General features: G+C 39.9%; 1 protein-coding gene across 2 annotated transcripts; it reads right to left on the bottom strand.

Moving 5' to 3' along the window:
• Positions 1 to 9,233: 9,233 nt before the first annotated feature.
• On the bottom strand, positions 9,234 to 75,212 carry nck2a (NCK adaptor protein 2a). 2 transcript variants are annotated; one of them, XM_056251780.1, is made up of 4 exons: positions 75,039 to 75,212; positions 23,791 to 24,032; positions 12,047 to 12,837; positions 9,234 to 10,835 (listed from the first exon to the last, which is right to left on the bottom strand). In XM_056251780.1, the coding sequence occupies exons 2-4, from the start codon at positions 24,014 to 24,016 to the stop codon at positions 10,641 to 10,643; spliced, it is 1,212 nt and encodes a 403-aa protein (XP_056107755.1). In that variant the 5' UTR covers positions 24,017 to 24,032; positions 75,039 to 75,212; the 3' UTR covers positions 9,234 to 10,640. The 2 variants fall into 2 exon arrangements, with proteins under 2 accessions (XP_056107755.1, XP_056107756.1); XM_056251781.1 differs by lacking the exon at positions 75,039 to 75,212 and adding an exon at positions 47,208 to 47,302.
• Between the last annotated feature and the right edge of the window lie 53,126 nt (positions 75,213 to 128,338).

Raw genomic sequence — 128,338 nt, 5'->3', positions numbered from 1 at the left:
GCGCCTGCAGGTGTGGGAGGGCACACAGTTGTGCAAATAAATACGATGTCAGTTTAATTTTATACAGCTGTATCTGTGTGTGTGTGTGTGTGTGTGTGTGTTTTATCTAATTTTAATTAACCAAAGGTGGTTCAAGCAATAGTTTTTTTTTTCAGCAATGCCAAAAAAAAAAAAAAAAACATTACTGTGTGTTTCCAAAAATATAGACTCACATCCACTCTTTACAATTCACATTATACACATTGTCATAACCTATACATAAAAGTACCAAAAAGTACCATAGTGTTTTGCACACGACTTCCATGATCATGCTATAGCTATAGTTTTACCATCTGATACCATCACTGTACTATGGTACTCAATCTCTGGTTACTGTAGCTTATATTTATATTAGTATTTGTGCATTTATGTGATCTACAGTGATTCCTCAAGAGCAGCGGTTCTAGAGACAATATATATTGGAGACACTAGCTATTCGAAATCCCTCCTATATCTGAACTAATTTAACTGGAATGGAGTTAAGAGAAACTCAGAGCTCAAGAGCGAATTCCGCTTTATAATATGTGAGAGAGTTGGGTCCGAGTCCACCTTTGTCGAGTCCGAGTTGAGTCCAAGTCCTTAACAATCGAGTCCAAGTCCGAGTCCAAAGAGGGCCGAGTCGGACTTGAGTTCGAGTCCTTAACGCCTGAGTCGAGTCCGGCCGAGTCCACAAAGATTTAAATGATTTGAAATTGACCTTTCACAAAGACCCACCCCTCTTAGTTACTGTTGCTACGTTCGACAAGCCATTCCGCTCTCACTCCACATGTTCTCACACAGTGAAAAATATATTGCGGAGCAAAGAGGACACTGACAGTGTGCCAACATACAAGACAGAGCAGCCTACTTTTGGTATGAAATAGTCTCATCTTTCAAATTTTATAATTATTATGAAATTCAAGCAATAACTACTGTTTTGTGGTGCTTAAATGTGTAGGCCTCAGTTCAAGCAGCACATGAACTGATATAATCTCTTCTAGTTATAGCATACCTGTCAACACTCCCGTTTTTCCCGGGTTTCTCCCGTTTTTTAGCCCTATCTCCCGGACCCCTCCCGGTTTGTTATTTCTCCCGGGAAACTCCCGTAATTTGCATGGCCCAAACTCCTTTATGAATAATCGGACCAATATGTTTGTCTAATGTTGACCAGTTGCCAGATCTTGTATTAAAGCTAGGGTATACGATTTCAAAGATTGTTCATTATTAATATCCTCGTTTAGATGCTGGTTATGGTTATATAGTACAATCCTAACAATAGGAATAGAAAAAAGAATGAAAAAATCCATTCACTCTATTGGCTGTACAGCCGCAGAGAAGTTGACCAATGTAAGCTGTCCGGCCGGACAGCTTACATTGGTCAACTGCTCTCATCCAATCACCAGTTCCACTTGAAACTCCGCCTGGCGCTCGCGTCTCCACCGCCCCCGCCCCCCTCCTGCGTCATGAAATTGCGCGCGTAAGCAGTTGACAGTCTATGGTAGCTAGCAAAGTAGCATATCAGCAATGGATAAAAAAAAAAAAGACAGCATCAAGCGTCCCCTGCTTGTCCCTACAGTAAAGTTAGGACGAAAGAGAAAGTCATTAGAGGAACGAGCAGAGATAAAAAAAAAAATGTGAAGAAGGCCGAACTTTGAGTAGGATAAATATATGGACCCTCCACCATTGACCGTTGGAGGAAGCTTCAGGAAGATCTGGGACTGAAGACCGACGCTGACACGGCTGACTTTTTGTTGAGCAGGTAAACATTTATTTATACTTTTATGGTGTGACGTGTTACATAAATAGCTTTTTATCAGTTTGACAACTTGCTCATGCTGTCGGTCGGCATTGGAATGTTAGCCGTTTAGCATCGCCTATCACGGGTCAAAGTAATTATATTTCTTGAAGTCCTTGAATATATTTCAGTAGGCCTAGCGGGTTTCTGTTCGAGCCGATCGAAATTTGAACAAGATGCGCTGTGTGCTGCAATAACAATTACTGAAAACCTTAGCAATACTAGTAGGATTATTCTAATGGTGGTGGGGAGTTTAGAACATTTCATGTGTTGCTAATCTTGCGTTGACGTGAACTCAAACGTGACATTGAATTGTTGATGAAGCAACTACGTTCAAGTGTCTAAAGGCAATTTTACATATGATGTGTCATTATAGCGAGGTCATTAGATTGAACATTACATGAACTGACATTACATCTCAGTTCCGATGTTTACTACCGGTGATCACAGCTTGACTGAGTGACGTAGTTCAGTTCGTTTTCCGGTGGGAGGGTTCAGGTAGCACAGAGGGGAGGGGTGTGTGTGTGGAGGGGCGGGATGCGTTTTTTTTAAAATTCAGGCTTTCTCGACCGATTTTCAAAATCGTACACCATAGCTTTAAATGCATTATATTCACACAATTAGGGGTGTAACGGTACATGTAATCGTATTGAACCGTTTCGGTACGAGGCTTCCGGTTCGGTACGCATACAAACCGAACGATTCCTTGGTACATTTTTCCTGCCGACAAAATTCGCGCTAGCGCGATCACCACAATGTTGCGCAACATCAAATGGCAAACGTAATGAAAGTGGAACGAAACTGCGCTACTCATTATGTTGTGCTTCACGGACCGTTGTTCGGACCAGCAACATCTGTGCAGCGCGAGCCGATCTCGATAAGCGACACTGTTACTACACAGCGCTAAGAGATCCAGTAAAGAAAACATTTGAATTCGCCACTGAAGTAATAACATCGCGGCGAGATCTAGTGAGAAGCATTCAAATTTCTCCATTATTAAAGGTGCTATATGGAACTTTTCTTCTAAAATGAATCCTTTTTTTATTGCCTGTGTGTGAAGGGGTTGTAATCACACATTACAATAATCCACTTGTCGGGTTTTGCTATTACCTCTGAAGGCCAGTATTCCTATTTCTATGTGAAGTCTCCGGGTCGGATTTACCGCGAAATCCAACGGATGTGACGTGCATGCGCGCTCCCGAGCCTCTCTCCTTATATACAGTCTATTGTAGACGGTCAGGGAGTTACGTCCGGTTAAAGGCGCACGTTTTTCGGCTTATATCTCAGTCAATCTTTGATCAATATTCCCAAGACTCGAATCGTTCGTAGTGCTGGAAGGGGCCTTTCGAACGAGCCCACCCCCGAGGTCCAACTCGCCCGGCTCCCCGAGTTATAGCCGTTCGAAATCGGGGGTCCCAGCGAACGGCGATCCGGTAGGGGGCATCCCCGAGGCCCGCCACTCTAGCGTTCGGGCAAGGGTTCCCCTGGGACCTCCTCCCCCGAATTTGAGCTCTCTGGGTCTTTGCGTTCCAGAGATACGAGCGATTTTCTTCTGAGATCGTGAAAACAGCACCAAAAACTATGGAACTTATATGGTTCTTTTCAGCTCGACTAGATGGCCCCAACGAGCTCGGTGCTCGCCGAATCCGTCTAGTATTCGCCGAGATATTTGCGTAATAGACGGTATTGTCTATGAGTTTGAGCACGAGCGCTCTTGTAAAATTTGGTTGCAATCTGAAACATCACCACTAGAGGCCGCTAAAAGTTACGTAGAGCACCTTTAACCGTAGATCTCTATTAGATCAAACAGCGCTGACGTGGAAACCAGGAGAAACATTGTGCGTGAATGATCTAGTTATAGGCTTTAAAGGGGTCATGAACTGGCTTTTAAAATTGTTTTATATTGTTGTCTGAGGTCAACTTATGACGTTCGCTTGGTTTTTACATTCAAAAACATCAAAATGAATAAGTAATAGGCTATTTTCTACCCTAGTTTTGAGCCTAGCTCAAAAACGCTCGGTTTTTATGGGCGTCTCGCATTGAATACTTGGAAGTAAACGCCAACTGCTGTGAGTGGATAACAGTTTTGCATATTATAATGAGTTTCGTCTAATGCGCGAATCGGTGGGCGGGGCTAAACCGTCCGTGTTGAAGTAGGCGTTGATCTTCTCTTGCGGGGGTGGTGTTTTATCCTCTTTGTCGTCATAGTTCCCCACTTTGAAAAACGAGTCGTTTGCTGAGCCTGGTGTCAATAAAAGCTTTTATTGGACTAACAAGGACGTTTTCAGTTCTGAAACTTACAGGATATTCTTATAATTTGATGACCTCTTAGATGTCAAAAGCTCAAGTAAAATTTGATTTCTCAGTTCATCACCCCTTTAAGTCCACAGACCAGCAACATTCACCATGGATTTAATATAACACTAACTGCCATGGAAGTTTGGCTGGAATAGTGAAATGCTTTCAAGTACTTCACACATCTTTTCCCAGCACTTCAAAACTCAAATATTATCTAAATATGATATAGGCTATATAAATATAGGCCTATATTTAAATGTTATTTTTAATGTGATGACCAAAACATTATTTGTTCATCCTTCAAAGATTACCCCCATTTATAAACCTGAACGTTTCAAGATGTAGGAAAACTCAAACTTATTTAAAAATATTTTTTTCTTTTAATAAATAGGAAATTTCTCTGGCATTTCTTTCTTTTTGCTGTATCGAAAATGTACTGAACAGTTACACCCCTACACACAATCCATCCACACATCATATACAATTTCAACCCGTTTGTCATCTCAACCTGGCAACCTATACCCCAGTTGCCCAGTTGCGCAGTCGTAACCCCCCCTAACCCCCCCCCCCCCCCCCAATCTCCCGGATTTTGAAAACCAAATGTTGACAGCTATAAGTTATAGCACAAATTAAACATGAATGAAAATCAGAACTGCAAAAAAGAAATCAATACACAGTACACACCATTTTTCAAGTTCAAGTCTACTGACTTAAATCTACTAACTGATTTGGATTGGTTGTCGGACAAAAATGATGGGTGCCTGCATTATGATTGGTCAGATCGCCTGTCAATCAAATTCCGGCGAAGGGTCTCAACACTGAGCTATTAAATTAATATTTTAAACCTTACAAAATGATTGCAATGTATAGTCACAGTCATACGTTTACCTATTGTACATCTTTCAGAATCTGCAAGGTAATGCTCAAGAATGACACACGATGCATTAAGAGCCAGGGGTACACTTTTGAGCAAGATGATGGTGATGTTTACATTTTTCTTATTTTGTTTTGCATGCTAATATCTTACCCTCTGAAGGGCAGGACTAAATTAATTAATGAATTTTTAAACAAAATAAGAACAATTTACACCAATCCAGTTCCATCCTTAACGGATGCTTCCTTCTTGAACATCAGGGTTTGTAATAATTGTGTATGAGTCCCTCACTTGTCACCAGTCCGAAAAGATGGATCTCACAATCATAGTCACTGCTAGTAAGGAGTCAAATATGCAGAAGATGCTGGAAAAGCAAAGAATGTGCAGGAGCTGGAGGATTTTTCCTCATGAACAACCATTAAAAAAAAAAAAAAAAAACAGTTGTGGATCATTCAGGTAATGACACACAATATTAAAATCAAGTAATTTGTCTTGTATTTTGTGTTTGTATTTTGTCTTGTGGACTAGGCTATTAAACATATGGGTAACACTTTAGAATACTGTATCTTACTCACTGCATAACTAATAAGGAATTATTGAAGAACTAGTAGGTAATTCTTCATTAACTACTTCTTCACTGCTGTTAACTACTAAGGAAGATGTGTTAACTAATTAGTATGTAATAGAATTTTATGATTGTTTTAAGTTACAGTTAGTTAATCAATAACTAATGAATTCTGTCATACCTCCTGAAGAACTACCATTAATTATCTATTAATTAAGGTTCAAGAAAAATAACTATGAAGTAACTAGTAATGAACAGTCATACACAGTAGTCACTACAATAATCCAGTTTTTTCTAGCATTGTAGTGGTGGAAGTACACAAATCAAGTACTTGAGTAAAAGTAAAGATAGCCCAATAAAATATTACTCCAGTACAATTATAATTAGGCCATTTTCAAAATTACCTTAGTAAAAGTACAAAGGTAATTAATTTTTAAAGTACTTAAAAAGTAAAAAGCATATTATTATACTTAGTTCTTATACATTTTAAACTTATTTTGCACCATTGAAGTTCCGGCAATATCACGGTAGCCTACATTTTACAGTGATTTGGTGATGCAAGAGCGCGGGCATTTGCATCCTCTTCTGGAGAGTTCTCAGCGCCGCCGATTTGGTGCATTTCTTCTGCGAAATACAGGTTTGTGTACGTTTTATTTAATCTATAAAATCATTACTGTGCTGTAAATCATTTTTATTTTATGCAAGGCAACATACAAGGACGCGATGTCAGTTAGCTTACCTAGCTGAGTCTGTCTTTTTTGCGTGATGGAAACGCCTGATCCCTTGCATTAAACAAATTATTTTATTCATAAATATAGTAAATCTATTTACATCAGATGTTAAATATGTTCTTAGAGCTGTGCACTGTTTGTTTATGGGCAGTGAAACGCAGGGCGGCGGTCTGAAGTTAAGCAGTTTCCCCGCCGAACACGAGCCCAGCTCCCGCAAGAGATCCAGCAACACTACCGTGGAGACGCGAGAACAGTTGATTACTTGAATTACTTTTAAAGGTTTAACTTTTGATTATAAATGTTTGTTAAACAAGTTTAAATGTAGGCAGTATACATGTTAAAACAAAATATCATCTGAAATAAAGGAAAATATCATGTAGCTTAAACGAGTCATTGTCGTGTATTTTACAAAGGTGAGTAAGTTTTATTTGAGTCAGAAGTATGTGGTAATTCTTTATTAATTACTAATGGGTTCCCTATATTTTCACTTTAGAATACTGTTTCAGGTTATAAGTCATTCCTGAAGAATTATCTAATAACTCTTTATTAATTACTAATAAATTCCCTATATTTTCACTTTTGAACACTGTTTCAGGTTATAAGTAGCCTAATTCCTGGATAGTTATTTGGTAATTCTTTATTAATTACTAATGGGTTCCCTGTATTTTCACTTTAGAATACTGTTCCAGATTATAAATAATTCCTGGAGAATTATCTAATAATTATTTATTAATTACTAATAAGTTCCCTATATTTTCAGTTCCCCTCAGTTATTGCCTAAAATACATGAATTTACTCAATGGCATTCTATGCTGAGGAAAACAGACACACACAGTACTGTATATAAAATATAAAAACTAATCTGAGGTTAGTTTTGTATGACTGTTCATTAGTTACTACTTAGTTATTTTTCTTGAACCTTAATTAGTAGATAATTAATGGTAGTTCTTCAGGAGGTATGCCAGAATTTATTAGTTATTGATTAACTAACTGTAACTTAACACAATCATAAAATTCTATTACATACTGATTAGTTAACACATCTTCCTTAGTAGTTTACAGCAGTGAAGAAGTAGTTAATGAAGAATTACCTACTAGTTCTTCAATAATTCCTTATTAGTTATGCAGTAAGTAAGATACAGTATTCTAAAGTGTTACCAACATATGTTATGTGAAAAAGCTTTTTCAGTGCAGTACTGAATAGAAACAATGTTTTTATGATCTTTCTTATTAATACATTTAAAAAAAATACATTTTGGAGATTCTGAAAGGTGTATGTAAACTTATGACTAAAGTGTAAATGTAACAAAAAATCATACAATTATTAGACGCCAAAATGTTGCTATGTTTATCACGTTCTCATGTTGCTATGGTTACTATCAATCATCGCAATTTCATGACTCACAGGACTAAAATTTAAGTTTAGTCCTGTGCGCTATTGACTATCTAAATAATATTTGTTCGTGCTTCTAAAGCACCAGTGGTTACATTCACACTGTAATTTTTTTTAATTACCGTGTGTTTCCAAAAATATAGACACACCTGCACTCAAATGTACACTTCACATTATACACGTTGTCATAAACATAAAAGTACCACAATGTACCATGGTATCATTACCATGGGGATTTGAACATGAATCAGAGTACCATGTATGGTACATGAATTCCACGATCAGGCTAGATATTACCATCTGATCATCACTGTACTAATGGTTCTCAATCTCCACTATACTAATATTTCTTTGTTTTGTGCATTCATGTGATGCCAGAGATTTGCAAAGAGACTATATAGGCTATCAGAGATTGGATAGCCTATAGGCTACATAATAACATGTAGGCTAGGCCTAATATAAATGGTTTAGTTTTGCTTTTATAAATTGAGCATTCATGATATTACTACAGATAAATACATTTTCTGTTGATTTGTGTTAGGTCCATCTGAAAGATTATGCAGTAGATTTTGTTTTTGTTATCAATTTGAATTGTTATATCGCATGTAGAGTTTACAGATGCAGAAAAGTACCTAGATATTAAAAGTGTGTGATGTCATCACTGCTCATTATCCCAATAGGCCTACAAGATTACTTGTCAAAAAAAACAAATGAAATATTTTAGTTCACTGTAGAGATTTCAGAAAAATAGGATAAAGGGATACCCAATTAATGTCATCATTTACTCACCCTCATGTTGTTCCAAAACCTGTGAGTTTCTTTCTTCTGTTGAGCATAAGATATTTTGAAGATTGTTGGTAACCAAACCATTTCGGTGCCCATTGACATCGATGAAAAAAAAACAAAAAACGAATGAGACCGTTCTCAAAATATCTTCTTTTGCTTAATAGAAGTCATGTTTTGAATAACATGAGTGTAAATGTCAATGATGAAAGTATTTTCCTTTTTAGGTGAACTATGCATGCCCCCTAAAAGCACAAGTGGCCCCTGTCACATATCATCAAAGTTTAATGTACTACAAACGTCAGTTACAACAAACGTCACAGGACCTGCAGTACGTCAGTAGATACCATAAGCTACAATCATTCTGATAATAATTTCTCTCAAAATTTCTGACACAAAAATGAATAAATATTCCATAAGGTGTATTTGTTTATCACAGTTAGGTAATATACTATGCTTAGAAATGAAGGGCTAAACATTATTGTCAAAGATAGAGGAAATGGGTCTAAAAGGATACAAACGGGCATGCGGTCTGAAAAGACTGGGAAGGTACATTGTTTGTTTTATTTTTCTGCTTTACTCTAGAGCTGTCTAATAGTGACATCTACTGGTGAACTGCACACATGCAGATTTTTAAACTATGTGATGTATATATTTTTTAAATGTCTATCAGCAGGTGTTGTGCATGTGATGCACTGATACATTTATTCTCTGCACCACAGAAATCAGTATTGCTGGAAAAATGAGGAAAGAAAGCACAGGCAACATCGCAGAAGTCCTTTTACGTTATTCTGCAAAACTTTTATTGAACAAAAGTATTTTAATTCTCACCACACTGTCCTCAATACAGTACCATAATGCTGGATCTAAACGATTCATATATGCACCATATCTTTTTTTTTAATATATATATGTACATACAGTGGAAAGAGGAATTAAATAACATTGCTCAATAACATTCAGACAAATAGATTTTTTAAAAAAAATCTGAAAACCCCTTGACCAACACGCTTATTGGTAAACAGAGTAATTGACAAAAGTACAGAAATAAAACCATATTTTTTGTTTTATTACTCTTGAATTAGTGTTCACAATCAACTATGTGTTACTGAGAGCAGAGAAGACGTGTTGGTGAGGTGCGATAAGACATCAACAGTATAGCAGAACTGGAAGTGGGTGGCACATTTGGTTGAAAGGACACACATTCAAAAACTCTCAGACTAACTCTCTCTTAGAAGCTACAATCCCGTTTCATTCCAGTCTCTTTTACCGCATGTCGTAACTGCGGCATTTATCTCCCTTTATGAAGTACCCTGATTCTGAAGAAACCCTGAAGTGACTCGGACCCAAGAGAAATACCTGGAAAGCTGTGTGTGTTCGCATTGTAAGAGCAGAGAAGTCCAAACACTGCCTTCATGAATGCTGGACGGACTGTAGATGCAAAAACAGTGTCTGTAAAGGCTCAGAGGATGGGACAGCACCGCTTTATTTCAGGGCGAAATCGGACTGTCATTCCAACAATTGGATCGGATTTGGATTCAACCAGTGTGAACGCACGGAAATGTTGCGTGGTCTTTGTATGAGCTCTATGAATGGAGACAAATCTTCAGTTATGAACCAAATCGCACTCCTCATTCTTCACATGGCCATCTGCTCTGAGGAATCAAGGTTAAGACATGCACATGAATCTATTCTCCTCTGATAATTCAGTACAAGAGCTACAATTGTACGTACTGTAATGCTCTTTCAGGCAGAGAAATGTAAACCAATATAATGTGGGTTGAGGTTGTGGATTCTACCAGCAACAAGGAAGAGCAAAAGAACAGCTGTCCAAAGAGAGTTCTACAGATGTTGCTTAGTGAGGATGGCATTTTGTCTGTCTTTACTAAAATCTCCAAGGTGGCTGTAAATCACTTTAAAAAAAAACTAAACAGGACGCATGTATCAAGGATGGACATCTCTTTTTAAAAGAAGGATAAAGTTGCTACTGCTCCCTACTAGCGTGGAGGCGATGTAGAGTTAGAAGTCCTTGAAGTTGGTTGGGAAAGGAGCATATCTTCATCCCCTCAGTCAAGGGTTCAGTAAAGTCAGAGGAGTGTGCAGGAAGAGAAAAGAAAAGATAGAGAAGAAGGAAACAGAGGTGCACGGGGGAAGAGGTAACGTCCGTTAAAACAGTGCCAGATTCAGGCAAGGGGCTTGACAAGGTAGAGTTTGTCTCCTTGCTCACTGGTGAAGATGGGCGCTTTCTTGTAGTGCTCTACAAGCTCTTCCATACTGCTAAAACGCCGCTGGCCGATGCAGTACACTCCATCCTGAAGCTGCACCTTGAAGTGCTTGTTCTTCCCCACAGCCTTCAGAGAAATGGAGAAATCACTGGGCTGGAAAACAACAGGCAGAGATACGGAGAGAGAAATTAATGGGACGTTGTTGCTGCTGCTTCTCCATGCCTAACACCAGATGGCAGCATTGATTTAAATAAGGCCACATAACAGCCAGAACTATTATATAATAACAGAATTTGTTCCAGGATTTCTTTAATGAAATAATCAATAATAATAAAAACATCTTTAATTATTCTTTGTGATTTCTAAGTTCTTTCATTCCTAAATCACTGATCACTGAAAAGCTGATGGCTTTTTTATGTGAAATGCAATTTTTTATCTTTCTTTTTAATAACTGTTCCAAATGACAAATTACATGCACAATAATAATTTATGAACAATTTTTTAAGAGCATAAAGCAACCAAACGGAGATTTTGCTATACTGTATATCATGGCATGATTTTAAAACTGTCACATGCAGAAAATTATGGCATATATTAAAAATCTGTCTCAGTAAAGGACCGGTCAGACAGCTTTGTTAATTATAACTGTTTTTTTTTTTTTTTTTTTTTGTTGCTACAATCCACTCACATCTGGTGTAGACTTATGGTTGCCAAGATTCGCAACTTGGTGCATTACTATAGAATTCAAATGACATGTGGCCACAGGTGTGTACAGTATACTTTTTGTATTATGACATGACAGAAGGCCAAGTATGGTAATCCAATCTCGGAATTTGTCCTCTGCATTTAACCAATCCAAGTTAGTGCACACATTAGGAGCGTTGAGTAGTGAACACACACACACACACACACACACACACACACACACAGTCCTGGACACACACCTGGAGCAGTTGGCAGCCAATTACTGTGGCGCCCGCCCGGGGAGCGATTGGAGGTTAGGTGTAAGATTTTGGTCATACTGTCCACCCCTACACAATTTGACTATGGGAAGTCAAAGTCTCAAAGGAATTCAAATAAGTTGTGCAAGTTTCATGGTTTATTCAGCACTGTCCAAATAGATATGTCGTCACACAGAACAGTCAGTGGGTTGTGCAAGTAAACAGATCCACTATCCTGGGGGTCGCACAAATAATTGGTTAACACTGTGTGGTTCACTTGGCTAGTGACGTTTTTTTTCCCCCATTTTGGCTTCCCATAAATTACATACCTAAATAAGACTGCATTCCTACATGAAAGGTTGTTTGCAACAGGTAGTTTGGCATATAGATATAAGCGAACTGTTTAAAATCAGTTTAACTTACCGATGACTCACTGTCCCGTATCAGAAAGTCCCCTTCCCCTCCTCTCTCATTAAGCGCACACTCTGCTTGATGCCGTGTCACGTTACCATAATACCAATCCTTTCCAGCAAATTTGCCTGTGCGTGAGGGCACCGTGTGACTGATGTGAGGCGAGCCGTGATTTGACCCTAAGCCCTTCGTTACTGGCCCATCATTGAGCACTACCACATAGTTCTTGGGCACAAGGCCGACAACGCCGCGGCTGTTTTTACACCTCCACCACTCTGGGTCATTCTCTGGCTTTTCCATAACCTCCATAGTCTCGCCCTTTTCAAAGTTCAGTTCCTCCTCCGTAACGGAGCTGAAGGGGTACAGAGTTTGGACCACATGCAGAACAGAGCTCCCGGAGCCTCCTGGCCGGCCGTTGGCCATCGCCGCACCTTGCCCAACCTTCAAAGACCGGAAGCCCCCCAAAGTGTCCCCAAAGACCCCATCATTGTCTGCGTATCCCACCTCCTCTTGGACATAGTTGGATGGAAACCAACCAACACGGCCGGCATAGCTACCCCTCCACCAGCCGTCACTGCACTTCTCCATGACCACCACCCTATCCCCTTTAACAAGGTTGAGTTCATCTTCACGCTCAGCTGCGTAAGAGAACTTCACCAGTGCGGGAATGTTCAGGTCATAGATCCGCTCGGCCCCGCCCCCTCCACCCCCTCCTGTGCTGCCATTGGATGGGTATTCTGCCTCTGTGCTGGGTGTGGGAGATGGATCACGAGCACTGGTCTTCCTTTTCGTTTTTCCCAGTCCTGAGAGGAATAGAAAGAGGCAAAAAAGTAAGGAAGTGAGAATCTGAAAAAAAAACTATTGATTCATTTGAGTCTATACAGATCATTGATTTGACGATAAACAGAGGACATGCCTTTTTATTGCAATGTACTTGGATTCCGTGAGCAGAAAGACACATTTTGAATGGTTCTTTCGAATGAATCGGTCACAAAGACAGAAAATGTATTGCTTTAAAGGTACAGTATGTGATTTTTCAAAATCGTTGTTGAACACTGTTGATATTTTAAATCATTGCCTGATCATATCCCCTCCTTTTTACAGTGATATTCCTCTGAGCTTTTCTCTTTTGTAATGTCTCTCTCTCAGCCATCTCTCTTTTCTTCAAATCTCCCTCTTGCTCAGCTCACTCTCCTTCCCCATCCTGAGTGGACACGCCCCCTTCTGCTGATTGGCTCACTCTCTCTACTCTCCCATCATGAGTGGACATGCCCCCTTCTGCTTATTGGCTACAAGCTTGTTGTGGTGCTTGGTACGATCCACATTCAACAGCATTATTCAAAAATCACTTACCGCACCTTTAAAAGCCAAATGGGACAAAAATGATTTGCCAAACTGTTGGTGACACGACTAGTGCAGAAATCACAGACTTCTCCTTTAAATTCCCATTCCTACTCTCTAACCACAGACTGCCAAGTACCCTGAAATTCCCTGATGTCTTGATGTCTTGATGTCTCTCTCTACTATAAAAAATTGCCACCACTTCTGAGCAAATAGAAGCTGATCTACTCAAGACTAGTGATCTGACAGAGCAGGCTGTGTTAAAGGCCAAGGAGGAAAGTAAACACTTGAGTCCTGGGGGTGCATTGGGAACCATGGAAGAAAAGAGAGATTAAGGATTGAAGACATTCAAATTCAGCTTTAAAGAGAAATGGGATTACTATGATCTGATTATCTAACAAAGGAACAAGTAACCTAAAACAGACAATGGTTTGAGCACAGATCCTAAAACCATACACGTTCATCACTCTCACAAAAAAAAAGAGAAAAAATCTTGTACAGATAAGGCTTAATAACTAGAGATGAAATGGTATGAAAATTTCAATTCACAATTATAGTGACCAAAATTATCACGGTTATCAATATTATCATGGTATTGTTAAAATGTGCTGGAAATATACAAAAAGTATTGATACACACACTGGCACACATTCAAATATAATTAAAATATAAAAACTGTCATGCTAAATGTCGGGAATTTTATCGTTGTTTAGAGTCAAACCAGTGACTCGTTCCTATTAATAACCCGGTGATGTGTAAGGTTAAAATCTAGTGTTCTTTTATATGATACAGGTCAAAAACCAGATCAGCTCACACAGGTCTTTGCCCATTTTCCAATTTTGCTCTGCATATACCGGTAAACACTTTTTCCAGCGTTTACCATTCAATGTCTTGTGCATGTGTTGGTGACCAAACGAGAAAAAGCCTTATGATTTAAAAATGTTGTTGTTTGGTTTTTATAATGAGCATTTCGTACATGTCAAATACATTCATTCTCTAAATGCCAGTGAAATAGACAGGGACCCTGCCGTATCCTAAGAAGGACCCCGGTTTGCATCCCAGTGTCTTGACAGGCAGCCAAAAATAAGCCCTCTCACTTGTTCCCAGGTAGCAGAGGAGATCTGCCACTGCCTCCTCTACTGTTCCCATGTAGACATGTACGACACATAATCAAAAGTGTCATGTGTGTGCATGTGCACGTTCAGTGTGCTGTCACTGCAGGCAGAGTACATTTCCAAATTTTACATTTACAGAATTTCCAACTTCGATACGATACCTTGAAAAAAATATCGATATTTGATACCATTTTCGATACCACTGGGGAAACTGCCATATATAGCGCCATACAGATTATTTGTTATCATCTCATATTTTTTTTGATAACTGTGGAAATTTTAGTAATTCATGTAAAATAACAGTGGATAGTCTTCATTGTAAAAATGTAATACAGATTAATGGTTAACTTCAAATTCAAGGACCTTTCAAGGACTTTCCAGGTCCAATACCATCAAATTGGACCCGTGGGGACACATTTCAAGTGAGAGCAAGGTTACATTGTAAGATACATTATTACAGTTTTTATGTGTCAAACAACTATGCAAAAGAGCTTTTTCTTTTGCATTTATTTTTGGCCATATGACAGAGATCTGATATTCTATTTGTTTATTTGTCCTTTGTCGTATTTCTGCTTTGCATAAAACTGAAGAATATTTGGTACATCCTATACTGTATTCTAAAATTAAAATGTAAAACTTTATAAAGTAAGATAAATAAGCTTCCGGCCAAACGAACATAAGGGTTCGACTTAAGTCTTAAGCGCAACTTCTTTGAGTAATGCGACGCACTGCTGATATTTACGCCACGCCATGACACACTACGCTACTTCGACGTCACAAGTTGCGTTAGTTGCGCTTTAGGCGTAAGAAGACTATGTTCGCTTGGCCGGAAGCTAGAATTGTACATTGTAGCGTGTTAAATATGAATATTTATCTAACACAAACTCATCACTTTGCTTCAGAAGGTCTTTATTAACCCCCCGGAGCTGTGTGGAGCACTTTTATGATGGATAGATACACTTTTTTGAGCTTCAATCTGATGTTTGCAATGGTTGCAATTCACTGCCATTATAAAGCTTGAAAGAGCCAGGACATTTTTTAATATAACTCCGATTGTGTTCGTCTGAAAGAAGAATGTCATATACACCTAGGATGGCTTGAGGGCGAGTAAATCATGGGCTAATTTTCATTTTAAAGGGAACTACTCCTTTAACGTAACGCGTGAATGCGCATAACTAACGTAAATCAAGCAAGCTAGCATGCATAGGCCATGAAGTGTTGGCGAAATAACACATTATCGGACCGGAGGGAATAATATGGAATTTTTTCCAGAAAACTTCTTTCACAAAATAAATTCAAGCACTTTCAAGAACTTGTATCTATTATGTTTATTTTCAAAAACTTTCCAGGGCCTTGACAAGGTTTTTTTCAGATTCCCAAACTTTCAAGGATTTAAAGGACCCGTGGGAACCCAGTTACAATTATAGTTACAAAAATTATTCAGTCAAGATCAGCAAATTATTTTCTCTTTGTCTTTTGTTCTTTGATTAATTAACAGACACCACCAGGTTTATTTGGCTGCTGTCACTTTAAGAGCGTACGAACGGATCCAATATACTGTTACTCCACATGTGTTTTCTCTCAACTATTTACGTTCCAAAACTGACTATATTTACTGGAATACTCTGCAAGACAGACATTTTGACAATTTTGTATACCATTTAAATGCAACAAGTAAATTTGGTACTCGCAAGCTGTTTGAGAGGCGGCTTTATGTGAGCGCCACTTGCATAGATTAGTGGTGTGCGTGCTTTTGGTGTGAGCTTGGCACCTGCAGGAATGAGTAAAATTATGCACAATACCCACAACCCGATGCTGAAATTCAGGCCAACACCAACACTATTCAACCGGAGCAAATGAGACAGATGAATAAGAGGAGACGGGTGTGTGTCGCTGTCGGAGAGAAGAGAGAGCGAGAACTCATAGCTGGTATCGGTGTATCGATACTGCAGAAAAGGAGTATTGGAACAGTTTAAGATAGTTCAGTATCGATACATATCAAAGTATGAATATTTTTGACAACACTAGTACATAGTGTACTGAGGTGTGGAAATGAGCTGAGGCCTGCTAACTCCTTGCACACTCCAAACCCCAGCTGTCTGTGAGCAACTAAAGCGCAATGGGCCTCCCAGGCGACAGGGGCAGTATGCTGGAGCTGCTTCATACTGATAAGACTGGGAAAGTTCAAGGGAAGGATGAGAAAAATCTCTAAAGAAACTCATCCTGACGTGAGTTGACAGGAGAAAGAGAAGTCAGTTTGGCAAGTAATGATGCACAGAATAACAGATAACATTTGATGTCTGTCACAATTCTCTAGGAGCCTATCAAATGAACTGCAAAGCTTTCTCAAATGCATTCATGCGTGCCTGCACATACACATATACACAAACATCATTTTGCACGCGAGTCGCATGCCTAGGCACTAACAGATATGTGTGAAGACAAAAAAAGAAGCCCCATTTTCCATTAGTCCTCAACTCCTGGGTCCTTGACCACTGAAGTACACTTAACAGGTAATTCCCCTAGGAATGTCAGACTCACACCACACTGCACATTAACCTGGAAATACCTCTGCCAATTCTGAGGTAAGAACTAATAGGACTTTAAAGTAAGATATATCAACCCTTTGCCCTTTGCAGTCTAGAAGGTAGGGATGGGCTTGAGTACCTACTACAATGATCAATCATGATACAAAGTTATTAACGTGAATTAAAATTTAAGCAAATATATTTGTTCTTACTGAGGCTCATGCTATACATGTTTATTTCATAATTAGGCTTACACAGAACTCAGTTCCTTGTGTAAGTTTTATACATGCCCCGGCAATGACAATATTTGTAGATCATTTCAGGAAAAGTCTGTTTAAGCTTTAAACTATCCGAACGTGCAGATCCTTAGATCTTTAGCAAAAGCTTGTCTGATAATATAATGGATAGGAATAGTTGCTAAGATACGATTGGTCAGTAACATTTTTAACGTGGGGCCTAGCAAAGTGTCAGTTAGCATCAGTGCTCTAAACAGAGACTTGCAGTCTGGAGCAGTAACAGAATTCAAATCTCTACGATGGGGGAGTGACCTGGACTGCAAACAAGAACAGTTAAAAGTCAATCTTCCAGTTCAAAGGGAGCAGAAACTTCCCCCTATGCTGGAACTCTGAGACTGTGTTAGCGGATAGTGCTGTGTGCTTCTGAGGCTCGGGCTGACAGGGAATGAACACTGCAACAAACAGAACAGAGACCTTTTGGGAAATCTAGAAATAGAAGCACGTCCCACCACCAGTGACAAATACGTGATAGGAACGCCTAAGAAGGCTTAAAAAAGGAGGAGAATGAAGACAGAAAAAATATATGAAAACTGAGTGCAAGCAGTCTTTGAGGTGAAGCAATGTGAAACCTCTTTTCAAAAGTCCCAAAGAAGATGAAGCTGTTGATTTGAGTAGAGATTTAAAGAGCTGATTTGGTCCATCTCAAGTGACAAAAACATGGCACACCATACTACTGCAAGTAATACAATAACAAAAACTCCCTCATGGCCGTCACAACACGTTCATTTTAACACAGCCAGACAGTGTTCTTACACTATTCCACAAAGGCACTCACACAACTGTACACCCACAAAGCCCTAATTTCTGCTATTACAAGTTGGCAAAATAACCGTCCATCAACTCACATTTCCGGAAAGCAATCACCACTTTCTCCTTAACCTTTACACCTTCGGTTTATGCTCTGTCTTCTGTCCAATATAAAAATGACTTCTTAAGAGGCAAAATCATCCAACCATCAAAGCTTCAATAATGGTACTCCCCCTTCCATTATGCTCCATACCACAATATTACCCAAATATCTCTTCATTCAATTAACTCCCCATCTATGTAATTAGCTTGGAACTTACCCCACAGTAAACCTGCAGGCTCCATTTGCCATTCATTGAGTCCTGCCTCTATTAAGGAAATACAATGTTGCACATTAAGAATGTTTTAGACAGGGAGACTGTTCCTATCGTAGCACCACATCCACATAATGCAGTGTTGATATTTTAGAAGGTGATAGAACCGCTGATCTATATACATGACTGGATTGCTCATGCATTCTAAACTGCTAGCAGGCGGTGAAGCCACCGGAAGAGTGCGATCGGCTAAGAGTGCTATCTTACTATTCCCTACCAACAGAGGGCATCATTGACTTATAGCCAAAACATTGACCCAAAATAACCCCATGGATCAGTCACACATGAATAGTTTTTAAGATATGTATGGACAATCACATTAATTGATACTTCGAACATTATCTGTAATGTTTATGGTCTTCTGCACACTGCTGACACAGGTAACTGAAATAGATTTCTTTATGAACGTAATTATGCTGGAAATATTAAGCACGAACAAATCTGGGATTTTTAACAGAAATTGATTGAATAAATATTCAAAATATTTAATACAATTCCCTATTACTATATTGCACTGAATTGTATTCAAATCTAAGGTTTACCATGCATCATCTTGCTCGAAACGAATGTTGGGAAATGTCCTTAAATACAAACACCATTGAATCATTTACAGTTACTGTACGAATACAATCAAATTATATAACATATTTAAATAACCACAGTGAATAGAATCACAGAATCATTTCGCCCTTTGTAATACAAATGTTGAGGTGTCCTGTCCATCAGCTGATCTGATATTCACTACTGTATAATGAAGATGAATGTAACTTTTAATAATCAGGGGAAATTCACGACTTTAAACGTTCAACACGTTTGCCTATTAAACGTTTATTCACGTTTGTAGAATGTATAGCCTTCCTTCAGATATAAAAACGCTGACTCGTTAAGTAATGCTGTCTTATTAAAATCAGATGATTTCCTATTAATTCAATAGAATGTGAGCCAATACTAGGGAATACCAATATGGTGGCGCAGTTGCTTCACTTTTTATGACGTCATGAGCAATACAGTTCTCTATATAGATCAGTGGTTAGAACCCCCAAAAGGATTAGACAAAATAATTAGCTGTAGTAAATAAAGGAAAATAAAAACGGCAAGACTTGTGTCAAAAGCCCTAGTACTTTAGTAACAAGTCAATAATAAAGTTGGGAAAAATGTGCATGCATGCTCTGTGAAGAGTGTCCATGCTGTGCAATAATGTGCTTGTGAACGACAATGCATTTCTAGGTCAAAATGTCTTAATGTGGTTTTAATGTAAACACAGTTGGTTGTTCAAATGCTGAACTTTACTCTTTGAAGTCCATGAGACCCTAGGGTGTCCCATTTGTCATTTTATGATTCATAAAGCTTCTCATGAACCTATTTGAGGTCACTATGCACCCTTGATGCACCCTTTTGTGGAATCCACAGGAGACAAAGCAAAAGTCAATAACGGAAGACACTAACCAACTAAAGTTATGTTTAACTTTAATATCTGCCACTGGTTAGACAAACAGATGGAGAATCCAAGGGATCAAGGTTTGATGCTGTAACTGCACCAATATGGGCACATCTTTCAAAGCATCTTTCTCCATTGACTATGCACCAGCCAATCAACTTCTATTAAAAGGATAGGCCTTTTCAGTCAAGCTAATGTTGCTGCATTGGGCTGGTTTGGGATACCCAAAAGCAAATAGAGCTATTAGAACCACAGAGCTACATTCTTTGCACTTTTTTGTTCTCTTGTCTTGATGAAATGGTTTATTAGGAAATGCCAATTCAAAGCACAACTCTTGTGAGATGCAAGTGGAATGATGGTAGGTGCGGGTTCTGGAACTCAGAGGTGCCAAGAGGAAGTGTGTGTGAGGGTACGCTGACAGTTCTTTAGCGAGATCCTCTGATCTTCAAAGTGTGACAGGTTTTGAGCTCAACAAGATGGAGGGAGGGTTTGAGTGCAGGTATCCGTGACAACCACCAATCAGAGGTCCCCTGTGGCCTTTCAGTGGGAATTAATTCCCAATGCAGAATTAACTTAGAAGGTCACTGCCGCATATTCATGACCTTCCTCTTGGTATACAAGTAACGGGTCCCCTGTAATCTTTCTTTCACAGATTATGGAGGAATACTAATGTAATCATAACTCCAAATCATTTCACAAATTAAGAACAAGTCACTCCCACTACGCTGATCCATCTCTACTGTTCATTATCCCAAGCTTAAAGGGTCACTCCACCCATTTCAACATTAATCTTTATTGAAAGTGGGTTATATATGTAGTCGAAATGTAAAAGAAATTTTGAATTTGGTGCCCTCTTGACCGAGAAAAGACAGAAAATAACTTTGGGGCGCATTTGTATGTAAGACAACAACTCCCACAATGCAGCTCCGCAAGCCACAGCTCCGCAAGCCACTCCCACTAATCCAGAACAGCGCAAACATCAGAGAAATTCCGTCTACAAGAAGGCTAGCTGCCAAATGAGTTTGAAATTCATTTCACAAAAAATGTCTAGTTAGTTGGCTGTGGCGAGCAGGACGAGGGCGAGGGACGTGAGAGGACGACGCGAGTGATAATGAATGACACCTGTGCAGCGGTCTCATATCTCTCACGGAGGAGCGGAAGCACAAAAGGAACAGGCCTGATTTTATGTTTTGTTTCAGTTGTGTGTGGCCAGCTGGCTTATACTTTTGTTTTGTATTTGTTTATTTTACTATTAAAACGTTTAAATGTTCGCCGGTTCCAGCCTCCTTCTTCCCACAACAGCGAACCCCGTTACATTGGCAAACTCATTAGTGAATTACTCGTTTGTATTTCTTTCTATATGGTGAATTATTGCATGATACCTGCATGTTCAGTCAGGCGAAACTAGGATGGTTCACATCACAACACAAACGTCCGTGTGGTCGTCTGATTCAGAGATTTCGTCCAGGAGAAATTGCGATCGTTGAAATTCTCTGCAGCAGACGGACTCTATCTGTGTCCGTAGCGCACAGCGAGAGCACACGCACCAGCAGCCCGCCTCAGCTCGACCCAGTCCGGGCTCCTCGTCCGCGACAGGCAGCCGCCTCCTGGTCCTCCATCAGCCTCAGCTGCTCTTCACTATATTGCGGCTCGTAAAGATAGCCACGAAGAGCGGATTCGAGCAGCAGAATTTCAAAATCCTCTACTTCCATATCATGTTTAGTTTCTTCCGTCATTGTCGTAACTTCCTATCTCCACAGCGCTTGTTAGCTTAGCTTATAAACAAGATGGCTGATATTGCTTTCAGTATCTACAAGTGAAGTCCCACCCACTGATCTGTGATAGCTCTGTTAGCGCATTAGGCACAACCCCCTATGGGCGGGTTTGAAAGGGTGGGAATTTGTGCTTGTAGTCTATACAGAAATCCCCCCTTTTTACACTTCCTCCTACAATGACGTCAAATGACGATTTTTGCGTCATTGTAGGAGGAAGTGAAAAAGGTAAATAGTAGATTTCTCTCGTCTCAGGGGAAAATGAAAGAATGTTGCACGACCATTCAATAGTATGACTGGTTGTCTAACAATGGACCTCTTAATGCAAATGGGTGGAGTGACCCTTTAACATTTTGCTGTGGATGAACAGATTAAATCTGAATGAGGAGTCTCATTTCAACACTTGCCTAACCTGCTTTAACAGTTCTCCACTGAACCTGCCTGGAATTCACATGCATTCACTCACACACAATGGAAAGGAAGCAGGTAAAATGTAACACTGTTTTCATGAAAGCTGAATGGTAGCCTACTCCAATTTCATTGGCTGTCACAGGGAAAATGCATTGCGTTTAACAACTTCAGTAGCTATTAAACCTCTCTGCGTCTCTACCCCCCGCAGCAAAGGAGGCATTATCGATTCCCTGCTTCCCGTTGTTCAGAGCTCATTAACAAAATAACAAAATGTTATTCAGAACTCATTAAATCTTGGTAATCACATATGGGATAAACAAAAGCATAGACGGGGATAAGCATGCTCTAATGTTTTGCATGGTCAGTGCAGTGTGGATGGATTTCAAAATTCTCTTTCCAAACTTTCCAGGTTACATTCTCAACCAGAACCCATGAATTCTTTTCTCCATCTGCAGCACATGAAAATGGAAACGCTAGGTTCAATTTCTAGGCTCTGGCCTAGAAATTGGGATGCACTGGAGCTAGAAATCCATTAATCCTCCACACCTGTAGTGTCTTACCAAAATCTAGGTCCTGAGACAGCCCATGGGAGAACTGATGGATAACTTGCACTTGTGAAAAAAATATTGGGCAGTTATGGAAAATATGATTCTACACATAACAGATCTAAAAAAAAAAAAAAAAAAAAAAAAAACAAGAGAACACAAAATATAAAAAGCATTTCTGAATATTTCCAAATATAAAGTACAATACATTAATGTTTACTTTGAGGTCTAAACTGTATAGTGTATTGAGGATTTTGGTAATGGACAGCAGGGGGGCTCCTGACTTCCAGTGTCAGCCCCAAGGGCCACGCTGACTTGAACATGAGATACATTTTTAAACAGTGACAATTTTCAATTATTTGCATGGATCCTATCTTAACAAACCATAACAAATCATCAAAAATTTAAGGCAAGTGATTGTTAGATGCTTCACTTACTCTCGGTGTTGTGATACATATGATATCAGGCCGGCCCCGCACATTGATTTTAGATCAAAGTACCTCAACAATAAATTAAATCATTTTTATAAAGCATAGCACACGCAATCAAAGGCACTCCACTGGTTCAGTTGCTTCCTAAATCCCAGTGTTTGTTTTGTGTTGTTGGCTTGTGCACAACTCGCTGCAAAAAAACGACAGTCCCAAGAGTCTTCCTTAGTGCCTTGAGATAAGAGATTGAGCGTTAAAGGCATGAAGCTCCAGGGGCGTATGGGGGAAGTAGGGCATGGCAACTGTGAGGGTGTTTCATACACGTCATCTCCTACTGAAGGAATACAAGCTCTAGACCTGCACAAGCTCTTCAGAATGACATTTAGATCCAAACAACACCACTGGCTAATGAGCAGAGCCTTAAATCTGACTGGTCTCCTTTGCTACTAACTAAGGAGATTTAGTCATGAAAATGCCTGTTGTCAAATTCAACACTGAACCAAAACAAGGGAAAGCAAGCCTTTCAATTCTTGACAGATTTCGCTGATTTGGCATGTGCTATGGACATGTAAACTTGGGTTCAGGAGATTTCTGTTTTCTCACTACTTGAGTAGATATTCTACTTGCCTAAATAAAAAATAGCTTCCTGAGGGTGTTGCCAAGATGGCTGCAGAATGAACCAACTTGCCCTAAAGGGACTTTACTAGTTCGGCAGGACTGTGAACTGGTGAAATGCTTCACTGAACTGTGAGACGTCTTACCAAGAGTATCCTTCAGGTTCTTCACGAGTGAGGTTTTCTTCAGACTGTTCTTTCGCTCCACGTAATTAGAGGGGACGTAGCCGGTGCGGTTGGATGCGTTGCGGACTCTCCACCAGGTCTTGGAATCATCCAGCAACCACAGGCGCTCGTTCTTCCGGATGTCTAGTTCCTGGTCTTGCTGAGCCGTGTAGTCCCACTTGGCTATAACAATCACCTCCTCTGTCATCTTTCATCGAGTCCCACTACCAAAAGAGAGAAAGAGAAAGAAATCAATTATTATAGAAGAGCTAACTCCATTACCTGACCAATTATTACAATCATTAAATGCCAAGGAAAATGTACAGATAAGATTGGAAACCCTTACAAAGGTCTGGACAATATCTTTGCCGTAAGACAGTAAGTCAAGCCCTCTATGACAAATGCATGACTCAGACAAGAGACAGACATGATTACATATGCTCTATTTAACACATCTGAATCGGCAGGTGAGCTCACACTCCCTCCACCCAACCAATATACCAGAGCGAGGGAGAGAAGACATGACAAACCGGAGGAGTCAAGAAACAAAAGGGAGTTTCTAGGATACAGTAACACTTTAGTTTAACAGGTTAAAGATGACACAAATAGTAAGTCATTTACACTTTCATTTCTCTGAAAAGTGTAAACACTGGCTCTGTGGTGCTATCAAAACATTTCTCTGTTCATTTGATAATCCCAGCCAGAGTTTCCCATACAATGATGTAACTCACTGTCAACCATAGTATAATTAATTGTTGGATAAATTAACTAGCTAGTCACTACTGTTTCTTGAAATTGTAGTAACTTCGAACCATCTGTTCAAACCATGTTTACTTCTTTCATTATCTTGACAAACTAATTCACGTAAAATGAAATGTATATTGTCCCTATATTTTTATTCTGTAAATGACCTTGTTTATATTCTATTATCTTTAACTCTGGGTTTTACATGTGATTATTAGTACATTCAATACAAATATCTATAAGGCTAATCTTTGTCTCACTATGTCCTGTCCGAAAGGCTAAAAAAAAAAAAAAAAGATAGATTGTCCCAAATTATACACTATGCAATATGCGACAGTGCATTTGAAGTACACTTTTTCTTTTTGGAATTTTTTAGGGTAAACGCACTTCTCGCACTATTCATAATAATACAAAATGGCATAGAATAGTGGACAAGTACATGAATTGGGACACATAGATTGTACTAAATATTTGTCCACATGTCATCCTAACAAGAAACTACTTCTAACTACAGGTCAAGAACTGCAGTTCCAACCACCCAACATTGCGATGCTGTTTGCAAATATCAGTTGTAACTATGACTTAAAAAAAACCCCACAGAATTGTTGAACTATGATGCTAATGACATAACTTGCGACCATAGTTGGCTAACAATGCTTTTGACAGCTCGATACACCAATAGAAGCTAGCAAAAAGGGTAAACTTGTTTGAAAACATTATTTTTGTAATTCCATTTGTTGACACAAGTCAGTGGCAAAAAAATTATACACGTCACATCATGTTTAGATGCAAATTGTTGATAAATCTTGAAAGACTGATTGACAATATTAGGATCAGCAAATTATAACCATGCATGCTTGGATATTTGCCTCCCTTAGACTAACAAAGCACAATTTCTTCTTTGGTAATTTTTTTGTGTATATAATTATTCATTTGATTCCAACACTAACACACATATGCATTATATCACATTATGGCATTATATCGGACAGCCTGTTCTGTTCTGTCTTGACCATTAAAAACCTATATTGGTTCACCGCTAAAAATTATATTCATCCTTGTTACATTAAACAGTGAGACCGGATATATATATATATATATATATATAAATATAGCTGACAACAGCACAAGCCTAAAAAAACAAAGCAAACAATGAATCTTAAGACTTATAAAGAGAGTGTGAGTAATAAAATGCAAGTGATAAAGGGAAAGCGATATAGGCAGAAAAGTGTTTTCGCTCAGGTTCGCAAAGTCGCGAAGGTTAAGCCACTTAATCCATGCCATTGGTCTCATTAAATAAAGAGCTAAACCTTCAAACAGAAAAGCCATTAAAAATGACTGAGACTGTCAAAGGCTGAGCAGAAGTTTTCAAAATACATGGAGTGTTCTTGTTCCTCTGAGCAAAATGACAGAAATGATAGTAGGCAATTGCTAAACCCATAAATGAATAAGTAGGCGGGTTTATTGGCATGGCCAATTTTAAACGGATTGCCTGAGACGTGAGAGAGGGTTGCCGAAGGATTAAATATGCACTGAATAGTAATGGACTGATTAAGTATTGATGGTGTTTCAGGCAAGCGCACTTAAAGCTCTGTGCTCCTGCTGAGAGAGGCTTCAGGCACGGGTACTAAGTCAGATGCACAGCCATTAGAAGGAAAGGGCAGACCTAGTGAGCCTGAGAGTGTATGCGCATGTGGGTGTGTATGTGTGAGCAACAGCTTTCATTTCACGCTTTGCCTACAACGCTCAAGTGATGCAGATCCCATATGCAAAGCTTTCAGGTTTCTGAATGCTGTTGTGAGTCTATTTCTATAGTCTAGCAACGTTTTTCTCCCGGTATATACAGGGTCTTCATGATAGCAATAAGACCCTAGGCTATAGAATAAACAGACCTTCCCTTAAAATAAATATTGGCTGTAGTGTGTGTCAGCACAGGACTTCAGGTCCTGCATGATCTCCATGCAACTGTCCTCGGAAGGTCGCTACAGTATTTAATTCGCTTTGACAAAGTGAAGTTGTAGCTCAGCCTCAGGCAGCACACCAGCTGAACGCCCACAGAACGTCCACTGACCGCCTGATGCATATTGCACATAAAACTGGCAAATACTGCACAATTGTTCAAACTGCAAGTAAAAACAAGACAAACTGTGGTTCAGATGGTCTCTTCTGATCTAAACGGGAGGTTATTGGCCAGAACAAGCTGCAATGTGGGCCAGACCTTATGCTCAAGTCTGGCTACACAAGACTAATTTGACCCATGAATTATGGGCTTAAAACTAAAATGCAAATACACACACCACAGTTTTGAGAGTTACTTCACAAGCATTTCACCTTTTCATTTGATACAAACTATCGTCATATACATACAGAAACTCAAAGGTCTTCACTACAACTCGTCAAAATAAAAATGTAGGTTTGACTTGAAGAAATTGTGACAGAAATACTATTGTATAGTAGAATGCACTTGTCAAAGTAATAATAATAATCAAATTATTAAATTGTTAATGTTTTATGCCTTCATTTGATTACCACCGTTTTTGATGATAATCTGTATCAAATCATAAATCCAGAAGAAAAACAACAACAAAATTCGGAAAAAATAAAAAATTTCATAGGGTTATTGTAAAAATAAAAAATAAAAAAATTCATACATTCTTAAATTGTTAATGTTTTGTGATTACAATTAATTGGACATGTTTTTAATTACTACCATTTATTTTAAACATTAACACGGATTCCAGAAAAATTTTAATTGAGAAAAAAAAAACCTGATTTAGTTTATAAAAATTAGGCCCTATTTTACCTTTGTTTTATTTCTTTAATGAGGCGGCAATTCTAATATTAACACCCATCGCACCGCAGCATATAACTCAAGAGATGCCTGCCGCACACAATTACACCACATAAAGGATTTCATTACCTCTGGTGAGAAGAGTATCTATCCACGCTAGGCTATATTTCATAAATGCAAATATGGCAGCTCAAAGGCAGAGCTCGTTTTCTCTAAAAGTGGTCGTTAAATGACAGTTCAATTAGGAAAGAGGCTGGCCAAGACAGCGCAGCAGCTGGATAGAAATGTCCCCATGCTTTAAATCAGCCATTCCACTCTGCTGGCTGCAAGCTTCAGGTTCAGAAGGTTACCAGAAGTGTGTGACCTCACTCGCCACAGGGAACAAGGAGCTGCTAAACGGGACTCTCTATCCGGCATACAGAGGGGAGGACTGGAGATAAAGGCGGGAAGAGCAGGCCAAAGCTTGTCACGAACACTGTCAAAGAATGCAGACAGGTAAAAGAGGGAAAGATGGAATTGACATGGCAATAGGGATGGATCAATACAAAAATTAGTATCTATTTTACAAAAATAACTGGAAATAAAAAAAAATTATTAGTACAGTTAAAAAAAAGTATTCTGATACAAAATATGTAAAAAAAGCATTTAAAATTAGATATTAACTTCTTAATTCTGCAATCGTATTATAGCATTTTCAAAAATAAAGACATTTTGGAAAATATAAATACATGAAAATAAAAAGATGAGTAAAAAGGAAGTAATTACTGTAACCACCAGTGTCAACCAACCACTCATTCTAGTAAATCTGTGCAGAGGGAATCATATTCAGCCATATTCAAATAAAGACGCTGATGATGATCATTTAAAAAATGGCAATACATCGGCAAAGGCAATATATTGGTTGACCACTAATCATAATTTTAAATGCATAATGCATTCAGTAACTCTTTAGGGAGAAAAAAATATACAAAATTATATGTAAGGGATGGGCCAGAATGGTAACCTAATCAGCTAGTAATTGACTTAGTAAGTCAATTACTACAATTTTTGGTGGTGGTGCAATGTAAATTTGAGGTTCTCTCATCAGGGGGCCTCAGCAAACGATGACTTAAAATTATATTTAAAAAAGTAATAATTAAAATGTATTTAAAATGCTAAACACACACACACGCATAAATAAAAGGCAAATTTATTAATGAATGCATCAACATTTTCATTCGGTGCTGTCATAATTACAATAGACATCTTTGAATATTATGTTGGCCTTCAAGTTAAAAGGCTGAGAACCTCTGATTTAATGCGAGACACTTATAAAAAATGATTAAGATATGTAACTTCTCATAGAGTGTGCAGCTATTGTACAGTCTTCTTAAATAATCTCAACTAAAGCACTGCTGCTACAGACATATACAGTACAAATTCATCTGAAATCTCAAATCCGTAAGAAACACTTCTGATCAGAGTCATGTGGACAGACTCATTATTATAATTATTATACAGGGCTGACTGATTTTGTTAAACATCTCATCTGAATTTGACAGAGACACAGATTAAGTTATTCATGTGTTAAAAAAAAATATTTAAGGGTTCACAAAACCCTTTTTACAACTTTATGCGTAAAATGCCAGCTATGCCGAACAGTACCACATTATCATCCATGTCAGATACCAGCATTTGCAATAGTTTTATCACCAACATGACAAAACAATACTAAAAATGCGCAAGAATAAATGGCATTGCATGCAGAATATTCTGGTGCGGTGAGAACAGATATCAGAAAAAAACTTTCACATTTCCACATGTTTTGTCAACCATCTGCTGAGATAAAATCAACAACAACATTTGAAAAAAAGTTTGTTTGTAGAAAAAGAAATGTGTGACAGATTTATGGATACCAGCTTCTGATATAATCGCACATCTACTAAACACTGCATTTCTATCATCACTTGTTGTTTCTACGAATCAGGACAGAATCATGGTCGTTGTGTCGGAGGACGCTGTTAAAGGTTGCCCGTCCATCTCTTTCCCCTCTGTCCTCTTCGGTCTCTGTCCCGGCAGCGAGGTGATAGATGACACTCATTTGGCTAATCGGAGCCCCGCCCCCTGTAATATCCACACAGCTTAGCCCACCTCCTTCATAATCAAGGCTGTTAAGAAGAGCGATGGCTCTGCCGCGGGAAAGCAGATCAATTCTCAAGGCTTGGCGTTCACTCAGATGCCGGAAAGCTGCTTGGTAATGATCAATCTTTCCCGACTCAATGTCAGCTTACGCTCACTTACACATACGCATGGGAGAAGCCTTTTAACCAAAAAGAGCCAATTAGCCGGGTTATAAACATTTCTCACCACAAGGAGAAAATCACTCATACTCAACTTCAGATCTTACGTCCGGCAGCCATGATGTCTTAGTGTACAATGTTTGTGAAGACGAGAAGAGAAGGAAGCCACTCTCTGACCTTGAATTGATCTATACTCAGCCAAGATGAGTTCCCATAGTCCAGAAGCACTTAGCCCTCTGAGCCCTGCTCTCGAGGGAGAAAAAGCATTTAATACGACTAATACATCCTCTAGGCAAACGTCCAGCTAACATTCGCTTAACCCAATTAAACATCTCTCACACGCAAAGCAGATGTCAAATATCTGGCTAAAATATATTCACTGCTTTTTTTTATTTTTATAAAGCTTCCTTAAAGGTGTTTTTGCAGCAATGCCATTGAAGGACCATTTTGGGTTCCGAAAAGAACCTTTTTAGATATTGGGATGAAGCTCTAAATGTGCTGTTCTTCTTAGTTGGTAATACATATGTGTTGAAACAGCCAATAATAAAGTGTGACATTCTGTACTTTTGCCTCATATTCATTTGTTAATAATATTTACAGATTTCTTGACACCACAGCAAACAGATCAATTTTGTATTTAATATCCCAATACTTATGGAGGGCACTCTGTCTGTGTGTGTGTGTTCGATTAGTCACCAGAGAAGCTGCAATAATCTCTATGTACAATCACAATGCATAATTTGTAGGGTTTTATTGTGCTGAAATCATGCTTTTTGTATTCTATACAAATAAATGAAAGTCAAAGTCAAGTCATTCTCTCCAATGTCTCAATTGTTTGTACTAGAAAGCGATAAGATGACAAAAAATGGTGAACAAATGGAAAACGTTGCTTCAGTATCCTGGGGAGAAAAGAAATAAATAAATAAAGAATAAGATCAAGGAGAAAGAGAGCACAAGAGAAATCAAGAAAGAGGACGTTACAGATGTACCCTTACTTTCCCAAAATCCAGCTGGCCTGGCTTTCCCCCTCAAGTGGGAATTTTGAGTGGGATTTAAAGAAAGGGTTCTGTCCGGCTGAATCAGCACTCTATAGAGACTCTCTCGAGCTTTATACACAGCACAAAAACACTGGCAAAAGGGGAAAAGAGGGAGCACTCTCAAAGAGAGAGATGACAAAAAGAAGGCCCATAAGATTCTTCAGTGCAGAGGTTAAGAATGAATCTACCAATCATCTATTTTATGCTTTCCTGGCCTCTTTTGGATTCCTGTCATGTCTGTAGCAACTGCCACATTCGTCTCCCTCCAGCAAACATCTCTAGCACCAACACAGACACATTCAGAACCATCCAAACAGGCTCAAGAATAAGCTAATGTTGTGGAGTGTGCAGAAGGGGACCGAGTAAATTTGTCCCGGTATGAAAGCGGTAGAGAAATCAGGTCAGGACCTTTAAAAGGCAGATACATGGGTTTTCCCATTGCTGGTGTTAATGATTAGTCTGAACCAGCAGTAAACTCAACACACCTCTACCAGGGAATGAACTTTCACACACACCTACCGACCGGGTGATCTCAAAAACACAAGACATTACATCATACAACAGTGAGAAATGGACGAGCAGCTTAAAATAGAAAGTGGTAAGACGGAATCAAGTTTGACAGCGACATGGCGAGACCAGTTTAAACCAGTTATTTGTGAAAATGAGAGACTAGGAAGATGATGAAACGGCAGTAGACTGTCAACAGCAGTTAGGATGACTAAACTTGTGATATTTTACATTATGGACAAAGCAACTACTTAAATCTGTATTCAAAATAAAGGTGAACATGTCTAATATTTGTGATATTTACAGTAAAAAGCATTTTTTTTAAAGCATTACAGTAAAAAGCATATTTTTAAAACAGTTAGTTATAATCATGGATGCTCATTGATTGATGCAGTGTTCCAATCCTGCTAAGATACACATTTAAAATTGACCAGATTTACAGTGTATGTCCCTAAACACCATCTACAATAATGCATTTCTATATCTTTTAGCAGAAGTTAATACATTTGCATAATAAAACGCCAATTTGTACTCTTCATGTCGCTCATCAAAACTAGTTTGGGACAAAGCACATATGTACATCACAACACCAGTAATAACAGTTTTTTAAGCAGATCCTACAAAAACATACAAATTCATTGGAATGTGCCATGAGATTATGTATTATCATCAGCAAATTAAAGTTAAAATCCAATTTATTGCTATTGATCTAAAATTTTAATTGGAGTACCACTAATAACAGACTCACCAGTTCTGTTATGTTAAATATGTCACATTCATTGTTTCGGCTAATATCCAAAGCAAATAAAAAGCAACCTAAAGTCCAAACTCCATTACAGTGGGCTGTGCTTGCGGTGACGCACGCTGTAATGTCTCTGATGGGGTTAGCGGTTACTCTTCTTCAGTAAGCAATAAAAAGAAAATTAATGACTGTTTGACTGCTTGGTGACATCATAAAAGCTTTCACGCAAAAGCATATGGCTAATGGTGAACAGATTTCCACTGAGGTCCCACTCTCCTTACAAACATTTGATCACAAGAGAAAAAATATATATTTCAGTGACTTATTAAACCACATTACTACGCAAAACCTTAGAAAAAAATACAGCACATGACTTTCAGCATGTCCCAAGGTGATGTGATTGTATGCTACACTTCATGTATAGCTTACACTATAGCAACGTTGTTTGTCTCACAACCGAATCGGGAAGGTTTCTGTCATCGCTTTGGATAATGAGGAGGATCTGAATTAAGACTGAGTGCAGTGAAAAAGCATTGTTTGTCTTTGATGTCATTCCTCTACTTTGTTTTCCACAAATGAATTCGGCATTGTTCAGCAAACAATCTTTCCATTGTTTAACATGCATCTCAGACCTCAGAGTAATAATCTAAAGAACCCGCTGATCCTGAAACGACCCCTGAACCCTGACCCTATAGCCTAAAGAAAAAACCCACACAAATATTCACCAGTCATAAGAAAATCTTGACTTTCATTTGAATACTTTTGAAGTTCTAAAAACCATCAAAGATCATCTAATATATTCAAAATCTATGAATAAATATTCTGCATTCTAGGGATGTGCAAAATGACATATTTTTAATATCAACAAGCTGGTGGGTTGTCTGAATGATTACTCGACTACTAGGACATGAAGTGGTGGTTCTTCTTAACTGGTTTGGCAGTGGGACCCACATTTTCCGTGGTCATTAATACACAACCCACATTTTTAGGAATCTAAAATCAATCAAATTGATTGAGACACACACAAATACCATCCCACTTCAGTTAACATTCACATAAATTGTAAGAATATCACTAACACTGATGAATAAACAGTAATATACGGTTAGCAAGTTGGTATGAGTCACCACAGTCATCAAAAATATTACAAACAACACAAAGTGAAAAATGTTAAGGGATTAAGGTTATGGAAACTAGTTACCGTGGTAAATAAAACACAGAATGCACCAAATAATGACACGACAACATCTCGTCTGACCACAGATAGTGAATTAGGCAACAAGGTTTTCTCAGGCACTTTACTTTAAGTACGTCTGACAGAAGAGTCAACTGCTTTCACGCATGTCTTTCAAAATAAAAGTCTCGCATCAGAAAAACATTTAAAAAAAGGAAGGAACAGGATGTCTCGACACACGTTTTTTTAAACGTCAAACTAGAGCCGTACGATTAATCTTTAAAAGATCGCGATCTCGATTCAAACACCCACATGATCTCATTCCTAAATGACAACGATTCAGCCATGTCTATTAAACCTTTGACAAAATCACATTCACAGGTTACAAATATTCAAATGATCACAGAAGTACTGGGATAAAAGTTTATACTTTGGATAGAAAGTGATATCTATGGAAGGAAGCGATTGTATTGATTACATTATTATGCCACCAGTGACTGTTAAAAATGTATTTGTCATTGAATCATGCATTCAAGAGAATCGTTCAGAAAGCTGATTCATCCAGTAATGAAACAAGCAGTATTTATGAGTGAGTCATAGAATCACTCATTCAACCCGATTTTTATTTATTTTTTGGTCAGAACCCCTAGTAAATTACATGTTATTTTGTTGTTTGATCAGAATCGTGATCTCTATTTGAAACAAAAAAAAAACAATTGTGATTCTCAGTTTAACCAAAATCGTGCAGCTCTACGTCAAACAATTTATAACTTGCCAAGGCATTTAAAATATGCAAGATATGTCAAAAAAACAAAAAACAATGCTAATTAAGCCCACATCTCTAGAAAAATCTAAAACTAATCAACCTCACAAATCGACTAGTCAATTTTTGGATCACATGTTGACCATCTTGATAATAAAACATATAAAGGCTCCACATCTCACAGAGAAGCCACTTTCAAACCAAGCAGTTTTTGGTTGGTCAACACGGCAAATTAGCGTGACAATCTTGAGGTGAACCCATAGCAAAATCTGTTTGGGAAAATCTTTCGCCCTCACGTGAGATTCCAGATCGCGTTAATTCATTGAAATGGCTGGATTTTGTCAGTACAAATTCACCGAAAAACGGTAAATGTGACCACAGATTAAGATCACAATTAAACATCAGACACTTGTTTCCTGGAATACACAACACTACCATTCCTTACGCCACACAGGAATGTGGGTAACCTCCATGTATGTCATAGGTCTGACAGCTCTCACGCTCATCTCAGGACAGATTACCGTGCAACACAGATCTCCTTTCCCGTGCTAAGCATTCTCACTCAGCCTTTTCCTTTCTTTCTCCTCTCCTTCGTAAGAGTATGGGCCATTGTTTGCAGGTTTCTATGGTTGCAGTGGCCAAACCCTCTCTGTAGCGAGGGACAGACAGGCGGACGGGTGTCTGGAGCTGAACAGAGAGAGGGGACTGAAGCCCAGACAAACTGAAACAAAAGGGTTTGCCATGCCCAGCACACAGAGATGCACTGAACAGGTGGTCCTGAATGGCAAATCGCATCGTTTGGATTCCTTTTCCAAAATCCTTGCTCGCTCTCTAAAAATCAGGAAAACTGTTAATCATTTATTTTCTTATCAGTGCTTTTAGGGGCTGGGCGCTATAAGTATATATAATGGTATGAGTATTTTAAAATGACAGTTATGGCAGGATATATCACAGTATAGTTCATTTTGCTGGACATTCAATGGAAAACATATACTACCATTCAAAACTAGTTTGTTATCATCAGTAAGATTATTTGAATGTTTATGCTCACCAGGGCTGCATTTATTTGACCAAGAGTACATTAAAACAGCAATATTGTGAAATATTATTACAATTTAAAATAACACTTTCCGGTTTTATTTTTAAAATGTAATTCTTTTACAGTAATTGCACAGCTTATTTTTCACTATCATTATTCCAGTCTTCAGTGTCACATGATCCCTCCAGAAATCCTATGATCTAATATGCTGATTTTGTACATTTCTTACCATTTATATCAATGGTGATGCTTAATATTTTTGTGGAAACCGTGACCCTTTTTTCCAAGTTTTTTCAATAAATAGAAAGTTCAAAAGAACAGCATTTATTTGAAATACAAATCTTTTGTAACATTTTAAAATGTCCATTAGAGCCCGACCGATATGGATTTTTGGGGGCCGATGCCGATACCGATAAAAAAAAGCCAGATACCGATATTATTTATGTGTATATTATAATACAGTAGCAATATTATGTATGTGTATTATAGTACAGTACCAGTCAAAAGTTTGGACACACTTTCCTATTGGTGTGTACAAACTTTTGATGGGTACTGTATATAGAATACACAGTATAAACAGAATAAATATATAAACGTTTTGCAATGATCACTCAAATGTGGTGATCAAACACTTGTGTGACAAAGATATGTAATAGAGACAGGGTGAATGATAGAATGATTTTTAGCTGTAACCAAACTAGTTTGCATTGCATGTTATATTATATTATAAATACTGTTGCAAGTCTTCACTAACGACTTTGTCTTTTGATTTAGTCACGTTATATAAAACATAACTTGTATCAATAAATATATCAAAAGTGTCACTGACAAAACCTTATTAAAACGTTTTTAATTACATAGGCCTATGTACAGTACTTTTATACTATTTTTAAATAAGTAGTAAGCAAAATGTACTAAACGTGAAACATAGTGTTATAATTATATAAATTATTGCTTGTGTACCGTAGCGTTATAGGCAGAATGAGCTTCAACACTGTCTACACCGGACGCGGCCGTTATTGCTCGCGTCGCAACAGCTGTTTACTCTAGACGCGAAAAAACGCCCGTTACAAAGCAGAATGGGGCATCAGTTTACTGTCGGAGATATGACGCTCGCGCAACGCATTTTAATCAATGTTTCATCAACCAATTGCCTGGATTTAATAAATAAGAAGTAAATATAGCAGACAATAGATAATCTCGACACGGAGGCGCCGGCGCGTGAACTGCAACTCGTCTCATAAATGAACCGAAACTCAGCATATAGACCTGAGAAATATATCTATATTGAAATGTCTAGTTTTAAACAGAACAATTCAAAAAGAAAGACAGACTGCTCTCTGCTTATGTAATCCGTATGAAATGTGCATTTCTCTCTGGCGTGTTCACTGAAGATCGCGAGTCAGCGTCGTCAACTTTGCAGCGACACTGACTGAAAACACTTGTTTATTAATAAACAATTAAAATGTCTCCTTGCTATATTTGATGTATTCACAATCATTACTTTTGCCAGTTCTTTGTGACAGCTTTTATGTGCTTTATTGGCATCGCCACCCTTACATGAATCACCGCACCCGCATTTTAAAAAAAATATTCATTTATCGGCCATTATAAATGCCGATACTGATAGTTAGGAAAATGCCTAATATCGGCCGATAATATCGGCCCGCCGATATATCGGTCGGGCTCTAATGTCCATATTAAATGTCCATTATAAAATGTCCATACTTTTGAACTATAGTGTATAGGATATCATATACCATGCTTTAAAACAAGATAACAAGATGACACTCACTTTCCCTTATTCAACTTCTTTTGTCTCTTGGTTTTGCTCTTCTGAGATTCCTACACTTTCTTCAAAACAACTCATAATTCCCTCTCATGCTGCTTGTTTGCTCCTCAGAATGAGGTTATTTATTTTATTTTATTTTCCTGTTTGTGAGCTCAACAATATTCCCACTGCATGCACTAACATACCGGAAAGAAGAGATACACAGAGAACAAAAGCTTTGAAGTGTTACCCACTTATGATGTCTGTCTTCTCCCTATAGAAACGATGTTGTATGGTTTATTCACAGAAAATTTCACAGAGAGGTCAAAGCCCACATTTGTGGGAACACTTGCTCTATGGCATGTTATCTCTTTCAGCTCTATTGGGGTCACATATCACACACAACAGGCAGGATATTGTCTAGGGTCGACAAGCCCATCCTGTTCAACAACCCAGCGCTGACATGCATTGCAAGTGATTCCTTATCCGTTACAATTAAACACTGCATAGTTCAGAAAACAGTCCACAAATGCAACTGCGACTTCAACCGATCTAGAAAACCAACTGCGCTCAAGCTACATTAAACATGCTTTCAGTAGAGCATTTGACATGTATTGCAAAATCAGCTCAGAGATTCTTCCCTCCCGGTGGTGTTTATTTCCTCAGTAGTTTAAAGTCGCTAATCAAATCATCCCGATGCATCGCCCTAGGGTGTTTTCCATGTGTGTCTGAATGGAATCCATCAGTCTGAGTACAACTGTTGCCTTAGACAAAGACGAGGTTGAACGCAGACATTCCTTAAGGTTTAAGAAACAACGTGCTGCCATTTAAAAAAAAAATACATACAAAGCTAAGGGCGCCTACACACTAGTTCACACTTCATCAAAGAATGCTGAGAATCCATTGATTTCAAAGGGGATGGTGTTAAAATGACAATGAGAAAGAACAAAAGTTTGCGCCCAAACGCCGAGGAAATTTTTGGGGTCATGACATCGAATTTGCCGTGATCTTTTGACATATAAGAGGTATTTGTACATCTTGCAAGTTTCATATCTTTAAAACGTCACCCTCATTATAAACAAAACATTTATTTAATCCAGATCCAAAAAATGGCTCATTTTGATATTGCGGAATCTGTGATGTCACACACACAGGCAAATACATTTGCATATGACTGCCTCCAGTGCAAGACTTCAACAAATTGATATACATCATCGCACAATAGGCCCCGCCCACTGTCATTCAGTCGTTTAACGGCTGACATTGGCCTACACTGGATGTGAGCGTCGCTTAGCGGCGAAAGCAAAATAGAGCTCATTAAAATATCTGACGCTGTCTACACCGGATACATTATACAGGTGCACGTTCATTTTCTGACGTACTCCACGCACTTGAGTCTGTCCACAACAGGACAAATGGAAGGTACTCTTTGTATTTATGTTGGTTTTACATTAAATTAAAGGCACACTGTGGAACTTTTCAACCTTTATAATATATTACCAAAACCCATTGAGATGGTACATCGACTTACAATAGGTGGAATGACACGTCTGCCGTAGCCTGAAGGTGTCTGTATCGCTTTTCCTAGCACTATGTAACTTCGGGTTTCGGGTAGGAACCCGAGCACAAAAAGAACTACAAAATGCAACCGCTTTACGGCATACGTCACTTCCCCCACCACCCACAACTTCCTCAGATTCTGACGTGACTGAGTGCTCAACTCCCGTTTGATTGCCGTCTGTATGTTTTCGTCATGGCCGAACCAACAGCTACAAGGAAGAAGGCAAAGGTTTTGTCAGAGGACACTAAAAAAAGAAAAAGGCATAGTGACAAATGAAAAGCCAGGATGAGGATCACCATTGGTCCAGCGTTCGCTCGCTGGCGTGAGCTACAGGAGGAGGAGGGGTGCCCGACCGATGCTGACGCTTGCCTGCACACAAATGCCGTTTCCAAGGTGACCCAGATAAATCATATAAGTAGTGTAGTATTTTCTGGTATTCCGGCCACAGCCGATGGTGTTATGAGTGTAATAAAATGCCCACAGCCCATTGTTCATTTCTACACACAAACACAGCCCGCCACAGTGCAGGGCTCGCACAAATAAAGTCGACTCATGTCAAAAGTACATTAAATGTAGTGAACGTGCCCACGACTCAGTGCCCACAAACACTACACACAACATGTCCCACGGTTTCTGTAAAACGAAACCAACACACATAAGTTACAGTCAGCTCAGGCCGACGGTGTTTTTAGTGCAGTAAATGTGCCCGCCGTCCCGCGCCCACATTCACTCACAGACATGTTAGCACTAAGCCCCACGGGGCTCGCGACGCTCGCTCTCTCTCAGCAGACTGCTATAAGGGAATCGAGCGCGGCAAGGCTGCCCGCCTCAAACACTGCAAGCACACACAATCTAAAGACACGGGAGGCTGTCCGATTGACTGTTTGTTGACTTTTGCGACAGTGCTGCGGAGCTTGTGGCCTCTAGGGACGCTAGACGTGAAAGTTACAGGTCGAGCGCCACTAGTGGCCAAAAGTTCCGCGGTGTGCCTTTAAAAAATGTGGTGAAACCAAGGAAAAAATTAAAAAACGTACACCATAATCATTGTTTTCAAAAATGTATTTAAATATATCCAATGTATTTTTTATTTTATTTTTTTTACAAATATTACAAACTATTAATTCATAAATACTAGGCTATACCAAACGTTTCTGAGAGGTCACACCACATGACATTTTACTATTTAAATTAACCTAGCCTTTTCAAATTATCTGGTATTTTAAGGGGGACCTTGACACAGTTAAGAGGGTCTGCAGAAGTCTTCTCAGTTACAATTTTTACTTTTTATTCTACATATTGGTCCCTACATAAATATCAAAATAAATTGTAATTCAAAAATGTAAAACAGTCGACAGACAAAATCAAAAGTGCATTATAGGTGTTGAAGTTGTTAGCATAAGAGAACGCCACATCCCTTTTCTCTCTTTTCTCCAACCACGTAGCACCAATTTAAACATTTTTTTACAGCGTTTCTACTGCATAGACAACCAAGTTTTATTAAAAAAAATGAGTAATGAGTAGCCTTTAAGCATAAATTGATGAATTGGATATAGGTCACTTGTGCTTTAAAAAAATCCAGTTTGCCGTTTTCCCGCCCTTCCACATCAAAACAAATCAAATCTTATACATCCTTTATCAGTAAAATACTCCATATGAGTTTTTTCTAATGTGTAACAATAACATGCAAGACTTGGGTTGATGGATTAATTCAGAGAATAAACACATCCTTCAGCAGTTACAGTCAGGGAGGTCTTCCGTTCACCGTAGGCCTGCAGTAAATCAGATCATACCAAACTGAAGTGCTGCAAATCTTCATGATACAATCTCCAAGTATTCCTGCTGTGATCAAAAGAATATACGGGGAACCAAGCACGCCAGCAATGCCCTGCAGCAACGCATACATAATAAACAGACAGGTTGAACAGCACACGTTAAAAACCTACATTAACTCACCCACAGTGTCATCATAAAACAGGTACGGACAAAAATACAAAAGCCCCTTCAGCAAAGAGAGTCATTTGCAGAAAGGGTAGGATGTCACAGGTTGCTGGTGTCTCATTACCTGCTCATCTCCCTTGTGCGAGGGTTTGACCTTGCCTCTGCTACAGGGCAAACCTCTGACAAGCGCTCTTCGTGACTTCCACAGCGCCAGAGGCAATCCGAGGCTAACCAGCGTTCGCTAACCCGCGTGGCTCTCAGCTACAGTTACACTGAGCACAAATGCAGTGCTACAGAAGGGCTTCAGCACCTGTCAAAACAAACATGCCCGGCACACATGTCCGCTGAGTCAAACCAGAAGAGATCTCAGTCAAGCCGCACAATGAATTCTTTTACGAGACATCCAAGCCTGCCCACAAAATTAGCCCACTTTACCCCTCACAGACGCTCGGCTTGGCTCTACCTGTTCATGGTGTTTTGCGTACAAGCAATTATGATAAGGTACTGTATATTGTAAGATCTGAATTGGAGCGGAATTGATTCACAGATTAATTGTTGGGCTTTTTCAAATGATTCTGCAATCGATTCAACAACTTTACATTAAATGAAAGTCAATGGGTGCTGTCAAGCACCATTAAAGTATCATAAAAGTGGTTCTTATGAGTTATGACATTTTAGTTTGGAACAACAAGAACCGGAAAAAATCATGACAGAATTTCAATTTCTGGATGAACTATTAATTTAAACTTAAAAAAACATATATGTCACACTAAAGCACATTTTTTACACACAAAAAAGACTATTATAAATCATTGAGAATTATTCTGAAAATATGGCTACTGGTTGATCTTACTACATTTAGCCATTTTGAGATTATCAGTATTGGCCAATAACTACAAAAGAAGCCATTTGTGTTATTTTAGTGCTTTAATTTTAATTTTAGTTAACATTTTAAACATTTTGTTGAGAGAGAGAGAGAGAGAGAGAGAGAGAGAGAGAGAGAGAGAGAGAGAGAGAGAGAGAGAGAGAGAGAGAGAGAGAGAACATTGTGAGTAAATGATATGTATCATATTCATTATGAGTGAATTATATATCAGCATTAAATCAGTTACCATGTTATCTACACATCAATATAAGTGTCGGCCATTAGAAATCCTATAATGGTCGGCCATTAATCAATTTCATGAAACAAACTCAAATCAAATCATGAGGTGCCTGAAATTCCTACCCCTAATATGTGATGTAATAAGCACCAGAAATGGGCTGTCATTTGTGCTCATTGGAGTGTTTTTCTCTGAAGGTTTAGAAATCACCAATCCCAGATTTCCCTCACAACGAAACCACCAATCCCAGATTTCCCTCACAACCTTTAGCCCTAGGCTGCAATAATCTCGGGATTACAGGTACAAGTTCCAAAATAAGACATCTAAAGACACAAATGAGATGCTAATGAATCCAACCACATGGCAGCCCTAACTAGACTGGCCTGAAAATATACTTCAGGCTCTCCGTGAGTGTGTGTGTGTGTCATCCAGCTGCTTCCACTGGGACAACTAGTGACTCACTCTGTGCCCCAGCGGCGATGTATCCACTGCATACTTACATACAGCTCTCACGGATGTTCCCACACACACACGCTAAAACAAACATGTATCTCTACAGCTCTAAATCAGAACAGACACGCATCTTCCCACACACACACACACACACACAGTAAAAAGCCAGTGGTCTATTATACGTAAATGAGTACATAAAATAGGATACCTGCAGTCCAAAGCCGAAGCATGAACAAACATCCGAAGCGGCACATGCCTACAGATCCCGTCTGGTTTCTCTGTGTGTGTATGATACGAGCGGGGAGATGGCAACTAAACAGACAGCCGTGATCAAACATGGGACTTCAAATCGAACACAAGATTACGAGCACACGCTCTGGGGGTGGAGAGGAATGAGAGCCCGCAGCTGTGAGAGCCGGAGAAGAATTCATTCACGAAGATTGAAGGCATATCTCTCTCCGACTGAGGTAATGAAAAAGGGCTTGTGAACATGAGTCTTCTGGCTGGGAGAAAGGGGCTTGTCAGGAATGAGAGAGGAGAGGATGTTTTCCGGAGCCTGGCGTGATCATGGCGGTGCTGTAATAGGCCTACAGCCATAAATCTCAATCTATATCTAACAGCAGCGCTACACACTCACACACACACACACAGCTACATCTATATTACATTGTGACTCTTGGGGAAGCAGCAAGACATGGGCAAATCGAATCCCTGCAATCCACTGATTAGAGACATTTTAAAAAGAAGGAAATGGACCACTTGTTTTAAAATGATAGAGAGAAATCACAACACTTGATTAAAAATGACTGTAAAGTCCACTGGTGGAATGTTACAAAAGATAATAAAACTTTCTTTTGAAAAACGATAATGGTTTCCACAAAAATATTAAGCAGCACAACCGTTTTCAACATATATACAATAATAATAAATGTTTCTTGAGCACCAAAATCAGAATATTAGGGCTGTGACACACCGGCGATGTGACGATCGGCTGCCGAATCTGTGTCAGGGCCGTCGGTTAGAGAGATCACTCTGGGGTGTGTTTCCCGCACAACGACGTAACTCACTGCTTGCATCGATGCATCGTTGAAGAAATTAAGTAGTCACGACTGTTTTCCCGAAACCATAGTCGCAAATCGTTCAACCACGTTGGTTAATGATGCCACGCAGGTGGTGGAGTAATAACTCCTTCAAATGAATCTGTTTGAGATCGAATTAATGCTAGATGTTTTGCTATAAAATACGGATATGGCATCTGAGGACTATTTCTCATTTTTCACAGTTATTTTGCTTTATTTCCAGATCAATCATAGGCTCGTTCTTAGTAGAGCACGTTCGCACATGCGCACTCTTTAAAAACTACGCTTTAAATCTCTTGACAAACTTAACGACTTAAATAACATTTGTATGTGTTCTAAATATAAGATATAGATTGTAATGAATGTCAGCTTGCTTATTTGGCTCAAGATAAGGATTAATTGAGTCCACATGCCATGCAAACAAGAAACTATTCTTCTAACCGCAGGTCGAGATCTGTCGTTCCAACCACTCAACTTTGCGATGCTGTTTGCGAATGTTCGTTAGAACTATGTTTTCGGGAAACACAGACTCGTTGAACTGCTGATAACGACGGAACTTGCGACCATAGTTGGCTAACGATGCTTTTGGGAAACGCACCCCTGATTGGCTGTTCAGTTTAGCAAATGAGTAAGGTGAACGGGAATAAAAGTGAAAGTGATGAAAGTGAGCAAAGATGTCATCTTCTTACCTGTGCATTCCACTGTGTGAATATTTTCACGACATGAACCGTCTGGATTCCGGAATGAAGAAAGTGATCAACTTGATTGGTACTGAAAATGGAAAGCAAATACGGCTTTGTATATCTGCAGTCCTAGTTTCGGTTGACCTTTTTGAATGACGAATTAAAACCTGCTAATAAACGCAGTTACTACCGCCCACCCTTCTGAAAACCTATTAAGCTCAAGAGTAAATAAAGCTTAACTAGAATACTAGAGGCGCTGAGAAAGCCCATTCATATCGCCAACTTCCACGATAAAGCAGTGAGGCGTGAGCTTTCCAATGACTCACATGTGGTGTACCGCAGCTGCTCTGTTTGGCCTCTGCCCAATTAAACCCCTGTGTGATATGATCAGTGGTACCATAAACCCCCTTGAACTGGTGCGTTTGGCTCTCTCTTCATCTTCGCTCCATATGCAGGTCTCTCAAGGCACGGTACTGACAGCAGTACATATCTGCTCACTTCATTCCATCACAGTCCCTCTGAGACGTCCATATGGAGGGTCTCTCGCAGTCTTCCTCTCTTCCTCATTACTCCATGTACAGCACACCCCGGTTGGAGCGTGTCGGGCATAATCCCTGGATCAGACACGTGGGTATTTTCTTTAATAGGGTAGCCTAGGTTCAACATCTCCCTCTCTCTCATCGGGTAATCCAGAGAGAGCTTCGACAATAACCCTCAAATATCATCAGTATGCATATTAGAGACTGAAGCAGAGGACGATAGAATATTCATGTTTCCCTAATAACCGGATGGGAAGAATTAATCAAATCACTCTATAATTTATTAATGCGATCACTTTAAGGCGGGTTATTGGCTAGAAAAAATGCATGCAATGTAAATGTATGCGATGTATGTTCAACCCCAGGGGGTTTCGGGACTCTCTGGTGTCTATCTTGCTCATAAAATTATATTTTCTGCTCATTAAACTGGCTCTTTGGTCGATACTTAAAATATATATCTATGTATCATGATACTGGAGAAAGACTAGTAGACTAGTCATCTGCTTCTTTACATAAGACATGTCCTTGTGTTTACTTGTATTTTATATTGTTAAATACACACTATTGGTTCAAAAATTCTATTATTCAATAAATGTTTTTGAAAGAAGTATCTTATGTTCAACAAGGCTGCAATTATTTGATGAAATTCAATTCAGTAAATATTATTATGGTTTAAAATAACTGTTATATATATATATATATATATTTTTTTTTTTAAATGTAATTTATTACTGTAATGGAAATAGAAACGTCAAAAGAACAGCATTTATTTGAAATAGAAATCTTTTGTAACATTATAAATGTTTTTACTGTCACTTTTGATTAATGCTGAAAATTATTCATTTCTTAAAATAAAATAAAAAATATCCAAACTTTTGAATGGTGGTGTAGATGCACTAACAAGTAACTCCTTTCTAACACTGTTTCACTTGATGAACAAAGTAAAGAAGGTTGATTGGTATGCTGAAAAAAAAAAACTTCACAGATGGAAGATGTCAACATCTCAAAAAGAGAAACCGTAACCACAGGACTGTTCTTGTAGATACAGTAGACTGTCAATAGTGTAAGGCTCTTTTATGCAAACACAGCTCTCTACAGATGTGCATATGGAGCAGACATTAATGAGCTGTCCGATGAGAACTGCTGTTTACTCACACTGAGTGTGTCCTTCACCTTCCCTTTGTACTATAGAGTTCCCTCTCTGTTCACTGCTGAATTATTCCCTTTGATGCACCTAAACACACACACGCATACACATACGTAGAGTGTGCATGCCTGCCACGGGCCCTTCTTCCCTTTTCACAGTCAGACCCCAGGGTCTGCATCTTTGAATCATGTGTTCACATCAGTGCATGATTACTTGACCGTGAATAATGTTTATCAAGCCTTCAAGTGCATTTTCAATGTGTTTTTTTTTTTTGTTATTCATCTCCTGTGCGCTTTCTAAAAATCACAATAGATTAGCAAATAGCTTTAAAGAACAACATGAGGGTGTATAAATGCGGACAAAACTTGGTTGAACCTGTCCCTTTATAAAACTTTCCCCCAGTTTTATGTGCAGAGTCAATCAAACCTCTATGGGACTAATTATAAAATCACAGCTAGAAAATAAGAATAAATGACTATATTTTACATATATTTAAGACTAAAATCATTTTCCAAAATTAGTTTTCTACATCTGACCTTTGACGCCATTTAAAACTGATTTTGTCCTAATAGGGTAAATTATTTTTGGCAAATTGTCTGAAACTTGGCAAATTCAGAAGCAATTTCACTGACTGAAAAGTAGTGAAGCCACATCTAAGGGTTTCAAACAATATTAAAACAATCTTTAACATTGTTTCTTTCTTGGAATTCCAAATCAATGATTGTAGCACAAGTGAAAATCAAGAAGGCTCTTCTTGTTAAGTGTAGCCAACACTTTCCACATGTAACTTGATTTTAAAGTTCCCCTGTGGTGAAATTCAAGCTTTTAATGTAGTTTATGTCTATGGTGTTTTTAATGCGCTTTAAGACAAACCATGTACACATTCATAAGTCAGCACCATTGCTGAGTATTTGCTCTTTAAAACTGCAGTGAACCAAAGACAGTCTCAAAAAACGCGGTTTGAAATCGCTGGTGTTTCTGGCATCATAAACTGCCTTGAACTCACAATGGAGCCTTGACAGCATGTGACCTAACATGATGTGCTAATGTCTCTTTCACTTCCTTGTTGCCAAAAATGTCAAGCATATGGCACATAGATTTTAATTTTATTGGCTTAAGGGGATCTCATATGGAAATACTCAAATTAAAAATTTTTTGGTTGAATATTATTATTGTATTTTAAATGCAAATTTATTTGCATCGTTTATAAATGACGATGTCGAGGGTTAAAGTAAGCCATTCATGGGTTAATTTCCTCAAAGTGTAAACACTTCTGTTTGTTCGAGTATCCAAATCAGTCATTAACCAATAGCATGAGTGGTTCTGTTAAGTTCATTTTCTGAAAAATTGAAGTCGTCAATAACCTAGCCTCATTTTTCAAACGTGTAGGACTTTCTTTCTTTTGTGTAATAAGGGTTTAAACTGACAGCCTTAGTGACCTTCAGTTTCATTGCATCTTTTATCAGTAAAATGAAAGGGAACGGTGACTAAGGCTGTCATTCTTCTAAACATCTCCTTTTGTGTTCCAAGAAAGTCATGGGTTTAGATAACATTAGGGTGAGTAAGATGACAGAATTTTAGTTTTTGACTGAACTATACCGTCAAGTCTATACCATCATGCAAATAGTCATGCAAATGTTATCATGATGGAAGGGTAATTATTTCATGACACACTTTAGACGTTGTGCTGAAATGATAGTACTAATAATAACCATATAATATAAAAAAAATATAAAAAGCTAAAATTGCTCATTGCTCAACTGTCATTGGAATTAGCTGAACATTTACACAAATGATGTGAAAGAGTAGTGTCCTCAAAAAGCCTAGATTCATCACAGAAATCCAGGCATATATAGTCCTCCATTTACACATCAGCTACATGACAGCTCCAATTTGAACGGAATAGAGTTTTTCCCCTTCATTTTTCCTTGATTGATCAAATCACAGGGGAAGTAGGCAGAGACTGAAAACTCACTCACCCTGCGAAACTGCAACTCGTGAGCAAATGACTGGCATCCACAACCCTCTTAAAAGCGAACCCCTTCTCACCTGCTCGACGTGTCTCTTCTCAGCCACCTCCACTACAATACGACCCTCATCCAAAAATAGAACACTAGTACAAGAACTAGGATGACAGCACGCTGCAACGGGAACAAGGCAATTAGATTTAAAACAAGAGAAGGTGCGCTTAAAGACATGTTTAAAGACTGAACCAAACTAAAGAACGCAGTGGTATATTTAGAAACCAAAGTACTGTGAAGTTATCACAGAGATAAACAGTCTCAAATAAAACCGGTTCCTATAAGCTCCGCTGTGACAATGAAGATAGGACTTCAAAAAGCGCAGCTGAGATATGTGCACTTGTCAGAGAAGAGATGCCGTTAAGAGAATATTACGCACTTACCCTGTAGCTATCAGTGAGAAGCATTCATGGAGACAGATGCAGCGCGTGTCTGTCCAAGTATATATAGACATCACTTGGTTGAGAGCCAAAGTTCAGATGATAAAATGTAACTACATACAACTACGGCTGAAACTAACCAGTGCTATTCTGATAAGAATCTCATCTAATGAGTATTAGGACAATTCATCAGGTAATGCAAGGAATAATCAACAGCACTTTTAGCCCTTAAACGCACACCTCGGGTCTTTCATTACCTTTAAAGTTAGACATCAACCTTCTTAGTATTCCTCAATCAATTCATTATAAACCATATAACAAGAAAAAAATAATACAATTATAAAAGAATGCCTGTTTTCTCATTCATTTTTTGTAAAAATTGTATAGGGTCGCTTCAGTATATTTTTTCTGCACAACAATAATTGAGTCTTTGATGACTGAATAAGTGCAATTCACATTTATTCCACAAGGTGGCAATGTCTAATACACAATGATGAAGTGATGTTTCACTCATAGTTACAGCAGGCAGAAAAGAAAAGAATAGGAAGTATCATCAGCAAAACTTGAAATGGTTCAGTGATATACTGCAGAGCAAATACTGAACGCAAGCAAAGAACGTGAATATGAGCCAGATGCTGAAAGTACTGGGAAATGAGCTCTGATGAGGACAGTGATGATGATGATATAAAACTTCTGCTCAAACTGAACCCTTCCAAACTCTAAAAGGGAACAAAATATGCTTTATTTTATTCTTCTGTAATAGTTACTGTAATATCAGGAGAGTTTTATAATATCGCGACAGGTAGAGATTCATTCATCCGTGTTAGATATAGATTCGGGTCGCTAAAGACCCAAATATATAATATTGATTGGCGAAACATTCAAGCATTTAAGGGTTAAGGCCCCAATATTCTTCAAGTGAAATCAAAGAACTAACTGGTGTGACATTATTTTGAACAAAATAGAAACAAAATTGAAACAAAATTGCGTTTAGAGTTCATTTTGGAAGTTTGAAACGGCTTGCCAAAACAAACTTTCCAGAAAAGTTCACCCTGGCTGGTAAACACCTTCAAAACTACCAATGGTCCATAGCGATTGCATAATTGGTGGGTGTGGCTCTGAGGCTCCGCCTTCTTTGATGTGATTAGCTTCTCCGGTTAATTTCTTCTGTTCAGTCCGTCGAGGTCAGATGTCACGTGAGTAAAAACATGAAAACACTGCTTTATAGTAGAAAATTAAGTTGTAATTCTAATGGAAAGACACTGACATTGTTCAATACTGTAAAGCTGCTTGCTTTAAAGCAATAGATTCTATATATAAACGTGACATGAATTGAGTGTGCATTGCAGAGCTGGTGCAAACAGATCAACGTCGATCAGATGCTTTCTTATCTGCTGTTTTCTCAGTGCTGTCATTTTTGTTGTGCGTATATTTTGTTGTTTGAATGTTTGCTAACTGTATCCTGGTAATGTATTTCAAACTTCTTTTTTGCGGGGCCTTAAAACGTCTCTCTCATCTAACTCACTATCACACACACTCTCAGCAGAACACTGAGGAACCATCTCACCCAGCACATAACTGGTTTCAGCTGCTCTCCTCAGGCAGACACCTGAGATCGCTAACATCTAAAACCTCCTGATTAAAGAACATTTTCTTTCCAACAGCTGTCAGGCTTCTCAATAAACATCTGTAGAGTAACCATATTACACCTCAGGGGCACTTTAAGGCCCATGTTTACATGCACATCAGTATAATCAGTCTATTTTCAATATTTTAACTAGTGCACAGATTTCTCCTGTTTTGCAGATTGTATAATGTTGTATATTAATATTGCATTATTTACTGTATATTGTGTTCTCCATTGTACACAGTAATTTATACTTGCACATTTGTTTTGTTTGCAACCTTTTTTGCACACATTTTCTTATTTGTAATTTTTGTATTGTATTTTATATCCAACTATTCAGCTTTTGCCTTGAGCTCAAGGTTTTATTAGGCATGTGCTATATATATATATATATAAATCTAAATGGCATATACTGTAAATGACAAAATGAAAGCATCTTGAAAATACCTTTTAATAGCAATTACAATTACAAGCAAAAAATATTTTTATTTCATATAGCCTAAATATTTTTAGATTTTTTATAATATTTTTTAATGAATAAATATATATTTATATATATTATAATATATAATATATAATATAATATACATACATATATATACACTCACCGGCCACTTTATTAGGTACCCCATGCTAGTAACGGGTTGGACCCCCTTTTGCCTTCAGAACTGCCTCAATTCTTCGTGGCATAGATTCAACAAGGTGCTGGAAGCATTCCTCAGGGAGTTCGGTCCATATTGACATGATGGCATCACACAGTTGCCGCAGATTTGTCGGCTGCACATCCATGATGCGAATCTCCCGTTCCACCACATCCCAAAGATGCTCTATTGGGTTGAGATCTGGTGACTGTGGAGGCCATTTTAGTACAGTGAACTCATTGTCATGTTCAAGAAACCAATTTGAAATGATTAGAGCTTTGTGACATGGTGGAAGTAGCCATCAGAGGATGGGTACATGGTGGCCATAAAGGGATGGACATGGTCAGAAACAATGCTCAGGTAGGCCGTGGCATTTAAACGATGCCCAATTGGCACTAAGGGGCCTAAAGTGTGCCAGGAAAACATCCCCCACACCATTACACCACCGCCACCAGCCTGCACAGTGGTAACAAGGCATGATGGTTCCATGTTCTCATTCTGTTTACGCCAAATTCTGACTCTAACATCTGAATGTCTCAACAGAAATCGAGACTCATCAGACCAGGCAACATTTTTCCAGTCTTCAACTGTTCAATTTTGGTGAGCTCTTGCAAATTGTAGCCTCTTTTTCCTATTTGTAGTGGAGATGAGTGGTACCCGGTGGAGTCTTCTGCTGTTGTAGCCCATCCGCCTCAAGGTTGTGCGTGTTGTGGCTTCACAAATGCTTTGCTGCATACCTCGGTTGTAACGAGTGGTTATTTCAGTCACTGTTGCCCTTCTATCAGCTCGAACCAGTCTGGCCATTCTCCTCTGACCTCTGGCATCAACAAGGCATTTCCGCCCACAGAACTGCCGCTCACTGGATGTTTTTTCTTTTTCGGACCATTCTCTGTAAACCCTAGAGATGGTTGTGCGTGAAAATCCCAGTAGATTAGCAGTTTCTGAAATACTCAGACCAGCCCTTCTGGCACCAACAATCATGCCACGTTCAAAGTCACTCAAATCAACTTTCTTCCCCATACTGATGCTCGGTTTGAACTGCAGGAGATTGTCTTGACCATGTCTACATGCCTAAATGCACTGAGTTGCCGCCATGTGATTGGCTGCTTAGAAATTAAGTGTTAACGAGCAGTTGGACAGGTGTACCTAATAAAGTGGCCGGTGAGTGTATATATATATATATATATATATATATATATATATATATATATATATATATACACTGAATCACCTAAAGGATTATTAGGAACACCTGTTCAATTTCTCATTACTGCAATTAGCTAATCAACCAATCACATGGCAGTTGCTTCAATGCATTTAGGGGTGTGGTCCTGGTCAAGACAATCTCCTGAACTCCAAACTGAATGTCAGAATGGGAAAGAAAGGTGATTTAAGCAATTTTGAGCGTGGCATGGTTGTTGGTGCCAGACGGGCCGGTCTGAGTATTTCACAATCTGCTCAGTTACTGGGATTTTCACGCACAACCATTTCTAGGGTTTACAAAGAATGGTGTGAAAAGGGAAAAACATCCAGTATGCGGCAGTCCTGTGGGCGAAAATGCCTTCTTGATGCTAGAGGTCAGAGGAGAATGGGCCGACTGATTCAAGCTGATAGAAGAGCAACTTTGACTGAAATAACCACTCGTTACAACCGAGGTATGCAGCAAAGCATTTGTGAAGCCACAACACGCACAACCTTGAGGCGGATGGGCTACAACAGCAGAAGACCCCACCGGGTACTCATCTCCACTACAAATAGGAAAAAGAGGCTACAATTTGCAAGAGCTCACCAAAATTGGACAGTTGAAGACTGGAAAAATGTTGCCTGGTCTGATGAGTCTCGATTTCTGTTGAGACATTCAGTAGAGGTCGACCGATTGATCGGTCGGACGATTAATCGGCCGATTTTTTGCATTTTTTTACATAATCGGCATCGGCCAATATCCAAGTATATCAAGCCGATTATTAGGCAGGCGCATCTGCGGGCAGCCTAGTGTTGTCGTGGGACACGTGTTTGACGCGCGCTGCCGCTTGAGTCATTTTTCAGCCGAGTGAGCAGACCTCATACAGTGCCTAAGGCAGGAGCTAACTAAGTGCTTTGGAGAAAACGATAAGGATTCAATTCTTATAACTCCTTTATATTTAATTAAAAACTTTTGATATGTTACTGCCAACTTCGAGAAAAAACCTGAATAAGCGACATGACATTCGGCTACTTTGGATCGTAGTTGAAGTTGCATTATCACAGAAGAGTTGCGATCATGTCACAATAAGTAAGCAATAATTTTGCAATTACAGAGTGAATCTGAGACTTTTATTTGTTCTGTTTGTGTGGCTTATATTTGAGAGGGTTGTCACTCAATGCAGAGAAATAAATAACGTTAAAATAAATAAGACCAACGCACTATAGGCTACTTGACAGACTGGCTTTGCTTTGCTAGCGGGTAGCTACAGACAGACCCGGTGCTAATACGGCACTGGAACCTTAACGATCGTTATCTACCGCACCGAATATCAACGCGGATTTCTGTGCTTCAGTTCGGTGCTACTGTTATGCCAGTGCTTCTCTTGGATGCTCAGAAAACGGACGTTAGAATAACAGAAACATCGCTTTGCTGCACGTGACGCTAGTCAGCAGCGAATTTTATCATACCATTAGTTAGTTAGTAGCTGGATTAAACATGGTTAAAATGCTGGCCAAACAGTGTAAAGTGTGACTGCATTTCACTGTAGACTAAAAGGTCCAACAGCGGGATGCAGTTGTCTGAATAACAACAGACGGACGGTGCGTTGTGGGCATTTAAAGTTTTTGTAAAATATCATTTTCCCATCTGGTGGTTGTTTTTGTCGTTCAACAGCAATTTACTAGTGAAATACGTTATTGTTATAAGTTAAATAAAATAAAATATAATAAACCTTATATAAAAAAATATTAAATAATTCAAAGTTTTTTTCCCCTTTTTGTGATAATTAGGTTATGTTCATTTGGCTTTGTCCGTCAACAAACAAAACAAACAAACCAAAAATACAGCCCATGTTTCAGGACAGTTTTTGGGAAGAGGATAGAAATGTTTTTAGCCTTGTATTACTTACAATGCACTGACATTATACATTTTTAATTTAAGTGTACAAGTGCAGATTGTTCATTGTTCAAGTGTTCAATAAGTGTTGGAAAGAGAAAAAAGTCCAGGGTGCTCAAGGAGTTCAAAAAAGTATTAGAAGGTGCTCTTTGGGGTCGAGAGTTCAATGTCATGTAGAAAAGGGAATCCAAGGCACTCTCTTCTTTAGAAAATTAAAAAGCCTTTATTAGACTGGCTTTATCATGATTGAAAAAATTGTTAAAACATGTTGTATTTTCCCCCACATGTTTTAACAATTTTTTCAATCATGATAGAGCCAGTCTAATAAAGGCTTTTTAATTTTCTAAAGAAGAGTGCCTTGGATTCCCTTTTCTACGTTCAATAAATGTTTTTGAGAAAGTTTGTCTATGTTAAGTAATTATTATTTCTGTTACATTTTATCTTTCAAATAGAGGTTAAAACAAGCACATATCGGCCAAATATCAGCCAAAATAAATCGGCAACATTAATCGGCCATCGGCCGACCCGGATTTCAAAAGATCGGCATCGGCATCGGCCTGAAAAAAAACATATCTGTCGACCTCTAACATTCAGATGGTAGAGTCAGAATTTAGCGTAAACAGAATGAGAACATGGATCCATCATGCCTTGTTACCACTGTGCAGGCTGGTGGTGGTGGTGTAATGGTGTGGGGGATGTTTTCTTGGCACACTTTAGGCCCCTTAGTGCCAATTGGGCATCGTTTAAATGCCACGGCCTACCTGAGCATTGTTTCTGACCATGTCCATCCCTTTATGGCCACCATGTACGCATCCTCTGATGGCTACTTCCAGCAGGATAATGCACCATGTCACAAAGCTCGAATCATTTCAAATTGGTTTCTTGAACATGACAATCAGTTCACTGTACTAAAATGGCCCCCACAGTCACCAGATCTCAACCCAATAGAGCATCTTTGGGATGTGGTGGAACGGGAGCTTCGTGCCCTGGATGTGCATCCCACAAATCTCCATCAACTGCAAGATGCTATCCTATCAATATGGGCCAACATTTCTAAAGAATGCTTTCAGCACCTTGTTGAATCAATACCACGTAGAATTAAAGCAGTTCTGAAGGCGAAAGGGGGTCAAACACAGTATTAGTATGCTGTTCCTAATAATCCTTTAGGTGAGTGTATATATATTATATATGCAACTGTGGTTGCCAGAACTTTACTGTAAAAAAATATGGACAGACTAACTTAAATTTATGGTAAAAACCAATGTATCACACAGGAAATTCTGGGAATGTCAATTTATATTATTTTTTTTCCTCACAATAAATTATTTGTTCTTTTTCATCTTCAAAAACTGTACATTTAACAGCATTTTAATGTAAAATTACATGAAACGTTTAATTGGATCTATTACATATTTTCACCTTATATAGTAAGGAAACACCGTTAACCAATTATAACAGGTTTTTAACATTAAAATTACGATATATGTTTTATAGTGTAAAAGTATATTATAGAAAAATATCTAAATACAAATAGCACACTATAATTTAAAAACACAAATACAGCTCGAGTCAAACTACTTTTATGGTGCTTTTTGTAATTTTTTAACCTAATAACTATTCAACTAAAAGTATTATTTGTTTCTGTAAGTATTGTTTGTTTTATTGTTCACACTCTTAACTATTCTGGCCCTACAGACCACTACAGTTTTGTGATCACATGAGAGTAATGTTTGGGAAGATCCATTTTTAGTAAATGTCCCTCCTCAGGCAGAATATGAGCAGTCAGGAAAGTGAGGGGGCTTTTATGGCGAAGGGCAAAGGTTAATGATGTCGCCAAGCAGATGCTTGAAGGTCAGAGCATTGACCATGCATTTAGCGCAGTGGCAGAGAAAAGGCTAAGTCACAAAATCTGGCAGGGGACTACCGCATCCCACAATGCAACAGTGCGTTTGTGTCACTCTGGCCCTTCCATGCTGCCTGACGGGGGACGAGCTTAGGGGGTGGTGGGTCATTATGTTACCCCTATGGCGTTATCGTGACAGAGCAGGCGGTTCTAGAAAACGAGGTTAGGGTCCAGAGGAAAGACAGGAAGCGTCCCGCTAGAGCAGATCGTGTTCTGGGCTCCTGAAGGGCAGAGCCTGGCAGTGCGTCAATGCACAGCATGTCATGCCGAGTCAAAACAGCACTTACGGCTGAGACAGCAAAAACCTATCCTTCACCTCTCTCTACCTCCACCTATCCATCTACCTTTCCATCCATCACTCAAAAGCTTAACCAGAACAACATCTGCTAGTATAATCTCTCGATAAAGTTGGCTGTTCGGAAGTGCTTCAGTCATGCGAGTTTCCTCCGAGGAGGCAAGGGATGAGAAAATAATCCATATTACAAAAATAAAATAACGCAAATATTACAACTGTGACATTAAAAAGTGTATTAATCACTTGTTTATCTAAAGTAACACTGTCCAACAGCGACACCACATGTGACATAGGGCTGGACGATTTTGGCTAAAATCATAATCACGATTAATCAAACAAGTTACCTCGATTACGATTATTGAACGATTATTTTTTATTTATTTTTTATCATGTCACTGGCAAGGCTTATACTGTAAATATGTTCACGGTTATTTTTTCTAATGAAAGAGTGCATAACATTATCTTTGTGATTCTAAAATAAGGAAACACACAGAAAGCTATTAATGCTTATTTATTAAACATTTCAAACAATTGAATCAAACAAAGCATACAATGCTTGAAATAAAAAACGTCTTATAAAAAAGTCATTTAAGTTTTAATGTAAAAAGTAAGTTTCCTAAAAATGTAAAATAAAGAACTTTTAAATAGTTATTTTTGTACACAAAATAAATGATTGCAAATATTGCCATCTTAAAAGTAAAATATAACTTGTATAAAACTAAAAAACTAATCCTTTTACACTGCGTGTTTCTTTATGTTAAGCGGCTCCTATTGCTGAGTTGACTCTTGAGTTCCCCTCCATAGCCCCTTTCACACAGAGATTCCGGAAAATACACGGATGATTTGACCCGGGTTCGTTTGACTTTGGTTCATTCACACTGCCAGTGATTTTCCGGAATCAGAGAGTGCGTTCACACACACACACAACCCGTAAAAACACGTAACACATCGATGTGACATGTAATGTCTCAGCAGCGTCTGCTTATGAGCTGCGATTTCTCTCTCGAGAAACCACGCTTGTGCATTTTTTTTCTCTGATTCGATCATTAACGCTGGCGAACAATCCAGGCTTCAGCGCCATCATTACGACACGGCATTGATTGCAGCTTTTGTTCATACGCGTTCCGGGACTGAACACGGCAATGTTACTAGGTCCCCAACCTGACATCAATCCCGGGTCGTGTTTGCGTTCACACAGAAGGAATATTTCCCGGGATCAACGCGCTGTGTGAAACGGGGCTCATGTTGCTTCAATGTCGCAGACTGTACGGGGCGGAGTTACGTGACTACACACGTGGTAATATGTTTTAAGGGGACAGTACATTAACACACAGTGGCCGGAAATATCAATAGGATTAAAAAAACGAAAAAACCGACATGGTAAAATTACGTCGGTTATAGGCTCTGAATTTCGGTTTCGATTATTTTTCGATTAATCATCCAGGCCTAATGTGACACCACTCTTGCCTCCCCTGAGCCCATTGACTTTTAGCAGACCCCCTAAAGCATGCGGTGGGTTTGGTAGAGGGGTAATTGAGAATGAATGGGAGAAAGTGCAAAGCTTCTTATTCAACCTTTTAATAACAGTCACTGTTGCTGCGATGAAGGAGCAATTCAATTCAAGATACAGACAACTGAAATTTTATAAACGGCAAACTGTTTTTCTAGTTATCTGGTTTTCTAATATATCTAGGGGTGGAACAATGCAACAACATAATCGATGACATTGATTACACAACTATGTTGATTTATGTACTGTTAAAACATTAAAAGATTAATTGCAAGTCATGGTTATTATATATTGGTAAGTTAACCAAAGGATTAATTGACTAATCAGCACACTAGATTTTCCACAAAAAAAAATAGAATAACCAAAGAAAATCGATAGATTAACCGATTGAAAAATAATCAACCTTACATATTAGGTATAATATGTCTTGCAGTTGCTTTATTTTCTAAAGTGAACATACCAGGAAATTGACTCATGGCTCAGACAGTTGTGAACTCAGCTCTGAATGATTCATAAGAGTCATTTGTTTGCTAATCAAATGACTAACATTGTGTTCATTGAACATGAAAGATGCAGAATAGTGATGAAGGAAACATAAAGATCAACTAAATAACTTCTAGCACAACCTCAGAAAAGGTTTTCCCAACTGTCATGCACCAATATTAACATTCTGGCCTATACCAATAAGATGACAATAACGTTATGTTCTGGTTGATAACCAATACATACCATTGTCTATAATTAAAAATAAAACACTAAACTAAAATCAAACATTTTAAATGCTATAAGTGAATTTAGGCATCACAAGATTTATAAAGTACAGTATGAAAAATGAGATTTGCTTACATTTAACAGTGTTATTAAAATTAATAGTGTTTAAAAGATTAACTCTGCATGTGATTGATGACACTAAAAGAGAATCTAAATGTAAAAAGAGAGGAAATGATTGCAATAAATGAAAAAAAAATCTCTTATATCAGTTTATATCCTATGATATACTGATATATCATGCATCAGTAATCAATAGTGACTCATTTTTAAATGGTTGTCACTGTCTTTTGGTGCTTTTGCAACCATTTCCGTTGCAGTCTAGAGCAGAGACATTCATCCAACCTCATCCCTCGCTATCTCAGTCTATCAATATGTATGGCTGAGAGACTGTCCTTGGCTTATATTGACTCTCCTTCTGGGTCTGAATTTCCATCTTTATCTTCCCGCAGATGATGTCATTGTAAAGCCATGTGCCAACTAAACAAGGGCTGGCAAGGGACAGGATTGTGGGATTTTGGAGCATGGAGCACTAACATGTATTCACACATCCCTCTGTTCACTGCATGTCCACTTCTGTTGACATCAACTCAGCACAGAGATGGCTTAGGCAATGAAACAGAACATCAATTACACACTCATCTGGTTTGGCTAGAGAGGTTTTAGGGCAGACAGGACACTCGCTCCATGATTGTTCGCTGTGCCCTCCTCAAAATGTTCTCGCTCAGCTTGTGGGCGCATTGCAGCTGTCACAGACTTTATTCCCATTGCCTAATAAGCCAGTAATGCAAAAATCTCTATATAAAAAAACTCTTTGCCAACCAAATGTCTGTGATGGATGAGGGAGTCTTTTTATTAGAAGCAGCACCCAATAATTACCATTCCACTTCACTGAGTACCGGCCCAAGCAATTAATGTGTCATCCAATTAGCCCACCAGGAGATCCGTAAAGAGCCCACCATTGTTTAGCATGCAGATGACTCAAACCCAGGTGACGCTCTACATTTGCAAGCTCAGTTAGCCTACTTAATGTATGCGTTTCAGTTTATTAACGTAACACAAAACACTCATTTCAGAGCGCTTTCAATAAAGTTAGAACCACCTTTCAGTTTTAAAACACTACAATTAGCACCCAAAAGCTTTTTGCCTCTGCACATACTTGTATAGTGAGTGAATTGGGAAATTTTACCAGCCATGAAACTGTATTTTGCATTTTTATTTAAAAAAAAAAAAGTTATAATGTTGCAAATTTTGAAATTTTGACATTTCTGTTCATCTAAGACTCATGAAAGAAATGCATCTCCATTTCCATAAAAATAGTAGGCAGCACACTGATATATCACTGATATATAGTAAAAATGTTTCTTGAGCAGCAAATCAGTATATTAGATTGATTTTAAAAGGATCATGTGACTCAGGCCTCTGTTCCATCCAAAGAAGCGAATTTAACATTATGCTCAAAATTGGAATATCACATAAAACATTTGCAAACATAAACTAAAGTACCTTATAGTAAATATCTGTAATAAAAAAGTAAGTTCCTGCAATCACGGAAGCCACTGTGGCTCTTTTTTTCCCTACATCATAAAAGATTTGCGTCTCAGAGCCCGCAGCAAAACACAATAAATGGTGTCATGTTCTCTTGCGTTCGGATGGTGTTTGTGAGACGCTTCTGGGAGGAAATTAAACCAAATCATTCTGATGACAGACTTTGAGGCATTTCAGAATAACTAAAAGAACATTTGAGATGCTGTGCAATGAAAGTGCTCAGCTGGCTAGTCCAGTTATCCATTCACATCCAACTGTTGAGGCAAAGCCACGTGACGTTTTTCTTTCTTTTTTTTTTAGCATCGAGGGATTCATTCAGTAAATGTCTTTCCATCATAATTTATGCACATAAACTCACCTCAAGTGAGCGCATACAGGTTTTTTTTTTTGCGCATGTTTAGAATTTATGTGCATACAAATTGAAACAGCTACTGAAGACTGCAGTAATGGCTGCTAAAAATTCAGCTTTGCGATTACAATACGCAGTGTAGCGTATTCTAGTATTTTTTGACAATTTAAATATTTTGTCTTTTTTCCTTGTATATGTGTGCCAAAAAGTGGAGCTCACCGTGCCATAGCATCATTTGGTCTCGGTCTATTCTCAGTCTCTCTGTTAAAAGATATTTTTTAGTAGATAGTTATATGTCTTAGAATTGCTTGAGGATCAGACTATAATTTTTACAGTTCCATGTAAAGTATGAATTATGTTGCACTTCCTAATAAAGTTATCTTCTATTTTATTTACCTGACAGAGCATTTATTTGCATTCGCAACGTAATGCAAAAAGGCAAAAAAAAAAAAAAGAAACAAAAAAAAAGAGCTGGGGAAATAATAACAGCACACACTCACACTGCCAAATCCAGCACAGGAATGTGACACTCAACCAAATGGACAAACATGCTCTTGTACAGGAAATGGTCGGGTCAGAGTGCAAATCATTTCCTCTGTAAACAAAGGGATGTATTTCAGAAATGGCTTACAGAATAGATGGACAGCAATTGAAAAAAAAAAGAAGGTTTGTGAAATGCAAAGGGGATTATTTCAGGCAAACAAGTCTAATGATGCAGCCTGAAAATCAGTCAAGTTTCTTTGCTCGATCACGTCTCAGTACAAAATATTTCACCTTCAGGAAACTGGCTCTCCATCCGCTTCAAGTCTTCACTAAAAATAAACAAAAGGTCAATGGTCTTCAAAATTATAAGATGAAATCTTGTAAGCTTTTCATAATTGACAGTTTATGGAGTAAGACCTGGGACTTGATATTAATGGTTCTGTTATATGGGATGATATTACTGCAGCCTCAAGAAACCTGCTGCATCATGGAATTATTAATTATATGATTTTTTACACAGATTGTATTGGAGATCACAACATCTTCCTCTCCAAATTGACAATTTTGTTATCAACTATACTTTGGTACATTTATAGATATGGTGTGAACCTTTGTACCGCTCTTTGAACCGCTCTCGCTCTGTATAATGCCAGCAGTCTCTTCTTAGCGCTCTCGCTCTGTGGTAATGAATGACAGCGCACTCTTCTCAGCCACTCCAGCAACCCGGAAAAAATATCGGTATGGGTTTTTGCCGATAACAATTGTTCCACCAATCAACTATCGGTACCGATATATCGGCAAAACCGATTAATCGGTCGACCTCTAGTTATAAGGAAGTAATTTCACTGAGTTTGTTTTGTTAAGCTCTTAAGTTTGTAACCGAGTATGTGTGAGCACATCTACAAATAAATAATATGCTAACATACCACACCACTCAGGCTCCAGTCATACAAAACAAACAGGAGAGATGGCAGCAGCCCAAGAATCTCGTCTCCGCAGTGAAGGTTCAGGTCAGGTCGTTCCTGTAGCTTGTCTCTCTCCCATTCATACTCATTTTTTCCATTCTCATTTATACTTACTGCACTGAGGTTTACAGAGATTAACCCCTCGGCATCCAATCTGTTACATACATCAAAGCTTTGGCCCATACTCACATTCACAGCTGAACAGTTCCAGGTTTTGCCAACTGATGCTGTGGTGTTTAATCTCCAAGGCTAGAACTGCGATTCAGAGCTATCTGAAAACACTTCTAAAAACACCACGGGAAAACTTTTCATCATAAATCTAAAAAAAGCACTGATGCATGCCTTTTTCCCCTTGTAGAAAATCAAGGAAAATTCCCACCAACAACGACACAAGCTGGATTCTCCATTTGAGGCAGAAGGCAAGGCCAGAGTCTGAGGCAATTATGGATGTGCAAAACTACACGGTCAATGATACAAGAGTATACATGATAAAGAAAAGGATTTTTTTTTTAAATAAAACATTTCATTTCAAACACGTTTTAAAATTATGATATACTCTTTGCATTCATATTGGGTTCATATGGTTTTTAAAAACTTGTATAACATTAAAAAAATTAACTACTGTGAAAATGTAATGTGGTGAAACATTAAGTAAAAAGTAACAAGATAGTATCCTTATATCTTGATTAAATGTGAGTGTGCAGATTTAAAAAATATATGTTTTAAATGTTTTTGAATGAAATCTCTAGTGCTCACCAAAGCTGCATTTATTTGAATAAAAATACAATAAAACATTAACATTGTGAAATATTATAATAATATTAGAATATAAATAACTGTTTTACAAATTTAATATATTTTAAACTATAATTTATTCCTGTGATGGCAAAGCGGAATTTTCTGCATCATTACTCCAGTCTTCAGTGTCACATGATCCTTCAGAAATCATTAACATGCTGATTTGGTGCTCAAAAAAACAAACATTTATTCAATATAAAGTTAAAAACAGTTGTGCTGCTTAATATTTGTATGGAAACTGTGATAATGCATTTATGTATGTCTTTATGTTGTTTCTACATTAATTTTGAGATTAAATGTGAAATTACAAAATAAAAATATATAAAAAACTTTAATGTTAGGTGCGATTATTCACGCGATTATTAATTACAGAAAAATGTGTGAATAGTTCATCATTGACACCACTAATCATAATAAAAGTCTTTAAATCACTTTAATTTCATTTGTCCCTGCTGAATAAGTGTGCTATTTACTAACCACAAACTTTTGAATGGTATTGTATAATTTTCCAGGTAAAAAGTATTTACAAATTATTTATTCATACATTTATTAAATTTTTTGAAGTTCCATCACATGACACTTAACAACCTGAAATCATCTAGCTGTCAAATGACCTGATAAAATATTAATTTAAATATTAAAATATTATTTTAAGAGACTTGTCTGCACTCTGCAGGGATCCTCTCTAACAGTTTTATTTCGGTGAATTGGTTACAAAAGTGGTCCTTTGATGGCTTTCAGAGTTTTTATACCATGCTAAAGGTCTAAAAACTAAAAGACACAAATCTATGTTATCCTCTTAGTCGAGCGGTTGATAGACGACGACTGGTCGACTGACCCATGGCCTAGAGTCAATGGCCCAAGCACCCGTGGCATCCGTCCAACAAACACACACCATAGCTTCATCAGCAAATACTTTCACGTGCTTCCTCCAAAGAGGGCCGTGAGAGGGAAAGCGTGTGTTCTCTTTAGGACTATCTCTCCCCTTAGTGAATAAAGGAGGAGCGTTTTGCACACTCAGCCAACATGCAATTCACACTGCGGCACAACCAGAGCAAGGCCAGTGGACACAATGCAGGGGTATTGCACAAAGCGGTGGGCTGATGGGATCCACCACTGGGACATAGACAAAGAAGAACAGTGTTAACAGTTTAACTTGGATCAGACACAGATAATCACCAGACATTCTTACGGACCCGCACACAGTCCATCAATAATATTCAAGAGTTTGTTTGAAAAATCTCTGAAAAGTACGGTAAAAAAGGCACCTGTGGATGTAGCAATTTAGGTTTTACAAATAGAACTTAAATTGAAGTGAATTTATAGAAGCCTATATAATATAATGACAACCACCATAAAAACAGGTGGTAACGAGAAAGCCACACGATGAATCAAAGTTTATCACAATAGCTTTTCAACAATCTGATGTAAATACTAAAATATAGTATTGTTATAACACACTAAGGATGCACGATATATCAGCCACCATATTGTTATCGCCCCGATAAGAAAATTTGGCCAATATATTAAGGCTGATAAATTATGGATTATTTCCTTCAGCTGACACTATGGTGCGCACTATTTTTGCTTGAAATTTGATTGGAATCGCTTCAAAAAAGTAAAATACAATTAAGTACAACAGTTAGGTCTGTCATATAGGCAATACCTAAAATTATAATAAGAACATTAATTTATAATCAAAGCAAAAAATGTAAAAGAAGTGCTGCACAGGGTGTGAAATCTCGGTGCTCTTGGGATATTTCAGCTCAACAACAAAAAAGGTACTCCAAGGCACTCGAATAATATAGAAACTTTTTTTAAAAGCCTTTGATCATGGCTTTAAGTGAATAAAATTGGTGACAGATACTGAGATACACCTACGCGTTGCGGCTTTATGCCTTCGTCAGGCCAGGGTGTGTCTTAATTTATAATTGTGTGCTTGGGATGTGGCTTTTAATAACGAGACTTGTTTTAATCAGGCTCTCAAAACTTATATAAAAATTTGGATTTAGATTGATCGGCCAATATATCAGTTTCCGGCTTTTAAAAATAAAGAATTATCGTATCGGACAAAATTTTCATATCGGTGCATTCCAACACATAACACTAAAATAATGCAATACACATAACACTAAAATAATGCAATACACATAACACTAAAATAATGCAATACACATAACACTAAAATAATGCAATACACATAACACTAAAATAATGCAATAAACATTAATTTAATAACATAAGATGTAACAAACACCTAATGTAAATACAAGTGTTAAGAAAAATACTAAGATGAAGCAACTATTTAAATGAAAAAAAAAACATAAAATGTAAAGTGTGAGTGACACAGGGAATTCTGTGAATGTCAGTTTAAGGCTTTTCACTGAAAATTGAGACGAAGATTTTAGTTTCCAAAAACTGTTTACAGTAAAACGTATTTTACTTTAAAATTACTTGAAATGTCCTGTTAGATTCATTATAGTTTTACACTGTATACAGTAAGGAAACTTAATGTTCACCAATTAATAGGTTTTTACTGTAGCATTTTTAAAGTCTTTTAGCATTAAAATTATAATAATTTTTAACAGAGCAGATTTTCCTGTCCCATTAAGATCATGAAGTAAAAGGCAACTGTGGTTTGAGTCTAACTAAGAATAAGCTGCAAAGTGGACCGGACTTCATGCCAATAGTCAAAGCCTGACTGCACGGGTCATGTTCCAGAATTTGGGGTAAAATCAAATAAATAAAATCTGAGCTAAAATCAGTCAAATAAACTAAATAGAAGATCAGAGACATTGAAAAGAATCTAGAAAATTGAAAAAGTACAGCTATTCTACTGCTGGAGTCACAATGTTAAGGTTTAAAAAGCACCATCTCCTACCATGAGTGACCTCGAATATTATGACAGACTCTGAGAAGAAATAGAGGTACAATGGTAAAAGGGGGAACTGTGGAGAGAGAGAAAAAAACCCTGAGGGGGAAAAGAAGAGAGAAAGTGAGATAAAAGAAGAGATAATAGGATTGTCTATCAGGCCCCGTCACAGTTTCTAAGAAATTGGGTAAGAGTTCAAGCTGTATTGTCTTACAAAAGAACTACTAGAGGAGAACATTCACAGAAACCTCACCCATGTTCAAAGTTCACTTATGAGAGAGAACAGGTCCGGAGATGGCGAATAGGTAGGATCACATAACTCTTGATGTAAACACAGATTAACACGTCCTACTCTACATCCGTTCCCTGAACTGAGAGAAAAGGGGAGATAAGGAAAGACTCCAGGTATCAAATTCACATTATGGTGTATATGTACTCTCCCTCCCGAGAAGGGATTCAGTTATCCTCAACATTTTTGCTACGGCTTTCTTAATATGCATGAGAGTGTTTATGAGTGTGGGCATCCAAGGAAAAACGTGAGATACTCTCCATTAATTTTAACGAATCAAACATTTGATTGAGATTCGGGAAACTCACTGATTGGTGGATCTCACATCGGGTCATGGACCTCAGCAACAAACACAGTGAAAAGCACAACTGTTTCTTTAGAGATTCCAAACACTTAGACACAACTAGACTCAAACAAGCAGAAAAACAAGTTAATTAAATGAACTGGAACAAAACAAACCCTCTGACAGAACAAAGCAGCAAACACTGCACAAACAGAATCAGACTTGACAGTGAAAGATCATCAAGCTCAACCTCCCACTGGTACTAGCATCTTTGTCTTGGTTGTGAATTTCTCATGTGAACTCTGTTCTTCCTCTCTCTTTCTTCTTCCTGTCCTTCTATCTCTCACCCTCCCTCTAGTCTAGCTCAATCTCCTGTCTCTTCTTCTATGTGGTTGACAGCACAAATCTGTTGTCATGACCTTTATCTGAGAGGCTGACTGTGAATGGTCAGGCCTTGGGCTGTGGAGTGCTGAAGCAGTCACAGATATCCATACATAGCGTCTGGTCACCTACTCACAGACAATTAACCTCACTGTCTCCAACATCTGGCAATGGTCAGCACATTTATTTCAACACATCTACCCATATTCTAGCTGCTAAAACACTTAATATACAGGAATTGCTGCTGCTTAACCTAATGATTGAAATGTTAAAGAGATAGGCCTAGTTCAGGCAAAAATGATGAGTTTATTGCACAAGAATACAACACGAAAACAGGCAGAGGGGAACCGTCAGGGCCATATAGGCCCTCAGATAAAAATATATATTTACAAACGTATACATAACCCAAGTTATTTAAAATCGAATACCTCTTATTGTCTGTTGTCTGTTCATTACTCCAAAAAGTAGTATTTTACAAAATACACAACACATACTAATCTCTGCACCAGTAAAATCATAAATGATGAATAATTTATAATATACAAAATTATAAATAATGCTCCAAAGCCATAGATAGTGTGGATTTACTGTAATGTTCATTAAGGGCAGTGAGCTTTGGAATTTTTTTAGACCTTGAACAGTAGCGCACTTACTTCCTGTCGCATAGATTTGCTCTCAAGTGGCCAAGATCGCAAATGTAAGTCCAATGAATGACATCTTCTTGTGAGTTGTCTTTATGACACTAAGTAACCTGCCATACAGGAACCGGATGAGGTTTGATATTGCTGAAACGTTGCCGATTTTGGCATGTGTATATACATGAATTGATCAATGTTCTGAAAAGTTAAAGTTAAAAGTTAAACCACTGAATTTGTATGGATTTCTTTTACTCACCTTTGTGGAGCTTGAAACTTTTGGAGAGTACTATTGACTTTTATTGCATGGAGAAAAACAGCTGAAAGTTTCTTCAAAATAATTTGTGTTCAACAGAGGAAAGAAAATCATACAGGTTTGGAACAACATGAACACAAGATGATAGAATTTACATGTTTGTGTAAACTATACTTTTAAATGCATGCAGTTACCCAAGAGCCATCTTCTTCAAATTCCCATGACTTCTAGCTACACATTTACATTTATGCATTTGGCAGACGCTTTTATCCAAAGTGACTTGCATTGCATTTCAACATCTTTATATTCATATCCGTTGCTTTCCCTGGAAATCGAACCCATGGCCTTGGTGTTGCAAGCGCCAACGCTCTACTGTTTGAGCTACACCTGAGCCTGCGTTCTGCTCTGTCCTGTCTGAGCGAGGGGGAGGGCTGGAGTAGGCTCTGAATCAGCAGGGGAGAGGGGCAAGCCGGGCCCAAATCTGCTGCTCAATCCGAGCTGCAATGAAGCACTTAGAGGCGGTGTTGAATTTCACACTCCTGCCCTGTCCAGTCCAGAATGGCCATTTCACTGAGGAAATTCAAAACCAGCCATGCAGTTAAAGGAGAACTCCGGCGCAAAATGAACCTTTGGTCCTATTACGCATTGTTACCTAGTCAACCGTTATCTGAGATTTGTTTTCATGATTATCGAATGTAAATAGTTTTATCTCTAAAAACAGTTTAGCTACGAACGCCGATCCAAGTGCGCTGGTGAGATGTGAACGAGCTATAAGTCGTGATAAGGTGAGCGCGAACAGCAGGCTTGGATCGGCGTTCGTAGATCGACGGGTAGAGACTCTTTTTCAAAGATGGCTCCTGTCTGTATACGCGAAGTTGACTGTGTGTAAAAAATATCTTCTTATTAAACTGTCTGGACACTGACAAAGTTCTCAATGCTTCGGTTTGAAGGTAGGGACCCTCATTATGCTACCGTGTTAGTGTGGGTCTATTTTCAGCCTTGTTAGTGGTATTAACAAGCGATTTTTATTTGTCATTACACTATGCCCAATATACTAGCGTTATACTAGCTTTATAGGCTAAACTGTTTTTAGAGATAAAACTATTAACATTCGATAATCATGAAAACAAATCTCAGATAACGGTTGACTAGGTAACAATGTTTAATTAGACTAAAGGTTCATTTTGCGCCGGAGTTCTCCTTTAAGAGCAGGCGACCCTTAATTACAGCCCACGAAGCCCTTTACAGGGTGTTTATGACTGGAAAATGAATTAATGATCAGTTCAGTGTGCATGGCAATGGGGTGCTGAAAGAGAAGGGCTGTTGTGTCTGATCATGTCTGATCAGGGATGCATCTGTGCACTTTCAAGAAGATGTTTGTGCGTAAGAGAGAGAGCATTTATATTACACAGAGAGATGACAGAACCTTTCATAAGGAAGATTAGGTCTGATATCTGCTACAAGAAAACACAATCACCTTGCTGGAGCAGCTGATGGAGTGACATGATAAAGGTGCATCTCTATGCCCACAGACTTCCAACCTACTGGAAAGCCCTTACAAAGATCGCAGGATCTAACCAGGTTGGCCGAGAAGTTAATCAATCTTGCAGGTAACAAAACTGTGTCATTGATATGATGCTGATTTTGTAAATACTTTTTAAAATTAATTGTATTAATTAATTACTATACAATTATTTGAATATACCTATTCTATGATGATTGATTTGTATGTTTTTAATTTCTGAAATAACATTTTGTTTAATAATTTTTTGGATATAATATCAAATATGTCAGGGTTATTCAACTGTCGTCATATCACAAAAAAAAAACATCCTCATTAAAAACAAAAGTAGTTTGGTTTTATACTTTATTATTATTTCTCGAAGTAAGCAATGAAGCATTTTTGTAAAAATTACTACAAATATTAAAAAACTATTTAATCAAAGACGTCATGTGGTACAAAAAAAATACATACAAAAAATTATATCACATACCTTGACTGTATGAAGGTAAGTTACTTAAAATATCATAATCACTTAAACTTTCAAATGTTATGGCTAAGTTAATTCAGGCTCTAATGTCACGTGGTGCAACTTGCCAAAAACACTTCTTAATGAATTAATAAACATTAAAACCAGGGCTGCGTAGAAATAATAAACCAATTACAAGCATAAAAAAATACAATAGAACAAAGATACAAATGAAATAAGCAGTGCTTTATGTTTTTCAAGTAAAAACAGTATTTAGGAACAGAAATTGAATCATCAAATGTAAGTAAGTAAATTGGAGTATTGCAATAATATCATATCGTGATACGTATCGAATCGTGACACGAGGGTATCGTTACACCCCAACTGGGAAGTCATAATTCTGTCTACAGGAGGTCTGACAGAAAAAAAAAAGTGATAAGAGGATGAATGGAAGAAGCAGCCAGGACTACAATCCAGCAAAGAAAGAACAAAGTCATAAAGAGAAAGATGCTCTATGCCGCTATGCAAGTCTGAGATAATCCCTGGAAAGCATGTGAAAGGAAAAGGTTCAGCCAAGGGACAAAGTCTAGTTCAATTTTCCAGTGAGTTTTCACACGATGTACAGCTCCTCAGTAAAACTCTCCTTAACTGCTAATAGTTACTCATAAGAACGTTCCCCATGGTCAACAAACCTCGATCCCTTAATGAAAACACAATTAACCAAACAATGCCCTCGTTAAATAAATTGCCCTTTCTAATTGGGTGCCACCGCAACAGCACTGAACACCCAGATTGCAACCGACACAAACAAAGTCTGCATGGAAAACAAAGCTAAATGAGGCTTTTGTGCAAACGCACAAAACGCCTGAAGATCTTGAGCAATCACATTTGTCTTTTGTTGAGACTTTTGTCAAATTTAAAATCTTACATGCCAGCAAACACAGTTTAAATGCTCTATAAAATCATCCAACACAATCTAATGGCAATTCGTAACTATTTTACGTTTCGGCGAATTGGTGGCTAATTCGTATGAATTAAATCTTATTCATACGATTCGCCTATGACTCAGTGACGGTTATGTTCAGGGGTGGACCTTCATGCTTTTTTCCTAAAAATCGTATGTTTCCGTACGGTTTTCAATGTACAAATTCATATGAAATCGCATCCTCGTAAAATATTTATGTTTACCTGTGAGATTGTTGAAAATTCATCCCTAGATGAGATCTTCACAAACTGTCATCTTTCATATTTGCTTTGCATGCACTGAATATTCCATGTGGAAAAAAAGGGAGGTTTTTTTTTTTTCAGATTTAGACAGTCTGGAATAGTGGTGGATGATCGTTTTCACAGTCAAATCTCTTTAGCCTACACATATGACCTATAAAAAACAAATGAAAAAATACACAGCCTTTCAATCCCATTCAACCAGAGGAATGACACATTGTAGGAGCACTTGTGATGCGCAGGATAGCCTAAATCCTCTTTCTTACCAGAGGCACGCCGACCAATTCAGTTCCATCATTGCTAAATCAGCTGCATGCATAATGCCTGCTTGAGAGATTACAAATGATTATGATAAAAATAACAAAACTCCAGCCTGACCTTTAACTGTCATCTGTGCGCTCTATTAGACGGGATGTCTGTCTCTGGAGCTGGCAATCTGGGCCTTTTCTCTCTTTTTTTGAAGGCTCTTATTTTGGGAAAGATTAAAATTTGCTTTAGAACGGCAAAAAGCAATTTCCAGTTCCAAACCACAAACTCTGCTGTGACGTGATGTTGCAGATGCGAGCCTTTCCCTCCCAACACGATTTCCACAATCTAAATTTATGGAGACGATGACAAGTGGGATTTTTATTCATATACCATCCAGATCCATTCAACAGCTTTAGATAGAGGGTTTAAATAGGGTCACAATTTCACAAAAAAATCGGTGCACCATGAACATTTACTATACAAACTGACAACATTTTAGTGGACATCCACCCAGCAAGGGAAAACGGGCAGCCTTAACCACAAGTATGTGATAAATCAATACATTTACAAAATACTAAACCACAAACTATCTGCGGCCACGCTGAATACTTGCAAGACTCTGCCAAATCCATAAACACTATAATTACAGCCTTTTATAGAAAAGTTAAAGTACATTTAGGTCAAAGTTCTGAGGGAGCCAGTTGGGGAGACGTTGGCGTATAAGCCAGCTGAGAGATGCAGAAAACACTTGCCTTGCAAGATTTCTAAGCAGGACGCAATTATCAACAAGCGCAAACTATAATTTCAAACAAATCATGTCTGGAACTGCAAAACCAAGCTTGTCTCTAATTGACTGATTCATCTGTAAATCACAAGTACATCATTTCTGAACAAGGGCTGACAGCACTAATAGATTTATATATCTTGCCTTTACAGACTGTAACTTAATAACATGCAAAAAGAACAGCAGAAATGATGGCGGGCTCCATTATTCGCAGACGGTGGACATACACATCAATGAACTTACACCGAAAGCTATGCCCATGTACTAAATAAATGGCAAAGCTCAGATGGAGGGAGACGCTCTGACTAAACAGTCTTTTGTTTGGAGACTGGTGGCTGGTACTGAGAGAGTACCGTGTGCACAGCACATTCCAGAGCCTCGGTCCAGAAAACAGCACATTTGTAAATGAGATCAGTAAAAAAAAAAAAAAAAAAGAGCGCATGGGATATTTTTAGACCATTTCAGCACTAAAAGACCATTCAGATTTCCTCTTTTGGTCACAGAGATAAAAGGAGAACACTGTGATGACAGTATTGTGTTCAATTTTTTTTTTAAATGTACATAAACGCCGCCCCCGGGAATACGATTTATAGATTATCATGACAGAATATGTTAATCAATGACTAGAAGATAACTACACATAAGCTACCTAAATTCATCAATTAACCAATCAGAAATGTCCTGTTGCATTCTACATGTTGTCACTTCTTTTTGAATCTCTCCATCATTGTCTGACTCCGGTTTGAACATAAAAAGCTAAAAGTTTTTTGAAATTTTCAGTGCATGTGTGAGTGTCAGGTAAAAGGACATGAGCTGATGTAGCTCCGCCCTCTTCTTGAAAGGGAGCAGCAGCTCATTTGCATTTAAAGGGACAGACAAAAACGGTGCGTTTTTGCTCACCCTCAAAAAGTGACAATTTTAACATGCTATTAAAAATATCTGTGGGGTATTTTGAGGTAAAAGTTCACATACACACTCTGGGGACATCTAAGACTTATTTTACCTCTTGTGAAAAGGGCATTATACCACCCCTTTAATAACCTGACTCCGCCAGATGGATTTGCTCCGCATATCCATCTGGAAACCTTCCGTTGAAGTAGTTTTGGTAAGGGGCGAAAATACTGGTTAGCTGATAGGCCTATGTTGGTGATAGACGGGCCAAATCAACCAATCAGATCAACGAAGCATATGACGTACTAACAGAGCGTATCTTTTCCTCTGAGAAAAGCCTCCAGAGCAGTGTTTTGCTCTTCTTTCAGTGAAGAAATACTCTGTAATTCCGATAAAACTTGCTCGATAGCCACGCTGATGCTAGTTTCATCCGCTGAAGCCGACATGTTCTTTAGAATGAACTGACGCGCTTCTCGTTGCGTCACACCTCAACCCGCCTCAAAGCCAACGCTGATTGGACGTTCGTTTGGTGAACTGCTCCCAAATTTTCTTTAACGGAAAGTATCCAGACTGATCTGCGAGTGAAACCTTGAAAGCTCGCGAGATCAGGATGGTCTCACGAGGCTACCCCTTTAAACTGACTTTAAAAAATTTGTTGAATCTTACAGAACTTATAAAAAACAGTTGAAAATTGCTTAACTTATTTTGATGAGTTAAAGCGATGTAAAAACATGTTGTCATAACATATTAATCAAATAATGTTTTACAGTGTAGTCTATCTCTAGAAAAATCTTTAAATTTCAATAGTTTTTTCCATTCTTGAAAATTACAGTTCCAAAAATGTCCCAACACTTGCCTTTGGGACACTGTTTATGGCAGAATGTTCCTGGTGCATTACATAAGCTCAATTATGTTGTCTTTCGTTGCGCAATGACAGACACAACGTGACACTTACATGAGTTTTGTAATAGAAAATGCAACCAGAGTTGTTACCGTGTTCAGTCGTCATGCCTTAGATTCCACATACCTGTCACTGCAAGGCAACACACTACAGATCACGAGCATGAAAGAAACGTCAGAAGTGTGGGTGTGATCAGAGCGAAACTTTGAACCGGTCGAAACTGATAATCTATATATTATGCATTCAAATCTATACGTAACTCAGACAAGAAATACAACATATGTTTTGGAATACTGTGAATGTGATGGTAATATATTAGCACAAATACCAGCACTGTGTAGTAAGTATAAGCATGTTAGCTTTTTCAATCCTCTAAGGATGTTTCTTGAGAAACTATTAAAAAAAAATAGGATTATTGTCTTCAAAGTAGCCCAGTATTTGAGCCACTTACTCAGTAAGCCGGGCAGGAGAAATCCTGACTGGTGTAAAATTCAATTATCATAATGCTGGTAAGTATGCAAGTACCGAGAGTCTGTGAAAGGGAGATGGAAAGGAATACAGTGTCAAGAACCTGACCATAAATGTAGAAAATCTGCACCAACTCTAAATCACATGATGCTTCATGTTTACTTTGTGCATGAAAGAAACTATTTTAAACAAACTCCAGTAATCAGACAGTGTATTAAATTAACTAAATCTTTCTTTGGGGCCCAACTTCTCAAATGACCCTCGACTGTGTCGTAAAATCAACTATTTAAGCATTTTCATTTGCCATCTAGTTTTTTTTTAAGTGAGGTCCTCTGTTGAGACTGTGTGTATTTTGCTGTAGCCTACTTAAGGATCTGCTTTATATACTTCATCAAAACCCAATAGGCAGATATCACTGAACTTTAACCCCTCATATTACAAAAGTAGAATGTGACTGTTATTATATTTATTAACATTGTTTATTGAAACATACAATTTCAATAAAACAAGAGATTTCTATGCCAAAAATCCTAATAGAAAACATGAAACAAGGTCAAATTTTACATTGAGGATGTTTTAAAGCATTCAATTAAGTTGCATTTTTGTATACAGTTCTCATAAGATTAGGGGGAAAAGTCATGAAGAGTCATCCAAATTTTCTAAAGAGACATGATCAATTTATATGACAAATAGATTTAATTTAGGCTTTTATTCACATATTAACACAGATCAGCGAACGTAGAAGCTCAACCGAAACTGCTTGACGCAGGAGAATGAACCTCATTGGTTCTTGCAGAAGCTCAAACGTGCTGCGTAAGACGAGAATTAACCTCATTGGTTCATGCTGAAGCTCAAACGTGCTGCGTAAGACGAGAATTAACCTCATTGGTTCATGCTGAAGCTCAAACGTGCTGCGTAAGACGAGAATTAACCTCATTGGTTCATGCTGAAGCTCAAACGTGCTGCGTAAGACGAGAATTAACCTCATTGGTTCATGCTGAAGCTCAAACGTGGTGCGTAAGACGAGAATTAACCTCATTGGTTCATGCTGAAGCTCAAACGTGCTGCGTAAGACGAGAATTAACCTCATTGGTTCATGCTGAAGCTCAAACGTGCTGCGTAAGACGAGAATTAACCTCATTGGTTCATGCTGAAGCTCAAACGTGCTGCGTAAGACGAGAATTAACCTCATTGGTTCATGCTGAAGCTCAAACGTGCTGCGTAACACGAGAATGAACCTCATTGGTTCATGCTGAAGCTCAAACGTGCTGAGAATGAACCTCATTGGTTCTCACATGTCAAGCGAACATGCTTGAGCTTCCGTTTACCACAACTGATGTGTGAGTTGATGAATGTTTATGTAAATAAAAGCCTAAATTAAATTTGTTCATCGTTATTAAAGCGATTGTGTCTCTTCAGACAATTTGGACTAAACCGCTCAACACATATTAGTTTTACGATCTCTTTATGAACTTTTTCAATTGTCAAAGTGGTAGTTGCGTAGCTGTCTATGGAGGGACAGAAAGCTCTCAGATTTCACCACAAAGATCTTCAATTGTGTTCCGAAAATGAACGATGAAAGTCTTACGGGGTTGGAACGACATGAGGGTGAGTAATTAATGACAGAATTTCAATTTTTGGGTGAATAGCCCTTTAAATACCATTGAAAACAATCACACATCAAGGTCCAAGTTTCATTCACTTCCAGAGAAGTAGCATAATGTGCACTTCTTGCCATGCTAATTCATTCAAAGCACTCTCACCTTAGTGAATTAAATTTATATATATAAACAATAAACGACAATATAGATAATTATCCCTTAAGGCAATGGATACATGTCAGGGAAAGCTGTTGTTTTACAATGTGGAATGACTCCATGGCGCCAGCACACAACATGTAGAAAATGACAATGGACATTCTCAGCAGCCATCATTTCATTCTTTCTCTAATATGATGTCTCAAAACAAAAACAAACCAAAAGCGGTATTTAAACTGTACTATCAACAGATGACCCTCACTGTTTCACGGATGTGTCAAATCCAGCAACTTTAAGGAGGCGGTTGGGATCTCTATTGTGGCAACAGAGCTGGTAACGTTAGACAAAAGACGAGCGCGAGAGAGACAATCACTCAAAGTGCTCCTGTTTCTTTCTCATTTTGCATTGTAACATACACCGATCCTCTCGATATAGAAGCAATATGCATGTAGACGCGTTACTGAACACAGTTTTTGCCAGGAAAGCACAGCAAGGCAACTTTAAGCGAGCCTTTATTACTCTAGTTGACATGTTAGTGTGTTCTTTTTCTTACCTTGCAGTAACTCCTGATAGATCGGGCTTTAGGACACGCAGAAAAACACGCTCTCTTTGCAGACTTGGGTTGGTAAGACGATGCTTGGAGAATGTAATTCCGTTTCGGTGAGTTTTTGTCCGTGGGCCCAGGCTGCTGCTCTCTCTCTCTCTCTCTAACCCCCAGTCTGTGTTCAACCTCTCGCTCTCTCAGCCAGCAGCGCGAGTCAATGCACGGGTGACGTCACCGCTGCCATGGCACAGCGCGCACGAGGAGGGAGGCGCGAGAGCTAGGGGTGCTGATGATGGAGGGGCTGCTCAAATATTATTGAAACACTTACAGTATATTAAATACTAATGAAGTATGGTAAAGTTTTCAAGCATGAGGAAGTTAATACATGAATGAGAGCAGTGTCCTCATATAATAGGCCTACATTGCAATAGCCTACATTTAAAATGAAAGTGAAAGATGTGTGTGCCTAGTACAATTATATTTTACAATAAATAAATAAATGATCCGTAATGAAGTTGAAGATTTAGACTGTCTAATGGTATGACTTACATTATTTTAACTACAAAAAAAATGCTTTCCACAAATATTTTATAGTTATTTTAAAAAATGGTATAATTTCCCTGTAACTTTTACAGTTTGGGATTTTAGATTTGATATTTCCATTTCCTGCACCTAAAAAAAAAAAAAAAACATTAACAAAAATATGGTAGCCTATTGCTGCATGAGGTATGTTTGTACATTAGATACGATTTCATATGAGAGCCTAGTACAACGGAGCCTATAGGCACACCTTAAGAAAAATGTGCTTTTCAATCCCATAGTGTATTGATGGAGCAACAGATTTTGTGTGAAAATAAATCATAAAAGGGGTTTGTTTGTTTAAAAATCGTAGGCTATAAATGTAGGCATGAGGTGGCAAGGTGTGCCTTTTACCCCAGTCACGGAGTAAAACCAGTATGCGGAAAAAGGCACACATTATTTATACAAATACTTCAGATAAAATAAGTTAACACTTGTTCAAAACGATCCCTTTAGCAGAGTTTGTACTATTTTCGATTTATTTAAATAAAATTATTATTTTTTCTTCAATAAATACTGTCATTAAAATGTTAATTTTAAAAAGTAAAGATTCTGAAACCATTAAATGAGATCCCATAATAATTTAATATAGCTTTACAGTAGTAACAAATAAATATGGCATTTTATTATATGATCATATTTTTAAATATGGTGGTTTTATTATAAATATGGTGATTAAGGTACAGCATGTATTAAGGTGGACACCCAACTTAATATATGATATTTACCATGTGAATCTAACCATGTCATGTCAGCAAATGGAAAAGTCAGCCAGATATTTATTATCATGTTAATTATTGTGCCTTTAGCCCCAACAGCAGGGGTGCATTTTACCCCAAATACCACACTTTTACATATTCTTCTGTTATTGAAAAACTGTTGCTTTAATTTCCTTGAACAAAACTGAAAATCATTCACAAGACCTTTGTCTCAAAATATAATCGATTCTCATTTGCTACTAAATCTACAACATTAAAATATATATATATATATATATATATATATATATATATATATATATGAGATTATCACGTTCATCATTAAAACCAGTTGTTAAAGGGATATAGTTTACCTCAAACCTAAACTTGTGTCATCATTTACTCACCCTCAAGTTCTCCCAAACCTGTATGAGTTTCTTTCTTCTGCTGAACACAAAAGAAGATATTTTGAAAAATGTTGGCAGTTGACAGTCCACTGACTTCCATAGTGGGGGAAAAATACTATGGAAGTCAATGGGGCCCATCAATTCTCTGGTTACCACCTTATACTAAATCTTCTTATGTGTTCAGCAGAAGAAAGAAACTCAGTTTGGAACTACTTCAGGGAGAGTAAATGATGGAGAAAAAAAAACACTATCCCTGTGCTGGGCTGAATGTTGTGCCATCTAGTGGTTTAAAAGAGAATAAAGTCAAATGCGCCTTTTACCCCGGTACGCCTTTAGCCCTGAGGGTTTTCGCAGTGATGCCAGAAGAACCATTCTGTGAAAGAACCTTTCAGTTTCAGTGGACATTTCTTAAAAGACCTTTTTTAATCATCAAAAAAAAAAAAAAGAAAACACCTTTCCACTATGAAGACCCTTTTTGTGCAAAGGAAAGATTCCAAGGGTGTTCAAATTCCTTCATGATACAACATACCATTCTTTTTAAGAGTGTACTCTACCAAAACAGAGAGCAAATGATACATGGATGCTTCACGGGCTTGTAAAGTCCTTCATGACACAAAATGGGGTCATGTGGTGACACTGACAGTCTATATCCTTCTACTATTTCCCTTCAAGCTTTTAGTAAAAGCTGTAAATGTTTTCAGCAATGTATCATTGCACTGAACATTTTTATTCATAGAACTACCGTGTCTGCTGCCAAGACTTGACGGGAAATGCAGACACTGTAGTAAAATGTCACCCCATCGTTGTCACATGAAAGAATGAGTAAGTCTGATTCACCACTGATATTTTTATAGTTTCAGGAGACGGGGGAAAAAGCACACATATTTATTGGATTTTGATGAGAGTTTCTCTCAGGCTGGAGAACGATGGTTTATTGGCTCAATAATTGACTGCAATGCAATGACCGAAAGTGCTTTCATCTGAGTTGTTTTCTGTGGCAGTTTAATCATGCTTCTTCCCTTTAGTTTGATTAAATCATGCATAAAACAAGTGTTTATTGTGAAAATGGAAGAAATTGTCTGAGATGGACAAAGTTCATCACATTTTGAACTGGAGCTGTAATATTAAGGATGGTTAACAAGATAAACTGGTGCCAAGAAAGGCCAGTTTAGGGAACTCTGAATGTAATATCCTGGAACTAATACACAAAAGTCACAAAATTTCACCTATAAGGCTGGTTCTGTTGGGTTGTGACCCAAAATATGAGTCACTGATATGCAAAATTACGCAGTCAAATTAAGCAGATGCCAACATGGAGAAATCACTGGACATACAAAACACAATATGGATTATCTAAACCAATGTATTTATATACAGCATCTGTGTCTCTCCCGCATGAACTGAGCCAGTCTGCTGTGTTTTAAATTCTCACAACTGGGCATCACGCCTAGGCCTGTGTTTGAAGAACATCATTGTGATCCTCTGCATGTTACCGACTGAAAACGTGGAAAACGGCACATTCCAATCATGGATTTGTGCCTGGCACGTTCTGATTTCACATGGAAAAGCTGCATTCTAAATTTAAGATTTAAGTTGGTTTTAACATAAACTAATAAATGTAATGTGATGCATATGTGTCACATAAATTTGTTACATAAATGAAACGGGTAAGATTTCTCTATTCAAAAAAATGGTGGCATCGATTTTTCATTTAAATACATTAAATATATTTTATTTTTTTACACAATGCATTTATTCAAATTGCTTGGAATCAGGCTAAATATGGTCAGTTAACAAATAGGAACATGGTTCAATTATGGCTGTGGAACAAACAATGTTCAGTTACTTAAAATGTATGAGATCCCAACAATTTGGAATTATTGATGATAATATATAAACCTGGTAATTGTGTATTTAAATCATATTCGGTTTATTAGTAAATCTTACCTGTTTTTACATATTTCATGTATGTATGACTGACAAATATGCATCACATAATCATCATTAGTTTGTTGGTCCCAGTTTATATTAGGTGTTTTTAACTTCTACCAACATTTAAATTAACCATTTGATACAGTGCACTTATTGTGTACATAAATGTTTTTGCATTGCACTTACATTTACAAAAAAATCTGCATATAATTACAGCTGTAAATAATTTCTGTAATTACATCAATAATTACATTGGTAAGCCTTCCCTAACACCTTAAACCTACCCATACCACCAAACCTATTCTTAACCTTACCCGTATCCCACCTCAATAACAGCAAATGTGTTTTGGTTGCACTTTATTTTACAGAACGTGCAAATACGTTTACTTACAATGTACTTACCTAATAAAGTACTGGGTAATATGCGGTAACTACATGGTTTATAGGTTATAGGTTTAGGGGTAGGTTCAGGGTTAGTACCTACCTTTTACCTTTTATGTTGGTCCTCCATGTGCTGCCAAAACACCGACCCACTGAGGCATGGACTCTACAAGACCCCATATCTGGCACCAAGACATTATCAGCAGATCCTTCAAGTCCTGTAGGTTGCGGGGTGAAGCCACCGTGGCTCGAACTTCTTGGTCCAGCACATCCCAAAGATGCTCAGTTTGATAAAGATCTGGGGAATTTGGAGGCCAGGGCAACACCTTGAACTCTTCATCATGTTCCTCAAATCATTCCTGGACGATGGTTGCAGTCTGGCAGTGTGCTTTATCCTGCTGGAAGAGGCCACTTCCACCAGGGAACAAACCTGTCATGAAGGAGTGTTCCTGGTCTGCAACAATGTTTAGGAAGGAGGCACGTGTCAAACTGACGTCCACATGAATAGCCAGACCCGAGGTTCCCCAGCAGAACATTGCGGAGCATCACACTCCCTCCAGCGGCTTGTCATCGTCCCACAGTGGATCCTGGTGCCATCACTTCCCCTGGTAAACGGCGTACATGTACATGGCTGTCCACATGATGTGAAAGAAAACAGGACTCATTGGACCAGGCACTCTGGTTGATTATTAATATTTAATATTTTGCATAAAGGATAAGCATCAATTTAAACAATTATTGTTGCATACATACTTATTATTTAAAAAAAAAGAAATAGCAGTGTGCAGTATTCAGTAAGTAGTAAGCTAATATTCCATTCTGAACACAGGCTTTGAATATTACCCTGCTTCATCAGCAGGGCACAGCTGCATCTACAGCCTTGCGTGGCGTATTTATCAAACTAGCCTGCAAAAACATGTTACTGTATATGCTGTTTCAGCAAACACTGGTGAGCCTAAGAACACTGATGGCAAGCTGGATATAATAACTACTCGATTTTACTGAGACTTATATATATATATATATATCTCTGCAGTGTATTCTGCAGTGTTTTCGAGTCTGTTTTATGGCCATTTTAATGATAGTGTGACAGCCTAAGTTTACCAACAAAGAATGACAATGACTCGACCTCAAATAGAAAATCAATTTCAATAATAGAAGTGGTTTGGATGTTGTCATTCCTCTATTGGGAAGACAACAAAGTAATTGAGGTCAATTATCCAGTGTTTTCTCTGTGTGATGAATTATTGGGCTGTGCACAGAAGCAGAAGTAATTCAAGTGACAAAGTTGACTGATTAATGAGATCATTTGCAGATTAGGAAAGAGCGCATTTCTCACAATTAAGACCCATTAAATGCAGTCATGGTTAATAGTTTCGAATGAATTTATCTTTAAATGTTTGGCTTGTGGTTACCTTTGTTTGTTAACATATAAGTATAGCCATACTGTCTGTTTTTAAAAGCAGAAGTGGAGGTCTTCTACAATATTCAGAACATCCCTATTCATGGAAAGGAAAGGTGACAGGATTATGTACACTAGCATCATAACGAGTGTTTCCATTCATGAACTCGGTGTGCATTAAAAGCTGCTCTTAGGCAAAAGGGGATTATGGGAATTGAGGAGAATTTTAAAGGAGATTGGAGTAGGCTACATTCAACATTAACTGTGAAAAGTCCACAAGCCAAACACTATCATGGAGAATTAGACTAGAGATGAGATTTTCAGGTTGTTGAAGCTACAACTTTAATTTTGTTAAATGAGCAAGGAAATAAAAAGATACAACTTGCTGAAAAACATCGACGTATAATATCAACGTATTGATAAACTATGACATTTTGTGATATTTTAGCGCCCCCAAGTGATTGATGATGGTTTTACAGCGTCCAATTGCACCAACAGAGGGAGCTTTCAGTTGACCACAGACACTGTTTTGAAACCTTTCTACATATTTGCACATTTAGCCTACTATTCGAAGGGGAAAATATGCTTTATTTAATCTGCTTAATGTGTCTTTGTTGTGTGAGATTTGGTTGTGCTGTAGTCTAATAAATAGACCAGAGCTGCAGCTACAACAAAACTAGCCTCGACTGTAACAGTTTATAAAGACTGTGTTCCTATCCAGTTTGGACAAAGACAGAATCAAATTGGATGTTTTAGAACATAACAATGAAGAATCAAAAGTTAAAAATTTAAATCCGGTATGCCAGTGTTTTTAATTCATGAACTCACATGCTTCTTGTTATCCTGGGGGAAGATCACAGTCAAATTATTGATAAAAAAACAGTTTAGGTATGGGCTACTTTCCTTGTCCAGCCCCTTGAACTTGAACTGTAATGTTACCGACTGTGGCACATTCTGATAATTAGCTTTAAGAAAATTATTTTGAGATGTCAGTGTTGTTGTCTAGTATTTTGGTCTTCTTTCGGTCAGTTATAGCCTACTCTTTACTGTTCTTTTGAGCTGATTATTTTTTTGTCCCAAGGTTTATTATCCCAGATGGACCTGAGCCAATGTCTATTGCCAATGTCTCAAAATCATCTTCTGCATAAATATACCTCTTTGAATGCCTTAAATTGTTCTCTAAAAGGCTAAAAGAGAATCACAAGGATTCATAAAGACAGAGCACCATTGTTATCCTTTAATCACCAGCACACCATTCATGATTCATGTACCTGATTTTCTCTCCATATTGTTGCCAATAACTGGCAGGATATGGTGTCACATAGGCTATTTCTTAAGAGACTTGCTTAACCTACCAGTGAAGAAACTGATTTTTTCTATCCTGCTGGGATCCACCTGTTTCTTTCTGCTTTCACATGGAAGAGTGCTGCATTTATGGGGAAAGGGAGAATAGAAAAAATGGGGGACTCTTTGCACCCTGGGGGACAGCTGAATGGGGTTGTTTAACAAAGCCCAGACACAGAGAAGTGAATCTCAGTCTCCATGGCAGTCCCTTTGTTAAGATAAAACTAAAAGATAAAACTAAAAGAGAGAACTTTTGTTTTAAGCCAGCAGATGCTTAATTAAAGTAGTAAAAGTATCTGTGCAGAAAAAATATGACACAAGTTAATTGTACAATTACTTGTGAAGTAATCAATAATAGAGGAATATGAGATTAAACATGAAAATGCTAAATAAATTTGAGTGGATGTGACTATAAAAGGCTTCCAAAATAGCATGTAACATTCAGTATTATGTTAAATGGTCTGTATGTAGAATTCAGAAACCCTTATTAGCGACACTGGTGGCCTTTAAAGGGGACCTTTTATGCAAAATTCCCTTTTACATTTGAACATAAATGTGTGTCGGCAGTGTGTGTACACAACCATCCTATAATGGTAAAAATCCACCCACTCCTCTTGTTTTAATCCCCATAAATCACAAGCAGTGTCTCAGAACAAGCCGTTTGCAGATTCTAGCTTTTGTGACGTCACCTTGCACAGGATTTCCTGTTTTTCTTTTGTTGTTTGATTCATATTAACAGCATATATAGCAGTAGGTACTATATATTGTGCTGCTTTCACTTTAATACACAGATCTAATATACACAAGTGATTTCTTTACTTGTTGTTTACGTTCACAGACATAACCGCCAATCTCTATTACCATAGCAATTTCCCAAGAGTTGTCATGACAGAACTGAGACTTACATCTTGTAAAAAGGGGCATAATAGGTCAACTTTAAAGGGATACTTCAGGATTTAGCATTAAGCTTTGTATCAGTAGAAAACCAGTAGTATTTTTCGAAATACCGTGCTTCCCCTCTCTTATATCCCCCTGATATGAGAGAAAAATGAATTTTAAGTCTGGAAAAAATCCTCCGATGACCCAAAAATCGTCATTTTGCGTCATCGGAGGATTTTTGTGCCAGAGGCTAAAGACTACAGCCAGTGTTCCGCATGTTTTCACCACGCCCATATGGGGCGGGATCTCACTCACAGAATGTAAAGAGAGTGTCAGCCATCTTTCTGTAGAAGCTAAGCTAACAGGCTCTTGCCTCTTGGTCTGTGTAGAAAGTTTGTATAGGCTAATCACGATGGCGGACGGTAGTTTTGAAGTTGAAATGGCAGAAGGGGATTTTGAAGATCTGTTGCGAGAATCTGATGCTCACGGCTATTGTACGAGCCGCAATACAGCGATAAACAGTTGCGGGAGATGGAGGAACAAGAGGCGGCCGTAGCAAGACCTGAGCCCGGCCAGACTCGAGCTGGGGCGGACTGGTGGTGTCAGTGCTCTCGCTGTGCCCTATGGAAACATATATAGAGTCCTATTGCTGTCGGGAATCTCAGCGATGCCATTTTCTTCTGGACGAGATCGCTGAATCCGCAGAGCTTTGAGTGTAAAAGTGTTAATATTAATTATTTTTTTTAAATTAAAAGTTAAATCTCACATTGGTTGTGGTTCTTTTTATAAACCTTTAGTGTTACTAGAGTATGGATTAGCCTAGATAATGTATTAGCTTAGAGAAATAGTGATTTCAATTGGAGGAAAACAGTGCATATGCAGAGCTACTAAGCTACTCTGTTGACATGGTCCTGCCTTGCATCATATTTTTAATGTGAAAGTCTAAGTTGTGTTATATACATTAGGCTAGTACATCCCGGTACAACGCAATTTAGCACCATTTCGATGGAAATTTATCAAATAACTCACGATGTATCAAAGCAAGCCTAGTTGTATCCATTTTTCGTATTCTGCCGCCTGTAACCAGTAGGCGTGGTTTGGGAGTGGCCTCGTAAGGGCAGCAAAGCAAGTGCATTCTGGGAGTTGTTGTCTTTCAGCCACATGAGTAAAAAAAAAATTTCTGCCTTTTCTCAGTCTAGAATGCTTCAATTTCAAAAATAATTTCACATTTCTACTATATAAATGACCAATATTAAATACACATTCATCTTCCCAGAGGTGAAGTATCCCTTTAACCCCCTGGGGCCGGCGGTCGCACCAGCGATACCAGCTTGCTTTTTTTCTTATCAGTGCAAAAGAGACTCAAAATACTCTGTTGATTTCGATCTTACATATAAGTGTTGTACATCATTCGATCCTGTTAAGTGTCTATTTTTTTGTGTATACTCACAATAAAAACAAAGTGTTGTGCTTTTAGCCAAATAAAGAAAAATAAACATGATGCGAGTTCTGCCTTCTCTCTGTCAGTGAAGTCTATTCTGAAACGCGTCCGAAAATGAACTGTAACTCAGTGAATACTCAGTCACACAGGCACGAGAGATATGTCTTTAAAAGCTTGAATTATCTTCTTTTAAATTAAGGGTGTATTCACACCAGGAAAGTCCGATAGTTCACTTGCTTTGGTCCGGACCAAATTTTTTTTTTTTTTTTTTTTTTTTTGGTACGGTTCGCTTTCACACTGCTCTTTTTGCAAGTGAACCAAAATTTGTAAACAAAACCACACGTGTGCTAAGGTCGTCCATTCATTGGACAAGGATTCTCAAGTAGGGAAATCAGGAAGTGCAAAAAAGGCTCAGCATGGAGATATTTCGTACTGCAATATTTGTTATTTTACTAATTTTGTGTTATTCTCTACAAACGCAATATGAAGAAACTGCGCAGAAGACGGATAAGGTATACAGTTTTGATTCATAGAGAGGGGCTCTGTTCACACATTCAAATAATGAGATTCTATATACTGCTAACAAGTGCTGTCAATGTTAACGCTTGCGATTAAGTTTGTCCAGTTTAACGCAGCATCATCCTTGTATATCGTTACATTATATGAACTGCAAAAGCTTTTTTTGCATCTATGCGCGATTAGACTAAAGAGAACGCTCTGTATGTGAATGTCCTGATGCACACACTCATTCATTCATTCCATTCCAATGATGCACACACGACGCGCAGAAAGACGCGCAACAGTATCGTGTGGCCAGACAGCGCGCCGGAATGGAATTCTCTTTCGCACTTGAACAACAATAACACAAACCATTATGCCAAAATCTCCGACTACGGAAACCTGTTAACTCAAAGATGCAGTGCTTTCTTGCAATTGGGTCGGTTCATGTTCACATCGTAAACGAACCGTACCAGAGTTCGTTTGGAACCGTACCGAGACCACCTCTTCAGCTGGGTCTCGGTTCGGTTGTTTGGTCCGCACCCGAGTTCGATTGCTGTATTCACACCTGCCCAAAAGGTCCGCACCAAGGGGGGAAACGAACTAGAGTTCGATTCAATCGAACCAAACAAGGCAGGTGTGAATACACCCTAAGTAATTTATATAAAAAAACAAATATTCTCTGTTTAAGTAATCTGTATGAAAAGAGAGAGATGTCAGTCGTTCTCATTATCATTCTCGCAGCTCATTATCTGCTAATGTGAACACGCCCACGGAGAGCGCGCGCTATTCAAACGCAAATGATCTGAGGCAATCCATGCAAACCTGTGAACGCCCACATCAACTCGATAAAACACATCAAGTTTAATCAGCTTAATGTACTCTACGTCGTCTTGCTACGGTGTGAGGAATAATACTATCGTAATAATAATCCTGGGAAATTTACCTCAGAAGTGCCGGTTTAGTTTCACTTCGAGGAGCAACGGATCCAGCTTAGAATTGTGAATGGTAAGTTCTTTATTCTTAAGTGCTTTGCTCTAATCGCGATATGGAATAGTGTCTGTAAACCACAAAAAGACTGTTTAAATATGAATCGCATGTCTGTGTGTGAATGAATGAACGGCACAGATGCGCGCTGTTGTTTACTTCAGCTGTAGTAGATCTGCTTACTCAACGGGGGATTTAAGAGAATCTTCTCAATAGCCAACATTGAGGGGTTAGTGACAAGGGCGGTGCTTTTAAAAATATAATCCCTGATTTGGAGTAATCTGAAAAAGTTGGATATGGGCAGCTTGTATTTTATAACCAAGTCTTCAAGAGATAAAAGGGAACCTTCATCAAACAAATCACTAAGTCTACATAACCCATGAGTGTGCCAAACCATAGAACTTTGGATTATTGTAAATGGGGGTCCATAGGGAAGAAATGCCAGCCCTGCCCTCAATCTTATGTATAATGGATCAGGGCTTCCACATATTAAACACAATTGTGTAATCACATAGACTTGACTTGATTACCTTGGAACTTCTAACAAATAGCAGATTTTCTAAAGCATTAATTAATGTTAACAAATAAGACCTTATTGTAAAGTGTTACCAGACAAATTAACTGAATAGTTCTGCCTAGCTCTTCTGTAAAATAGAAAAGTGTTTATTCAGTATTCATTGAATAAATAAATTAAAATAGTGAGAGCAGATGCTGAAAAATATGGTAATCCCCTTCTGCAATCATTCGACTTCTGTGAGACTGACGTATGAGATCGGTTACTCAGTCACGAGTCAGTCTATACAATTAGAGTGTATCACATCTGGAAGTCCAAACATGCTGTGAAGCTTTTTCAAACAAGCACACACAATGCATTATTTTTATATTTGTTATTATTTAAAGTATTCTGTCACATAATGAAAATGATGAGAATAAAAATATCATCATTATTCCCTCATGGTTGGTCAAAGTATGTATGGACTCTGCAGTGGTATACAGTTAGATACTAGTACATTACATGATACTCCCTGTGGGTCGTGTGCAAAGGCAGTGGTTTCATATTGTAACAGTAATTATGATGATGACGTTGGTGCTGCTGATGATGATATGATGGATGATGCATTTCGAAAACATCAAGTCAAGATGATGACAAAGGGTAATTATCTCTGCCTAAATACATCTCCAGAATTAGAGCTTAAAGTAATTCAAAACATGTAAACTGGTATGCTGAAATTCTAACAGTGGTACAGTTATAATAATAATAATTAAGTACAAATCAGTGTTGTATCAGCAAGTATTTTGTAAAAGACAGCTTCATTTATATTCACAGTCATCTCTAACGGTTTTATTAAATACATTTAAAATGTAATAATAATAATAATAACAGAGTGACCATAAAGTCTTAAAATGTCATTAGTACAAGAATAAATAATTTTAAAAATCACTATGAGTAATTATATAAATGCTTGTTCCACAAAGTCAGGATTTCTGAACGCCGTCCAGCAGCCGCTAGTTTTAATGATAGAGCTGGTGCATGGGTGAGTTTGTCAGGAACGGCAGAGCAATGAACCCTTTTGATATCTAGATCAGTTGTCCTTTCCCCCTCAGTCACTAATCATAGTGGAGGATTTTGCGGGGATCCGTGCCATGGTCCAGGCCCCTTTGTGTTTAAATGCTCGGCCCCAGCTGTCTGCACCTCAGCAGTGCTAGATTTGCTAGATAAACACTAGAGAGACAGACTAACCCCCCTGCACTATTAATAAAGAAGATCAAATCACTCCGGTGAGACTGCTGGAAAGAAGACAGCTTTGTTCCAAAAATGACTGTCTCCTGACTAGATATGCTGCCTTCTAAGACAGCATCATAACTGGTCATTTGTTGCTAACTTATGGCTAACTCTTATGATTAAATCTTAAAATAATATCAAGGTCATTGTTCATTTGACAAAAAAACATCCTGGACATTTCCATGGATGAAGTGAACTATGGAACCCTGAAGAGCCTGGAGTGAACGCAGTTTCTCCTAGCCCAGTCCCTAAAATAACCATCTCTGCTAGGATACCAGGCAGCACAAACATGCAGCAAATATCCACAGGGCTTTAGAGGCCTGGGCACAATGCATGGCCTAGGGAATACAGATTTTACTTTCGTCCAAGAGAAGAAACATGAGCCACTGCATTTTACAAACTTATAAAATTCAGTGCCCTTTTGAAAACCCACTAAGATCAGAGCTACAATGTCTGCAATATTAACAGCTACATGCAAATTTAATGAATTCAATTACAGAGATAAAACAAAATAGTCATACTTTAGTGATGCTGATTATTTGACAGTACAGTTTATTACATTAGGCTGATAAAGAACAGCACCTCCGAAATTTAATTTCAGAATAACGCATGCACTGAACAACTAGGCTCTAAATGGGTCAGGACAGCAGACTCTATTATTTTGTACAGTGTACGAACAACAACAACAACAACAATTACAAACTTAAGTATTATAAAGTGCCCAATTGTCATAAGTAAAAAAAAAACAGCAATTTCTTTATGGAAATTGACTCAAGTAAAGTTAACTGAGCTCTTTAGAAAAATACTTAAGTCAATGTTTTTTAATGTATCTAGTAGTGGTAGTTTTAAACTATACTTGAGTATCAAGAGTACATGTAGATTTTATAAATAAAAATTGGTTGTATCAATGGCAACCTAGCTGAGTGTTGAATTGACAGAATATTTTACTCATCCTCATCCCTGAATTCCTGTTTCAACACAGGAAAGCCACAGGAAGGAAAAATCACATTCAGCAAGCCATTTCATTGGGTAAGACACTGTCTTAAATAACTCATTACTTTTGTAAAATGGAAATGTGTTTTATAAAAAGAAAAAAAACAATGTTAAAACTAACTAAAAAGACCATTTACCAAAGAAAAAAATATATCAGACAATGTGCGTGTCTGTGTCTGTACAGTCACAATCTCCTAATTTGTCAAAACTGACATAATTCATGAATGTTGTTGATTTCATAGTGTCTTTTATTAACATTATTTAAATACATTGTTTATGTGAGGAAGTAAAAGTATATATCATGATTATACATCTTCATTATCTGACCAAAATTAGCTAATGACTATATTCATGATAATTTCTTTTCTGATAATATCTCTAGAGGAATCTAGATCTTTGACATCACACAAACACACAAAACAAAGAAATAAATATAGCCCTCACAAAATAGTGCTGTAGAGTCATTTACATTGAGTCATTTACTCAACTGATTCCTGCAAAACACTGATTCATTCAGAAACAAAACAAGTGACTGCCTTTGGGTGAGCCATTGAATCATTCACTCAACTGATTCCTTCCACGATGTTCCATTGTACCATCACTTTTTGTAAAAATGTTTTTTTTTTTTTTCAAGTCCTTATAGTAGTCCTGTCAGCTTTTCACATGGCACAATGTTGCTGAATTTGTATTTACATACTGCATTTGCATATATTTTTGACAGAGGATATGCTTCAATACAAGCCTGGTTAGTTTGAGGTTCCAATGAGCAACAGTTTCATGGTAAACTGTGTGTAGGTGTAACTATCGAATGCTAAGATTTTGCTTTGTTAAGTCTGTTTGTGCTGGTACACCAAGGAGGGGGAGCAGTCTTTTGTAATGTTACCATTAGGCTGGTAAGCCTTTCTTAACCCTGCCATGGAATGAATCTCTATGAATAGACTCATCAGTACTGGAGGAGGCAAGATTGGGAGATTGAGTGAGGCCCGGTCTGGAGGAGACTCATTGGAAAGGGTTGTTGATCTCTTGTTATGCAGAGGAGGTTTATATGAAATATGTGTTTGTAAGGAATGAAATGTAGAGGGGTTTGCCTAATGGAAAGAGATGTCATTAGAGCATGGCTTGTTGATTCAGTGGCTCGGGTATGCTAGATTTATTGATGAGGTCGGAAAGATGATATGATTAGGAAGAGAAACAACAAACCAGTATGGATTCCATTTAAGCTACCATCTGCACTTATAATTTCCAATAAAATCCATCTCTTTTTACAGTAAAACAAAAAAGTGGTAACCTGCAATTGTTAACAAACCACTATTTCTACCTGATTTAATCAGGGCAAAACTACTTTTGAAATGCACCCTGCAAAGTCTCAGCTCTGCACAACTACAAGTACAAGGTGGTAGTGTCACTGATAAATATATACCATTGTTCCTTAAAAATAAAACTTTCTTTGGGCCAAATATGGCTTCCTTCTTCAAAGGTTTTAGCATGGGAAGAAAAAGAAAAGTAAATTAGATCAGAGAAACACAGGACTCGCTTTTTCTACTGAGTCTATGAAACAACCTAGAGAAGAATGCTGAATTAAGGACAACCATCTGACTTACATTTCCTGCCCTTCCAAAAAGTCCTGTGTGATCTGGTTATGTAACACTGATGTTGAAGCAGAGGCAGAAGCCAGATACACGTGCAGCATACTTTATTAAATAAACTCAAAACTTCCCAGATTCAGACATAGACTCAGGAACAAGACTCAGGAACAGAACAACATACAAAGTCAAGAACTCACAAAGATTGAACTAGTTACAGGGCTTAAATACACAGGCAAACAAGCGTAACAAGATAACAAGGGGGCGTGGTTAATCAGAGACACCTGGGGAGACTAATAGACATTAAACATAAAGGGGGAACTGCTAAACATGGGACAAGAACTGGTATACTGGGCAAATATCAGGGGGCATAAATGGAACTATATGTCTCAGACAGTGTTAAGGGAATGTCAGGAAAAAGAAAGTATGAAAGTTAAAAGTTATGGGTGGGTTATAAAATATAAGGTGAATAATATGGGAATTGGTTCTTTGAACATCAGCCCAACTGTGGCATATCCAGTAGTGCCTCCTTGGATATTAGAGGAATTGAAGGTTGATTTAGGACTGTTGGAGGAAAGGAAGAAAGATGGAGTAGATAAGTATGGGGTAAGCAACTATATATCAGGAAAATACAAACAGTGTGTAAAGGTTTTTACAGATGCGTCTAAAAATATTGAGAAGAGAGTAGGGGTAGCTTATGTAATTCCTGAGATGGGCATAGCAAAGGCTAAAAGGATAAATGATGACCTAGCAGTGTATACTGCTGAACTGGTAGCCATATGGCTAGCACTTTTGTGGCTAGAGTCTAATAATTGTTTGCAGGCAGTGATTGCCTCTGATTCTAGTTCAGCACTGATTAGTATTCAGAACTCTCAGTCTGAATCAAGGGAAGATATTTTAATTGAAATTTTACAGATAGCAAATGGACTGCAAGCATCAGGGAGGAGGGTGACATTATTATGGGTTCCAGCCCATATAGGAGTGGAAGGTAACGAACTGGCCGATGACCATGCAAAGAGAGCAACAGGGAAAATAATATAGATATAGATGTGAAATACAGTAAAGCAGAGATAAAAAGTATAGTTAAGGTTAAAACCATTAAAAAGTGGCAACATATCTGGGACAATGGGTGCACAGGAAGACATCTAAATAAGATACAAGGGAAAGTGGGAAAAGACACACACACAACCAGATCTAGACAGGAAGAAATTGGGTTGACTAGGATGAGGTTGGGTCATACAAAGCTGAATAGTACACTGTTCTTAATGAGAAAGCATGGTGATGGAAATTGTGAGTATTGCCAGAGCCATACACCTGAAACAGTAGAGCATGTAATAGTTTACTGTCATAAATACAATCAGGCTAGGCAAAGGCTTGTTACTCAGCTGGAAGTTAAGAAAGTGTCTTTAGATACTAAGACCTTATTGGAAAGAAGTTCAGGGGAAATTTTTGGTTTCTTACTTTCTTTTTAGAAAAGTACAGGCCTTTTTAAAAGGATATAAACTCTACTTTACATGTTTGGTTTTGTTTGTTTATTTGTTTGGTTATTTTGTTTAAAACAGTACAGAATAGTCAGTAACTCCCATTCCTTACTCCAGTCCAGTGGTGGCGGTAATGCACAAGAAATAGTTGCTAAGCCGAAGAAGAAGATGATGAAGAAGAAGAAGATGAAGAAGAAAAAGAAGATGAAGAAGAAGATGAAGAAGATGAAGATGAAGTAGATGGGACAAGACAGTGGAACACAGATTGGAATCATAACAGGTTACCTTACAGAGACTCTCCTCAAATGACATCTTCCTTGAAATCATTTACACAAACGTCTGTCAGTCTGCCTGTCTGTCTGTCTGTCTGTCTATCTATCTTTTTTATTCACATGCCCTCTAATCTTTAATCAAAACAACTCACCCTCCCTCTTGCTGTAATGGTTGTTTGGTTTCATTGTGTTTTAGGCCCCATCCACACTACTACGTTTTAGATTAGAAACGGAGACCTTTTGCTACGTTTGCACCTCCCATCCAGACTAAAACAGCAAAAACGAAGACCTAAAACGGAGAAATTTAGAAACGCTGCCGACCCCGTTTTGCGTTTTGAATCTCCGGAGGGCATTTTAGTGAAGACGGGTCAAAACGGAGGACTTTAGAAACGATGACGCGGAGGCTCATGCTCGGCTATCTGGTTGGGTGTCATCAGTCATGGCAAGCGTTTCTGACTTTGATGTCTTTGCTAGCAGCTGTTGTGAAAGTAAATTCTGCATTTTTCAATGCTATAACTGCGTACATGCGCCGGAGGCAAGCTATTATTCGAGCGATCTGTGACAATTCCCGTGTGCAGCGGCGGTATCGAACGTACATGGAGCGTCGCTCTTTGCAGAGGTAACTTAGCTACTTTATTCTTCGTCAAATCTGAGGAATAGTCCATCTGTTTCCTGTTTACACCGGCACGCGCATGCCCAGTGTAGGTGAATGGTCACGTGATCCGCGTTTTCAGTCGTTTTAATGTGGACGGAAATCAATTTTAATACGCAGCTAAAACGCTGGTGTGGACGGAGATCGTATTCGTTTTAATTCTCCGTTTCTAAACTAAAACGCACTAGTGTGGATGGGGCCTTAGTTTGGTTTTCCCAGTTCCCCTTTGCCTGAGTTCTACGCTGTGTCCGGAATCGCCCCTATTTCACTATTTCCTGCATTATTCCACTAATATAGTTCACTTGAGGGAGTGAATAAAATAAGTGAGCGAATTCGGACACTGAGTGTGCCGGAACTCCTGCTGCTTTTGCATAGTTTGTGCTTACTGTTTAATAATCATTTCAAACTTAGCAAACTGACAGCTCCAGTAGTAAGATAAAAAAAATATTTATATTAAACTTTGTCATGGAAACTATGTATAAACTTTAATTAAACAACTTAAAGCAGCAGTCCCTAACTTTTTGGGGTTAAACATTATCCAAAATAAATTTTTGAGCAAGTACACAACCAGCCAGTGTTCAAAACTATCTGCTTGCCTTATCGATTCAAAACGCTAAGCTTGTAATAATGTTTTTAATTCCAGTGGTACTGGTGGATTTCCGCAGGAAATTCAAGCAAGTCTTGGTGTCACGGGTGACAAAAACGCTTAGCGAGCGGAACCCACTTGATGAGTCACGAGTTTCCGGAGGGAACGATTTGTGTGCGACACATCCCACTCCGGTTCCGGGTGTGGCAGAAACATTGTCCGGCCTGATTAGCGCTAATGCACTGCAGGTGCGAGAGAGAGAGGAGCGGCGTTCACACAGGCTTCCTGCTTCACAAGTCAAAGATAAAAGGGCTATTCAGAGAGGTTTGAGAGAAGTTAAGGAAAGGAAGTTAAGGAAAGGAGTTCTGGTTTTCTCGGAGCACTTTTGGGCACAAGCTTGCTCGGGGAAGTTGTCTGGGTGTGGAGGCCGCCCATTGAAGTCTGCTGGATCAGAGTTCGTCTGTAGGAATCTGCTGGACTGATTTATCGATTGAGTCTGCGCTGTGAAGGGAGAGAGAAAGATAAGTGAATTGGTTTCATCTTATGAACATTTGAAAAGCTCGAAGAGGATGCAGTGAATGTAAATCTGACTGTTGGGGAAGCTATGTGTTTCAGGAGTGTAACAAATGGATTGAGGCCTCTGATCAGCCCTATCGTGTGAGTGAATTGCAGTGCTTTTGCCTTATTTATATACCTTGATTCATTGCCGTGGATTTGAAGTGAACACAAGTGTGGTGTGCTTTTGCTGAAAAGTGGCCCCAACCCCTGCTTACACGTTTGTGAAAAGTTATTATATCTGCTCTCCATCAAAAGCCCAGAGTGATACAGCTGAGCTGGAAAGTATCCCGTACTGAGAAGAATCCTTATCTTTCTACTTACCGTCTGAGTCTGGAAGTATGCAGCATTGCTGGTGAATTAAGCTTTTAAACCACTGTCCCACTACTGTGCACTGACGAAAGTATCCTGTACTGAGAAGAATCCTTACCTTCCTACTTACCGCCTGAGTCTGGAAGTATGCAGCATCGCTGGTGAAGTAAGCTTTTAAACCACTGTCTAACTACTGTGCACTGACGAAAGTATCCTGTACTGAGAAGAATCCTTACCTTTCTACTTATCGTCTGAGTCTGGAAGTATGCAGCATCGCTGGTGAAGTAAGCTTTTAAACCACTGTCCCACTACTGTGCACTGACGAAAGTATCCTGTACTGAGAAGAATCCTTACCTTCCTACTTACCGTCTGAGTCTGGAAGTATGCAGCATCGCTGGTGAAGTAAGCTTTTGAATCATTGTCCCACTACTGTGCACTGACGAAAGTATCCTGTACTGCGAAGAATCCTTACCTTCCTACCTACCGTCTGAGTCTGGAAGTATGCAGCATCGCTGGTGAAGTAAGCTTTTAAACCACTGTCTCACTACTGTGCACTGACGAAAGTATCCTGTACTGAGAAGAATCCTTACCTTCCTACTTACCGTTTGAGTCCTGGAGTGAGCCGTATCCTTGGTGAAGTCGCCGTTAGGGCGAAACTGTGACGTTCGATCAGTACCTACTCATAGCCGAAGAAGACCTAGAGGACACTGAAGTCTATCAAGTTGGTGCTCGTTGATATATTGTGTTCAATAAAGATTGTTATTCCTTTGAACTTATCTCTGGTCTGTGTCGTCCATCTGTTGCGGTCCCGTGGTGTCGGCTCCTCACGGTGGTGTCTAAGTCAGGGCTGGCTGGTCATCCGAGTCCGCCCCGGCCCGCACCGGTGACATAAAAGTGGCGTAGTCGGCTGGGTTTCCCACCGTGAGTTGTAGCGGCCACGGGTACGCGATGGTGGATGAAGAGGCACCAGCGGCTCGTCCACAAGTCATGCCGATCTTTATGGGAGCTCCCTGGGCACAGCGCTACGGAGGGCCAGGATCGGAGTTGGGCTTGCACGATTGGAAGGCGCAGACGGAATATCTGGCCGGTTTACAGGGACTGAGTGCATCACAGAAAGTACAGTTTGTGTTGGGATCTTTGGAAGGAGAAGCCAAAAGAGAAGTTCTTGCTGCATCGGAAGCCACACGGGCTACCGCGAAAACTATCTTCGATTTCTTGTCCGGATTATATGGAGACTCTACCCCGGTGGCCATTCTTTGTGCCCAGTTCTTTAACCCTCTGGGGACCAGAGTGTTTTTGGGGCCCTTTGGATGTTTTGACTTGCTCTGACATTTGTGCTTTTTTCAGTTGCTTATAAACATATTAATGGCACAGGTGAAATTAAACTCTATTTAGCACAAACAGGTCTACCATAATGTGTGAGCAACATGTATGTACATGTTTGTATTTTTGAGAGAATATTGTTTATGCGTGGTTATTGAAAAAACTAAAAAATAAAGTTTTTGAAATAAGGACACAAAAAACATACTAAATATGAGTCCACAAGACTTTTGACTAATGTACGTTGTTGCCTAGAGTTTTTGCTTCAAAATGATCTGAAAATCATTCTTCCTAATCATTCACATAAAACAATAGATTGTTTTAAATTGTGAAAAACCTTTTTTTGTTTGCCAAGGCAATATGCGGATGGGCGGAACGGCCCAACCCCTATCATGAATAATTAAGTGGTTCTCAGACAGTGACCCTGCATAATAATGAGCCTTTCATTCAGGGGTGTCACACAAGAAAGAATGTAAGGACAATATATATATATATTGTCATTGCATTCTTTCTTGTATATATATATATAGCCTACATGTGTATATATATATATATATATATATATATATTGTCATTGCATTCTTTCTTGTATATATATATAGCCTACATGTATATATATATATATATATATATATATATATATATATATATATATATATATATATATATATATATACACACACACACACACACACATATATATATATATATATATATATATATACAAACAATCAAAATATAAATGAAAGCCAGAAGCACATTTTTAGTCATACCTGGAAACAAATCCTGGTCAAATGCTATATGGGCCATTCTACAGAATTGGTTCAAAGTTACAGTTGGAAACATCTTGAAAAGAAAATAGTATTTTCCCATAAATGTCTTATAAAGTATTATTTTTTAAAGTAGACCAATACAATAAAAATAAACCAGTCGCATTTCAAAGTCGCTCGCGAAATGACCGCCAGGTGGCGCAAAGGGACATTTATCAAAACGTAAGTGGGGCTAATGTCAATTAACAGTAAGGATGAAATTCTACAAGTTATGGTAATTTACAAATAAGCCTACAACAAACATTTATTTTTAAACAAATATTTTTAAATATGCAACATGCACGTTTAAACAACAAACAATACAATCTGAACCAGCGCTTCCTGTATTGAGACATGCAGCGCGTTTCAGTTACGATCCTGGTTCCAGTGGCCTTAATACATTCACGGCTTTTTAAAATGTCACAAAGCGTTTTGAGATGGTTTTGAATGAAATATTGAAGTTTATAATTAGGGTATTTTGGCACACCACGCCGAGTGGCTATGCATTATTCTAAAATCTGGCTTTATTCTGGCATGTTCAATTAGAGTTTGACAAACGCGGCGGCGCGTTCATTTGGATTTATTTTTCTCATAACAGCTAAAAGAACTTACTGCGTAATTGTTGGTCATACAGATAAGATATCATCTTTTAAAACTGTAAAAGGTCTACTTTTATTCATGTAGGTAGGCTAAAGTAGGCCTACACTCACACAGGCTAACGACAAAACGTTTTCTCGCTCATGTGAGAAACAAACGTTTGGGCATTTCTCAGTGAGAAAATTCATAGCCGAGCGGTAGAACTGACGGTTCGATCATCAAGATGACACGGGTTCAAATCCCGATCAAACATGGTCTACTGCAAATTTTATATTTATTAATGCAGAGAGATTTGTCTAGCTCTAAAACTCTGTTACACCATACAGTTTTTTGGTTATATTTATAAAATAAAATTACCATGCATTTCCATTTTACACTAGGAACAATAGTATCGAACAGAACGACGTTGCATCTGTACCAATCGTACGAGGCTACCAATCGTAATTTTAAAAGCAGTTCTGTAACACAAGTAATTTTACATATATAGCCTATATACAGTATATATATATATATTTTTTATTAGGCCTATTATTATTATTATTTTGATTCCCTACAACCTAGAGTTTTTAAAAACATGGTTTTAAGTAAAGTGTGATTTGCCAGGAGGGACGGGGATTTCCTTCTGGTCTAAACATCCCTGCTTCTGCTGAATTATTTGAATCCCCACACTCCTCCCTCCACAGTAATCAATGCTATAGGCTACTTCACCAATAGACCATATCAAATATAAAATAGAGATATGCAACAAGCACGTTTAAACAACGACAAACAATAAAATCAAAACCAGCGTTTCAGTTGTTCATTAGTTCAAGTGGCCTTAATGCATGCACGGCTTTTCAAAATTTCACAAAGCGTTTTGAGATTATTTTGAATGAAATATTGAAGTTTATAATTAAGTGTTTTGGCAGACCACGCCGAGTGGCCCTATGCATTTTTCTAAAGTCGGGTTTTATTCGAACTTTTGCTAACGACAAAAACAGTTTATCTGTCGTCTCTGTCTCCGGGAACTGCGCGTCACAAAAATGAACCGAAAGCCACTTCAGCTCAGTCACTATAAGAAATCGGCTCTGTCTAAAGCCTTTAAATGTCTAAATATTCTGGCTAATAAATGTTATCTGATTATGTAATCCATATGAAAACGAGAGGTACAGAGGATGTACTCAAACATGTAGCCTGTAAGCGCTTCCCAATGAGAAAATGACAAGGGTGAAAATCTCGCTCTAATTAAATGTAGCAGGCTAAATCGCCCTGAATTAAAATGTAAAAACAGATCAAATAATGTATTTGTTGAAATGTTGCGATATTGTTTCATTTAAGTTCATAATTATTCAATACATGTTATTTAATTTAGCAGCATTACCACGAAGCACCGTGGTTTGATATTTATTTGAATAAAAAAAAAAATAAAAAAAAACTTAATTCACAAATTGCATGCCTGGTTGAAAGGATCCAAAGATCCATGTAGACTTTAATATTGAGTTGAACATTTTGTTCATGAAAACAAATTAACATGCGTTTTTTCAGATTATATTTAGTTTTGCTTGGAAAAAGCTGGCCCAAACCAGTTTTATTTCATCAATTACTGAAATAATGAAATATTTAGTAATAAACTTTTATGACAGAAATATCACTAGGCTACATGTAACTTAAATCATTTAATTCCTTCATTATCAACACTGTCTAGAATAGCGATTTAAGTGTGAATTGCGACTTCTCTTTGTGTTAAATCAGCCTCAGACTCCGATAGCCGGTGGGGGGTTGGAGGGACAGTTCAGTGCTGTATCAAGCGCGCAGGACAATAGGCATAGGTGTTAATGTTCCTCTTTCATATGGAGAGCGAGGGAGACTAAATAAACTTGTTAAAAAGAGATTCAGCGCGAGAGAGGCAAAGAAAAACGCATGTTTTAATTTAATTATGTTGCTTTGGACAATTTTCGTTTTGTAGGCCTACTGTTTTAATTGTTTAATATAGCTGTCATTTCTTTGGCAATACAAATTTAAAATGTCGCAAGAATAAGATTAGCCTAGTGTTTCTTATTTTGCATCGCAAAAGAAATAAACTCTAAACCCGATGCAACCCTGTTTTAAATTAAAAAAACTGTCCCGACACTTTATTTAAACCTTGAAATGTTCGAACTTGGTTTCAAACTTAAGTAATTTTAGTGTTCTTTTACATTACACAATAATTTAGCAGACTAAAGACGTGCTTCTTCATTTTCAGATGCAATCGGCTGACAATCTTCCTTCATCAGTTTATGTCCTTTGTGCAGCGCTGCGGTTCCAGGAATGTAGCAAATTTATGTTGTAATAATAATTAAACAAAACTCTTGACTTTAAATAAGTAAACAGTTATAAACAGTTAGCTATTTAAGCATCAAGAAGGTTAAATATAAACGCTGTTGGCCAACATCGGTTAACAACATGTATGCTACATTGAGATTCGATCTCGAGTCGATTGAAGCTCCTCGAAGCTCGTGTTGTTGCGTTAACCACTGAGCTATCGTCTGTACGTCTGTAAATGTTTTTATTGCAATGTTTTACTTTTTCATTATTTATTTATTTATTTATTTATTATTATTTTAACTACGTTTCACTTGTTGAATTCATCTGCTACCAGCTTTCAATCGCTCTGAATCAGTGCGGTGCGGCAGCAGATTACGCATTAGAGAGAATAAACAAACACTTTTCAGAGTCTATGATTGTAGCGCCTCTTGGCGGTAAAAGGCAGAAAATACACCCCACATTTTACCGCCGCGGTGGAACGGCTGATGTGGGCGTTGTCATGGCTTGCCTCAACATTTGCGTTTGAATAGCGCGCGTCCTCCATGGGCGTGTCAGATTAACGCGTAATGAAGTGTAATGAGCTGGGGAAAAAAAATCTGACAGCACTCTCTTTTCATACAGATTACATAAACTGAGAATATTTGTTTTTTATATAAATTACATCATTGAAAAGAAGAGAATTCAAGCTTCATAAAGAAAAATCTCTCGTGCCTGTATGACAAGTATTTGCAGAGTTAGAGTTAATTTTTCGGACGTGTTTCAGAATGGACTGCACTGACAGAGAGAAGGCAAAACTCGCATCATGTTTATTTTTCTTTATTTGACAAAAAGCACAAAACTTTGTTTTTATTGTGAGTATACAGAAAAATAATAGACAATTAACAGGATCGATTGATGTATAACACTTATATGTACGATCAAAATCAACAGAGTATTTTAAGTCTATTTTTCTGCTATGTGAAAAAAAAACGGCAAAACGCGCGGGCGCGTTTCTGGTCCCCAGAGGGTTAACTATCAACAGGGGCCTACGCAGACTTCACCCAGCCGTTCCTTCTGTACACTGACGCCAGCAACGCAGGTTTGGGAGCCGTGTTGGCCCAAGAGCACCAAGGAGTGGAGAGAGTGATTGCATACGCAAGTCGAAGTTTACATCCCACAGAGCGGAACGCGGCAAATTACAGTTCCTTCAAAATCGAACTACTGGCAATGAAGTGGGCCATGATGGAGAAGTTCAAAGATTACCTATGGGGAGCCAAGGTGACGGTGATTACGGATAATAATGCGTTAGTACACTTGCAGACCGCCAAGTTGGGGGCAGTAGAACAGCGTTGGGTGGCACAACTAGCAAATTATGACTACCAGCTCAAATACCGACCCGGCAGAGAACACGTAAATGCGGACGCCCTGTCCAGACTCCCAGTCACCCGGAGGGGCGACCAAACGCCCCTTTGTACCCATGGCCCCGAAGACGAGTTGCTGGTGGCAATGGTGGAAGCTCCCGGGACCCTGAGGGCTGTTCCGTCCAGTTGGGAGTGGGACCCCGGGCGGTGGAGAGGGCTGCAGCAGGGAGATGTAGACCTGTGTCAGGTTACGTCGTACCTTAGACAGGGATACATGCCGAGGCCAGAGGAAAGGCTGGCTCAGACGGTGGGAGTACAACAGCTCCTAAGGCAGTGGAAGAGGCTGCGACTTAGAGAAGGGGTAATCTGCCATTCGATGCGAGATCCCCGAACACAGGAGACAGTACACCAGGTGGTGGTACCGGAGGGCCAAATCTCGGAGCTATTGACTGCATACCACACCCATACTGGCCATCAGGGCCAAGAGAAGACACTGTCGCTGCTGAGGAGGTATTTCTACTGGCCTAGAATGGAAAAGAAAGTTGAGGAGTTCGTTTAGAGTTGTCCATGGTGTACGTTGTTCAAACGCAGGAAGGAAGTCCGAGCCCCATTGGTCCCATGCGGCCTAAAGCACCTCTACACATCATAGGAATCGATTTCCTGACTCTAGGTCGACCGACGGATCGATTTCAAAATATCCTGGTGATGACTGACCTATTTACTAAATACGCCTGGGCTGTCCCCACTGTAGACCAAACGGCAGTTACCACAGCCAGCGCCCTTTGTAGGGCAGTGAAACAACCTTTTGGCTGCCCGGAGACCCTACACTCAGACCAAGGTCCAAATTTCGAGTCCAGAGTCATCCAAGAGCTGAGCCACCTTTATGGGTGCCGGAAGGCCCACACGACCTCATACCACCCTCAGGGTAACGGGGGTGCGAAAGGTTCAACCAGACCCTGCTGGGGTTATTGGGGACCCTAGAGAGTGAACAACAGGGCCAATGGGCCGAGAGTCTCCCCTCGCTGTTGCAAGCCTATAACAATAGTGTGCACAGTATCACCGGGTATGCTCCTTCCTATCTTATGTTTGGGCGCCATCTCCGCTTACCTGTGGACTTGCTCCTGGGGACCGAGGCTGCAGAAAGAGGGTATAGTACCACTGACTGGGTGAATCGGCACCACCACCGACTACTCGATGCCTACCGACGAGTCTCAGATCATCTGAGTGCAGCAGCCGCCAAGAACAAACGGCTATACGACCGGACTGCCCGAGAGGCCCTTTTGTTACCTGGGGAGCGAGTGCTGGTAAGGGACAATCGGCGCTCAGGGAAGGGGAAGCTCAGCGATCGCTGGGAGTCGACGCCATATGTGGTGGAACGACGACAAGGGCCTGATGCTCCAGTTTACTCGGTACGACCCAAGGGAAAACCAGGACCGATACGGGTGCTCCATCGAAACTTGCTCCGTCCATGTCCGAACTATCCGCAGCTAGCGGCCGAGGCCCCAAGTGCGCCACCCGCCCCAGAGGTACCCATGGTAGGGTGGGCTGTGGTCCCGAGGGACCCTGAAGTTGAAGCAAGAGTGGCTCCGCCCTCGCCACCCCGACGATCTCAGCGGGACACCCGAGGACAGCCACCTGAGAGGTATGGCGAATGGAATTGAGGAACACCGGTTCTAGGGACTAGAACCAATTGGCAGGGGGGGATGTCACGGGTGACAAAAACGCTTAGCGAGCGGAACCCTCTTAATGAGTCACGAGTTTCCGGAGGGAACGATTTGTGTGCGACACATCCCACTCCGGTTCCGGGTGTGGCAGAAACATTGTCCGGCTGATTAGCGCTATGGCACTGCAGGTGCGAGAGAGAGAGGAGCGGCGTTCACACAGGCTTCCTGCTTCACAAGTCAAAGATAAAAGGGCTATTCAGAGAGGTTTGAGAGAAGTTAAGGAAAGGAAGTTAAGGAAAGGAGTTCTGGTTTTCTCGGAGCAGTTTTGGGCACAAGCTTGCTCGGGGAAGTTGTCTGGGTGTGGAGGCCGCCCATTGAAGTCTGCTGGATCAGAGTTCGTCTGTGGGAATCTGCTGGACTGATTTATCGATTGAGTCTGCGCTGTGAAGGGAGAGAGAAAGATAAGTGAATTGGTTTCATCTTATGAACATTTGAAAAGCTCGAAGAGGATGCAGTGAATGTAAATCTGACTGTTGGGGAAGCTATGTGTTTCAGGACTGTAACAAATGGATTGAGGCCTCTGATCAGCCCTATCGTGTGAGTGAATTGCAGTGCTTTTGCCTTATTTATATACCTTGATTCATTGCCGTGGATTTGAAGTGAACACGAGTGTGGTGTGCTTTTGCTGAAAAGTGGCCCCAACCCCTGCTTACACGTTTGTGAAAAGTTATTATATCTGCTCTCCATCAAAAGCCCAGAGTGATACAGCTGAGCTGGAAAGTATCCCGTACTGAGAAGAATCCTTATCTTTCTACTTACCGTCTGAGTCTGGAAGTATGCAGCATCGCTGGTGAAGTAAGCTTTTAAACCACTGTCTCACTACTGTGCACTGACGGAAGTATCCCGTACTGAGAAGAATCCTTACCTTCCTACCTACCGTCTGAGTCTGGAAGTATGCAGCATCGCTGGTGAAGTAAGCTTTTAAACCACTGTCTCACTACTGTGCACTGACGAAAGTATCCTCCACTGAGAAGAATCCTTACCTTCCTACTTACCGTTTGAGTCCTGGGGCCCTATTTTAACGATCTGAAACGCAAGTGTCAAAGCGTAAAGCGCAAGTAACTTTGTGGGCGGATCCCGGCGCTGTTGCTATTTTCCCGGCGGGATAAATGCCTCTTGCGCCTGGCGCAAATCTAAAAGGGGTTGGTCTGAAGTAGCTTCATTATTCATAGGTGTGGTTTGGGCGTAACGTGAAATAAACCAATCAGAGCGTCATCTCACATTCCCTTTAAGAGCAGGTGCGCATGTTCTAAAGCGGATTCCTATTATAACGGCGGATTTGCCAGGCGCGCGCCAGGAGCGGTTCACAGCTGAGGAGAGCAACGTTCTCGTCAGGGCCGTAAAACACAGAGAAGTTACATTGGAGATGGAGAAACCCACCCAAATTAACTTCTGTTAAACAGGCGTATGATAATTTGGGTAAATGTGTAAGCTACATGCTTTTATAATAAACTATCTATCTATCTATCTATCTATCTATCTATCTATCTATCTATCTATCTATCTATCTATCTATCTATCTATCTATCTATCTATCTATCTATCTATCTATCTATCTATCTATCTATCGCATGCGCCCTTAAAATTGCATAATGAACAACGCGCCACTGACTTTAGACTACTTTTTTTTCTGGTCAGTGGCGCAATTGTTTTATAGAACAGCAAAATAGCATGAGGGAAAGTTTGCGCCGGAACACGCCTCCTCTTTGCGCTGAACCGCCCCGGGGAGCGCAAGTGTATTTCTTAGTTAACCGACGTGCGTCTGTGGAGGGAAAAGCCCGCTTTGTGCGGGTTCAAAATAGGAATGATACATGCGTCAGTGTACAAAGTCATTTGCGCCGAGTGCAAGATAGAGCCCCTGGAGTGAGCCGTATCCTTGGTGAAGTCGCCGTTAGGGCGAAACTGTGACGTTCGATCAGTACCTACTCATAGCCGAAGAAGACCTAGAGGACACTGAAGTCTATCAAGTTGGTGCTCGTTGATATATTGTGTTCAATAAAGATTGTTATTCCTTTGAACCTATCTCTGGTCTGTGTCGTCCATCTGTTGCGGTCCCGTGGTGTCGGCTCCTCACGGTGGTGTCTAAGTCAGGGGTGGCTGGTCATCCGAGTCCGCCCCGGCCCGCACAGGTGACAGCCGTCATTACGTCACATCTGTACACATAATGAAGGAGCCTCGGCTAGTAGGCTATATTGCGTGTGAGGATGTTGGAGGTGGAGATTTATAGCCTTTTCTCACAGCACTTGGTATAATTATACTTATCAATTTGATGGTGGATCCAGAAAGGTTTAAACGACAATCACCAGTGACAACTAGAGATTCACTCGTTGTAAAATGCAAAAGACTTCGGACTTCGGAGTGGCTACAGAAAAAAAGAGGCTGCAACCGGACCCATGCGAAAACAAGGATAATATCGGAAGGGCTTTTGAAAGGTAAAAATTTTATTATATTCCAGTTTTAAATATGCATCTGATTACAGATATGTGTGTTTGTATTTCAAAGAGAACCAGTTCTAAGGAAATTAATTTGTTGGACAATTAGAAATTAGACTGCACAGAAATGGAAACTGAACTACAGGTAGCCCTAATACACATTAAATGTAGTCACGCAATGCTGATGTTGTTAACATTAACAATTTGAGAACAAAGTATAATTTGCACGGTTTGACGTGACATGATAACTGATCGTTAGATTTAATCAGCGAGATTTACTGCAATGCTTTTTTTTCGCAGTTGGCCAGAACAAAAGTGGATGTTACTTACTTGTTCAGATGACATTTTAGGGTGAAAATTATTATATTGAATTGAATTTATTTCAGGATAGCCCCTTGAGATGTAACATCTCATTTTCAAGGGGGTCCTGCATCTATACATGTACAGACACAAAAGCCAACCACACAGCATCCACATAGGAAAGACACAGACACACATACAAAACATTTACTCGCTCACCTGCCCTTGACCCCACAATTAACATAGCACACTTATACTTAATACTTAAATATATTAACCAAAATCAGCCAAATACATCAAACAACTAATGCGTCATTTGTCAGTATGCCTTATCCAAAATGTAACATGCAGTATAACGTCGCATCTCACACAGAATTGTCAAAGAAAATCCAGAAAAAGAGAAGATGTAAATGTAACGGGTTGTATATAGTTGTTAAATTCCTGCATAAATGGGGACAGCGCCATCTGCTGGCGTCACTTGGTATTGCGCCACGATGCTAAAAATAGCGAATTCTGGGTAATCCACAGCAGAACTTTTGATAACTGCTGTGGTAAGTCGCATGTTAAACGCTGCAGAGACAATAATATCCTAAGTGCTTTAAATCTCACTACACAATGTTTTATTTCACTGTATTTTTGTTATGATGTAACTAAGAGATGAATGCTGTTTGTTTGACGTCGAGTGAGTCATTAGTTTTAGAGTTGAATGTTAAATGTAGCATATGTTGCATGGCTGCTGCTAATGCTATTCCTCCGTCTGATTTACCGTGTGTTGTGTAGGGCTGTTCTATTCTCTGTCTGCGATGTCATGCCATTCCTGATTCGTTTTGGTTTCCCCTTGTGCAGGTAATATATTGAATTTGCTGTTTATTTTTGTTGTGTGAAAAATGTATGTTATAATAGCAATATTCCTGTTGAAAACAATTTGCTGTTTTATATACTGTGTTTTCACATAGCAGAAATGCTTTAGAAGCTGGAGATTTAATTTATTTTATTTTACATTTTACTGTGGAAAAGACCAAGAATTGTGAAACATGTATATATGTACTTTTGTTAAAAAAAGAAGAATCATTCCACTATACGATCACATTTGAACCAGTTTAATAAAAAAAGAGCAGAACTTTTGATAACTGCTGTGGGCTGTTCTATTCTCTGTCTGCGATGTCATGCCATTCCTGATTCGTTTTGGTTTCCCCTTGTGCAGATGCTCCACATACACAACGAGACTGATACATAGAGGACCGTCACATTGGTGCCGTGACTGTGAGTGAGTGGACGTCTGCCTGCCATTGACGGACCGCTATAGCTGTGGCTTCGTTCGGACATCGTGGACTGTGGTTTCCTGAAGAGGACATCTTTATGTTATCCTTTGCACATTAAAAGGACTCTAAATGCTCTGATTTTTTTTATAATTTTGATTATTTTGGGTCAGTTTTCTCTTGTTAGTTTATCTGTTTTTTTTTGTTTGTTTTTTTCTGATCTTATTGTTTTGAAGTGTAGTCATAATGAGCGAAACAGGACTTGATTCGCCGGCTCGTACTCCAGCTTCTGTTGGTAGGGGGAGAGGTGTACTGCAGATACCTGCTTCCTTTCTTGGTAGTCCTGTTGTTGGCAGTAACGTTACGTTAGGAGTGAATAGGGTTGACTTTTCAATTGATCCCCCTGGCATTACTGATATGCGTAACCCACATAGGCAACCAGTCACTAGTTCAACACCACACTCTGAATATGTTGCCCCCGACTTGTTAGATCAAGTAGGCTCAATTGCTCTAATGATTGGGGAGCAGATAGCCGACAGTATTATATCTCGTCTTAATCCACCTAGCCTGGGGTCAGACACACACAGCAACCCACATACTGGCAGTACAACTCTGACTCGACCCTCCAACACTGTGGATATATCCCAGGCTCACTTGGTCACACACAGGAATGTCAAAGAGCCTCCTTCCTTCAGAGGGGATGGATCTGACTCAGTTGACATAGAGGAGTGGGAAGACCTGATGAGGGCCTTTGTTAAGAAGGGAAACATGAATACTGCTGAACATGTTGAGGAGATACTTGTTCACCTGCGGGGCAGAGCAAAAGACGTTGTCAAATTTTGGATTAGGAACAGCGAGTCTGACACCCAAACTAGCCCCAATGCTATTTACAGTCTGCTACGGAAGCATTTCAGTTGCAGTCAGTACTCACCAGTTCCCCTCTCTGACTTTTACACCACTTTGCCTAATGACAATGAGGAGCCTTACGATTACTGGTTGAGGCTAAACAAAGCAGCAGATGTAGCCTCTGAATGTCTAAAGGAGCAAGGCAAATCATTTGATAATCCAGGTACAGAGATTGCACACATGTTCATCCGCCATGGTCCCAGTAAAGATTTGGCTCTGACCTTTCGATCCAAGTCCATTGATAAGTGGTCAGCCCATGAAGTGCAAGCTGTGTTAAATGCCCATAAATCAGAGTCCAGCTTCAAACCTGCTAGTTCGACATGTTGTGTTAGGACTGATAAGGCAAATGTTTGCAAAGTTGATGTTAATGCAGCCTCTGTCGCTTGCCATGACTCTGGATTGCAGCGGTGTGGATCTACAGACCAGGCTAATCTAGAGAGAGTGATCGATATGTTGGAGAAAGTTTTACTGCGCAATTCATACGTACGACAGCCTAACTCAGGTCGACGTAATGCCAGACTCCCAAGAATTGATGGCTTAGATGCCTTACCTTGTGCTATCTGTAACGATGGAGCTCACTCTGCCCTAGCCCACTGCCGTGAGCATCGCCTGTGTTTTCAGTGCCTGACACCCGGCCATTCCCGACGCAACTGTCCTGTGTCACGGGCTACTCTACCTCCGTCTAATCAGGGAAACTAACAGATCTGCGCGAGGGGGAGGGCAGTGTAGATCTAATTAGTCAGCCTCCCATTTGTGATACTGAGGATTATGAGTCTGTATACGAGGTACAAAAAAGTATTGCCCCTTCTGACAAGACTGTTATTTTTCAATGCTTACAGCACGTTCCCATGACTGATAGTCTGTTTTATACCCCTGTGGCTGTCGAGAATGGTCCAACACTGAAAGCACTGATTGACAGCGGCTCTATGGCGTGCACCATAAGCGAAGCAGCAGAAGCTAACTTGTTGAAAGCCAATCCTAACCTGATAAAGACTCCAGCAGATAATGTCGTCGTTGTTGGATGTGGAGGTCATAGAGTTAACCCCAAAGGGATATATGATGTCACAGTCTCCGTTTATGGATGTAAAATGATGATCTCTGTTCTGGTTGTGACAGGTCAGACAGAAGAACTGATTCTTGGCAGCAATGCTATCAAACCGCTGTTGACTTTACTGAGGACCACCGTCGGTTACTGGAAGTTGATGACCATGCCAAGTGGAGATGGAATGGATGAATCCTTTCAGTTTTTGTCTTTACTTTCCAACACAGAGAGGTGGAAAGGAGATATTGTGCCAGACAAAGTGGGTACAGCCAAACTTAAAGGCAGTGTAACATTACAGCCACAGAGTGAATATCTAGTTTGGGGAAAACTCCCTAGCAAGGCCATGGTATCTGTGGGTAGTACTGTAGTCATAGAGCCCACCCAATCTAATTCCAGGCCTAGACAGATCTTGGTCGGCAGAGTTATCACACCACTATTTGGTGATGGTTTAGTCCCAGTTAAACTAGTTAACCCCACTAATCGCCCTGTTACACTGAGAAGGAATGCAAAAATCGCTGATGTATCCCCATGCATTGCCGTTGAGGATTTCACAGAGGTTGAAAGTGTCCAGTGTAACATCCAGTCAAGTGCCCAGTCCTGTCACAGCTCCGAACAACCACTACTGTCGGAAGAGGAGTTGACCAACATTCTGAGGGACTTGGGATTGCACGATTTAGACCTAAGTGCATGTGAAGTCTCTCTCGAGTGGAAGAACAAACTCCTCAGCATCATCACAGCTCATGAGTCTATATTCTCAAGGAATAAGATGGACTGTGGTCTGGCAAAAGATTTTGTTCACAGGATCCGTCTGGTTGATGACAAACCGTTTCGTCTACCTTATCGCAGGATACCACCAAGTCACTATGAGAAGCTGCGGACAGCCCTGAATGACATGGAAGAGAGTGGCATAATAAGAAAGTCTAACAGTGAGTACGCATCACCTTTAGTACTTGTGTGGAAGAAAAATGGCGACCTCAGGATCTGTAATGATTTCAGATGGCTCAACGCCAGGACAGTAAAAGATGCTCATCCTCTCCCACACCAGTCAGATGCACTTGCTGCTCTAGGTGGAAATGCTTTCTTCTCCACTATGGACCTGACTTCCGGTTTCTACAATGTGCCACTACATGAGGGAGACAAAAAGTATACAGCATTCTCATCTCCATTCGGACTCCACGAATACAATCGCATGCCCCAAGGCCTTACAAACAGCCCCGCTACATTTATGCGGATGATGATGTCGATTTTCGGTGACAAGAACTTCACCAGTCTGTTGTGTTACCTTGACGATCTTTTGGTCTTTGCTCCTACAGAGCAGCTTGCACTCGACCGGCTGGAGATGGTGTTTTCCAGGTTGAAGACTCAGAATTTGAAGCTCTCACCAAAGAAATGTAATTTTCTGAGAAGGTCTGTGAAATTCCTGGGCCACATTGTGGGTGAAGACGGAGTCTGTACTGACCCTGAAAAAGTTCAGGCCATCACTGATGTACAGGTGTCTGATTTAATGGATTCCGATGGCGTCACTCCTTGCCCTAAGAAAATTAGATCATTTTTGGGTATGGTGTTGTATTATCAACATTTTATTGAGAGATGTTCAGCCAAAGCAAAGCCCCTCTTCAAGCTCATCTCCCAGCCGGACACGCAGTGCTTTAAAAAGAAAGGGAGACATCCTAAAAAGAAAGATGTAAATGTTAAACTCACACAATCAGACTGGACTGGAGAATGCAAATGTGCATTTGAGACTTTAAAGCATGACTTGCTTACAAGTGTAACATTAGCTCACCCTGATTTTGATGACCATTTCATATTAGCAGTGGATGCGTCTTTCGATGGGTTGGGAGCAGTACTCTCTCAGATTCCCAGAGGCAGTGACATGGCGAGGCCAGTGGCTTTTGCGAGCAAGACGCTTTCACGCTCCCAGATGAACTACCCCGCTCACAGGCTTGAGTTTTTAGCCTTAAAATGGGCAGTATGTGACAAATTCCATTACTGGTTGAAAGGTCGTCATTTTACAGCTTGGACTGACAACAACCCGCTCACATACATACTCACCAAACCAAGACTTGATGCATGTGAACAGCGTTGGGTAGCGAAGCTGGCATCTTATAGTTTCGATCTGAAGTATGTGCCAGGAGCTAAGAACGTAGTGGCAGATGCACTCAGCAGAGAGCCTTTTGTCCAGTCGAGTGTCAGTCATCGCCTTGTGACAGAGCCATACCATGCTTTGTTAAATCAACTGAATGGTGTGATGGATGAAACAGTTCAAGATGCTTTCAGATACACAAACAACTGTCAACTTGTGAACACAGATGTTGAACCAAGCTCTGATTTCTCCCACCCACTTTCCCAGGGCAAGTTAACATCTCAGGAAATCTCCGCCCTCTTGGATGCACACTGCTCTGGTGGGACAAGCCGTGTAATGGGGACGGGGGTCATCCCTCATTTGGAGAAGGAGGATTGTGCCACTGCTCTGCCTAAAAGCACTCTTCTGACTATGCAGGAGCAGGACAGCACCGTGAGTAGAGTGGTTTACTATGTCCGGAGACACAAGAGACCTGACAAACGTGAGCGTATAAAGGAGCCTCGTAGTGTAATCAAGCTGCTCAAGCACTGGAACAAACTCACACTGCAAGATGGAATGCTATTTAAAGTGAAAAGAGATCACAACATGAACAACAAGCTCTATCAGTTCATTGTACCAGATTGCTTAAAACAACAAGTTCTTCATGGCATACACGATGCCGCAGGTCACCAAGGACGCTCACGTACACTCTCCCTGGCCAGACACCGTTTTTTTTGGACAGGTATGGCGCATGATATTGTGCATTATGTCAGAAACTGCAAACGTTGCATTGTTGGTAAGACGCCGGAGCCTAATGCTCGTGCTCCTTTGGAGAACATTCACACCACAGAGCCCATGGAATTGATTTGCATTGATTTCTGGTCAGCAGAGCAGGGCGATAACAAGTCTGTTGATGTTCTCGTAGCGACTGATCATTTCACCAAGATGGCTTTTGCTTTTCCTTGTAAGAACCAGTCAGCGAAACAAGTGGCTCGCCGTTTATGGGATGATATTTTTTGCATATATGGCTTCCCGAAGCGTGTGCATTCTGACCAGGGGGCTAATTTCGAGAGTAAGCTCATCAAGGAACTGTTGGACATGGCTGAGATAAAGAAATCGCACACTACCCCTTATCACCCGATGGGTAACGGGATCACAGAGCGTTTCAACAGGACCTTGGGGAGCATGATCAGAGCTTTACCCCCCAAGTCCAAAGCAAAGTGGCCCCAGTCGTTAAGAGTGCTGACTTTCTGTTATAACTGCACTGTCCACGAAACAACCGGCTTTGCACCATTTTACCTCATGTTTGGGAGGATTCCCAGACTTCCGATTGATGTAATGTTTCAACATGTTCTAAGGAATGATCTTGTCATTACTCATTCAGAGTTCGTGTCCCATCTCAAAAGAGACCTGAGTGAGGCAGCACAGGTTGCTCAGAGGCACAGTTCAGCCGAACAGGCTCGTCATGCTAAGCTCTACGACCGCAAGGTAAAAGGCTCTCCATTGACTGTTGGTGACAGGGTTTTGTTGGCAAACAGAGGCGAGAGAGGAAAACGGAAAGTTGCAGACAAATGGGAGTCAATTCCTTACGAAGTGTTGTCAGTAAGATCGGCAATCAATGTCTATCGTGTGAAGGACACAGTCACTGGCAAAGAAAAAACAGTTCATCGGAACTTGCTCCTTCCTGTCAGTTTCCTGTTGAGAGACGATGAAGTTGACCTGCTGTCTGATTCCCTGTCAGTTGGAGCTGGAAGTGATCATGGTGATGCTTTGCCTCATGACCAACTTGACAGCGATGAAAAAACATTGCAGTGGATTTTGCAATCTGGAAATAATGCTGGACTTGATGAGGTTGTCGAGTTACCCAGTTCATCTAACGCAGTAGAGAGTACTCATGTGAATGATGTTGTCGACGACAGTCATGGATGTACTGGCAGGGACAGGGATGTGAGCCAGTCCTCATTTCTAGACGATCAGTCTGCCCACAGTCACCCCATACAGCTCCACACAGACTCGCCAGCTGATGCACACTCACATGTTCCCAGTAGTGTAGACTCAGAATCAGTTGAGCCTGTAATTAACCAGCCAAGGCGAGGCATGCCTATGACTAGGATTGGTAGGACCATTAAACCTCCAAAGAGATTAATTTGTGAAATGAATGACCAGGTTGTGGAAGATTCAAGATCTTCAGTTAGTTCTTTTGTTACTCTTATGAGACATGTTTTTGCAGTGTAGCCTGAGACTTTATAATGTGCCTTTTGAGTAATTCTGTTCCTGAGTGTAGACAGATACTCCATTTTTCTTTGGAGTTTTTGAGCTGTGTCAATTGGGAGAGGTGTAAACGGCATCTCTTGTGTCTATGTTAAGGTTTAGGTTTTGGTACCATCCTATCCTTGCATATCTCTGTAGGAGGAGTTTTGTAACTGACTATAAGGCAGCAACGCTCAATGTAATTAAATTTTTTTTTTTTTTCTCTTTCCCTTATTTCTTTTGTTTTGTCTGTTTTGGATGCGCTTCCTTGATTTAGCAGAAATTTAGGGGGGTGTATGTAACGGGTTGTATATAGTTGTTAAATTCCTGCATAAATGGGGACAGCGCCATCTGCTGGCGTCACTTGGTATTGCGCCACGATGCTAAAAATAGCGAATTCTGGGTAATCCACAGCAGAACTTTTGATAACTGCTGTGGTAAGTCGCATGTTAAACGCTGCAGAGACAATAATATCCTAAGTGCTTTAAATCTCACTACACAATGTTTTATTTCACTGTATTTTTGTTATGATGTAACTAAGAGATGAATGCTGTTTGTTTGACGTCGAGTGAGTCATTAGTTTTAGAGTTGAATGTTAAATGTAGCATATGTTGCATGGCTGCTGCTAATGCTATTCCTCCGTCTGATTTACCGTGTGTTGTGTAGGGCTGTTCTATTCTCTGTCTGCGATGTCATGCCATTCCTGATTCGCTTTGGTTTCCCCTTGTGCAGGTAATATATTGAATTTGCTGTTTATTTTTGTTGTGTGAAAAATGTATGTTATAATAGCAATATTCCTGTTGAAAACAATTTGCTGTTTTATATACTGTGTTTTCATATAGCAGAAATGCTTTAGAAGCTGGAGATTTAATTTATTTTATTTTACATTTTACTGTGGAAAAGACCAAGAATTGTGAAACATGTATATATGTACTTTTGTTAAAAAAAGAAGAATCATTCCACTATACGATCACATTTGAACCAGTTTAATAAAAAAAGAGCAGAACTTTTGATAACTGCTGTGGGCTGTTCTATTCTCTGTCTGCGATGTCATGCCATTCCTGATTCGTTTTGGTTTCCCCTTGTGCAGATGCTCCACATACACAACGAGACTGATACATAGAGGACCGTCACATAAACAACTATATGTTTTCTACATAGATCATTATATGTTATACCATTGAGGTCCCTAATTACAAGACCATGTAGTTTTAAGAAAAGAAAAAAGTGATGCTTTGAATAAACCAATTGAAGAAATAGACCTCAAAAAAGGAGGAAGATTATTCCAGTCATAAGGGGCTTTATAATGAAATGCTCTCCTACCAGCTACAGAAAGTAACCTTGGAATCTTAAAAAACGTTGGACATTGGAGGTGTCTCAGTGAGTATGTCGAGCAATAGGGTATTAAATGCTGTTTAAGATATTCAGGACAATTGAAATGAACACATTTAAAAATAAATAGAGTCCAGTGGTAGTCCCTTCGTTGTTTAGGTTGCAACCAGTTTAATGAATCGTACATAAAACAATGGTGAGTTTTAAATGGACAGTTCAATATAAATCTGCACAAAGAGTTGAATAAAACATTAATAGGTTTGAGATTGGACTCAAAGGTATTAGTGTAAACTATGTCTGCATAATCAATAATTGGTATTACCAGTTGAGAAATAATTTTTTTTCTAACTTGAATTGAAAAACAATTAATTGATCTGTACAGAGTGCTAAGACATCCGTATAATTTCCTAATGATATTATAAATGTGTATCTTAAAGTTAAGGTTAGAGTCGAGCCAGAGGCCCAAATATTTAAATTCCTCAACAATCTGCATAAGGGACCCATCTAAAAACTTTATTTCAAAGCCTGAAGCACAACGACGATTTTGTATCGTGGAAAACACCATGCAGCAGGACTTCTTCATGTTCAACAGAAGTTTATTCCTGAACAACCACTGTTGTACTTTATCAAAGTCAGATTGAAGAGTTCTTTGAACGTGCAACAAATCACGATCAGAGGTGTAGACAACAGTATCATCAGCATAGAGCTCTAATTCACAATGAGAACAAACTTGTGCCAGGTCATTGATAAAGATTGAAAAAAGTAAGGGGCCTAAAGTTGAGCCTTGAGGAACACCTTTATCAACAATTAAGTAATCTGACTGGAATCCTTGATAAACAACACATTGCCGTCTATTATGCAAATAAGAGTTGAACCAAAGCAGAGCATGTTTGTTCAAACCAATAGAGTAAAGCTTATCCAGTAGAAGATAATGGTCAACCATATCAAAGGCCTTTGAAAGATCAATGAAAGCAGCACCTATGAAATTACCTTTATCAAAACCCGAGAAGACATCATTTGTAAATTTTACGAGAGCAGTTGAAGTAGAAAAATTGGCTCTAAAGCCAGATTGATGTGGAGATAAGATGTTGTAGTTATTAATGTACACAGTTAGTTGATTAAAAATTAGTTTCTCAAATATTTTAACAACTACACAAATGATGGAAATCGGGCGATAATTATTCACATCCGATTGGTCTCCACCTTTGAAAAGAGGTGTCACTCTTCCAGCTTTCCAAATTTGTGGCACAGTACAAGTAGTTAGTGATAAGTTAAAAAGATCTACAAGAGGAAAGATCAATATGTGAGCAGCCATTTTGATAAACTTAGCTTCCAGCTCATCTGGTCCTGCACTACAATTTAATTTAAGGTCCTGTAATACATTAAAGACATCAGTAGGCATAATCTTTTTAAATGAAAAAGAGCCAGCAGGCATAGAAGAATAAGAAGACCATGGCAAACCATCAGAGCAAACAGATTTTGAACTACATAAAGACGAAAAATGATGATTAAAGGCATGAGCTATTTGCAAAGGATCAGTTAAAGTGTCATTATTCTTGCATATTCGCTTCACAAATGTTTTTTTATTTTTGTTCAGAATGTTATTTAAGTGATTCCAGAATTGCCTCGGGTTATTGAAATCGCGAGAGAAACAGTCTCTATAATAATTTGATTTGGCATTCCTAGTTTCAGTTTTACATTTATTCCTTAACTGCCTGTAAATTGACCCATCCAATTCATCCTTTGAGAGACGATATTTAACCCAAGCTTTATCTCTTTGTTTGAATAGTTGAAGTAGATTAGAGTTTATCCATGGTAAATGCCTACCTTTGACCTTAATCGTTCTCACAGGAGCATGTTTATCAATTATGGTTTTTACTTCAGTATGAAAGAAGTTCCATGCCTCTTCTACAAGTGGAATTAGTTGAAGCCTGTCCCATCTAATATCTAATATATCACTTATGAAGTAATCAATATTAATATTTTTACATTGCCTTATTGTGATATATTTATATGGGGAACTCTGTATTTTAATTTTCCAGATGCAGTATATTATAGAATGGTCACTAAAGCAGTCTGATAAAACACCCGATTTAATAATCCTATCTGGATTGGAAACAAGGATCCAATCAAGCAATGTAGCAGAACGGCCATCAACTCTCGTGGGTTCTTTTATTAACTGAGTAAGGTTTACGCTGCCTATAAGATTTCTATCACCCGAGGAAGACCGATCCAACCAATTATTATTAAAGTCACCCAGTATGATCAGTTCATTGTGTCTGTCAAGAGAATTAATAGTAGCCAAAATAGCATTTAAGGAATCAGTGGGAGCAGAGGGAGGTCTGTAAATATTTCCGATAGTAAGCTGTTTGTTTTCATGAAAAATGATATTAGTAAAAAGACACTCAAAGTTAATAGGCTCAACATTAGGAGAGACATACTCAGAAACGAGATTTGTATCAACATAAGTAGCCACACCTCCTCCTCTTGATGTCCTATCAGCTCTATATAAAACATAATTCTATTTCACTGTTACAGACCGCCAGAGACGGTCGAACATAGTGGAAGGAGTCGCGTCTCGCGAGCCATATCGAGAATCTCGCATTGATTTGTCACCTGTGACCCTGACCGATGACGTGTCAGCAGCTATATCCGCTCCGTTCACGTCACGGTCGTTCTCTTTGTCATTCTCGCGAAGAGATCTCGCTCGAGCGTGCACAGCGTTTTTGGTGAGCAACTGCTCCCCGCTACAGCTGTGTCTCGGGAGAAATATTTGGATATATTTGGATATATTTTGACGTGCATCGGACCATATACCCACTGGTTGTCCAGGGTTTGTTTGGAACCGATCGCTACTAGCAGTGTTGAGGTGAGTACTCATGTGAACTCAGTGGTTAACCAGGGTTCTGTTATACTGCGTGTGGTATTGTATATTGTCAGAAACTGCTACTTTAGGTTATGCTCATTGGTTAACCAGAGTGATACATTGATAAACCTTATTGTGGATAACCCCATTGGTTGACCAGGGGTTTTTTCAACTAACTGGGCTGGAAGTGATGGCAGCTTCATGTTCCCTCTGCTTCGGTCCAATGGATCTCATGGATGCTCATATTCAATGTCCTACTTGCCTAGGCATTGATCACCTCCGAGAGGCTTTAGTAGACCCATGTCCTGAATGTGGTTTGATGTCCTTGGAGATGAGACAGCATCGACTGGCTGAATTAGACCCTGAGTTTGAGAATTCTGCTCCATCAGCTGGGACAGAGTCACATGTGAGTAGCAAGCGTGTGGCCAGTGGGACTGGAAGGCCTTCAAAGAGGATGCGAACCTCCTCGGAGTCAAGTACATTGACCCAGCAAGTAGCTGAACTTGCGAACGCAGTTCAGGGTATTAGAGACTTATTATCTGTTCCCCCCACTCGTCAGAATGTGAGTGAGGGGACAGGGGGGGGTGGTTTAGCTCCTCCCTTGCCCAGGTGTGAGCTGGCATCCAGGTTGTCCAGGAGAGAACCAGACACTTTATCTATTGCGGCTTCTGACTCCTTAGACCGGGAGGAACAGGAGTATTATACGCCAATGGAGGAGACGAGACCCTCACATTCCCAGGTCCAATGTTCCCATAGCGACGACGGTTCTGGCCTTCAGGATGCGCCGCCTTCAGTGGTTTTCTCTCTGCAGGACACACTCAGGATGGCGCTCGCTAAGCGGAATTTGGATCCACCTCCTCCCCTATCAGGCCAGTCAAACCTCTTGCGTCGCCCAGTTTCCCAGCAGGAGGATTTCCTAATGCCGAGTTGTCCTGACTTCACAGATGTGGTTTCTTCAGCGTTTCGGTCAGCTCCCTTATCCAGACCTGATCGTGTGGCTCGTACGCTAGCGGCAATGGCTGATGCAGACGAAAAGGGCCTTGGTAACATGCCCCCAGTGGAGCCATGCATTTCTTCACTGGTAGTGTCACCAGATGAGGCTCTTAGACACAATCTTCGCTGTCCCAACCCAGAGTGTAGACGTACAGATGATCTGTTGGTCAGGATTTATAATACTGTCTCAGGCTTGAGTCGTGTGGGGAATTCCATGGCTCATCTTCTGCTGGCACTTCATTCTACTTTGAGTACTAACCCACCAGATAATACCACATCTGAGTTACTTGAGGCTTCCTTACAAGCCTTGGGTTCAATCGCATTTTCTAGCGGAAAGGCTCTTGGGCTTACTACTCAGGCTAGGCGGCAGGTTTGGCTAGCACAGTCTAAACTTCCAGAGGCTTGCCGTAGCAATCTTCGTCAACTACCTCTGGTACCTGGGCAGATTTTTGGTCCAGCCGCTCAAGAAGCTCTTGAGCGCAGAGTTCGTGCAGTGGAGTCTCGGTCCCAGCACTTTGAGCGCAGTGTGAATTATGGACCATCCTCACATCAAATACCTGTTCGTCATGCAAATCCATTCCAGTGCAGGCAGGGACAGTCTTACAGGCCTGTACAGCAGGCAACTCGACCTGGGTATGACTCGAGAAGGGAGGCATCCCGTGCTCGTAGACCACCTGCTCGCCCTGTGGCTACTTATCGTCGTCCCCCCAGGGGTAGGGAGACCGCTCCTCATCGTCGGTGATGGTCCAGGGTCTGTGATGGGACACTTTTCAACCTCTCAACTACAACTTTGGAGAGGGATTACGAACAACAAGTGGCTCCTCGACACACTCGACAGGGGCTACTGTCTTCAGTTCCGTCACAGACCCCAATTATGCACACACACTCGGCCCACAGTGGTTCGGGACCCTCGTCAGGCTCTTGCTCTATCTCTCGAGGTCCGGAAGCTACTGGAAAAGGGTGCGGTAGAGCTAGTAAACCCCCAGGTCCAACCGGGGGGATTTCATTCAAAGTACTTCCTAGTTCGCAAGAAGGATGGAAGCTTCAGGCCAATCTTGGACCTCAGACGCTTGAACAGGAGTCTCAAACACCTTCCTTTCCGCATGCTGCGTGTCAAGGATGTCCTACAAGCGGTCGAACCCGGCATGTGGTTTACCTCTGTGGATCTGAAGGATGCATATTTCCACATCCCCATTGCACCTCATCACAGAAGGTTTCTTCGGTTCACATTCCAGGGCAGGACATACCAATATCGAGTCCTACCATTTGGCCTCTCCCTCTCTCCCCGTGTATTCACACGGTGTATGCAAGTGGCACTAGAACCTCTACAACGGGAGGGCATGTTGATTCTCCCTTACCTGGACGATTGGCTGCTTTGTGCCAGATCACCTCAGCAGGTAGCCAACAACACACAGCGCCTACTGGAGCATGTTACTGCTTTAGGACTGAGGGTAAACCTGGAGAAAAGCTGCCTTACTCCATGCCAGTCAATATGTTTTCTGGGATTACATCTGGACTCCAGAATAATGAGGGCTACCCTCACAGCGCGCAGGAGGCAGGCTATACAAGGAGCCATAGCGAGGTTCCAGGTTCGACGCAAGCTACCTTATCTTCACTTCTTACGGCTAGCGGGCCTTCTCACGGCAGCCTCATCGGCCATTCACTTAGGACTTTTACACCTTCGTCCTTTTCAGCGTTGGTTGATAGCCAGACGGTTGTCAGCAGTCCACAACCGACAGACCCTTGTTGTGGTGACAACCAGTTGCTCTGTCTCCCTGAGGCTTTGGAGACGGGAACAATTTCTACAAGGGGGTGTACCAATGGGACCACCCCCAGCACGCAGAGAAGTAGTGACAACAGATGCCTCTCTCTCCGGATGGGGAGGGCTGTGGCAACACCAGGGCGTGCAGGGGAGTTGGACCTTGCAGCAGGAGACATCTCACATCAACATCCTAGAGCTATGGGCAGTGCTTTTCACCCTAAGACACTTCAGACAGGAGTTATCAGGGAGGCACATCCTAGTGCGGACCGACAACACCACAGTGGTGTTTTTAATCAATCACCAAGGGGGCACGAGGTCTCTACCTTGCCTTCGACTTTCACGAGTGCTGTTGTTGTGGGCAAACCAGCACTTCCTGTCGATCAGAGCGGCACACATTCCCGGTCACTGCAACAGTGTGGCAGACTCACTCTCTCGATCGGGTCCGAAGCCAGGGGACTGGTGTCTGCACAAGGCGGTAGTTCAGTCAGTTTGGGGACTTTATGGGACCGCAGCAGTCGACCTCTTTGCCAGCAGGAATACAACACATTGCCCGCTGTGGTTTGCAGAGCAGGAGGAGCAGGGATCACTAGGCCAGGATGCCCTGGCCCACGACTGGCCAGACCTCCTCCTCTATGCTTTCCCTCCAATTCCACTTCTCTGGCCTGTGCTGAGGCGTGTGCAGATGAGACGACACAGGCTTATTCTAGTGGCACCCTGCTGGCCAGCGAGACCATGGTTCAGTCTGCTGATGGCCCTTACGACCGGTCCACCACAACCATTGCCAGTTCGGAGGGACCTACTGTCACAAATGAACGGGGAGCTTTGGCACCCCTCACCGGGCAGGTTGAGTCTATGTGTATGGCCCCTGGGGTTGAGCAAGAGCTCTCACTGTGTTCCGCAGATGTGAGGAACACTGTCATGAATGCAAGAGCCCCATCAACACGTCGCACTTATGCCAGTAAATGGAGAATCTTTGTTTCATGGTGTACAGATCGGTCTGTTAACCCAGTCACTTGTTCCATCAGTTCAGTGTTGGAATTCTTACAACATTTATTGGACACTGGGCGGTCCCCAGCGACTCTAAGGGTATTCGTGGCAGCCTTGTCAGCACATCGGAACCCCTTGGGGGGGAAATCAATTGGTGCGGAAAAGTTGGTGGTGGCTTTCCTTAAGGGAGCAGTACGTCTTAATCCACCGGTACGGATAATGCATACCCAGTGGGATCTTCAGATGGTGCTTAACAGCCTGCGTTTACCACCTTATGAACCACTTGAACAAGCTGATATTAAGAGTCTTTCGATGAAGACTGCTTTTCTCTTGGCTATAACGTCAACCAGAAGAGTAGGTGAGCTTCATGCTCTCTCGGTGAGTCCACAGTGTCTCAGATGGGGGCCCGAGTACAATCAGGTTACACTCTGGCCGAATCCAGCTTTCCGACCTAAAGTGTTGTCTGACCGCTTTGTGAACCAGCCCATTCAGCTTGCGGCATTTAATCAAGAGGCTTCCCAGACAGCTGTGTGTCCAGTGAGAGTATTGCGACAGTATGTGTTGAAGACTGCTTCATGGCGCACCACTGATCAGCTGTTTGTCCGTTTTGATGCCTGTCAGAGGGGCTCACCCTTGTCGAAGCAAAGGTTGTCTCATTGGGTGGTGGATACCATTATACAGGCATATGATTCGGCTGGTCAGACAGTTCCAGCATCTATTAAATGCCATTCAACCCGATCAGTGGCTACTTCTTGGGCAGCACTACGGGGAGTGCCCCTTTCTGATATATGTGCAGCGGCTACATGGTCGTCACCTTGCACGTTCACAAGATTCTACAGGATTAATGTGGCACCTATTCCTTTGGTCAGTTCTGCTGTGTTAGCGGACAGTATCTAGGTGAGCGGCCCTCGTGACTTGGTTGTATTCGTCTTCCACTATGTTCGACCGTCTCTGGCGGTCTGTAACAGTGAAATAGAACGCCGGTTACTGGTGTAACCTTGGTTCTATGAATAGTGGAAGACCGCCAGAGTCTCTGGTCACTCGGACTGAGAATGACTGCAGAGAACGACCGTGACGTGAACGGAGCGGATATAGCTGCTGACACGTCATCGGTCAGGGTCACAGGTGACAAATCAATGCGAGATTCTCGATATGGCTCGCGAGACGCGACTCCTTCCACTATGTTCGACCGTCTCTGGCGGTCTTCCACTATTCATAGAACCAAGGTTACACCAGTAACCGGCGTTATCAATTCCCACCTCATCATTAGTGATTTTATTATGAAGCCATGATTCAGAAATAGTGATTATATTAGGTTTATGTAAAGCAACCCATACCCTGAGAAGATCAATTTTAGTAGCAAGGCTCCTGATGTTGAGATGAATTACTTTTAATCCTTTAATTAGATCAATAACTCACAAATAAGTAGGCATATAACAGATAATAGGGTATAAGGAGCAGATGGCGAGAACAACAATGTTAACAAATTTAGACAAACAAAAACAAATATAAAACAAAACAAACTAAGCAAGCAAAACAAATAGTCCATAGTTAAGCAGTAACTATGAAGAATACTCCGAGAGTCTCATAACCCACATAAATATTAATTTGTAACGAAAAATAAAAATTATTTTTACCTTAAACATTTCATAGTTCATTATCAATTCATAATGGTTTCACAGAGAATGCATCAAATTAATTAGCTCATAACTAGACAAATTATAAGTAATGCATGTAACTTTATATTCTGGACTGCCAAATTAAAGACTTACAGTAGCTCTATATAAGCAGTGCAAAAAGACAAACCAGATCAGATCTCTGACTACAACAACCAGCCATCAGCAGGGAAAAAAGGAAATAGGCTATTAAGGCAAAAAAGTCCAAACAGAACTACTGCTGTCCAAACGGTATCAGTAAACAAGCAAGCCTTCAAAAGGAGCAATAGCCTAAGGCCTATCAATACAGTTTAAATGGAAAGTTTAAATAGTACAGCAAAGGCCAAAACTGCAACGCACAGTACAAAACAAAACACCAGTGAATTCTAAATAACAGGAAGGAGTGATGCTACATAGTCTCTGGCTTCATCAGCTGAGGAGAACATTTTCCTACCTCCCTCCTTCGCATTGATGGAAAGTCTTGCAGGAAATAATAGCGCAGGCTTAAGTTATTATGTTGGTCATACTTCCAAAAAGTAGAATCTGTGATTCCTAATGACAGTATCCACACCGGCGCGGTGAGTGACAGCCGCACATTCTCCTCAAAACATTGGATTCATCCGCCGAGGCACAACCCACGTAAAGTTGATAATTCCGCGAATAACTGCAATTGCAGATTTCAAACAGAGATGGCGACAAAGAGGAAAAACTACGGACTGCAGCTTTATTAATCAAACAAATAGGAGTTCATAACTGTATGATATTACACTGTAGCCACATTGGACCAGCGGTTTGGAAAATGGAAGTATTATTCATCTGTGGGCTCCATCTTCTGATACATTAATTAATTTGGTGCCTGACTCTTCCAGTGCATTGTGGGTATTCTCTAGCCATTAAGCTTACAATGGTTGTACACTCGTTATTGTGGTGCATTGTGGGATTGAATGAGTTCACTCGATAACGTTCACTAACGTTCCCTTAAGTCCTGAGTTTTCCTTAATTCCTTGTCCAGTGTTAATGTTTAGTTATAAGTGTAGTGTAGTTTAATAAAGACATTGTTCATTTGTCATTTTGCTTCGTGCCTTATTCCTGTGATTTGACCAACCCTGACAGAACAAATTAATAATGGACATTCTTGTTGTATGCTTCCTCTTGTTGGAACTGGGAGATTGTTCCCTTGAGGTTCTAGATCTGGCGTGCCTCACTCACTACCCAGACAGCTCGTTTCGCATATTTTTTCAAACAATCCTCAACAAGTGGTCCAAGGAAGGCCTGTCCGTGGATGGTCTTTGGGGGATTTTTGCTGCCTATGTGGAGTGGGTGCTAGTGAGTGGTGGGTCTTCATTCACCGTCTGCACTGCAGAAAAAGACATGACCAGCCCTGCTCCGGACCCAGAGCTCAGCCAGTCACCAACAATGCCCATCACAGACTTCATGCATGAGCCTACCACAGACAGGGAGCCTGAGCCCGCCACGGAGAAAGTCCCAGAGCTGACTCCTGATGTGCTCACTTGTCCCGGTCCTTGTCAGGATTCTGGCAGCCCAGCTTTGCACAGACTGCTATTTATTTAGGGTAGATTTAGAGACTAGAGACTAGAGACTAGCTAGAAACTAGCTAGCAGGTAGAGCATTGCAATAACCGATGCAGGGGAATACAAACATATTCATCAGTTTTTCAGACACAGAGAAAGATAACATGGGGCCCAGTCTTGCAATGTTTGTGAGATGAAAAAAAAATGTTTAACATTATTCTGGACATGAGGATCAAATGTTACATTTGCATCAAATATCACCCCCAGATTTTTCAATCAGCTTATCTGAAAATGTGAATGTTAAACATTGATAGCAGTGAATATATCCACTCTGCATATGAAACACAAGCTGGATGGCTGGTAATAGCTTAAGCTTTGAGATGACAGATGTGTAGGGTGTTTGCCGTCATTAGTCCATCTGTTGCTGTGATGATGAGATAACTTCCCAAACTCCACACTTGCATCCTATTGAATATCATCCACAATCATTTTCTTTCTACAAGAGAGGGAATCCCCATCCCCCATATATCTTATATTTTTTTATCAGTGTTAAATATCACTATCTAATAAATCAACACAACAGGGTGTTTAACAAATGAGACGTATACATTTCTAAAATCATTTTCAGTAGCAGAGCTGGAAGGGGTCCAAAGTTCCATGGATCAGGATCACTCCATAACTGAAAGAGAACGACGAGGAGGGGGGTGGGGTGGGGGTAAGAGGTGGGGGTTGTAAGATTAGAAAGGAGAGAGGTGAAGAGTGAGAGATGGAAAGGTGCAGAAAATAGCTCCACAATATTCTTAGAAATCAAACAGAGGGTCTGTTATCAGGACTCATGGAAAACATCCTCAACACAATCCCCTAAAGCGACAGAGAGGCGGAAAAGGACTGAGGGCAAGATTTAGGGCGAAAGTGTATGGTATTTGGTGGAGAGAGGGATATTTCTCGAAAGAATACTTTCCATTGAATATATAGAGTTGTCCCAAAAAGCCACTCATAAATACGTATTGCATCAGAGGAAGTGGAATATGCAAACACATACTGATTTCTCAACTAACTTTATTTTCTTTGCAATTATTACATCTAACCATGCTAATTCGGTAACGCTTCCTTTTACAGTACAGTACTTACGTGTACTTACAGTGTACTTACCTAGAAAGTACTGGCTAATATAAGGTAAGTACATGGGTTAGGGGTAGGTTCAGTGTTAGTACCTAGTTATTACCCAGTAATTATAACTACTATAATAAGTACATAGTAAGTACATGGGTAACAGGACTGTAAAAGGAAGCGTTACCGCTAATTCAGTGGGATGATAAGTTCTCCATAAGTTCAGAGTAACCACAGGTGTAGTTCATCGCATTACCTCGGAACATGATCCACAGACATCTGAGAACCAGACATTGCCCAAATACTTTTTTTGAACAATATCGCATGATACATTTCAAAACAACTGTGTTTTTATTTTTGTATGTTTTTTACTCAAATTGTAATTTGTCATGATTTGATGATAATTTTTTTTTAAAGTTTATTTGAAATGTGATTGTGCTGATCATAATTTTTTTAAAGGGATAGTTGTCCACTTCCAAATGGAAGTCAGTGGTAACCAAAATATGTACTGTATATGTGTAGTTCTCTTACGAGAGGTTCTCTCGTACTGCGTAATATCTTACGCAAGGGAAAAACCTCTTTTCCACGAGATATTGAAGCCAAAAAATGATCCTTAATTTTGAATTAATGTAAAACGCGTTGCGGCAGCATACAGACATAGGCAAAGGCGGCTTGCGTGCCTATTGGCTGTCCTGCTGCAACTGCAGCAGCCTATCGAGAGAGGCCCTTCGGTGACGGTCCAATGGGGGCGCTTTCCGCCCACTGCGTCACCTTCCCGCCAGAGTAGGCGTGGCCTAGCCCTATAAATATGGCTCGATGGGCTGATATCACTGGTTTTTCATCTCTTCAACGTAGCTCACGCAGCGTTGGATCCGGAGTGAGAAGCCGCGCCGTTGGAAAAGCCTTCTGCAGGACGAGCCATTGCATCTGAAGCCGCTGGCCTTCACTTCGCCGCCTTCAGTCGCCGTTCCTGCTACGCTACCCGGCGTACTATATCCTTTTACACTCTGCTAAGTGTGTGTTCGCCGCCGCGACTCACCCTTCTAAAAGAGCTGCGTCTTTTTAAAGATGCCTTTATCCTGTGGCTCGTGCCGAGCCCCACTCAGCGACGGGGACCGCCATGTGATTTGCGTTTCCTGCCTGGGAGAGGATCATGCAGCTCTCGCGCTCGCTGAGGGCGGATGCCCTCATTGCGAGCTATTGCCTATGGTGACTCTGAGGACTCGCCTGGCATTCTTCTCCGAGACTGCACCACCACCCGCTACAGCGCCGCGCCGTAATAAGCGTCGCACTCAACGGGTCCCTGAGCCTTCTCCAGCCCGTGAAAGCTCGCCAGTTCGCCCGCCAGCTTCACCAGCTTCACTCGAGTCGCTCACTGACGGATAACGGCTGCCGCGCGCCGCCGCTTCCGCCATTATAGACGACGAGATAGCTGCATCTGTAGAGGAGACCTGCTGCTCTATCCTGGCGTCGGACAGTGAGGACTGGGTGAGCTCTGTAGACCTCCCCCTTCTGTCCGTGAGTCGTCAGGGAAACGGGCCAGCATCAAAACTAGCGAGCCCTAAAACCGTGGCTAGCTTTCTTTACGTTATAAGAAATCTACCCCGCCCCCCATGGGCGTGCGTCACCGGCAAAATGAGAAAAGAGTGTGTTTTAGTCCCGCCGAGGCCGGACTAATCTCCATTTCTCAAACATTTCTCAGCTCCTAGTTTGAGCGGCTGAAAATGTCAATATTGCAGCAATGAGCCTGTTGTATAACACACACACCTGCAAACAAACGCCGACACACACAAAACTGTGATGATGCTCTCTTATCTGCTTGCGCTAGTGTAGTGCTCCCCTGTGGCTCAGTGGCGGAACCCGAAGCCTTCGCGCGAGAGACCCGTGTTCGATTGCGGCTCTCGCAGCACATAGAAATTTAGTCTCGCCGCGGCCAGACTTCCACCGAAACTTTTCGCTCGTTCAGTTCCAGAAAATGCGACTGTTCCAGTGTATTTTGCAGTAAACAAGCCGGTTCCACGGCCCGCTTGCCTGCACATAAATGCCATTTCCACGGCGACCCAGAAAAATCATATAAGCATTGTATTTTCTGGTTTTCCGGCCACAGCCGATGGTGTTATGAGTGTAATAAAATGCCCACAGCCCAGGGTTCATTTCTACACACAAACACAGCCCGCCACGGTACAGGGCTCGCACAAATGAAATCGACGCATGTCAATTGTGCATTAAATGTAGTGAATGTGCCCACAACCCAGTGCCCACAAACACTACCACGGTTTCTGTAAAACGAAACCAACACAAGTCTTCCTAGCCTCCTAGGAAATCGACGGTGTTTCAGTCTCGCCGCGGCCAGACTTCCACCGAAATTTTTTCGCTCGTTCAGTTCCAGAAAATACACTGTTCCAGTGTATTTTGCAGTAAGCAAGCCAGTGCCACGGCCCGCTTGCCTGCACACAAATGCTGTTTCCACGGCGACCCAGATAAATCACATAAGCAGTGTATTTTCTGGTGTTCCGGCCACAGCCGATGGTGTCATGAGTGTAATAAAAATGCCCACAACCCAGTGCTCATTTCTACACACAAACACAGCCCGCAAAAATGCAGGGCTCGCACAAACAAAATCACCTCATGTCGATTGTGCACTAAACGTAGTGAATGTGCCCACATCTCAGTGCCCACAAACACTACACACCACATGTCCCACGGGTTCTGTAAAAACGAAACCAACACACATTCAGTCAGCTCAGGCCGACGGTGTTTTCAGTGCAGTAAATGTGCCCGCTGTCCCGCGCCCACATTCACTCACAGACATGTTGAGCCCCACGGTGCTCGCCCCGCTCTCTCTCCCTCAGCAAACTGCTATAAGGGATTTGAGCGCGGCCAGGCTGCCCGCCGCGATCGGCGCGCCCCCCGCCTCACAAACTGTAAACACAGTGTCTGCACTACAGCATGCCGGAGCTCCCTTGCCGTCACTATGTCACGGCCAAGAGCCCAGATCTCATTCTAGCTAGCTATTCCCTAGCTATTCACGCGAAAGTGTGGGCACAGCTTCCTGGGGTAACAGAATGGGTGCTGAACACTATAAAAGAGGCTATTCGCTGCAGTTCGCTCGACGCCCCCGCCATTACACGGCACGCGTCAAATCCACGGTGAAAACAGAAGTAGCACATCTACTTCGAGCCGAGATAGCGAAACTACTGAGCAAAGGTGCTATAGAACCTTTATCTCAGAGCGAAGGGGGCCTATACAGCAGATATTTTCTGGTACCGAAAAAAGATGGAGGTCTCAGACCCATTTTAGATCTGCGACAGCTGAACAAAGCACTTGTGAAGCGCCAGTTCAAAATGCTTACAACCAGGAAAATCCTCGCGCAAGTTCGCCAAGAGGACTGGTTTATGTCAATAGATCTGAAAGACGCCTATTTCCGAATACAAATAGCGTCCCATCACAGGCGATTCTTGAGATTCGCCTTCGAGGACCAGGTATATCAATACACAGTCCTGCCGTTCGGCCTGTTCCTAGCACCCCGTACATTCACGAAGTGCATGGACGCGGCTCTCGCACCCCTGAGACTTCGGGGCATGCGAGTTTTGAACTACTTGGACGATTGGCTGATTCTAGCTCGATCACACTCAGAGCTCATAGAACACAGGGCCACATTACTCGAACACCTCGAGAATCTGGGCCTCACAGTCAATTGGGCGAAAAGCTCGCTGTCTCCCAGTCAGAAAATTTCTTTTCTGGGAACAGTGCTGGACTCGCTATCCATGACAGCACGCCTGTCACCGGAGCGCGGACTAAACATTCAGCGCGTCGCGAACTCCTTCCGCCACGGCTCTATAGTCCCGCTCAAAAGGTTTCAGAAAATACTGGGCCTGATGGCCTCAGTAGCCACTGTACTCCAGCTGGGCCTGCTTCGCATGCGCCCACTGCAGATGTGGCTGAAAGCGCGAGTTCCGCCCCGGGCACGGACCGCTGGTCTG

The sequence above is a fragment of the Rhinichthys klamathensis genome, unplaced genomic scaffold (genome assembly GCF_029890125.1).
Source record: "Rhinichthys klamathensis goyatoka isolate OS25496 unplaced genomic scaffold, OSU_Roscu_1.1 h1tg000090l_1, whole genome shotgun sequence".
NCBI classification, from domain to species: domain Eukaryota; kingdom Metazoa; phylum Chordata; class Actinopteri; order Cypriniformes; family Leuciscidae; genus Rhinichthys; species Rhinichthys klamathensis.
Note: the sequence above shows the minus strand (reverse complement) of the source record. Positions and strands in the feature narration are given on the sequence as shown.

Excerpts from the sequence above, each read along its gene's own strand:
- nck2a (XM_056251780.1), bottom strand. The coding sequence starts at position 24,016 with ATGACAGAGGAGGTGATTGTTATAGCCAAGTGGGACTACACGGCTCAG. Across the intron at positions 12,838-23,790 it reads GAACCTGAAGGATACTCTTG|GACTGGGAAAAACGAAAAGG; the intron begins GTAAGACGTCTC and ends TATTCCTCTCAG. Across the intron at positions 10,836-12,046 it reads TACGGGACAGTGAGTCATCG|CCCAGTGATTTCTCCATTTC; the intron begins GTAAGTTAAACT and ends GTTGTTTTCCAG.